Genomic DNA, 136322 nt, shown 5'->3' on the forward strand with positions numbered 1-136322 from the left:
GCTCCCCCCTCGCCACCACCCAGCAACCCCCCACTGCCCAACACCCCCTTACTAGCCAGCCGGCAAATGACCCCCGAATGACTCCTCGGTGCTACAGAGAACAGGCTGTGGGCACCTCACAATTAGCAGTTTACACCAGGCTGTCTGAGCAGGCACCAGCACCCTGGGAGTGTCCTCAAGGGTTACCAGGGACCCAGGGAGACAGCGGTTACGGTTGCTCCTGGCACTCGGATGGAAGGGAATTTGGACATGGCCAGAGTAAGTCTTCTCAGGTGGTTCAAGTGGTAAAGAATCCACCTGCCAATACAGGAGATGCAGGTTCGATCCCTGGAAGGAGGAGATCCCCTGGAGGAGGAAGTGGCCACCCACTCCCAATTGTTGTTGGGAAAAGACAGAGGAGGCTGATGGGCTACAGTCCATGGAGTCGCAAAGGAGTTGGACGCAACTTAGCAAATGAACGCACACAGACACAGAGTAAGTCTGGGCAGAGACAAGCTTCATACCCAGTTCTCCAGACACTCAAACCGAGCCTCTGTGCCCCGGGCTTTGCCAGAGGATCGCCAGCCTAGGAGAGTGCAGTGAGGCTTTGGAGGCACAAGCCGTCACTGTGTAATGATCCTACATTGGTCACCACTGATGATGCTGATACATCATCATGATACATCCTCGCTAACTAAAGTCACACTTTAATCAGATTTCCTTCCTTCTCCCTTCTGTCCTTTTCCTGTTCCAGGATTCCACCAGGAATCCCACATTACCTGTAGACATCATGTCTCCTTAGGCTTCTCTGGACTGTGACTGTTTTTCAGACTTTCCTTATTTTTGATGACCTTGACAGATTTGAAGAGTACTGGTCACAGATTTTATACAATGTCCCTCAACTGGGATTTGTCTGATGTTTTTCTCACAGTTAGGTTGGAGTTACGAGTTTTTAGGAGGAAGACCTCAGAGATAAAAGGACATTCTCAACACATCATCTCAAGGATACATCATATTAATAGGGTTCATTCTTACCAATGTGATGTTGACCTTGAACCCCTGACTGAGAAAATGTTTGTCAGGCTACTCTGCTAAAAAGTGACTTTTTTTCTTTAGATTTCAACAGTGTACCCTTTGAAAAGAAGTGAGGAGTTATGTTCCACCTCTTTGATGATACAGTATCTACATCAATTATTTGCATTTCTTGTGTCTGGGAAATTGTCCCCATTATTTATTTATTTATTCAATCATTTATATAAGTAGGAACTGATGGATATTTATTTTACATTTTGGATTAGAATCCAATACTACTTTATTTTCTTCTTCAAATTGTTCCTGCTTTGGCTGGGTTGAGTTCTTTCAGTTAGTGAATCAGATTTTTCAAGTGAATCTAGAAATTCAGATTGTTTTATAAAATCTCTAGGTTTTCAAACATTGATTGTGTAAGCCAATGTTTCTTCCTGCCAACTCTGGCAGCAAGTCCTGCTTTGAACCCTGCTCCTCTGCTTGTGGGCTTCCCAGGTGGTTCAGTGGTAAAGAATTGGTCTGCAATGCAGGAGATGCGGGTTCGATCCCTGGGTTGGGAAAATCCCTGAAAGAAGGAAATGGCAACCCAGTCCAATATACTTGCATGGGAAGTCCCATGAACAGAGGAGCCTGGTGGGCTACAGTCCATTGGGTCACAAAAGAATCGGACACAAAAGTGTTTGTTTGGGGGAGACCTAGAAGGACACTTCAGGGTTGGAGATAGCTGGCAGGACCCTGTGAGCCCTGGGGTTGGTAAGAAGGAGCATCACCCCAAGCATAGTCTCCAACACGAGAGTTGAGCTCCACTACTCTGTGATAATACCACATTGACCTGGAGTATCCAGCACCAGGTGTCCTGTCTTATTCAAGCTAAAGTGTGAATGACCACCTCTCTTCAGGAAGGCAAGTCAGATTGGAACAGAAAAGAGGTTCAGTTGAGTGGGGTGGATGGGGGGGCCTCACTAGCCTTCCAGGCTAGACCTTGGGGTTTGGTCCTGGCACCACCTCACACTTACCATGTGACCTTAAGCGAGGCCAGTTTCCAACATCCTTGAGGGTAATTTCATAGTCTGGTCAAGGACAGGCCCCCGGGGTAGGGCTCCTCCTTGTCTGTCCTCGTGTGCAGAACCTTGGATATGCTCTGCTGGAGGGCCTCTGGTCAGGGGAGAGAGAGGTCCAGGTCATCAGGCTGCTGGGCCCAGAGGGAGCCCCTTGTCCCTGAGACAGTGAAGCTTTAGGATCTGGTAGCAGGAGGGAGATGTATTAGCTTCTTACTGCTGCTGTAACAAATTACCCCAAACTCAGTGGCTCAAACAACACGAGTTTGCTACCCTCCAGTTCTTGAAGTCAGAAGTCCAAAGGGTTGAGAGGGCTGCATTCCTTCTGGGGACTCTGGGAAGAACCCCTGTCCTGGCCTTTCCCCTTGCTCGAGGCTGCCTGCCTTCCTTGGCCTGTGGCCCCGCGTCACTCAGACTCTGCTTCCATCATCGCATCTCCTTCTCTCACTCTGGCCCTTCTGACCTCCTCTCATAAGAAGCTTGAGATTACATGGGGCCCACTCAGGAATCCAGGAAAATCTCCCCATTTCAAGATCGTTAATTTAATCACAGTTGGCAAAGCACATTTTGATTTATAAGGTAACTCAGTCATAGACTCTGGGGATTCAGATGTGTATGGCGGGAGACCCTGGTACCCCGAAGCTGCTCCCCCACTGGGTACTATAGCCTAAACCCCCACCGTGGCTACCCACTTGGCCAACCCAGGAACCCTGTCACTCAGGGCAAGAGAGACCTCTTGCTGCTCGTGGGAACAGCTATAAGTCATGTGTGGTTCCAGCATACAGTCTGGCAAAAATTTCTAACAGGCAGGGAACTTTTGACCCAGAAATTCCATGAATTTATCCTTAAAAATGCACGCAAAAAAATGCAGTCACAAGTAGCCAAAGATTTACGTGCAAGGATGTAACTTGCAGCTTTCCTTATGGGAACAACTTACAAGTTCAAGAAGACACTAGTGAAACAATTCACGGAGCATTCTCAGGACAGAATTCAATCCTGGGCACCACCACAAATGATGTAGAATGACATGGAAATATGTTTATAATATACTGTAAACGAAGGAAAAATAGGCTTCAAATAATAGGTACAGGTGGTCTTGTTTTCACAAGAATTCACATATTTATATTTATGTCATATATTTGCATTGGGTAAAGTGTGGAAAGGTAGATACCAAAATACAAGTTATGGATATTTTGGGGTAGGGATTGGATTTTTTTCACCAGCATGTCATATTTAGGGAGGGCCTATTCACTGCCTGATACTCTACAGACTAATAAGTAGAGCTTTTTCTTTCTTTATGGATTAAAATTTCACAGGAGACTAATTTTTTTAGTTGCTTTTTGGAGGAGACGAGGGGGTTTTGGTGTAATTAAAATTATTTCCTCTATCTTCTAATGTTTCTTGAGTGAATATTCATTATTTGTACAATTTTACTCACAGTAAACACTTTTTAAAATTGTGGTAAAACATACATAACATTAAATTTATCATTTTACCTAGTTTAAGTGTACAATTCAGTGGCAGGGAGTATTCAGTCACAGTGCCCTGTAACCATTACCACTATCCATTTCCAGAACTTTCCCCATCTTCCTGGGTAGAAACTCTGTGCCCATTGAACAATAACCTCCCCTCCCTCTCCTAGGCCCTGGCAACCACCATTCTCTCTGTCTTTATGAATTTGCCTATTCTAGTACCTCACACAAGTGCAATCATACAATATTAATCCTATTGTGTCTGGCTTATTGCAGTTAGCAAGATATTAGTTGCCAAGTTCTAGGAAATACAGGTTCCCAGGCAGCCTCGTCACCTCCAAGCAGGCAGCAGACAGAGGGGAAGGGAGCTGCCGGAGGTGCCCAGCAGCGGGCAGCGCAGCTGGGCAGACCCGCGGGCCCCGACCCCTGCTCCCGCAGCCTTGCCGCTGGACTCCTCTCTTCTAGGGTGTTTGTAAACACCCAGGGACCAGAGCCCTTCCAGGAGCAGGCCTGCGTTCTCAGTGATCGTGACAAGTGGAATTTCACTCTCCACTGGGAGCAACCCCCAGGCCACTGTGTTTCTGGATCCAGGGATGAAGCCTCCCAGCTGATGAGTACACATTCTCTAAATTATTAAACAGTGGCTGCCACGCTGGGGTCACCAGGGCGAGTCCCCAGAGTAGTGGTTCTGTTCTCAGCGAGGCAGGCCCGCCAGGCCCCCACTGCCATCGCTGCCGTGCTGTCTGGAGGCCAAGGGTCTGGTGGGGGTGCTGGGAGCGCCTCGCCGCTCCTCCCGGAGCGAGGCTCACTCTCATGGAAACGGAAGGAACTCAGTGCAGGGAGGGAGGCCTCTATTGTGACGGAACCGGCCCCTTTGACCTCCATTGGCGGGGCAGGGTGGCCAGCTCTGGGCAGCAGCCTGGCCGTGTGAACTTCAGCGCGGCATGTACATTCTCTGAGCACAGTTCCACCCTGTCTCTCAAACGGGGCTCAGTAAAGCAGCCCGGCAGCCACAGCTCTGGGAGCCCCCCCACTTTATCCTGAAACCACCCCCTCTTCCCTCCCAGAGTCCCGCAGGGCCGCGGCGCCCTGATTCAGAAGTCCTGGACGGACTGGGCTGTCAGGATGGCCTAGAAGAGCCGGTGGGGCTTCTGGTTAAAGCACCACAGGCTGCTGCCCTCAGAATCGCAGGCTCGAGTCCCCCGTCTCCTCTGGCTGGCTTGCCCTACTGGGCCCCTGCTTTCTGCTTCTCAGGCTCCCCTGAGGCGGGCGCTGCTGCCTGTAGGCCCAAACCCTTCCCCGTGCAGGGAAGAGCCCCAGGGAGAGGAAGGCCTTCAGGAACGCACTCAGAGCTAGGACCTCGGTCTTCTGGGAGGAAACCCATGGCAGAGCCTCCTGATCAGAGGTGTGAGGGTAAGACAGCGCCCTTTGGGAGCAGCCGCAAGCTCGCTTTGTTCTTCTGTGGCCTCTTGGCCTGTCGGTTTGTTGAACAATGAAGAGTAGGTAATTATGCAGGCGTGGTTAAGGGTGCAGCCACCCTGGGCCAGCCAGCAGCCTGGGGGGACACTAAATGCCAGGCGTTCAGCTCAGTAAGGTGACAGGGCAGCTGCCCCAGGGGCTTTGAACTTCATGGGGGTGTTGTTCCTGCCTGGTGTCTCAGCCTCTCAGGAAGGAGGTGAATCTCTGTCTTAAATGATATCCTGGCAGATAGTCCCTTCACACAAAGGAAGTCTTTCCAGTCCTGAGGCCTACGGTGACCCAAGCTCAGCTCACCCTAGGAGGCCCCGGGTCTTGCTGTGACTGACAGCAGGGGCCAGTTCTCCATCTGCAAACACAGAAGCCAGGCCAGAGCTGGCTCTCACACGGTGCCGGCTCCCCCTCGTCTAAGGATGCGCTGAGCGGAGCAGATGCCCCAGGTCCAGTCTGTCCCTGTTGCCTCGTCACTGTTAACCCCCACTGGACAGACTGCAAAAGTGAGGCTGCGTGAAGCAGCCCAGACTACAAGAGAGCAGGTGCCAGAGCTGATGTTTGGGGTCTGAACCCCAAGTTGGGAAGCCGCGTGTAATCTGACTGCCCGTCAGGATGGACGTGGGTGCCCTGGAGGACACACAAAGGGGCAGCTGACACGAGAAAGGGATGGGCAAGCCATAGAGGAGAGGAAGAGGGGCCTGAGTTAGGAAAGATAAAGACTGAGAGCCTATGAGGCGCAGGCCACGTGGTTGTGAATGATAACTTAAGGCGAATGTGGACCTGCTTACCAAAACTCAGAACCGTCTGGGAAGCCTGAGAGGAGTGAAGTGAAGCTCTGCCTCTTAACCACACGAAGCTCATTATCCCTGAGCAGGGAGAGGATAAACGTGTGCAGTGCCCAGTCGTTCAGTCACATCCGATTCTGTGACCCCATGGACAGCAGCCCGCCAGGCTCCTCTGCCATGGGGATTCTCCAGGCCAGTATACTGGAGTGGGTTGCCATGCCCTCCTCCAGGGGATCTTCCCAGCCCAGGGATCGAACCCAGGTCTTCCGCATTGTAGGCGGATTCTTTACTGTCTGAGCCACTAGGGAGGGCCAAGAATACTGGAGTGGGTAGCCTATCCCTTATCCAGGGGGATCTTCCCAATCCAGGAAGCGAACCGGGGTCTCCTGCATTGCAGGCAGATTCTTTACCAGCTGAGCTACCAGGGAGGTCCTGATAAATGGGCTCAGAAAATGTTTAGACGACTCACAGATGAATGTGCCACAAAACTAGGTTTAGATAAATGCAGGGTCATTGGGGGCATATTTCTGCTGCATTAGGGTTCTGCAGACAGGCAGAAACAGTAGGATACAGACAGGTTGAAGAGCGCCATGGAGCCCCGAGGGAGCTGGTGGTGTGCGTCCTAGTACAAGCCTGCAGGCACCGCTCCAGGAGCGCGGAAGGACAGGAAAGATGGGTGTCTGATCTCAGGGGGAGGCTAGCTGGGTGTCTGAGACCAGACTTGCCCTTCCTTCGCCCGGTGCTATCCTCAGGCCCTCAGTGGGTTGGATGACGCCCATCGACACTGGTGACGTTCATCTTTCTCGTCATTCTATCCATTTGAATGCTACTCATTTCTAGAAAACCCCTTCAGACATGTTTTCCTAGCTACCGGGCCATCCCTTAGCCCAGTCAAGTTGGCACAAAAAATTAACCATCACAGCCGCCCAGCCCAAATGCTTCTTCCAGAGACAGAGCCCTGGGCTGGAACTGCAGAAGGTTCCTCAGGGACCATCAAGGTCAGTCTTCCCCAGGCCATTCTCTTTTTGGTTATTGACACGTCTTGCCCAAAGCACTGGCTCAGAAATGCACTGTGCTCACAAACAGGCAGGTTTCCTTGCTGAATCTTGTCTTCTCAGGGAGTTTACATAGGAAGAGAGGGCACAACTGCCCTGCTGGAGAGAGGGAGACCCTTCTGGGAGGCAACTGGGCTTTATATTTCAAGGCCTTGAAGAAACGTGCACCCTCCTTGTCATGACAACTCCACTTCTAGCAGTGATCTGGAAATGGTCAGGGATGCAGGTCCAGATCCAGGACTAGGCAGTTCACCACAGAATCATGTATAATAACAAAGGCAGGCAATCTCAGTGGCCAGCGAAGATTGATGAACTAAATTACAGTACAAGCATATAATGGAATATTATGTAGTCATTAATAATCACAAAGAATGTTTGAAAAATAGGAATGTATTGTACATTTTTCATGGTTCATGGTAATGGCTTGGTGCATGGTTCATGGCTCACAGTATATATCACAGGTTGAAACAAGAAAACTGCAGATACTAAGTGGTTGAACAGAGTTCCATGCTGATGGAAACATTCGATATCTGTACTGTCCAATATTGCAAGCCCTGGTCACGTGACTGGTGAGCACTTGAAATCTTTGGCTAGTGGGACTGAAGAACTGAATTGTGAATTCTAACAAATTTAAAATTTCAATGGAAATAGCCACATGTGGTTAATAGCTTCTGTAGTGAGCTTCACAGGTAGAGTATAATTCCAACTGTGTTAAGAAAAGGTATGTGAAAATATAGGGAAATTAACTGAAAAGAATCCCAAAGCGTATATAGCAGTTTTCTCTGGAGATGCAGTGCTTCCAGATTTTCCAACGATCAATGGTTGGCTTTGACAGTCCCAAGGGAAAACAGGTCCCTTAGGAGGGGGAAGGAGAGGACAAGCTCAGGGCAGGCAAAGCCCCCGCCCTCAGGAGGGCCGGGCCCTGGCCAGGCTGCTGAGGAGGTGAGGTGTCTGCCTTGCAGGGGGCTGGTTCTGACAGGTGGGCTGTGCCTCTGTGACTTGCATCTCCTCCTAGCTGGTGGGCACCCTCGCTGGCACGCGAGAGCATGGCTTATTTGGGGCGAGCATGTGCGCACGCACGTGGGTCCTGCCCTCTGCCGCTAACCTGGCAGCCCCATGCTGCCTCCGCAGCTGTTTGCTGAAAACTGGGTGGGCTCTGTTTGAATGTTCACTTATTTCCCAGACTTTCCTTCAGTTACTTCTCCAGTTACCCCTAACTTTACGGAGCTACCCTCTCCGCACTTCTGAAGGCAGGAGAAAGTTCCTGCAGGTGGGTCTCAGCCAACGGCAGGGAGGAAGCCTGGGTTGGCTCATTACGGTTTGCTGGTGTGTCAGCAATTTAGGAGCTTGGATTGTTTGAAGTGGCAAGAATAAAGGAAGATGGAATTTTCCTAAAGACACAGCTGGAAGCTTACAGATTTTTTCCTAGGTAGAGAGGCCATGAGCAATTTTCTCAAACTTCAGAGCACATAGGAATCACAGGGCTGCCTGTGTGACATGCAGACTCCTAGTGTTAAATGCAGAAATGGGGGCAGAGGAAGCCAGGCCACGTACCCGAGGGCACCAGCCGGTCAGCAGAGCTGGGGTGAGGGTGTCCGGACTCTCCCACAAGGCTGTCTTTGACTGTCGTGCTGTGTCTGTCTCCTGTGGCAGATGTTGGGCATGAAAGGAAGAGTGAGACAAACATGGGGTCCAGCCCATTCTCTAACGCCAACTAGATGTCCAACAACTCGTTTCTGCCCTGTCTAACCACTGAGACTTAGCGCAGACCCCACTGGTTACTGGCTCAGTCACCCAAGACTGCACCCACTGCAGACACCAGCTGCACACGAGGAGCCGTGACCCCCGCACTGGGTGTGATAATCTGCTAGAACAACTGCCAGACTCAGGAAGGTGCTCTCTTTACAAGCAGTTTATAAAAACGGTCCAGGGGGGTCTGGAGCAGAGCACCGCGCTCCCAGCACATGGATGTGGTCAGCAACTTGGAAGCTCCCCAAACTTTATTGTTTATGGGGCTTCACTTAGGTTCCATTGTGTTGGCATGATTGATTAAGTCATTAGCCATCAGTGATTGCTTGATACCTGGCCTCCTTCTCCTCCCGAGATTGGGGGTTGTGGCGGGGAGGGGAGGGGAGGGGCTAGAAACTCTAACCCTCTAGTCACAGGGGTGGTATTCCTGGTGACCAGATTCCCATCCTGAAGCTACTTTGGCTTCCCCAGGTGTCATCTCATTATCACACAGACAGTAAATTCCAAGTGTTTTAGGGACTTTGTGCCAGGAACTGCACAAAAATGAAAGATACATTTATTTTCTATCATACCACATAGGGTATTTACAATTTTCTGGAAAACACATCTGCATTTCTACCACAAGTTGTCTACAGCGGTCTCAAGAGCACACACACAGGTCACACCACACACTGTTGGTGCAGAAAGGCTGGGTGTCTGTGTGACTGGGGGACCCAACTTCAAATTCAAAGGTCTTGTAACGGAGCTCAATGGCAGAGCTGTAACCGGACTTCGAGGTCCAGTTAGAGACAACAGCAGGGACGAGGCAACCTTATGCAGAGGGTCCACCCCACCAGACACAACCTCAGGCACCCAGAGAGCTCCCGGACTCAAACACGTCTTCCATTTGTCTGTCAGGGCGCCTCAGATGCGGGCAGGCTTAGGTTACTAATGTAAAGGCGTTAACTGGAAGAAGTAAGGCATTAAATCATTAGCAGAGATTAGTGGGGCTGGCTGGAGGGTGGCTCCCTGCCTCCCTGCAGAGGCCCAGCAACACACCTCTGCACCCTGAGGAGCTCAGACCACCAACAGCAGCCTCGGGTCATAGCTGTGGCCCTGGGGCAGCTCAGGGTGCTGGGCAGAATTTGAAGACAGGCAGCTCGGTGACTTCCACTAGAAGACCCCGACACTGACTGTAATTAATTTTGGAGCCTCTAAATTTCAAGCTCATTTATCCAGGTCAGAAACCATTTGTCTGCATCTAACAAGCTGCAGCCTGCCGCAGCATCCTTCTGACATATGGCCTGTTCGCGTGCGTCTGTGCAGTCTTGAGGGTGAGGAAGGCGGACTCAGCAGGACTCGCACTGCCGGTTGCGCTGGAGTGGGGCACGTGGCCTGGCTCCGACCCCTCGGCTTCCCCAGCGGCCCAACCTGCTTTCAGAGACAGGGGAGCTGAGGTGGAGCTACATACGTGAATCACTCCTCCTGGGGAATGTTCCAAAAACCGTGGAGGGATCGTTCTGGAACGCCTGCTAGCCCAGAACAGGAGACAGAGAGAGCTCCCTGGCACCCAGGAAGTTCATCCCCATGGCAACTCTCCATCCCTGGACTGCCCACGCCTTGGCTCTCTCTCTCCCTAAGGAGACTGACAGAGGTGATGCAAATTTAAATATGGGCTTGCCTTTCTCTAAAAAAATTTTATCTTGGGACTTCCCTGCTAGTTCAGTGGCTAATCCCAATCCAGGGAGCCTGGATTCAATCCCCGATCAGGGAACCAGATTCCACAAGCTGCAACTAAAACTAAGATCTGGCGTAGCCAAATAGATAATAAAAACATTTTATCTTGAAATATTATAAATACAGGTGTAGTGAATAATGTTAAGAAATATGTGTGTCCTCATTTTCCAATTTAAGATATAAAACCACATCATTAAACAAAGCTCCTTTGTTATCTTTGATTGTATAACCTTCCCAATCCCATGAGAGGTAACCACTATGCTGAAATTAGTGTCATCACCCATTTGTTTACATATATTTATATGTGTATATATAATTACACAGGATATATATAGAGTCAGTATACAATCTTTCTCATGTTTAAAAATTTTATTGAGGTGAAATTCATATAACATAAGATTAACCATTTTAAAATGTACAATTCAGTGGCATTCAGTGCATTCAGTGTCGGGAAACCACCACCTGTGCTTGCACGCTTTTAAACTTGTGTAACTGGGGCTGTGTGTTAGGCATTCTGTGCATCAGAGCTGCTTACGAGGTTCATCTTGTTGATGCATGTAGCCCTGGTCCCTTTACTTCACCGCTATACTGTATTCTCCTGTGTGGCTATTTCACAACTGACCCTTTCTCCTGATGGCCAGAGGATGGTTTCGAGGTTTTCCCTGTCACCAATAAGCCTGCCTCCCTGCGCACACACCGGCGCTTCTCCAGGATGTCAAACCAGGAGCAGAGCTGCTGTGTCACAGGCCGAGTGCAGCTCCAGATCTGAGGCATCGCCAAAGTGCTCTTCAAGGGGGTGCTAATTTATACTCACAGAAGCTTGGCTGTCTTGGGGAGCTGGGAGCCAAGTGTGCAATTTAATTAGAGTAACTTAACACTTGGATAGTGTATTTCATTTAATAAAACGCTGTGAGGTTGGCAGAGCAGGATTATTAAGCATTCTCAGAAAACTTTTTGAAGACAAGGAAATCTAAGACGCAGAGGGAGGGACTCACCCTGAATCGCAGGGAGCCAAACCCACTGTCTGCGTGCTCCTCCTGTTACATTAGTTTCCCTCTTTCCTTCCCCAACACAGCCACCTTGTCCCTTTCTTGAGCAAAGATCTGGCACCCCATCAGCCTTCGGAGGGCACAGTAATGAAAGCTCACAGGCTGACCCTGGAGAGGAGCCCTGGGAAGGAGGGTCTCTGTGGATTGGGCCATTCCAGGTTGCAGGGAACCAGGGCAGAATCTTCTGGACTTCTACAGCCCACTCTCCTCCTTGTGGTCAACTTGCCTACGCACAAAGACTGCATCTGGGAGTAGTACTGTTGGATCTAAGTTGCCTGAGACGGCATAAAAAAACAAAAAGGCTGCAGGAAAAAACCAAAACACTCTGAGGGTAAGATTTTTCCTGTCAAAGTAGGAACCCCGGGCACACTGGTACCCCAGGGAAGGAGGTGCAGTGGGCTGGCATTTAAGATTTAAGTCACCTGGGACCAGCCCCTCCTGCCCCCGCTTGCTGGAAGCAGGCAGCATCCTGAAGAGGAGAGGGCGACCCGGCCTGCACTGTGGTGCACACTCTCCCCTGCAGAGGTTCCGATGCTGCCCCGGGGCACCGAGGACTGGAAGCTGAAGCCCGTGTGCCCACGCCTTTGGCATACTTCTGGCACCAGAGTGTGCCAGCTGTCACTGCTCTCAAGTCTAAGTGTCCATCTTTGGCTCTTCTGTCCCCTCGCACTCCAGTCTTTCCTTTCTGACGTGAACCCTCCGGTGGGGAGCCGGATCCAGCAGGTGAGAAGAGGCTGTTCCATCTTGCATGCCCCCTGCCCTCCAGGCCTACCAGGTGCATGCAATCACTGTCAGTTTCATAGTCTGACCTCAGGTGAGTTTCCTCTCCTGGTCAGGAAAAGTGGGACAAAGCATCAGGCACATGGGGGACCAGTCTGTCCTTTGGTGATGAAACTGAGAGCTTCTGAATGCTTCCCCTGGAGTTCACCATCTTACACTAACTCCTTTTTAGTAATGAAAAAAGAAGAAAAAGTCACGGGCTCCTACCCAACATGCCTCGGCAATTCCAGTTAAATGGCAGAAGAAAACTGCGCCTGAGACCCACACCACACACACTTGCTCTGTCCTGCTGAGGCCAAGAGGTGGCATGGTACCTGAGACCCCGTCCCCTGGCCTGCCTGGTGCCTCCTGGCTGCCAGTAGCATCGTGGCGCCACTCCTTTCCTGGAGGTCTTCCAGATCCTCCTGTGGCACCAGCCACCAGCCTGCTGGCCCGGTCAGTTCTCATGACCTTAGGCCTTGGGGTCTGTCGGGTTCTCTCTGCTCAGCTCTGATGGCACACAGCTCAATCAAGACTTAGTTCTCAACGCTGCCCTTTTCCCCTGGGACTTTATGCAGCGTTCCTAATTAGAGCACTGTGTTCCTTGGGAAATAGGTGAACAGAACGCATAAAGAAGTCTGTTTTTCTTCTTTGATGTTATGCTGTTGTAGGGCAGGTTTTTTTCAGTAACGGGAAAGTACGCGAAGCCCTGGAAATTGAATGCGTTCATCTGGGACTAGGAGAAGACTGATGGCCAGAGCGAGGCCAGGAAACTCAGCTCTCAGGGATTTTCTGGACTCCACAGACCGGCCAGGAAGTGTCCTTGGCCGCCTTCCTCGGTCGTCCCCACCACGCTCAAGGGCGGTGCCCGGTGCCTGGCAAAGGACTGTCGAGCTGCCTCCCAGCGCTGACTCAGGCTCCCCACTTCCTGCAGACATTTTCCTTGGCAGTTCCCGACTCCTGGAAAGCGATGTAATTTCCCTTGGGAGTTAGGCAGATCAGTTTTCACTAACCATGGACGTGAAAAGCTAGATAAACTATTATCCACCTGTTCTTAAAAATTGCTGGCTACAGTTCAAACAAGACTCTGATGGAAGAGATGATTCTGTATCGAAGATGCACACACCTCAGTCAGCCCCGTCACCCAGCCTGGCCTCAGTGAGTAACGAGGGTCAGAACCTCACGACCACGCAGGGCTGACAGTCTAGTCTTGGCTGCGTGAGCGTCTGCCTGTGTATCAGAGAACCAGAGGGGGAGACCTGCGCGTGTTCCCTGCACGTGTCACTAGCTCACCTCCACCCTGTGAGGTTCAGAAAGCTGAGCTGTGCTCAAGGTCACAGGGCTGGTAGGTGTAAGGACAGGATCTGAATTCCAGTCTCTGGAGCCCTACTACCCCTTAACCCCATCCATGTTACTCAGAACTTCTGCCCGCCCGCCACCAGAGGCAGGTTGTGAGGTTTACTACTTTATTAATATGAAGTTTGGAATTTAAATCTTCTAGAGTTAAAAAAAAAAGAGTCCTTTGGGGTTTTCTTTGACAAACCCCCAAAGAATTACTGAGGTGAGAACACATGGGAAGTTGACTTTAAAGGAGAGGAGAATGGCTGAAGGAAAAAAAAGATCTCTAATTCAGTGATGGCATATCCTTATTTTATATCCTTACACCGTATCAGCGAGGACGAATCCCAGTCAGGACAGAAGCGCGGGGCCCAGCGTCGCACCAGCACAGCGGGCCCGTCTCAGACAGCCCCTGCTCTCGGGCCCACGGCAAGCGGGCCGTGCACCCTTCTCCATAGCGGCCGAGACAGGCCTGAGGAATGGGCTCGGCCTCCTAGACTTTGCAGCAGAACAAAGGGAAGGCAAGTGGCGTCATCCTCACCAGCCTCTCACAGGATCAACTTGTAATTTTTTTTTTTAATTTTTATTTTTGAAAGGACAAACTAAACAAATGAAATCATGTGAGATCAAGATACAAAGAAGAAATTCAATGTAGAAAAAAGGACCTTGCTGGGAGACAGTCGATGAGAAACAGGAAACGTCTCGCAGACACACAAGAAGCTCACGCTGTAGAGAGGACTGAGCTGCCGGGGGCTCCTCATCACATCAGGGCTTCATTTTGCTCAGCCTGAGATCTCGCTCAATTTCAAACTGCCTGTGATCCACTCGGTCTAGAAAAGCTTTTCGTTCGATGTACCTGGAAGAAAATGAAGATGCCGGTCAGCAGACTTAGTAAGAGAAAACGCCTCCCCGGCAGCACCCCCTCTCCCCGGGGGGAAGGGCCACCTGGCCCGGGGCTCAGTGGGTGACAGCAAATGCAGGCAGGTGACCACAGGCAGAGCCCAGAGGGGCCGCCACTACTCTTTCAGTAATATCCAGACCACTCATTTGGTCTAAACAAGGCACTTTCTGGTTCAGAGGTGAACAAAAGTAAAATGAAAAAGCGAAAGCAACAACTTATCAAGGGGAAGTCCATTAGCAGCTGGGGGCAGGAAAACGTGATTGTGTAACCAGGTTTAAAGGAAATCAGGGCTCAGTCAGGCCCGGGTTCGAGCCTGACCTGGTCACACAGCAGCTGACAGTGGCGAGTGCTCACTGTCAGGGCACCTACCTGCTGGCAGCCCTTCCTTCCCCTCACCCATCCCTCCTCTCCGGTGTCCTCCACCCACCTGGGGCCAGGGGCCTTCCGTGAGGATGACAGAGAAAGCTTCCCTAAATTCCTCCAAGGGAACGAGGTCAAGTGCCTCTGCGCCCAGGGCCCATGTACACGGGGTCTCGTCAAGGCCTGCCCCTCGCCTGCTTTGGCCTGCCAGGCACGGTGGGAGGGAAGGCCCCCACCGTGAAGCTGGTAGGCACCGCGGGGAGTGAGATACAGCTCCATTTTCACGCACCTTCTGGTCATAAAGTGCGCTGCCATTTGCCTTGGGGGGAGGGGCTCTCTGCCAAGTAATCTACTGAGAGCAAAACTGCCACCGAGAATGGGAGACATAATTGAATCTGTGTGCTAATCTTTCCTTTGTTGCACTGCGGAAAATGTGCATCTGTGATTACAAGGTCATTTCATCTGTGGGGAGCACATTACCAGCTTCAGGACCCCGTGTTCCTTGGCTGAGCTCACCCTGTGAAGGGCAGCCCCCACCTCCCCGTTCTCCCGCAGGCTGGTGGCCACTAATCCTGTGGCTCACTACAGACGGGGTGGCGGCTCGGGCCGAATCCTGACCCTGTGACTTGCTGGCTGTCTCTGAATAAGCCTTCTAACCTGGCTAATTCTTTCTTAATCTGCCAGAAAAAAAAAAGATAATTACCTCTACTCTGAAGGCCTGCGGCGGGGATTGAATGAAATAGTGTACATACAACGCCTAGCACAGAGCAGGTGCTCCATAAAATGGCAGTGAGAGTGGCCACCATCATTTCGGGAAGCCAGCTTCTAGAGTCAGGGCTCTGAGGACCATCAACTCAAGAGGAGCAGTGAGCTCTCTGGTGCATGTTAGCAGCATCTGTGACAACAACCCAGTCCAGGATCAGGAACTCGGCATCTGAGTCAAATCACCATGGAGGGGCCGGAATGGCTGCAAACACAAGGGCATGGCCTGCCTGTAAGCTCGATGTGAGCCCTCAGGGTCAGGCTGTCCAATTTAGCCAGTGAAATACAGATCACAGCTTCAGATTCCCCGGCAGACGGTGAAGCCACTGCCGGGGGCAGAGGACCCTTTTTGATAAAGTGAGCAAGCAGGAGAGATGGTGGCGGGAAGTGGACACACACAGAACAAGCTCCTCCTCCGTTCCCCACAGAGGCCCCGCAATGCCCCCAGTGGGGCCCTGAGCCAGAACTGACCGATGGGCTGTGTCGCCCCACAACTGTGCCCCTCCACACACCAGCTCAGGGACCCTGGCTGAAGACCACAGTGGGGGTCAGAGTTTTGACAGCAGCGTGCTTAACTGCCCCTAGGGTTTCCATAGAAAAGAGGTGGGGGGGCTGTGGTTGAGAAGACTTCAGGGCATGTTTCAGGAGAGCTACCAGCCAGGGTCACCTGAGAGCACGTCCTGGGGACATAATGGGAAGCAGGCAGCTTTGAGCATTTGCGGTTTTTCCTCTTTGACTTTCCTTTAAAGTAGAGGAAGTAATACTTAAATTAAGATGCTCAGTAAGCATAAATAATGGCCTCGCAGGTTCCCGGAAGCTGTGTCGGGTCCGGCTGACCTTGAAACCATCAAAAGCAAGGCCAGGCTAGGTGCGAAACAGGTAGGTGTAGGAAGAGTTCGGGTTGAGGGAACGCCTCCAGCAGCAGAGGGGGCGCATGTGCAGAAGGCAACTGAATTCTCAAGGGCAACCCAGACAAAGGCCATCCCGGCAGGTCTGGCAACTTCACTCCCCCATTTATAGCACCTGCAGCTGCTAACAGGAGCCTTGTGATGGCTTTGGCTTGCTGCCAAGAGCGGACCAGAAACCAAAGTTCTATTGGACAAGTCCCTCCCCACCTCCCTGAGATCAAAAAGCTGCCAAGGATGAGGGTCGTTCCAGCATTAACTGTGTGTGTGACTGTGGGCAGGATAGTTCATTTTTCTTCACTGGAAAACACGAGTAAAAATTACACCACCTCTCTGACAATACAGTGAAACCATGAGAAGTACTCTGTAAACAATAAAACCAGAAAAGACTATGAGCATTGTGGGCTTCTTGCTTCCCATTTCTGACCTGACTATCACTCCCAAGCCTCAGAACCCAGGACAGCTGGAACAGGGACCAAGAGACCAAGGGCTCCAGAAAGAGGAAGGGCTTGCAGGGAAGGCTGGCTCTGCAAGGTGGCCCGAGCGGATGACCTATCTAACCTGAGCCTCAGGAAGTTTTCAGGCCCCGTAAGCAGGTCACAGTCTTCAAGGAGAACCACCAGCTGACAAGTGCAAAGGTTCTTTTTCGGTCTGTGCCCAGCACTTCTGGGGACCAGCCTGGTTCAGCCCTGTCTACTGGGAGGTGGAGGTGGGGACATCCCTTCCTGCCACCATTTCCTATGGAGCCCAGTTAAGAGGCTGCAGCTCTTCACTGTCACAAAGTATGCTAACAGCACCAAAACCCAAGGGATGTGCTGAGCCTTTCCTTTCAGAACCAGGTTAGACACAATAGGCTTGGTTATCTTTTTGATTTTTCAACCCAAATTACTTTTCTGCCACCAATTTCCTTGAGATCCAGGCCGTTGAGGAGGGAAGGAAAAATGGAAGAAGACAAAAAAGCTCTGTCACAGGGTCACAACCATCCACAAGAGGCCTCCAGACCTACGGTTAGGAAAAGAAAGAGTAGGGACTTCCCTGGCAGTCCAGTGGTTAAGACACTGCCCTTCCATCATGGAGGACGCAGGTTTCATCCCTGGTTGGGGAATTAAGATCCCACATGCCGGGTGGAGTGGCTAAAAATTGGGGGTGAAGAGTGGAGAAAGAGCACAGACAGCTGCAGGGAGTCTGAAGCGGCACACGAGGACCTCCCGTGGCTAGTTATCACTCTGCCCACGGCAGAGCCCGCAGGAGTTCAGCGCAGCACAAACCTGGGAATGAAAGTGGATCAACACCAGAAAGTAACAGGCAATACAAGGCCCTGAGGCTGGAACAGAGCTCTGTGATGGGTGTGATGAGTGGCGGACTTTGCAGTTCTGAGACCCGCGCGTGAAAGCAGCAGTCTGCCCGACATCGACATCCCACGAGGCCGGGGGAGAGGACTCAAGCGTGCCTCGGGGGCCAGAGCAGGAGGGTGCTGACTGTAATTAGGCTTCTTCCCCACTGCTCTCCTCCCATCTCACCTCAAAGCTATGACTCTTGGGGGTCATGGAGATAGACTCTTTGAAGAAAGAAAATTATTTTCTGTGGTCTCTCCAAATCACAAACACACCTGGTTTCCAATCATCACACTCCATGACCTTCAGTTTGATTGCCAGGAGCAGCCAAGACCATGCCTGGCTTCCTCTTCTCTGTGCACTGATCCCTCTTCTAAGCCTGCCGGCCTCCGCCTCAGCAGTGCAGGAGAGACGTGCCGCTGACAGTGGATACCGCCAGGGAATCTAGTAAGAGCGGTTGCAGGAATAGAGGGAAGCAATGCTAGAGGCCTGAGGGCCACACGGATCTTGAAATACTGGACTGAGTTCTGGAGTGCGGGGTTCAGAGGAAAAGCAATTCTTTGCTGTTCAGCTGACCTCTTTGGTACAGGCATTTTAACCAACCTTGCTGACTGAAAAAGATGCCCGAGTGGAGATCTCATTCCGACATGCCATGCCCTTCTTTTCTGGGGGGTTAATTCTAGTCCTCCTAGGTTCCAAACAAAACCACGGGTGCCTGACAGCTAGCAGAATGGACATCCAGACAGCAGAAGGCTCGGCGCCTGCTCTGGGCAGACACTCTTAGAAGGCTCTGGTGGTGGGGAGGTGAGCCAGACCCTGCCCTTGGAGCTGACTGCACACGAAACACAGCATGATGTCATACCACATGACAGTGTGAGGAGGATCAAACAGAGAGATGTGATGGAGGGTTTCTAAGGTGGGCTACGCTGGGGAGTAGAGAGCGGCACCCGAGTGACCAACAAGAGCCCAGCACGGAGGAGGAACTGGGGAGGCGCTGAGGAGCGAAGCAGAGCTGGGCAGCCGCAGGCAGGCAGAAGAGTAAGAGGTGGGCAATGGACAGCTCAGGGAGGGCGTGGAACGCCCGGGGAGGAGGTGAATGCTGACCTAAGTGCTACTGAAGGGCTTTCAGCAGGGAAAGCAGGGAAAATGGTTTGCACGTTCAAAAAATCACTTTGGCTGCGACGTGGAGGAGAACAGAGGTACAAATGCAGACGCCTGTGGCTGGTACCGGACTGCGAGCAGCTGGGAGGGGCCGAAACACACTTCACACGAGAATTTTCTATTGCACTTTCAGGACTGACTTCGAGGGTTTTCTTTCATCAGTTGAGTGGATGGGGATGGAATCATTTTCTGTGAAGTCTGAGGAAGAAGGCTGTTTATGGAAAGCAAGCAAGCCCAGGTTTCCCCTGCTATCTGAAAGTAGAGTGTTCCTATGACACCTCTCTTAGCTGACATGGTGTGAAGAAGCAACTACCTTTTTGGTGAAAATGAAACCTCTTCAGATTTCTTTCAGTTAGGGAGAAAAGGGAGAGCATTCATGGAGGTTTTTGGTAAAAGCAAAATGGCACAGAGCAAACTCCTGGAAAGCGGGGGCTGTCTGTACCTGGTTTTGGATGCTAAGTCTGAGGTGGTCTTGCACATGCAAATGGAGATGTGAACTAAACGGCTGCTACAGGCTTCTTCAGCTCAGTGGGGTGCTCAGGCGGGGTAGCTTTTCAGGTAGTGTTTTGCTTCATGTGCAGTCAGCTCCAAGCGCAGGGTCTGGTTCACCTCCCCACTACCAATACCTTCTATGTATCTGTCCAGAGCAAGCCATGGAATTAGTGAGCTTTCCTGGAGGACAGCATGTGAGGAACTGCCCAGCACTTGGGCCCAGGGCCTCCTACCTTAAAGCCCAGGACTGAGAGGAGGTGCCTCTAGGCTGTACAGGCCACAGCGTGGTGTTCCCGAAGGCCTGGCAGGACTACACCAGGAAGGAGTTTAGAGGCAAAGAGCACCCAGCCTCCCAGCAAGGCCCTAAGCTGGGCGTGGTCAGTAAGGGCAGATGGGAGAAAGCAGAGAGGGTGGGAGACTGGGGGGTGGGGTGGGGCGGGGGGAACCCTATCTGTAAACATGCCAGACATTCCCCAACTTATTATCTAACTCCCATAAAATACCCATGAGGATACTGAAGAGTTTCTATTGCACAGATGAAGAAACGGGGGCTACAGCACACAACAGGCTGGCAGTAGGGCCCGGAGTTGAATTCAATTTCAATTCAGTTTATTGTGAAACAGAACATACACCCAACTCCCTCGTAGCTCACATGGTAAAGAATCTGCCTGCAATGCAGGAGACCCAGGCTCAATTTCTTGGTTGGGAAGATCCCCTGGAGAATGGTAACCCACTCCAGTATTTTTGCCAGGAGAGTCCCATGGACAGAAGAGCCTGGCGCGCTGCAGTCCATGGGGGTCACAAAAGTCAGACACGACTTAGCGACTAAACCACCACCACACCCTCACAGTATAAAGTGGGCAAGGCAGATGAATCATTTTATAAAGCAAGCCAAGAAGCAGAGGATGAGCACCCCAGAGAAATCCAAGCTGGCCTGGGAGAGCTTGCTTTATAATGATTCACAATCAGACAGAACTAGACCATAATATCAGAGGAAGAGAAACTTGAACGCAGAAATGTGATGTGAGCAGGTTCACACCTGGCTGGGCTTGGGTGCTGGATACCGGTATGTGGGTGGTGGTGAGAGATACACATGTGCTTCCAGAAGGCTGGCAGCACTGTGCTTCTTGACCTGGTGATGGCCTAACCATGAACTTCACACAGACATACATGGTGTGTATTCTGACTTGCTTCTTCACAAACTGACCTAACGGACACACTGTTTTTGCCCATTTTTGACCTCTGTATAAATGGAATTAAATCAATAAAATACATGGCATCATACTGCATGAACCTGTGTTCTTACGTTACCAAAACTTACCCATGTTCATTCCAATAGCTAAAGAGTATCCCAGTGCATGAACACATCACATCTTATCTGTCTAGTACACTATTTATCGATATCTGAGTTGTTTCCAGTTTGGGGATGTTATTAGAAGTTCTGTTATTGAGAAGCTACCTGTCAGTATAACCGCTCCTTTCAGAGAAGTCTCTTTTTTCTGGCTGCTCTTAAGACTTTTCTCTTTGTCTTTGGTTGTCTGTAGTTTCACCCTGCAGTGTGGATTTCTATTTTATTTATCTTGGGATTCTTTGAGTTTTAAAGTCTATAAAGAGGTGTCTTTCATCTTTTCCTACACTGTCCTCCAGGAAGCTTCACTTCCCTCTTTCATATTTTTTTGTCTTTTTGTCTCTCTGAAGTATATTCTGGATGATTTCTTCTGGCTCTTTTCCAGTTCGTGTATGCTCTTAGATAATGATCTAACTACTATTAAATCTATCCTCTGTGCTTTTAATTATGGTTATTAAAATGTTCACTTCTAGAAATTTTGTCTGGGTCTTTTTCCAATATGCTAGGGCCACGTTAAACAGAATCTTATCTATGTCTGGCCGTGGTGGGTCCCACTACAGCGCACGGGGTGCTCACTGCTGCATGAGAGGCTTCTCCAGCTGCGGCGGCTGGGCCTCTCACTGTGCTGGCTTTTCTCGTTGCAGGGCACGGGCTGAGTAGGGGGTCAGGAGCTGCGGTGCACAGGGTTCGCTGCCCTGTAGCATGTGGAACCTTCCCAGACCAGGGGTCGAACCTGTGTTCCCTGCACTGGCAGGCAGACTCTCAACCACTGGACCATGAGGGGAGTTCTAGGGCCACTTTTTATAGTTTCTTCTTCTTGTAAATATTTTCAAGTTTGTTTACTTATTTAAATACAGCAGGCATAACTGTATTAAAATCTGTATCTGCTATCTTCATTGTCTAAATTCTCTGCCAATCTGATCCTGTGCCTGCTGTTTCTCAAGGTGCTTTGTTTCTTTTTGTGAATATTTTAAGATAGCAAAATTGCTTTTAAAAGACTGGACAATAATAATTCAATACTAACCAATGTAGTTTCAAATTGTATCAAAGGTTTACAAGGGGAAAGATGGCATAGCGCTTACTGAAGTAGAATTACTATCAAAACACAAAAAGCACAACATAATCTTTTAACCTCAACTATTATTTTGGACTTCCCTGGTGGCTCAGATGGTAAAGCATCTACCTACAATGAGGGAGACCCGGGTTTGATCCCTGGGTTGGGAAGATCCTCTGGAGAAGGAAATGGCAACCCCCTCCAGTATTCTAGCCTGGAGAATCCCATAGACGGAGGAGTGTAGTAGGCTACCGTCCATGGTGTCACAAAGAGTCGGACACGGCTGAATGCTTTCACTCTCTCTCTTTCTCTATCTTATTTTAATCAGGACTGTATTACAGGAATATTTTTATCACCTGTAATCATTTTATGTGTTTGTGATCTGGATTCTTCTATGTGAGAACAATTTAAATATGGTACCTGTAAAAAGGTCACAGTCTCTTAATAACTATGGTAGAGGCCAATGATTATTCACAAGTACCTTATTCGAGATGTTATCAAATATGATCTTTCCCTCTTCTTAGTTCCAGCAGAGATCACTTTTGTTCCAGGGTAACACTGTCTGGGATTCTCCACCCTCAGAGTAGACTCTCCCCAGATGACCTCTGCTCTCGTTGGCACATGTGTAAGGGAATTTGGGGACCTGACCAAACAGACTTTTCAGGTTTGGCTTGTGCCCCCTGCCCTTTGACACTGTGGCACTGGCGCACTTCTCCACAGAAATCTTCTTGCCTGTTCTGAAGTTGGCTCTCTAGTTACGCAGATGCTGGAAAGGCTCACCCAACAGCTGACTGTCTTGCTCTCATTTCTAGAATTTTGTTGCTGTGGTCTAGTAATTCTCAATCCTGGCTGTACATGAGAAGCACATGAGGAGTGATTTAAAGATACTGGTATCTGTGATTTTTTTTTTTTTAAATCGAGGTACAGTTGATGCACAACATTATGTAAGTTTTAGGTGTGCTGCGCTAAGTCACTTCAGTCGTGTCGACTCTTTGCGACCCTATGGACTGTAACCCACCAGGCTCCTCTGTCCATGGGATTCTCCACAGCAATTCACAATCTTTTGGCCACGCTGCATGGCTTGTGGGATCTTAGTCCCCTGACCAGAGATCGAACAGGTGGTCCCCTGCTGTGGAAGCAGAGTCTTAACCACTGGCCCAGGGTTACTCCCCAATAATTCATCATTTTTAAAGGTTATACTCTATATAGTTATAAAATATTGGCTGTGTTCTCATGTAGCTTATTTATGCTTTGTTTACTAGGTTAGATTCCACATATAAGTGATGTCATACAGTATTAGTCTTTCTCTGACTTATTTCACTAAGCATTTCACTAGGCATAACATCCTCTAATCCATCCATGTTGTTGCAAATGGCAAAATCTCATTCTTTGTTGTTGTTGTTGCTGTTGTGCTGGGTCTTGGTTGTTGCATGCAAGCTTTCTCTAGTTGTGGCGAGTAGGGGCTACTTTTCATTTGCAGGCTTCTCTTGTTGCGGAGCACGAGCTCTAGGCGTGTAGGCTTCAGCAGTTGCAGCACTTGGGCTCAGTATTCATGGCCTGAGGGCCCTAAAATGTGCATGAACCCCGTGTTGAAGCTCATGGGCTCTAGAGTGTGAGCTCAGCAGCTGTGGTGCACACTCTTAGTTGCTCCGTGGCATGTGGGATCTTTATGGACCAGGGATCATACCCATGTCCCCTGCGTTGGCAGGTGTATTCTTATCCACTGGACCTCCAAGGAAGTCCAAATTTTCATTATTTATTATGGCTGAGGAGTATTCCATTATGTATGTGTACAAGTGTGCATGCACACACACTCACACCCTTGACTCTTGATTCAGCAGCGTACAGGGATGTCTTTATCATGTGAACTTTGGGAAAAGACCCAGAAGAGACTTGTGCTTAACCAAGGTTAAGAACCAGAGCAACAGTTCCTTCCTTGGAATAGGGGCTGGGCCCTTAATCAGCCAGCAGGAGCCAGGAGAGGCAGTGAGTGCAGGTGTGGGGTGGGCGCTGGCGAGGGCAGGTGAGAGGAGCCGAAGCAGAGCGCAGCAGTCATGAGACCTGCACTGGAAAAACACAGTCAGATCCGTGGAGTTGCCTGGCCGGGGGGAAAGGCTCAGAGACAGGGAAAAGCAGAGAGAGGCAGAGTTCCGTGCTCTTGGCTATTCCCTAACCCAGTTATGTGATTTTCCATTGCCTGAAAAGCCCTCCTGGGGCAGATGTCCTTTTTAATCATCTTGTTTTCGCTTCCAGCCTACATTTTCTTATCTCTCCCTTATCTTCAGCAGCACCGCTCCTTACTTTTACAAGACCTCTATTAACAGAAAGAACATTGTCTAACCCATATAATCAATCCTCAGAGAAGCAGTAAAGTGTGGCACACACTGGCAGTTCCTCCGCTGCCTGAGATCACTGGGCAAACGGGAGAAAGAGGCAGGGCTGAGTTGCCTGGGCTGAATCAGAGAGGGGAGGCTGGGGCGTGTGTCAGAGACCTCAGGGTAACACCAACCCCTGCCAGTGCTTTCTCGGGCTTTCCTCGGATGGCTTTGGCACTTCTGCCCTTGTCCTGTGGCCAACCATCTCTGACAGACGAACTCAGAAGCCTGGCAGCTACACAAGCTCATAATGTCATTAGAGAAAAAAAAAATTTCATATCCTGATCAGCTTCTACATTCATTCACATAGTCTTGAAACCTAATCTCGAAAAATGACCCCGCCCCCCAACAAATCTCCCACCTATCTTTATTAGAATGTAGCTTATAAATAAACCTGAGCGACTACCACTTAATACACACCTTTAGGTGACACTGACAGGTGCTCTGCAAAGGGCTCTATGTGGACAGTGCTGTCCATTTTATTGTGCTCCACTACACTGCACTGTGCAGATACTGTTTTTGTACAAACTGCAGGACTGTGGCAATTTCGTATTGTCAGATGATTGTTAACATGTTGTAGCAGTAAAGTATTTTTAAATTAGGTATGTACATTGTGTTCTACATATAATGCTTGAACACTTAACAAACTATCAGTATAGTATAACTTATACCCACTGGGAAACCAAAAAATTCGCATGAAGGCTTTATTGTGTTATTTGCTTCATCGTGTTGGTCTGGAATTGAACCTGCAGTACCTTTGAGGTCTGCCTGTGCTATATACGTCTACACATGATAAGCAGATCACATGTTTTGTCTCACGACAGCCTCACAACTATCAAGACCACCAACCTCACGATCACCCCAGTTTACTTGCAAAGGAGCTGAGCCTCAGGGAGGCACAGGGACTGCAGGAAAGCACTTGCCGGCGAGGGGCGGGGCCGCCGGGCCGGGGGCGGGCCACGGGCCTCTCTCTCTCTCTCTCTGCAGGGGGTGCGGGGGGCGCAGGGCCACGCATGCCTCTCTCAATGTGGGGGCGGGGGGGGGGGGCCCGCCGGGCCACGCCGCGTCTCTCTCTCTGTAGTGGGGGGTGTGTGGTGCTGGGCCATGCACGCCTCTCTCAATGTGGGGGCGGGGGGCCCGCCAGGCCACGCCGCGCCTCTCTCTCTGTAGTGGGGGGTGTGTGGTGCTGGGCCATGCACGCCTCTCTCAATGTGGGGGCGGGGGGCCTGCCAGGCCACGCCGCGCCTCTCTCTCTGTAGTGGGGTGTGGGGTGTGGTGCTGGGCCACAAGCGCCTCTCTCTCTCTCTCTGTAGTGGGGGGGGGGAGGTGCTGGGCCACGCCGCGCCTCTCTCTCTGTAGTGGGGGGGTGCTGGGTCATGCTGGCCTCCCTTTCTCTGTAGGGGTGGGGGCGCTGGGGGCGCCGGGCCATCCGCTGGGCCACGGGTGCCTATGCAAGGGGCAGGAGTGGACTCAAGAGCCACGGACCCAGTTTTGCAGTCCCTTTGTTCTTGGCTCCTTCTGAGGTTCCTAAGAAACCACTGAAAACCATTTCTCCTGGGATATGCCTGTGCAGAGTTTATGGACATCCTCTTTGTACTGCTAAGTGAAGAGGAAGAGGGCACACATGATGGTCAGATGTTGTCTGAGGGCTGGTGTGTCACACAGGTTGAAACCAAGGGTGAAGGCCCACGCGGGTCAAGATAATCCAAACAAAAAAGTCCCATAATAATGTGACAACATCTAGGCACTCTACCGGCTCTGTGTTTGCCTGGCTTCTCAGAAGACCAAATAATTCGGATGAGGCCAAGGCTGATATGGTGAGCCAATCTGACCATATGAACAAAGGAGCTGACACAGTTCACAGGAGCCGCACGTCAGCAGATTCACTGTGGCAGCCATGCCTGTTCCCCAGCGAGTTCCTGCTCACACGCCCTCCCACCCTCAGCCCATCACCTCAGAGTTTCTCTCACCGGAGGGACCTACCCATGAGAGCAGAGCTTCAGCAGCAAAGCAGAGCACTCACATTTTTCATTTCACTGTGGAAAGCTCCCGCCTATTTACACGGGGTGGTGTGTGGGCAAAGAGCTCTCCCGGGGCTTCGAGGGCGTCAGAGGAACAGAATGCGCTGGTTCTTACCCCTCCTTCCCTCGGTTGTGGATGGCTAGCTCCTCGCCAATGCCCTCTTCCTCCTTGAAGCTCTCCCAGTCCAGCTTGGACTTCTCTAGGGTGCTCATCTTCTGCTTCTTGGCTCCGATTTTCCCCAAAAGGCTGCTCATGCCACTTGATCTTTTTAACCTAGGGAAAGCAAAAACATGAAACATGTAGCATGTAAAAGTTCTAATCTCTTGAGTAATGGTTTTTCTGACTGGCATGGGCCTCCCTAGACTCAAGCTACTTATCTTAATGGAAGCCGTGTTTGCATCCAGGGTACTACTTCCTGTCTGGGGAGGAGAACACAGTAAAGAGACCAGAATTCTAATGTGCTTTTCCTGCTTAATACCTCTGCCCGCTATAACAAGCTGGGGATAGGAGATCCTAATGACCTCTCTCTGGTGTGTATGACAGACAGGTCTCTGCCTGCAAGGAGGGAGAAGTCCAGCATGATTCAGTCTTGGTTTTAGAATCACATGCCATGGTTCATATTCCAAGTTGAACCATGTGTCTTTAGGCAAGTTATTTAACTATCAATACATCTGCCTTGGTTTCCTAATCTACAAAATGAACACTTACTCACAGGGCAGCAGTATCTCTTCTATGTAAAGTGCTTAAGACAACACCTGGCCCAGAGTAAAGGTGCAAGGTGACTGTTATCCACCCTGTGTCACTGTCATCATCTGTGCACTAAAGCCCCAGGGAATCCTTTCAAGATGAGAACCAGATCCCAACACTGATGAGCAAGAGGTCATAATATCTTTAAAAGACTTTTAAGATCGTTTCCTTTCAACTCCTATGAGTCAGGACCCTGGTTTTTCCCAGGACGTGGAGAACATTCCTCACCCCGAGAGCAAGGAAAGTACAGCCTGTGCTCTGCTTGCTGGTGACGCTATCATGGACGGCGGGAGAAACCCCACATGCCCAAGTTCAAGTCCTGGCAGGTCGCATGTTTCCAGTCAGTGTTTAATGTGTGAGTTCAAATAAGCAAAACAAACTGCAGCTAGTAAGAAGGTTCTACAAGAAGAAGGAACTAGGGAAGGAACACGGCTTTTGGTCTCTTTAGAAAGTAAAACAAGTTATATACCAGCATACAGAAAATTAGAAATAATTTTCTGCTCTACTGGGATATGCAAGAGAGTTAAAACCTTAAAAACTCTATGAGCTAACATCACAAGGCCTACTGGTAACATTGATAATAGTACCTCTCACTTGTCTAGAAGGCTAATTCTCCAAGTGCTTTTCATGGCCATTTTTTCATCTTATTCTCCCTAATGCCTGTGAAAAATGAGCACTGAGTCTCAGAGGTGGAGGAGGAACCTTCGAGGTGATCTTGACTCACCAACTATTCTAAAGTCCCACCTCCCTGCAGCACAGTGCCGGGGAGGGACGGCTTACTACCTCTGCCCTGGAGAGAGGTGACAGGCCAGTGTCCACGAGACTCTAGGGGTTGGACAGTTACCCTCCACATTCTCATTCTTTTCATACTGGTGGAGGGGACGTTAGCTTCCCCGTCGTGGTCATACCCTACTATATGCTGTCAGCTTAAGATCAACTCAGAAGAGGCTGGGCAGGCGTTACTGTCCTCACTGAGTTGGACAAATAAGCCAAGAGTAGAGAGGTTAAATGATACAGCAAAGGTCAAACCAAGAGCAGATGCAGCTCCAGGATAAGACAAGGCCTTTCTGGCCCTCAGGGTGGGGCACTGTGCTCTCACCTCCAGTGTGGGAGTTTACTGGAGAGATCTTCTAATGGCTACTTTGTTCCCAATTTGCTTATGAATTTTCCAAACAGTTTTTAATGAGCTTTCAATTCATACTTTCTAATTCTTTTCCAGATAACTCAGTTCCTACAACAGTCTCTCCATCCACACACACAGACTATATTTTACCAGGAACAGAGCATGAGTGTGTGTTTAGTCGCTCAATGATGTCCACCTCTTTGCAACCCCATGGAGACAAGTGAAGACAAGTGAAGAGCCTGTAGGCCGCCAGGCTCCTCTGTCCATGGGATTCTCCAGGCAAGAATACTGGAGTGGGTTGCCATTTCCTTCTCCAGGGGATCTTCCTGACCCAGGGATTGAACGTGTGTCTCCTGCATTGCAGGTGGTGATATTTTACCAGGAACAGCATGAGGGGGGGATGAGGAAACTTAATACGGCTCAAATGTTTCCACTTTTCACCTGCTGCACTATACTGGTTCTCAGTTTTATTTTCTCTCACTTGGATACTTCAGCAGCCTCTTCACTTGTCTCCCTGACTTTTATCTGGTCCCATCACTCACCTGTTCCATCCTGGCATTGATGCTATTAATATATGCTGTCTTTAGAGTGAGTTTCCTAAAACACGAAGCCCAACACGTCTTTCTGTTTAAGTACCTCCTCCCTGACCCCGACTGCTCTTATGATAAAGTCTAAACGCCTTCACTCTTGAAGTTCTTCCTGACCTTCTCTCACCACATCTTCCTTTGCAGCCAAAGCTCCAGCCACACCATCCTGACCGTGCAGTTTACCTCTCTGGTCTCGTCTCAGCCGGGAAGCCACCTCCTGCAGGAGGCTCTCCCAGGCCCTTCCCGCACTCTCTGGATTAGACACCTCCTGCTGGAGCATCAAGAGTGCCCCAGCTCTCTCCCGCCGCAGGCCTGCTTCTGTCTGTAACGCGTGCCTGAGGGGCTCCACTCTCAGCACGGCCACACAGGTCAGCTCGGAGCAGGCTCAGGGCCGCTGCTGACACCTCGTAAAGCTGCATACCCGCGGGCTTCTCATTTCAGGCCACGGGGCCTCCTCCGACCCTGTCCACGTGTCACAGGCACTGTGGTGGAATGACTGGGGAGCTGGTGGCTGAGTGGCCAAGCTCTTGTGCTCAGGCGGGCGGCTCTGGGAGGCACACTGAAGTCCCTCAGAAGTCCCAGTGATGCGGGGTCCTGTGGCCTCGGGCACACACGCCTGTACTGGCTTTCCCCCTTCCCGGCCTCACCTGCCCCGCTCCCTCAACTCCTGCTTCTTGAGACACCTTCCCAAATAAGCTACCTGCACTCAAAGCCTTCCCCAAGGTTCTGCTTTGTTGGGAATCTAAAAAAGATGCTCAGGAGAAACACAACCTGCCCTGTGCCGGCTCTGTATGATGTAGACACTTAAGTTCTGGGTTTCCAAATCTCTCTCCAGCACATGGATATAGTTCTGCCAACAGGAGACACTCAATAAAGTCAACAGTGTTACCTGGACCACAGAACCAACTAGTGGGAAAGGATTAGACTTTTTTAGAATAAAAGGTATTCGGAATACTTCTAAATTAGGGAATTTTAAGGGGAGGAATTTCCACTTATATTCGCCAACCAGTTCTCAGCAACTCAGGGTTCCCCATTTTATCTGGGCAACACCATGACCTTGTACACATCTCTCCCCCTTAGCCTACAGCTCTGATGGCATTACCAGAATACACCATCTTTTCAACAAAGGAAAATGATTTTTGCACATAGCGGTGAAGAGGGTGTTAGAAAAGGAAAACAGTCACAACCCCTCTTTGCCTTGTTCACCAGTAAACATCAGCAAAATGTCACCTGTTATATTACACTTTATGGAAAAGCTTCTAGGTCTGCCTCCACTGGATTAACACAGTGTATGATTTCCTAATTTGATGGCCTCAAAAGTAAAACTCCCCATCTTTTATTTGAGGCTATATCAAAGTGAACGACACACTGACAGCAGTAGTCACAGCACATGGCGGCGCCTCATCACTGAGACCAGCACCTCTCCTGGAGTCTGGCATGTGAGACCTCACACTCGCTTTCCACCTTCAAACAGGGCTGCAGTGGCACAGTCCTGGAGTCAGTCCATCGCAGCCTTCAGGAAGGCAGAGCGACTCTGACCTTGGGCCCCTCTCCGCCACGAAGGTTCATCCATCAAGCTTTCAGGAAAGCTGAGGCAGGCAGCAGATAGTCAGCTTCTGGGCCGCAGCTGGGAGCCGTCTCTGCCCTGCTGGGGAAATGCAAAGCACATGTGCCCTGCACGGCCCCCTCACAACAGCGGCTGGGCTAGGAGACGGTGACCCGGCACTGGCGTCCCACAGGCATTGGGCAACCAGGCAAAGGGGAGACTCCAGATTCCCTTGGTGACTTCTCTGCTGTCAGCAGGAACCCGTGCAGCTTCAGGCATCAGAGTTTGCTCTGGATCCTAAGCCATAAGGGCAAGAGACTACCAGGAAGTTGGTTCTGACAGCTTAACCCCTTCCCCATCTGCAGACTTTCCAGTCTTGGTTCTAAAGCGGGGCGAGCTGTGTCAGAGAAACCACATTCAAGAGAACCCTCACCCACCTTTAGAGACCAAAGCTCACAGGAGGGCCCCTGCACTTGCTCCCTCAGAATGCAGCCATAATGTTACATTCAGACACGTCCAGAATATTGCTGCCAAGATGTTTTCCACGTAATCCATGACATTTCAACCACCTCCTCCTGCTCTGCTGATCTTACGACCGTATGTTTGATGTGAACACTAGTTCCATCTGAGGAGCATGGCCGTCACTCTAACCAGTTGGTTTCTGTGCCATCACAGTGTGGCTGAGAGCACAGCACGCTGGTGAGAGAGACTCTCACTAAGCCTTTTCTTCTGTGCTTTCTGTCCGTTCCCCATCAGTCAGCAGTTATCTCAATTCCCTTCCCGCCACACCAAGCCTAATGACTTGTCCCAACACTAGACACCAACCAAGACCTCACAAAAGAAGATTCAGAATCTCAGAAAAGTAAAAAGGGTAAAAGGGCAAAATAACTGCTGTCTTTTTCCTTTCTGAATTCAAAGTTTACAATGATAATCTGCTAGAACTTATGCTGCTTTTTAGCCCCTGAAATGTAGGTTTAACAAAATTCATTGCAACTAAATGATAAAGTCCATCCTGTTGAATCTGTTATAAAGATATTAAAGTAACATGTTTTCTTTGTTCCAGTCCCATGAACATGGACACATATTCACCCAACTGATCTGTTCCATAGCAAAAGCACTGCTTTATCTGGTCATGTTCAGTTAAGCTCTGGATCCTGCTATTTATTTATAAGATGTACTGGAAAGGAGTTGGAAAAATAACTTCTTAGACAGAAATAGAAAGGATGACAGGACAGAGCAACTGGTTCTCAAGAAAGAGTGGGAACATCTTTCCCATGATCTTTAAAATCAGCCTCAGGCGCCCAGTGGTCCCACAGAATAGAATTTGAGGTTTGGGAATGAATTTAGAGTACATTCGTTCATTGGACACATCCAACAGAGATTACTCAGAAATTACGGTACATCAGACAGTGTGCCTAGAACTAGGGATTGATACAAAAATATATAAAGGATAATTCTTGGCTTCAAGGAGAAAATCTGGTGGAGGAGATGATTATACAAAAAAATTGTGACCAAATACTATTAGGGCATGAAAGAAGGAGCAGTTGAGAGGCCGGATAATGCAAACTCTTTGTTTTAGAGATGTGTTAACTAAACTCTAAGAAGGTTAAGAAATCTGCCCAGGTACACAGTGAGAGACAGACTTGGGTCCAGTACTCGGTGCTTTTGGTCACCTTGCTGATACTAGAGATGAGGACAGATAACCTTTGGCCATCCCTTCCACACTCCAATTTCACTGCTGATTTTGGGGGCTGGGGGGAAATTCTTATCTTCCCTGTTGTCCTGGAGCTCACAGTACACAGGGCCCATGTCTTACTCATTCTTGGCTCACTCAGCATTGTACAAAGCTTTGCCATGGTATGTGATCACTACATGTTTAATAGGATTTGACAGTGGACAAATGAATTTTCTCTTATAACAGAAGTTTTTAACACTACATTTTAACCAACAGCAAAGAAAAGGAAGCTCCAAAACTGAACCAGCAAGGATAAGGTCAACACAAGTGTATGGGAGTTCCACTGACCTCTACTTGGAACTTCAACACACACAGCCCAGCTCAAGTCTATGTCTTCCGACTCACAACTTACTTAACCACTAAAATGCAAATTATTTGGAACTAAGATTTTTTTGGCAGAGATAAGCAGTTTCCTTAGTATCTATCATCTGTTTACAAGGCAGGAGTGGACTTTTCGTAGCTCACCCATGGACTAAGAGCCATACAAGGGACTGGAACTGGCATGGTTCTTCCCGAGAAATGGGAAGAAGGTTTATGATGGAAATTCTTCAGTGAGAGCTGTCTGCTTCAGTGAGAGCCATCTGCTTGTTCTCTTGCAGATCTTCTTTGGATTAAGCTGAAATCCCTAAGAATGAAAAGTAAAGCCCCAGTCCCTAGGCCAGTTTCACTTCCCACCTGCATAAGTCTCTTAAGTAATCTTCCCAAAGCCCAAGACCAGACGACTCAAGGAAATGGACTGGAAGCCAGTGGCACATTAGAAAAAGAGTTTAAATCCCATCCACTTCCCAACATTGTATTGCCAGTATTCTATGGGACACTGGGCTCAGTAAAGTGGAAAACCAGAAATATTGACATTGATACACGGCCAGCCAAAAAAAAAAAAAAAAAAAAACAGAAAAAGAAAAAAGGCATCTACCAGCAAAAGGTGAAATAAAAGCTGGCCACAAGTAGCAGCTTCACAGTTTTTGTACAAATAGAAAATGGTCTGCTAACTCAGTTTTATTGATCTCATGCCAATCCAAGAGTAAAGGGAAGTTAAGTTTTGTCTGATTTGTTTTCAGCTGCTCTCCATCTTTACAGCATGTCTGTGAAAACTAGGTGATGATTCTGGTAGCAAAAGCCCGGAATTCTAAGCTCTTCTAAAATACTGTTACAGAAAGCCCTTTCCAACTGTTTCTTCCCTATCTGTTAAGCACAGGACTGTTTTGCTTGCTGGGAGGACTATTTTAGCTGATTTGGTTCTATTTAAATGAGCAGCTCTTCCTACAGAAGACACACCATCCCTCCACAGTCAGTTCTCTTCAAAGCAGTAGGAGTCCTGTAACTGCACAGTCTCTGGTCCTTCTTATGATCAAGGTCAAGTATTTCTGAGACAAGTAACTTGTGGCTGGGGACTCTCAAACTACACTGAATTGGACTTATTCTCTGGGACAGCTAATGAGCAGCTGGGCAGCAGTTGATTAGCGTCATGTGCCGAGAGAAAGTTAATGCCCCTCTTTGTGGAGAGCAGTCCTCCGCCGGTCCATTGTTCTGTGAGACCAGCTCAGTGGGCTTGGGCCCCTTGCCACAGAAGGCGATTGTTTGTTTTTATTGTTGTTTGTTTTCATTAATCTGCCTAGTTCAGACCTTTCAGGGCGGGTCAAAGTTAGACAAGCGTTAGGAAAGAATGGGTCCTTTTCCACGCCAATCCTTGGCGCACATGAGGCCTTTGCAGTGCTTGGTTCACACACTTAATGCAGAGAAAATGCTGTATGAAGATGTAAAAGGCCTGTGTTGTCAGGCGGGTGGGTGAGCTCTAGAGCACCCAGTCCGCTCCTGCTTCTGCGAGATGGAATGTGACGGCACAAGGAGGCCAATGTGGTCTGCAGAGAACGTCCCCTCAACTTTCCAGTTTAAAAATGTCAAATTGACAGAAAAGGTGAAAGCAGAGAACAACTATTTATCTAAATATTCTTCACTATAATTCACCAATTATTAACATTTTGCCACATTTGCTTTCTCTCTTTCCTTCTCTCTATATATACAAATTTTCTTTTTGGGGGGGTGATTCATGCCCCATCACCTCTGAGTGTAAGAAAGTCTCCAAAAAGTGAAAAAGCAGTAATTGGAGAAAAGCCAAGGGTTATGATCATCAGCAGGGTCCTAGACTAGAACTGCCAATGGTGAGCACAGAGTCCCTGGCCAACACAGAAGCATTCACCTTGATATCTGGATTCTCTTCTCAAGGGTCAGAGGCCTGGTGTGCAGAGGGTTAAGCGAAGTCAGTGCAAAGTCAGTGGCAAAGAAAAACCCTCTGGCCTGCCCACCAGACCTTGAGGAAATGATACTTTTCTGTTTCCCTTTTCCTTTGTCCCACTCCCATGTGGTTTCATCTCATTCCCTGGGAAAGAGATAATGCCACATCCCTTCCTGCCTCTGCTCTGGCAACTTCCTTCCTCACACCATTCCCATGGTGGGGCCCAGGGCAGGCAGGGGAGAGCCGCCACCGCGTTCGAGCAGTTGGGGCCTGAAGCAGGTCAGGGGGCTCTCCAAGGAGGAAATGTTCTGTTTACTGGGAGTGAGGATTATGTCTGGGGGGGGAATGGAGGCCTCTCTCCAGAGGTGCTGCTGTTGCTTTAATTTGCATGATCAGGCGCAGCTGGGGAGAATAATGTACTGACCAACACAGACAGACCATTTACATTTCTGAGACAGACTTTTAAAGAAATTATTAAATACAGCTCCTAACAAAATTCATAATGGCATTTTTCTTTAGGCAAACCCTGGGAGCTCAACTGAGGCAGGCACAGCTTGTTTTTCAGACACTGCTTCCATATGGGCGCCAACCAGTCACAGCCCTGGGGCAGAGGCAAGATGAGCTGAGCGAGCCCCTCTGCGGGGGCACTCTGGGGCCTCCCTGAGACTGAGTCAGGCCAGGCGGGTCCGGACTACCCGCCGGGGCTGAGGGCAGGAGCCTCGCTCACCCTGACTGGTTTGATCCGGGCAGGAGAAGAGCGCCTCTCCCAGAGACAGCGGCCAGTGAGAAGCAAAGCGTGGAGCCTGGAAGACAAATGTGCCCGACTGGGTTGTTCTGGCTAACTGCTGACTCGGGAGTTGGCGTGCTTTTTCAGAACCTCAGCATTCTGCTTTCTTTGACTTCCAGCTTGCTTTTTCTCAGGCAGGTCTCTCTCTCCTCATGAAAATGTCTGAGGATGTCAACATAAAATACGTTTTAAAGTCTTGGCCACCTCCCAGGCTGAGATCAGGTTAGAGTCTCAGGATGTGGGGTATGCTCAGTCAGATCAGGGAGCGCTCACTGAAACGAGTCGTGCCTGTGCTCCCTTCTAGAAATGGGTAGGCACATTAACCACAAGGCTTCAGATGAAACACACATGAGTTAGCTAGCATGTATTTTGCAAAATTACTCCCCCTCCACCCCTCAACTTCTCACCACTACTAAACATGCATGCTAAATTGCAAATGAGAAGGATGTAAACATTGGACAGAGCTTGATTCCCGACACCTCGCAGCTCTGTCCGGAGAGGGGTGTGCTTGACGGTCCTCTCATTGGATGAAGCTGAGTGGTGAAACAGGTTGTTTTCTAGCGCCTGGCGTGCCTGTGGGGTCCCTGACTCCAGAGCACTCACCGCATGGCAGCTGCACAGTCAGTCGCTCACTCACTGGCCAGGGGATCTTCTCTGGCCTCCTAGGAGGCGCTATCCTGCTCACTCAATGGGCAACTCAACATGGCCCAGACCCCAACCTGTCCCCCTCCCAGGGCAGCGCCTGTCTTCAAATAGCCAGGACACACCATCATCCAGAGTTTCCCCATCATCACAGCACCCCTCACAATCCAGGATCCAAAGAGTCCTTGGGAAGCAATTACCTGCACAAGGGTGATCAAAAGAAGGGGGTTGTTTCCAGCCTGAGCCCGAGGTGTCACTTCGCTAAAGCAATGCAATGGATTTCAATAAAGAGGAATATCTGTTACCATGTAGTCTGGTAGAGAAAGCAGAAAACTTTCGTTTTCACTGCACTCAGGAAATGGTTTTCATATATGTTAACCACAACTGGGTAATCTGTATAACCACAACATAGCTCCTCTTTAATAAATGGAAGATTTTTAAGCACTGCATCACTGACCACCAAAAAGAATTCCCACCCTCCATCTCTAAGGCAAGAAAAAATGATAAGGCTAAGTAGAGTCTCTTTCTTTAATCTGCCAGTCAGGGGTTGCTGAAGAAGCTTTTTCATTCAGAAATGTAGACCGTTTCATGAGGCTTCTGTCATCCAGCTCCACTGCTGAATGATGGATGAACCTTGAACAAATCCAGTTTCTCTGCATGCTGGGATCCCCTCAGAGCGTTTATGACCACGATCCACGATGGGTCATAAGGTAAATATACGACTATGGATCATGGCCAATAGGTGTGAAGAAGGAGCTTTAGCGACTGCTGCCTGGGAGATGAAGGTATGCTGAAACAAAGCTGGCCAACCCTGCCTAGCACAGATGGTTCAAGAAAATGAAAACAAATCAAACCAAACATCATTAACTAAAGATGCGAAGGGTGGACTGGACAGTTCTCCAATTCATCCTTGTATATTACTAGCCCTGGGAAACTTGGCATCATTCTCTCCCTGCTGTGAGAGCAAGGCCTCTGTCCTCTGGGTCCTTGTCCTGAAGCCAGGAGCAGCCTGAGAGAGCAGGTGACCCTCTCCTTGGGGGCAAGTGGCTTCATGATGCCCTTCCTGTCACTGTGAGGCCCAGCTGGTAGTTCAGCAAAGACTGCGTGAGCATGTTCACCATTCCTGCTGCCCAGAAGGAAGTCGCTTTGGAGTCAGAGGTACTGACACTGGTGGTCTCATTTGAATGATATTACTAAAACTAAAAGGGCATTCATGCAAAAACACACAAAACAACTCCCCTCCCCCAAACTTACCTAGTTGTCACGAAGAGCTTTTCTCTAAAAGTGAAGATTAAGCTACTGAACTGATTTGTATTCTATTGATAAAAGAATGCTGGAAAAACTGGTGACACATCATTTTTTATTCTCAGTTAATACTTTTAAGAACAGCTTGACTGCAATACAATTCACATACTAAAGAAGTCACTCATTTAAAGTATGCAAGTCAATGGTTCTCAGTGTATTCAGTTGTGCAGCCACTATCACAGTCTAATTTTAGAACATTTTATCATTCTCTCAAAAAAAAAAAAAAAAAAAAACCAACTCCTCCTCATACCCATTCATTAGCAGTCACCCCCATTCCTCCAGCTCCAGGCCAGGAGCTAATCTATGTTCTGTCTCTACAGATCTGCCTGTTCTCCCAGCTATCAATAATATCTGTATTTTACTATTTTTAAAATTTTTATTATTATTACTTTTTGTCATGCCATACACTATGCAGGATCTTAGTTCCTTGACCAGGGATTGAACTCAGGTCCCCTGCAGTGGAAGCATTGAGTCTTAACCGCTGGACCGCCAGGGAAATCCCAGCCAGCTAATAATTTTAAATCGTAAGTTTAAGACTATACAGTTGGTATCTGTTGTAGCTAACTATAAGAAACATTTTTAAAATTTCAACTTGTCCCATATATTGATGGTCATATATATATATATAGATTTCATAAAAGCCACGAAAATCAGCATCTAGACTTCAGACAGGAATACTGGAATATCTGAGCACTGCTTATATACTAAGTCCTGAGGATCATCACCACTACTTTGGAGCTCTGTTTTTAAAGCAGTGAGGTGCAGTGGCTTAGCATTCAGTGCAGAAAACTGCCCCTGCCACTCAAACCTTTTTGTTTGTTTGTTTGTTCTAAAAACCGTTTGGGTGAGAAAATTGATCTGAGCCTCAGATAACTCATTAATGTGTGTGTGCTTGGTCACTCAGTCATGTCTGACTCTGTGACCCCATGGACTGTAGCCCACCAGGCTCCTCTGTCCACGGGGATTCTCCAGGCAAGAATACTAGAGTGGGTAGCCATGCCCTTCTCCAGGGGATCTTCCTGACCCAGGGATCAAACCCAGGTCTCCCGCACTGCAGGCAGACTCTTTACTGACTGAGCCAGCAGGGAAGCCCAAGTATACTGCGGATAATAATAAGCACCTTGTGATGATTAAATGAGGTACTCATCAACCTAGCCCTTGACTGCCTTTGGTGTGCCGGACTCTGTTGGCCACTGGAGATAGAAACACAAATTTCTTAGCCTCATTAAAGTCATTTGCTCAAGACAGAAACGCAAACAAGTTATTAATTAGATTATGAGAAAACTAAGTGCTTTAGGAGCCTAACAGTGTGAGCTGGGGAAGGCTGTAGAGAGGGAGGGGGAGGTATCTGAAATGTGCAGGACGAGAAGGAATTTGCCAAGGAGACAAGGTGGGATAAAGAAGTCAACAAAAAGTAACCTCTGCACCGTATGTGAAAGCACTGAGCAGCACAACGCCTGGCACAGAGCAGAAAAGCAACACTTCTTGTCCTTCCTATTTTTATCCTCTCACTCCCTTAAAAAGATGCTTCTCTGTAATCCACAAACAAATTAAAACCTTGCTGCTGCTAGAGAAAAACTATGGATCTTTAGCAGTTGCTTGTTCTTTTTCTGAAGCTAATTCATCTTTGGCAGCAAAGTATATTTTAAATTTCTCCTGAAAAACTTCAAACCAAGAAAAGTTGATCTCCTTTGATCTAGAACAGTCCCCATGCCTGTAGAAAGGCCCACAATTCCGACTTGTTCGATTGTTAATGTTGGTTGCTTTGGGGGCATCTGGGAGTCTTCCAGCACACAATGTTTGGACAGCTTTTCTTCATGGACACTCACTTCCTGAGTGATTTCATCCAGTCCCAAGGCTTATATACCAGTAAACTGCCTCTGACTCCCAAATGTCTTATTTTCAGCCCAGACCTTGCTCCCTAACTCCAGACTTTCACTAACTTCCCAGCAGACCTCGTCTACAGCAGCTTTCCACACCTTAGCAGAAGGCACGGCACCTGACCAGGTACTCACCTCTCAGACCTGCTCTCCAAGACTAATCCCACACTCACTCCACCACAGGTACACACCCACCTTTGAAGGCCGAGACTCAAGCCATTCCTTCCACCTGAAATACCCTCTTCCAATAGAACATCTTGTTAACTTTCTCACCTCCCTCAAGTCTGTGCCCAGATCTCAACTTCTCAGTGAGACTAACACTTACCATCCTGTTCAACACTCTAACCTTCACCCTCACCTCAAGGTCCTGCTCCCACTACCCTCCTCAGATTTTTCTTTTCTTCTTAACATTCAGCATTTTCTAACACATCACATAATTTATTTATTATGTTTATTGTCCATCTCCCTCTTGGGGTGGAAACTCCACAAAGGCTGGAGCTGATGTCTGTTTCGATCACTCATCTAGCCCAAACACCTGGTACAATGCCTGGCACACGGCAGGCACTTTTAATAAACATTTGTTAGAAGAGTGTATGAAAAAACATATCAACTTGGTACATTATAAACAGATTGCAATAATGATATCTACTAAGGTAACAATTCTTGGTGTTGCCTAATCTCGTAGCTGCTGCGTATTCTTAGCTAGGTTTTCTGCAGGAGAAATTAGCAGTTTAGACATGGGAAAGGCATTTGTTCATTGCAACAGATGGCAGATCCCTCCTTGAATGGCTGTCAGGAGCCTGGAATTTGTCCTAGGCTGGCCTCAGTGTCACTGGATAAGAGCCTGCAGAATGCGTAACAACCCTGCCATAAACTGTAATCTGGTGGCCACAGGCTAAAATATCCTTATTGAAACACAGGTCAGGGACAGCATTAGAGGGAATGCTGGATGAACCTTTGTGTTTTTGGTCTGTGACAAGAGAATTTGCACACACACACAAAAAACTGATATATGCCTTTGTATTTTGTGGTAAATGAAGCGCTGGAACAACCAGGTCAGGAGACAGAAGGAAACACTTATGAGGGTCACAAATGAGTCTTTTTCTCTTGCCACTGTCACTGCAGAGCAAAGCTGCTTTTGTTGGTTTGGTCTTGGGGGCTAGTTTTAAAGTCATATACTCTACTATGTTATGAGCCAGAAGCAATGTCTGAGTCCAGTCTTGAAGCTAAAACCAACACTGGATGGATGTAATTGGAGCAATTAGCTAACTCAATATTCAGTCAACTGAATAACTTCTTGTCAGAAGCTGCCAGAAAGAATTATTCAGGTGTACAGGTTTGCTTGCTACCGGCAGCAAGCTGAGCTGCAGCAAAGACGACCGCTCCCTCCAGCTGCCACAACCAACTATGTCAAGGTAAGAGAATCACGCAGATAGGAGCTTTCTCTCTTGTTCAGTGGCACCTGAGCTGGTGGACACACTGGAAGGGATAAGATGGGAAGAGAAGCTAGAAAAAGAGGCAAAAAGAAGTGGGTTCTTCTCACTGCTGGTGGTCTGGGTGCCTGGTGAAAATAGAAGACCCTAAGAATGTTCAAAGGGGTGGGGGAATGAGGTCATACACAAAAATTGAAGACTTCCAAATGGCTTGAGACTTTTAGAAGCCTGACTGTGGAGAAACGTCCTTACAATTCTGAAGGGAAATCATTTCCCACCTCATGTTATATCCAGAAAACCACTGCTAAAATGTAAAGACAGAACAAAGTCATCTTCAGACATGCTAAGTTTCAAAAATTTATCTCCTGCATAACATTTCCTCAGGATGTTACTGGAGGATGAGCTCTATTAAACGAGGGACTAGAAAGAGTAAGACAAGGAATCCAAGAGTCAGGGGAGCCACACAAACAGGGATGGAAGGCAGGCCCAGAACAACAGCTGCATAGAAAGCCCAGAGAACAGAGTCCAGACCCGAGCAGAAGGATGGAAGACTTCAGAAGGGACTGGGGGTGGGGGTGGTATGGAAACAACACAGTCAAAAAAAGTATTGACAGGGATTTCACAGACCTGTGGGAGAGTTGGAAAAAATGTGACAGGGACACAGAAAACAAACTATGAAAGCAAACTAACAAATAACATGCTGGGAAAGATTGAAGGCGGGAGGAAAACGGGACGACAGAGGATGAGATGGCTGGATGGCATCACTGACTCCATGGACGTGAGCTTGAGCAAGCTCTGGGAGATGGTGAAGGACAGGGTAGCCTGGTGTGCTTCACTCCATGGGGTCGCAGAGTCAGACACGACTGGGTGACTGAACAACAACAACAAATCAGACACAGACATGAAAGGAAACACAAAGCTAGTCCACACCCGGGCTCAGGGGAGGGGTGGTACGAGAGTGTTATTAATGCCTTCTCTTTCAAATCAGGAGCTGGTGTTCCTTAAAGACTAGGATTAACAGTAAGTTAACAAATAATGTCTAAAATCGAAAAAAAAAAAAAAAAAAAACCACCCAATATACTAAACACAGTAGTTTAAATTATGGACAAAATAATACCAGAAGAACTAGCTAAAAGAGTTTAAAGTGGTTGCCTCTGAAAAGCAGGATCCAGAATGGGATCAGGAGACTGCAGAGTGCATTTGGATGTTTCACACTATGCCTCCGTATGACTTTGAGCTGATAACAAATCTGGGTTAATAAATCTTAATGTTCCTTTCAGCAGGAAAAGAAAAGAAAGGAATGTTTCTGAGGAGTCAATCAGTCTATCTCTTCACTGGACAAGCTGGTAAAATGATCTGTTCCCCAGTTAAGTGCACTGCTGAAATGATTAAAGAGATGAAAGCTAGTACACTCTTCCAGCACTTAACAGAAAAGGTTCTGCGGAATCATATTTATTCCTCAGTAGGTTTTGTATGCTGTTAAGTTTTAGAAAGACAAAAATCTTTGAAGGCCGCCCCTTCAGATAGACACTGAGCTGCAGAGTCAAAGTAAATCATGGGAAATGGCTAAAATGGGACGTGCCTCTGTCAAATGAAAATTGGGAAGGGAAGTCCTGGAATGACACTGAGACTGTCATCAAACCAGAAAGTTTGTTTTAAACTGGGGGAGGAAAGTAAAAAGGTGATGAAAGGAAGTCTTTAAAGCTGCACTCCTAATTCACCTGCTGCTTGGGCTGGCCGCCCCCCCACCCCCACCCCCGGAGAAATCACTCCTCCACATTTTCTACTTCAGTGACTGAGACATAGACAAACCAATTTAACTCTGTGAGAGGTCATGAACATTATTAATCATTAATACTCTGCAAGAGCCTCTGTGGAACAGAGATATTGCAGTATCAGTTACTCACGATCACCTGGAAAGGCCACTGACCCCACCCCCTCCCACAGATCCAGGTGCTCCTCTTGAAGCACTGGATCCACTCCAGTTATACCAAGGTTTGCATCTTCCTTTTCCTGTATTAATTAATTCAAACAAAACCCTTTAAAACAATAGACACATGTGAAAAGGAATAGGAAAGAGGACAATAATAAGGACAAACTGTTGCAACAATCAATTCCCTCTGGCTAGCCAATCTTGTCAAGCCTGAAATGCTCTGAAAAACATCTAACTGGACTTTCCAGGGATGCAAACCCCCGAAAAAAGGCTGCTTACTGGCCAGTAGACCTAGCCTGGTGCTGCAAAGCAGAAACCATCAGCTAGAAACGGTGCAGGAGGTGGAGAAAGTTTTCACCAGGACGAAGGAGAGAGAGGGAGAAATGGTCAGGTAAAGCATAGGAAGAAGCCTCTTCCCTCACTTTTTTTTATTATTCCAATAAACTGTCAGAATAAGCTAAAAAAGAAACAAAACGTGGGATAGTTCAAGCACAATCTAAACCCTACCAGATTGAAAAAAAAGTCTGGAGAAAATAAAACTTCCTATTCAGCAGGTCAACCCATGGGCTAAAGGAATGCATATGGAGGGTGTCCACCTATTTCTTAATTATTTTAAAACCTAGGAAAATTCTTAGGATTTCTCCTCTGCTCACTGTTAATTCCTTTTAGTTGTATCTATTAGGCTACGGAGTCCTTTTAATGAGGTTCTAGCTAAACAATCATGTTTTATTTCCAAGATCTAGGAAACAATTCATTCTTTCCCATAAGAGTCTGTTCTTGTTTCATGAATTAACGATTTTCTTTTTATTCCTTGCAGGGTATAAACACATTTCCCTGTAAGTCTCCTTCCTTAGGTTCTATTTACAGCTGCCCCTACAATTAATCTCCCCATCAACACATTCCAGGGACTCAACCAATTCAGCGATCCTCTGGAGCCAGCCATCTCTTTCATGTTGTCTTCCTGTCTTATAAAAGCTGCAACCTGCCCCCTTGCCAGGTTTCAAATACTCTCAGGTCTCTTGATTTACAATGAGACATGAACTATTAGAACATGAAGTATGTATTTTCCAGTGACTTCTTGCTGCTAGGGGTTGGGTGGGGGGAATCTTTATTTGGTTTATGCATATGGTCAAAATACAAAATGATCAAAAAGGGACCAATGAAAAATAATATCCTACCAGCCTCCCAGCCAGAAATTCTTTTTCTCTGAAGCAACCGGTGTTCCCAGTTCCCAGTGTCCTTCCAGAGTGTCTTTGCATGTGCAATCATTGTCAGTCCCCTCGCTATCTTCTCCAGTAGGACCTAATTTCCTATCTGAGAACCTAAATCTCCATATATTTAGTTTTTATTGGGGTCTGGAAAGAGAGCTCTGCCAGTCAGATTTAAAAAATCTGCTTCTTCCTGCCAGAGCTATTTCATGCATATCCAAGCAATATATATTTGTCTATATTCCCTCCCACCCTGCACATGAATTGACTGTAGGCCTCTACACTATTCTGCCCCTGGCATTTTTCCCTGATTTATGTATTCCAGAGATCATTACGCATCAGTACACAGGGTACTTTCTCTTTCTTCTCCAAGCTGCATGCTGTCCTACTGTATGGAAGAACCACAGATTACCAGACAGCCCCTACTTACAGACCTCGATGACAATTGGTTGTCACTACAAACACAGAGGGCCATATCCTGGTCAAAGCGCGGTTCTCAAACTTTGGGATCTCTGCCAATCTGGTGAAAAATAGCATCTCCTTGTTATTCAAATTTGTGTTTCTCTTTTTATTAGGGAAACTCAGCATCTTTTCTAATGTGTAAGAGACATTTACATTTCTGTTCTGCTAAGGGATTTTTTTGGCCCTTTTAAAAACTGGGTGAGCTCTTTCTCGATTCCATCTTTGCGGTAGCGGCAGCAGTGTCCGCGATCTAGTTGCCAACATGCAGCTCTTTGTCCACACCCAGGAGCTACACACTCCTGGCCAGGACACTGTGACTGGCCAGGAGACAATCGCCCAAATCAAGGCTCATGTAGCTTTGTTGGAGGGCATCGCTCCAAAAGATCAAGTCCTGCTCCTGGCTGGCACACCCCTAGAGGATGAGGCTACTCTGGGCCAGTGTGGCGTGGAGGCTCTGAGCATTCTGGAAGTAGCCGACTGCATGCCTGGAGGTAAAGTCCATGGTTCCCTGGCCCATGCTGGGAAAGTGAGAGGTCAGACTCCCAAGGTGGTCAAGCAAGAGAAGCAGCAGAAGACGGGCAGGGCCAAGAGTTGTATGCAGTACAACCGGCGCTTTGTCAATGTTGGGCCCACCTTTGGCAATAAGAAGGGCCCTAATGCCAACTCCTAAGTCCTCTGTAATCTTGGCTTTCTCTAATAAAGCCACTTAACCCAATCAATCATTTTAAAAAAATTAAAAACTGGGTGATTAATATAAATATATTTCTTATTGACTAGCAGAGGCTCTTACTAGGGAAACTTATACCTTGTTTGGATTTGAGTTGCAAATGAGTTTCTCCTAGTTTGTTATTAGTCTTTGTCTTAGGCTTTTCACGGTGTTGTTTTTTTTTTTAATGAATGTATTGGCATTCTTTTAAAAAGGCTTCAAATGATCTAAGTGTCCATTGACAGATGAATGGATAAAGATGTGTGTATACCTTAGTACTTTCGGTAACCTCAATGGCAAATTCAGGAAGGAGGAGGAAAGAATTTGGAAGCAGTGATGGGGTACAAGGAAGACATCTATTTCGCCTCCAGGTCTTGGGAATTGTGAAGCATAGGAGAAAAAGCAGTTCTAGCCTGAGGCTGCTCAGGGGAAGCCATGATTCCAGGGGCCCACTTGGCCCAGTTTCAGTGAAGGCACAAGGTGAAGGGTTTATTCATCAAGGAAGCGGAGTCAGCAGGGGGTCAGGATGTGTCACCCCAAAATATGCCACTTTGACCTTTTGGTTTTTCTGAATTAAAGGTACTTGAGAAACAGCCAGTACAAAAAGAACAGTCTGACCCTCCTTGTCCCCCTAATCAGCAGGTGATAACCCCCCACAGGAAAGGGAGCAGAGGGGTTGAGGGCATCCTTATCACCAGAGAGAGGGAGTCTAGGGCTGAGAATGCCGTATAAACACACTGTGCTACTTCTTAACCAACTCACTACCCTGAGCCCAAACCCCTTTGCTCAACCCTTCACAAATCTATGGTTTCTTTGTCTAAAAGGTATAAAAGCTTCCGGTTTCAGTCACTTCTTTGAGTCTCATATTTTTATGAAGCTCTGGTACATACAAAATTAAATTTATTTTTCTCCTGTTAATCTATCCTATGTCAATTTAATTATTAGCCTAGTGAAAGGATCTAGGAGGAGAGAAGGGAGATCACTGGGTCCCGAGTACGGGCGGGTACGAGAGGCTGGGCAGGGGCGGGGGGAGATGAGCATCTCAAAGACGAGCAGAGACTGGAGACCTGGCCGCGTGGGGGCATCCACGGCAGACGGCAGAGCAGCCTGGACTGCGGACCTCTGGGCCTTTACCTGCGTCTACAGGGGTCAGTGCTGTCAGCAGCAGGCAGCGGCTCAAGTTCAGACTACTGGCCTAAAGCATTTTCTGCTGTGTTTTTCCCCTTTTATTAATGCTTCTGTTTCCCCCTTGAATTTTCCTGGACAGCATCCCTCTGGTAATTCTCTAAAATAGGGATCATGAGTAGGAAATTGAGTTCTTGCAAACTTGACAAATGCCTTCACTGGATCTCAATACCTGGGGGACAGCTTTCCTGGGTATGGACTCTGAGGTCCTACAGTGTTTTCTCTCAGATCTCTGAATATATTGCTTCATTGTTTTCCTGCATCCAGCATTGCCAATAAGACTCTGATACACCAACTTGATTCTAGGCCGAACTGTTTACTCTGTCTCAAAGCTTTTAGGATTTTTCCTTATCTTTAGTCTTTTGAGACTTCCACTGTATGTGTAAAATGTAAGCCCTCTTAATACATTTATAGTGGGCCCTTTCATGCTAAGGATTATTTTCTTGTTTTGGAAACTTTCTTCCATTATGTCTTTGGGTATTTGCTCCCCGTTTATTTTTCCTCTCTTCTCCCAGAACTCATATTCTGTGGACCCTGAAACTTCTGAAATGACTCTTTTTGTTACGTTTACTTTTCTGTCCACCTATTTCTTAATTATTTTAAAACCTAGGAAAATTCTTAGGATTTCTCCTCTGCTCACTGTTAATTCCTTTTAGTTGTATCTATTAGGCTACGGAGTCCTTTTAATGAGGTTCTAGCTAAACAATCATGTTTTATTTCCAAGATCTAGGAAACAATTCATTCTTTCCCATAAGAGTCTGTTCTTGTTTCATGAATTAACAATTTTCTTTTTATTCCTTGCAGGGTATAAACACATTTCCCTGTAAGTCTCCTTCCTTAGGTTCTATTTACAGTAATTGGATTCTCCAATGTTAGCTCTTCAATTTCTTGAGTTTGTAGTTTCTCTCTCATGATGCTGGCTTTCCTGGGGTTTGCTGTTGTGTGTGCTCAAGTGAGGTTCTAGCTCCTCAGTGTGGAAATGCTCCTTCCATTTACTACAGCCAAATCCAGAAATTATGGGGGGATGGGGGAGTGGGACACGCAGAGCTTTTAGATTCTGGTTTCCACCTTTAATATGATTCTATCTGCCTTCTGTCCTTCAGGAATTCCTCAAACTTTTAGACTATCCAGGACATCCTTTCTTCCCAACAGTTAAAGACATATAGCTTTCTGACATATTTAGGAATTTGGGACACATTGGGGCACCTGTGTAGCGGCATGTGTTCAACTTACCATCTTGAGCCATCTTAGCAGTGTCCATTTAGCACTGACCAGATAGAGAGTGTTTAAACACAAACCACTAATACTAAGAACCTTACAGATAAATGCCTTACAGTAGAAGATAGATTCCTTGGAAGTCTCTAAGTGGTACATGGAGAAGACGATAGATCTATTTACTTCTTTTTGCTTACCTCCTTACAAAGCCTATGGCTTTTCATGATTTCTCAGCTACCAGACTTGGGATGCTTCATTTGGACAAACTCTTCTGGCCAATGAAATAATAATTTTAAGTTAATTAACAAGCATTTTGGTTTTCTAAACCAAATGTAAAACACCAGCCTAATGAGTCATCAAACAGTTCATTAGAATCTAATCAACTAATAAAATCACATTTCTAGAACTGCAAAGCTGAGAAATGATCCTATAGCAGAGCTATCTACAACAACCCTGGGGCCTCCTTTAAAAGACAGAACATATGGCCTCCAACTAATAAAATAATATTAAAAAAAAAAAAAAAAAAAGACAGAACATAATCAACAATCAACTGCTAAAAGAAAAAGTAATCTGGGAGAAGAAATAATGTTTGGTTCTGAAAGATAACCAAATTTAAAGGAGCCTATTTTTCCTCTAAAAAGCTGAAGAGAGGATCTGCCTCCTTTAATAAATGCTGGGTTCATAACATTTACTTATAGAAGTAAACTCCCCTTTGCTTTCTCCTATACTGAAATGTTTACACAGAACTCAAATACTTCTGTTGCTCAGTTCAAAGCAGTTTCTAGTCAGAGTAATGGGTGGGGAAAGCCTTCAATAAAACGTCACTGCCAAAAAAAAAAAAAATTAATAAAACGTCACTGCCTTGGGGTAAAATGCAACATGACAAAAACAAGACCAGCTTTATTAAGGTTCTGCAGTAAGAGGAAAATAATTCTTTTAACGCTATTTCTGTCTGCAAGTGAAATGAATGTTCAAGTAAAACATTTTCAGAAATTGAGGCTGCTTTGGTGGACTCGGCTTCTCTGCAGTACAGGTTCTTTTCTTCCTCTTCTGTTTCTCATTTGCCAAGTAAGAGTTAATTCATAAATTAGTGGCATGTTTCAACTCCATAGAAAGCTTCTAAGGAAAGGGTCAATGCAAGGACCAAGATTCTTCATTAACTCATTAACAAGACAGGTCACTGTGGCCTCAGGGTGATTTATCAGCAGGAAAGCCTCAACTGGTAAGGGCTGCTAGTTTCCTGCACATCTCAAAATTCAGAATGGAGAGGTAGACTCCACTGTGAGTCTGTTTCCTGACTTGGAAGGAAAGAAAATATTTTCACGATGACTATTCTTTTCTCAGGCTGGTGTTACATTTGGTCGAAAGGCACAATGGCCAAACATGGGGCTTCTTCTCCCAGAGCACTTTCTAAATGCTTTTCTGTTCCCAGGTAATTATGTTCTAATGGTGCTACGCATAACCTCACTGGGCTTCACCAACGAGGCACAAGTTTTTACATGAATTTTTATGTAAATATTAATAGCTGTAAATTAGGCAAGTTTCAGCAGTAATTGCCGGCCCCTCCACCTGCCACCACAAAGCATCAGCTACAATTCTCCCTGGGGGCTGCTGTTCCTAATTGTGAACTATTGGTCACAGTCCAAAATGGACCCAAATCTATTAGTAACCCTATGGAAACCCAATTGGTTTTGCTATAATGTTCAGAAAGGCTTTCTTCTGTAACACTGAGCTGGCATATACCTTGAGGAGGACAGTCATGAATAATTGAGCAATCATTGCACTGTCAAAAGAAGACAGGGAGTTTCTCTCCAAAATATGTGACTAGTTGGATTAGCAGGGAGCTTAAGGCAAAACTCCAAAGTAAAACCTCTCAGTGGGGGTATTATAAGTAAAGCTCCCATGCACTCGGTGTTGCTGTCTTTTAAGCCTTGAGAAGACTTCTGTGGCCTTACTGCAAACAGCAGGTTGCAACAGGGAAGAGGGAGAGAAAAAAAGGACTTGATTTCTCACCCTCCCTTCCTAGCCCTGAACCAGCAGTCCTGACATACCTTCCACAGCGCCAAGGAAAAGCAGCCACAGCATTTCTGGAGGAAGTAAAGCTGCTGTGTTTTCTCCCCGCCTCTGGGGTTCTGCATCTGCCACCACGTCCAAGGCTCCCTTTCTGTGTTCGGTTTGTTGCTCTTCTCCGGCAGCCTGCTTGGGAGGTAGTGTGGAGCAACTAAGACCTAGCCGCAGGCACTCCTCAGCCTCTCTGAGTGTCCATTCCCATGGTCTCTTTCATTTCTAAAACTCTACTGGCATTTCCTTAACTCCTAATACTTGTAACTCAAGGGGTGTCGAAAGCTGTAGGAACAGAATATCAGTTACATTGTTCCTGGAGACCCCAATCTTCAGCAAAGGTAGAAAAGGCTAACGACGTTATTAAGAGATATCTGCGTAAATTAACTCAAGAGCCTCAGGACAATTGGCTTAAAGTTCTACCCATAGCTTTAAAGAGGGCTCCGACTGCCTCTAAAAAGGAAGGACGGTCCCCCTTTGAATGTATCTATGGAAGACCCTTTTTACACATAGACATTGTTATAGACCCTGAAGTCCTAGAATTAACTAACTATGTGACTCAGCTTTTAGCCTCTCAAGAGGCATTGTGGAAACTCCGGGAGGTGAATCCTGACCCCGCCTCTGAGTCAAACACGCCACTGTCTGAGCCAGGCACAGAAGTCCTGACAAAGATGTTGGGGTCTGGAGGCCAATCTCTCGAGCCCCTCTGGGAAGGCCCTTTCCAGATTATTCTTTCTTCTCCCACAGCTGTCAAGGTGCAAGGAATTGATTCCTGGGTGAAACCACAGTGAAGTTAAAAAGTGGCACCCTGGCCAAAACGAAACAATGTCATTTTATGTCTTCATCCTCTATGCTCTCACTTTTTTTTTTTTTTTTAATGCTCTCACCTTTTACTTTTCAGATGGGCCTGATAATCTATGTGGGCCTGCTTCTGCTGACTCCAAAAGTCCTGAGTCTGCCACCAGACCCTAAAGACAACGCCTTCCTGTCCTGGACTCTTTCCTACGCTGCATTCCACAATCGGTCTAATTGCTGGGTCTGTGGAACACCGCCCCCCCCCAATCAATTGAAGGTATAACATGGTGCGTTTCTCCATTTCAAGAAAAGGACTTTCTTCACTCTGCAAAAACCTTCACCAACAACAATCATATGTGACTCCTCTTCTTGATCTGATGACATCTAACAATCCTAAGATGGACTGATGTAACTATGGACATAATATAACTTTTAATTTTGATTATGTTTTAACTTGGTTTAATGACTATTTTGCTGCATATAAGAAGGTAAATGGGTCTAGATATGGTGGTTTTCTACTTGATATTTATCAAATATGGGATGAGGTCATATGGCTAACTCCTAAAAAGGGACGCCTATTATCTAATGCTCCCATACGCTGGGAACAAATAGAGCCATCTCCAGAAGCTAGCCGACAACTTAATGATAATGACTGGAAACAACTGGGATTTCTTCCCTAAGAAATATGCACTACAATCATTCCTGTATTTTCCAACCCCAGTTCAGGTCCTACTTTTGCCTGGCCAGGCACTCATTGGGATTGGACCCCTCAGTCACGCTGGTTTGCTCCAAACGGGACCTCCTGGATATGTGGCTCTTACCTATGGGTGTGGCTTCCCCCTGGCTGGATAGGGAGTAAACCCTAGGTCTAATTTTTACTCATGGCTTCTGGATCTTCCCCATTGCTCAGACGATAAAGAATCTGCCTACAGTGCAGGAGACCCGGGTTCGATCCCTGGGTCGGAAAGATCCTCTGGAGAAGGGAATGGTAACCCACTCCAGTATTCTTCCCTGGAGAATCCCATGGACAGAGGAGCCTGGTGGGCCACAGTCCATGGGGTCGCAAAGAGTCAGACATAACTAACACTACACTACTACACTAACACCTGTATAGCACACACATTCAAGCTAAACACTTTAATACGCACTTTAAGTGCCTGAATATCACAGGCCACACCAAGGATGTTCCCAGTTGCTGGCATGCTGCCACAAAATTCACTAACAGGACCAATCTGTGGAGTTTGCTACACTAGGGGTTTTATAATCCTCTGTTGACATTAGAATTTATTTTTTACTATAAAATGCAGAGAATAGTGGTGCTTTCTAATCGTTATTGTTGGGAAGAAAATCTTGGAGCTTTGAACAACCGTTACTCACAGTAGTCACAAATTGATGCTGGCACTTCTGTTTTCACTGAGAAAGTCACAATAACAGGAACTTATGTGTACACAACTCTGCTGTGTCTCTGCTTCCTAAAAGCTTTGGCGAAAGAGCGTTTTCTTTACCAGCTGACTCGTTAACAGAAAGGCTGTACAAGTTTGTTTAATTAAACAAGAGGGGCAGGTGATCACTGCTGGCTCATCACTTCCCACCCCCAGGGCTGTCAAAGACATACACAGTAGTTTCTGACTGACTCCTTCGGCTCCTGCCTCCTGCGTATCAGAGTGCCTGTTTCTCTATCTGCACATGAAAGCAGAAGAGGCATTCTTTCTCTAGGCTCTTATTTGGGAGAAGAAGAAAAACTATTTTGAGGTTAGGTGGTTAGGTTAAAGTCAGGAACCTCATCTTGCCTCTGGAAGAATCCTAAGATCAATGATTCTCAATCATGGACAATTTTGCCCCCAGGGAACATTTGGCAATGTGTGGAGACATTCTGGGTGGTCATCACTTGGGGAGACGGAAGAGGTATGACTGGCATCAAGTGGGCAAAGGCTGGGGAAGCTGCCGAACAGCCCGCCATGCACAGGCCAGTGCTCCACGACAAGGGACTATCCAGCCCAAACGTGAGGGGAACAGGGCCTGAGACACCCTGCCTGAGGGGCAATGGCACTCCCGCCACCCCAGGGAGCAGGTCTGCTGCAAGGAGGACAGATGTGTCCCTGACACCGAGTGCTGAGCTCCTTGCAAACAGACAAGATTCAAGGTCTAGTCCATCAGTGAGCATTCCCCACAAGCTCCAACTTCTGGTTGTTCTTAGGAAGATGGGAGACTGGCTTGAAAACTAGAAAAAGTCTCTACACTGAATTCAGACTCTACTGCATGATAATAAATGTTTCCAAATAACATTCTGCAAAACCCTTTCACATTTTAGCTGGTTAGATAACCAAACAAAGGTAGCACTAAATAGTCAGTCTTCTCTGTGTGCACACATTCTGTCTTGTTTCATGGCAGTTCCTTTGTTGAGGATTCTACTTTTGAGCAGTCCTCAAGTAGCCTGGGTACAGCCTGGCTACAATTCCTTCACACTGATGTGTTGATTCCATCTTTCTCCAGCAAAAAACGTGCTGGACCACATCATGTAGATGAGAAGCAAACTCTAATGAAATTGTTCCAAGATGGACAGGAATTTTAGGGAAAATATATGTCTATGATAAAACAGTCTTTAGGGAAGCATGAGCCCCCAGAATACATGAGGAGAGCCTGGGAAGGAGGTCATGACTTCATCACTACTTCAATTATTTTAAAAGCTTCCAAACAGAAACTAAGCAATAAGCTTTGGAACTGCCCTAGCTAGTACACTAAGGAGAATTCTCAAAGGTGGTCTGATGAGCTAAAAATGATCAATATCCTAATATTGACTAACCCTACCCTTTTCTGCTGTACTACTCTAAATCAGTTAATAAATGCAAAATCAGTTCATGCATGGCTAATTTCCTAAGGAGGCAAAGAAAAGGAAATAATTTGGTGGATGATTTGATAACTGTATAGACTGGGCAGCAGACGAGTATGCGACATTTCCTACAGAATTTTTAAAAAGCATTTGCTTAATTATGACATTTCAAGAATCTCAGTAAGAAACAACTTCCTCCTTATCCCCAAATTAAAGCAGCAGGAACGAGTTTAGCACTCTTTAAATAAGAGGGGTAGGACAATTATGGTAAGACAATGTGCTGCAAAAACCCAAGTAACTTAAAACCCAGTGGACCAATTGCTTGGCTGTTGGATGAAACTAACAATTAACTAACTAACCTCCAGTACTAGGGCATAAATTCTGAAGCCAATGAAAAGCTTGCCCTGTCAGCATATACAAGGCTTTGGAGGCCTATACAAGTTATTCACTGCTACACACAAACAGTAAAAAAGGAATCAGGGTGATGACTGCACAAAAATGAGACTGTACTAAATACTATTGATTCGTATGCTTTAAGATGGTTCATTTTATGTTACATGAATTTCATTTACCTCAATAAGGAAACAGAGGAAGTGGGACTTAAACCACAAAATCATGGGAAGAATGCCTATTAGAAAAATACCTATAAAACAACAATATAATTCATAACCAATCAACAGTATTATAGCTCATGTACAGATGTTTTATAGTAGATATATATATATATATTCACATGAGAAGAAAAGCAAAAAAGAAAAGGAAAGCTGAATGAAAGACTACTCAAAATACATTTCTGAACGAAAATAAAGATCTTTAAGAAGAGTCTAGGAACAATATAATTTACAAAGAATGTCCCTAAAAACTGTGAGAGACTTGGTAATAGGAGATTAAAATAATCTGTTCCTACTGTGACTGGTTTGAGGCAGACTAATGTGGAAGTAGGAATATAAGCAACGTGACAGAGTAAATTTTAAAATCTTGGGAACTGCTGATTTTTTGTTGTTGTTGTTGATCTTTTTAAGACACATGTTACTTGGTCCTAAGTTTGTGTCTGGCCGCCATAAGACCTGGTCAAGTAATCAGTGACTGCACTGAAGCTGCACCAGGGAATAATCAAGGCCTTCTTGCAATAAGGTCTGGAGGCTTCTGGGTTTCTACCCAAGAAAGCAGAAATGTTCATTAAGAGAAAATAACAGAACTCAATGACAGTGTGAGCAATACTGAATGACAGGCTCAAATGTAAATTTCAGCATTCATAATCCATCTTCCATGAGGATTTGCCTTGCTTAAATTCTGCAGGACACAGGGCTTACTAGTCTGTCTAGTATTAATAACAGAACAGTGGTGAGATTGTGCTCCGAAAGCTCCTGGTGAAATATAAATTAAATAGCCCAAGAACCAGGAATACTAATTTGCCAGAATTCTCTGGGAGTAAATGATCTACTGCACATAGTAGCACATGGACAGATAGGATGAAGGAAATAAGAATAAACTACAAAATTTCTAGATGCTCTACACTGTGTATACTTGAATCTTCTAAGATAACTCTTAAAAACTTCCACTCAAAAAAAAAAAAAATGCCAACACTCTCTATGAAAGAGAGTCGCATGCCATCCAGACTCTGGAAATAACCCTGCTCCATTCCTCTCCTCTGAGGTCGTATTTTGCTGCCTAATAAAGACCTGAAAATCCAGGCAGTCATCAGGACTTCCCCACCCCACCCCCGAAAAGTGACTGAGCTTCCCTTAGAAAAATGCAGATGGTCTCATCTAACCTTCCAGAGTAACAAGTGGTTGGTGCCACAATGCATTTGGGGAGCTCAGGTTCAGTAACAAGCATCAATATTCCTTTGTTAATATCAACAGAACACAAATCCAAAGTGACTTGGAAAAACTGAAAGAACAAAGCAATTTTAAAAAAAAAAAGGTAAAGAGAAAAAAATAAAAATATTACAGTGGAGAAACCTGGCAGACTCCACTTTAACCAAATGATCAAAGTTAGCATCACTAGTAATAAGTTGGCATCATGTGTGGTAAGAAGGGCATGCCACTTCTTGGGCAGTTTTTCTAAACTTCCATAAGCCCAGCCTCATCATGAGGAAAACTCAGATGAGTAACATTCTACAAAATACACGATCAGTAGTCTTCAACAGCGTCAAGGCAAGAAATACAAAGACTGGAAACCGTCACAGATCAGAGGAGACTATGTAGACATGGCAACTGAGTGCAAGGTGGAATCACAGTTTGGATTCTGGAACGCAAAAGGGTTATGAGTGGGAAAACTGGTGAAATTTGAATAATGTCTGCTGTTTAGTTAATCATATACCAATGTTAATTTCTTAGGTTTCTTTTTTTTTTTTTTAATACATGGGCAATCTTCATATTTCTTTCTCTTACTTGGATTTGTTAATTTCTAATAAAAATATGTGTATTTTTAATTTTACCAAAGATTTCCTAAATTTTTCAGTTGGTATCATACACCTCTATTTTTCCTAAGAAAAATATTTAACAGGGACTTTCTTGGTGGTCCAGTGGTTAAGAATCTGCCTTCCAATATGCAAATAAAGAAAAAAAAAAAAAAAAGAATCCATCTTCCAATGCAAGGGATGTGGGTTCGATCCCTGGTGGGGGAAGTAAGATCCCATATGCCATGGGACAACTAAGCCCACTTGCCACAGCTGGAGAAAAGCCCGGGCATCATTGAAGACCCAGCACAACCAAAAATAAATAAAATTAAAGCAAAGAATAACTTGTCATAGTTGGAGGGGTACTTCTCTTCCTCACAAGGAATTCAGTCCTTTGAGAATAGAGACCTTTTCCTTTCTTCTTTCTATCGCTAGCACAACACTTTGCCAAAAGGATTCCTTATGACCAGGTCAAAAAAAGGTTAAAAAAAATAGAGAAAGAAAGAAAAAAAAAAAAATGCAATTTCACTTAAGAACAAAGCAGCAAATTGCTGTGTGTCTATCACAAGCATTATATCTGCCTGTTTGTGGAGAAGGAAGCTGAGATTAGGGAGGTCACACTCCTGGAAACGGCTGGGGTGGGGTACAAAGCCCTGGTCTGCCTGGCTCCACACTTGAAGTCATGAGAGTGTGAGGCTCACAGATGTGGAGGCCCTCCCCAAATCTAAGACATATCTGCAGGGGAAGTGTCCCCTTAATGGTATAAAAATGTTGTGGCCTTGACGGTCTATTAGTTTTGAACGAACACTGTTATCATGCAAGATGTTTACATTAGGGGAAGCTGGTGGAGGGTACATGGCACTCTCCATTCTATCTCTGCAACTCTTCCATAAATCTTAAATTTATTTCCTTAAAAGTGGTGGAGAAAATATTGCTGCCTAAATGTAATGGGATATTCTGGATTGAACTCTTATGGGAAAATTGGAATATAATCTAGAATTTGGTTAAGTTTTGTCCTCTTGTTGATATCTTAATTTTGACAAATGTCCCATGGTCATATAATTGTTAAAATTAGGGGAAACTGGATTAAAAATACATGTATCATTTTAGCAACTTTTCTGAAAGAAACTATTCAGATTGTTCACTATAAAATTATTCTAAAATAAGAACTTTATTCTTATTAAAAAAGAAAACTCAAAAGCCATAAAAATTAAGGGAAATAAATATTTTATATACAATTATAATTGCATTTGTAGGGAAATAAATATAATTTTATTAGAATAAGGTTAACTTATTAAACCTTAATTCTTTAATAGATATCTTTTTAATATTCCATTTTAAGAAGAAGTAAGCACTCCTGCCAAGAGTGGTGGTCTCTAGGAAAAGCATTTGTACAACCGAGTTGCAAGCTAGATCTGCTTTTCCAGATAAACTATGGTTACTCATACTTGGGTACTTTGTAGATATTTTCTCATTTCTGAAAAACGAACGAAGTCTTTCACCTGAAGGAGAATAACTGACAGTATCTGCTGCCAATGAAAAATTCTGAGATTTCAAATTCTGGAAAATTTGGATCTACCACTGTGAGCTGGACAGTTTCCCAGTACTTAAAGACTTTCTGATGAGATTGGTGGTGATATTAATGAATGCAACTTGTTAATGAAATCAGTCAACATTAGCTCCTTTTTTTTTTTTAACATTAGCTCTGTGTAATCCAGTGAACTAGCATTTTACAAATGCCTAAAATGACTAGTGTGTGGTGTTACAAATCATGTATATTGATTAAAAAAAATCATTCAAAATGCAAGTGAGACCAAAGATTTTCATGTAATAGTACAAAATGCTTACTGATATGTTTTCAGATTCCACATTGCAACTAAGTTTTAAGAAACTACAACTGGAGAACTTTGTGTATTAAATAAAGAAATCCAAGTATCTGAATTTGGTGTGCTGATGAATTAGATGCTAATGCATAAAGCCACCGTATGTTTTGTTGTGCTCGTCAATGTTTTGTATTATGTTTTTAAACAGGGAAATCAAGGTGCTGCTTTTTTATGAGGTGAGTTATATGTACCATTCTCTCTATTTGACAGATGTGCTGCCTACCGGAGCTTGCCTGCAGCGAACAGTGAGGAAGGGCAGATCTATCTAGTCATTGACTCTCGGGGTGCTGGAGGTCCTCAGAGACAGCCAGCAGCAAGGACCCGAAGACACGTGCTATGCCTGCAATCCTGCTCCTGAGGCTTCCAGGGAAGATCACAGTCACACTGATCCCACAGATCTATGATTTCCAGACTCAGACCTGCTCTTAAAGCTGCTCAGAAGTCCTGGGGAGTGACTCTAGGGAACTCCCCTTTCCCATTTCCCAGAGACTGTTCCAGCCACCACCACACTCCTTGAGTCCCTAACATTATCTCCTCTTTCCTGTTTTAAGAACAATCAAGTAGGAACTCTCTTAACTTCCAGGCCATTCTCCCCATGTGGTGGCTTTATGCCTGTGTACTCTGAAAAGTGAAAGTGAAAGGGAAGTCGCTCAGTCATGTCAGACTCTTTGCGAACCCATGGACTGTAGCCCAGCAGGCTCCTCCGTCCATGGGATTTCCCAGGCAAGAATACTGGAGTGGGTAACCACTTCCTTCTCGAGATAATCTTTCCGACCCAGGGATGGAACCTGGGTCTCCCACACTGTGGAGTCATTGGGGACCTCCACCAGGTGGTTTCAGAGGAGGAGTAAGACAGTCCCAATGCAGTGGGAGAAGGCAGAAGCCAGGGTGTGCGAGGGACGCAGCAAGTGAGGGCAGACTCTTGGAGCAACTACAAGGGAAAGGCTACAATAGAAGGAGGGGGTGCACCTGGAGAAGTGAGACTGCTGGGGCGGTGGAACAGGACGGGTGGGATCCGAGCTCAAGGAGCGCACTGGTTCTGGAGCAGAAGCTACCAGAGCACACGAGCTCTAAGCACAGAAAGCCCGTTTAGCGCGCCTTGCAGAAGCGCTCGCACAGAACGCGTTCCTTCCCTGACTATTTAAAGACAGACTGAGTTAGCGCCAACACCAATCAGAAATAGACGGACACTGAGCTGCAAGAACTCAAAAACTCTACTCAGACAAAGTTGTAATGGCAACTAACAAACCAATGAAGACACGGAGTTCTAAACACAGCTAAATATGGGCCACAGGATGGGTCACAGGTGTGACCAGCTGCACCATCAACGTGGAAAGGGGAGGGCAGTGGGGCCTGGGGAGGCCGGTTGACATGTTCACTGTGACGCATAAATCTGAATCTTACAATGGGAGGGTAAGTGCAGAAGGTACAAATCTTCACCCCCTCGGGGGCTTTATCTGTATTGGTAGTTGATGCTGTGGTCTGCGTTTCTGCCTTAACCCCCTTGTGATGACTGGGAGGAGCTGGGAGGGCCGCACGTGTGCTCTGGTAGCTTCTATTCCAAAACTAATGCACTCCTTGAGCTGAAGATTCCACCCATCCTTTTCTACCTCCTCAGCATCTCACTTCTTTAGATACACCTCCTTCTTCTATTTTAGCTTTTCCCTTTGTAGTTGCTCCAAGAGTCTGCCCTCACTTGCTGCATCCCTCACACACCCTGGCTCCTGCCTTCTTCCACTGCATTTGGACTGTCTTACTCCTCCTCTGAAACCACCTGGTGGAGGTCCCCAGTGACTTCCTAGTTATCGAAGGCAAAAGAACTTTTTCTCTCTTTTGTTGTAGGTTTTGGGGATGTGCGAGTCCTGGATATTTTTGCTGGATTGAGACCGTTATTTAGAGCTAAAAGTTTCAGAAATGTAAGGGTCACCTAGAGAGTACACCCAAAGCAAAGGATAGCAGGAGAGGCACAGAGAAATTTAAGACGCTTTTCAGTGCTCTGTAACCAGAAGTAGCAGACCTGGACTCTGAAGCCAAGGAGCTATGATCCTGTTGGCTTATCCCTCACTAAACTGCCATTTCTAGTCTTCTGTAGTTTTTGTTTTTAAATAAGGTACTTCAAGGCTTTCCCAGTAAGTACATACTGATCTTAGGGTTTAATAGCTACATTATATTCCATTGTGTAGATACACTATATTTCATTAGTCATATATTACTGGGTATTTAGGCTCTTTTCAGTTTTGCTATAGCAAAAAAAAGTTGTAATGCTTTCTTATAGAAAAAAAAACTATCATTAGTCATATTTTGGTGTAGTACCACAGAACAATATCCAAAATGATCCAAATAGCTATTAAAATACTCCTTTCTTAATAGGAAAAACAAGAAAAAAATATAGGAAAAAAAAGAGTGCTCGCTTCGGCAGCACATATACTAAAATTGGAACAATACAGAGAAGATTAGCATGGCCCCTGCGCAAGGATGACACGCAAATTCATGAAGCGTTCCATATTTTTAGACAGATCACCAGCCCAGGTTGGATGCATGAGACAAGTGCTCGGGCCTGGTGCATTGGGAAGACCCAGAGAGATCGGGTAGAGAGGGAGGTGGGGGGGGGGGGGATCGGGATGGGGAATACATGTAAATCCATGGCTGATTCATGTCAATGTATGACAAAAACCACTACAATATTGTAAAGTAATTAACCTCCAACTAATAAAAATAAATGGAAAAAAAATAATAACAATAAAAAACAATAACAAACAAGCAAAAAAAGAAAAAATACTTCCTTTTCCAACTATGTATCTGTATAAGACTGGCTTTTTTGCATATAATTCAACCTAAGTAACATATTTTAAAACAGCTTGAATGGAGCAGCAGATCTGAGAATCCAGTTATCTTCTATTAAGATATGCATGTGTGCTTAGCTGTGTCCAACTTTTTGCAACCCCATGGACTACAGCCCACCAGGTTCCTCTGTCCATGGAATTTCCCAGGCAAGAATACTGGAGTGGGTTACCATGTCCTTCTCCAGAGGATCTTCCCAATCTAGTGATCAAATCCATGTCTCTGGCATCTCCTGCAATGGCAGGCGGGTTCTTTTTCACTGCATCACCTGGGAAGTCAATCTTCTATAAACCAGATGTTAAAGAGAGAAAATCACAGCAGGACTCTAATTTTTTTTGGTAAACATAGTTATTTATATTATGTTAACATGTATTGGAGTTCATGATTGTTATTTGAAAATGAATTAATAAATATGTTAAAGCTGTTCTCAGTTTTAACTTTTTACACTATAAATGGCAGTTTTAAACCATCTCAACAATTTTGAAGAGCGCTAAGAGGTCCTGAAAACAAAAAGTCTGAGAACTGCCAAGCTGGGTAAAATGCATACAAGCTTCTTTTCTCCAATGCGGGAGGGGGCAGGGCGGGAAGCCAGACTCTTATTACAGCAAATAATTCACACCACTGGCTCCAAAATAGCTAAGCTTTGCAGAGGCTGATATGCTATGAAGTGAATCAAGTGTGTTGAAGTTTCAGTCAGTCTGTGCATTTAATTCTGCCCACCTACTCCCCAACTCTTAGCAAAAAAAAAAAAAAAAACACAACAAAACCATCAAATTTCATACCTTGTGTTTGCCAAACCATGAAGCCAGTTTTTTTTTTTTTTTAACACGCCTTTGCTACCTTTAAGGAGTTTCCCTGACCATCACCACCTCCACATTATACAAAGGCAAGTGGCTCAACTTCTATCAGATTCTCCTATCTTTTCTCCAGGGATACCAACCCCGAGCACATTTGGAGACATATTCAGGACCGTTAGAAGTAACTGGTTTTGAGTTCAGAATAAAATAACAACTACCTGTGGCCCAATAGGGATGTGCTTCATGGTCTCCTTGACTACGGTCAATTTCATGAGGGCCAGAGTTTCATAAATACAATCTGAAGTATTCAATGTTTGTTGATTGTGCTATCCAACCCCACATTTGCACTGCTAATGGATATACTCCAACGAAAGATGAAAATGATCCACCGAGAGACAACTAGTTTTCTACTTGGTTGAATCTTGAATACTTTCTTTTTAAATGCTGGTCTCCCAATAGAGCTTGGAGTACCTGTCTTGTGACGTACCCACATACTTCTTACCAAATCAAATAAAAAATGACTTCTGGAAGGATGTCCCTTCTGAAAGTAAATACAAGGGTCCTTATACTACAAAACAGCTTTATTTCACAGATGTGGTGACTTTGGAGTAGAAGTCAGGGAGCGCTGGAAGCGACTCTAAAGAGAATGATGTATCTAATTAGTCAACCACTGACTGGGTGCTGAATCACATGGCTGGGTAGTGAATAAAGTTCCTTGGAGCCAAAGTAATGGGATAAATTCTAAATTCTGGTCTTAGATGAGTAAGAAAAGTTGTAGGGAAAACAGAGCAAAAAAAAAAAAAGAAATCTATGGTACTGGCAGATCAAAAAAAGCATAAACCATTTCCCCCTTGAGATCAATTACCCATGTAGAATTATATCTACTTGTTAACTGTATCATAACACAAACAAATAATGTTGTGTTTAACTGGGGTCCATGCAATTCGTATCAGTTGCCAAAGCACATCAGGGCCTCCAGACTACTAGACTCTCCTATTCAGACTTAAATAGAATTAGTTCATCTATCATCTCATGTAGGAAAACACACGCACCCGCCTACTCTCTTCTGGATATTCTCAGAGTCTTTTACTAGTTGCTTTCAGTTTCTGTTTTTTTTTTCAGTTGAGTTCAATTTACAGCCTCTGCTCTGTAACTCGTCTTTAGCACACCATCTACACACGCGATGTTATATATATATTGGTGCCCCTGACAGATACCAACCAATTCTGCCACCAGTGCAAAGCTGTGGGTCATATCACTTTTCCAGAAAGCTTCAGGAAGGGCAGTGGTGCTGGTGTGGAGGAGGGAAGCCTCCACCCAGCACAGTAACTGACTTAGAGTGGAACAGAGAATTAACCATCTCTCTTTTTGGGAGTCCGTGGGAACTCTTCACCAGCTAGTTCTTCTCTGAAGGTCCTACAGTAGTCAAGAATTCTCAGTATACATGTAATTTTTCTAGGAGGCAGGTCCATAATTTTCCTTAGATTTTCAAAAACCTCAAGGTCCAAGAACTTTATATTTAGGTGAAAACATCAAAGGGTACTCTAACAGTAAACAACTATCTCCCCATTAGGTAACTGAATAAGTAACAGGGAAATGAAAATTAAAGCTATAGGAAAAGTTGCAATCTAATAGTAAACAAGGACATACTGTTTCACACCCATGAAAATGGCAATACTGAAGTCTGCCAATGACAAGGACTGGAGCAATAGGAACTCTCACTTGCTGCTAGACTGATTCAACCACTTTGAAAACAAACTGACATTATCTTTCTTTTTTTTTTTGACATTATCTTCTTAGGTTAACATTTAAACACATTCTAGACCCAGTCATTCTTAGAGCAGTTTTCAAACTGTTGCTTTTAATCTAATGGATCATGAGTCAATTTAGTGGGTACAACCAGTATTTTATTTTAATAAAAGTGAATGGAACAAAATGCTATATTTTTACCTCATTACACACAAATAGTGCATTTTGTCTTATTATATTTCTTCCTACGGGGTCATGGTTAAAAACACTTCCCAAAACAGACCTGGAATAACACCTACACGTGTGCATAAGGAAAGGTGGAGGGGAATGTTCAACTTGTTCAGTGTTAAGATGCATTTTGGGCTGTCCTTTCAAATATACCACTCCTTCCCCAATCTCCTTCCTAAAACCACTCATTAATTCAACAAATATTTATTAAGTGCCTGTTTCTAACATAAATTCTTCTGGGTGCTGCTGATACAGAGGTAAGTAAGCCAAGTAAGCTGGGTTCCCACTGGTGGGGCTTATGACCTCAACATGTAAACATACACGGTTCTGAGCACAATGACAATATCCAACCACCACCCAGCACTGAGAACTTTCATAGGTGAAATTCTGGGTTGAAGTCACAGATTCAGGTCCCCATAAATGCCTCCCAGAGTGATATTGCTATCAGAGTTTGTTACTTTGGGACAAGAAGAAGTCCAGCAGGAACTAAAAACTCCATCTCAAAACAATGTTCGGTCAGATATTACAAAAACTTAGAAAGGGGTAAGAACTAGAAAAGTTCAGAGAATGAAACATTTACAATACACAATAGAACTCCCAGGGCACCTGTAGCCTCCATAAATATACCACGGAAAAAAAAATCTGAACGCATGGCACGGGCAAGTTTTCAACTAGGCTGGGCTCTTTCTGAATTTCTCATGTCAATTTCCTCTGGTTTCTCTGGTTTCCTTGTATTTGTTTTCAGAACTTTTGTTATTTTTTTGCTCTTTTCCTTCTACTATTCTGCAATGTGTAGCTATGGCACGGATTGGAGTGACAGCTAAGAAAAACAAGCAAAAGAGCTTGTCTTGACCAATTCCCATAACTACAGGAAGTTATTTGTATAAGATGAAGAAACTCAGAAAAACCCAGGTATTCAATGAAGCTGTTCTTTCCCAGAGGTCCTTTTGCCACCATCAAACACTTGCTATTTTCTGGAGTGTATGGTCTATACAAATTAGGTGATGATAGAAAAATAGTCCTGGGTCACCATTATATTCTCCTGTTTTTACCTGTCTGACCTACAGGCTTTAAGGCAAAAATGTCCTTTGCGGCAGAAAAGAAATCTCTCTGTGATGGCTTTGTGTAGCCTGTGGTGCAGCATGCTACTCTGGGTAGAGAGGCGGAGTCAGGCTGCAGCTCTGGGAGTGCTGAAGCCAACACTGTGCTGAAAGGTCAATAAAGCAGACATTAAAACACAGCTTTCCAATTTTTTAAAGAGTCAATCTCCTGCCTTCCTTCTAGGATAAGCATCCTTATGTCCTGGATATTCCTAGACAAGCCCAACTTTTTTACTTTACTCCTTAATGTATTAACTATATCTGATTTATTATTTTTAAAATTTTATTTATTCGCTGCACAGGGTCTCAGTTGTAGCATGCGGAATCTCATCTGCAGCATGTGGGATCTAGTTTGCCAACCAGGAATCAAACCTGGATCCTATGCAATGGGAGCATGGAGTCTTAGCCACTGGACCACCAGGGAGGACCTCCTTATTATTATTATTTTCAAAAATTTTGGCAAAGGCATTTATTTAGGGGAAAAAAACCACAAAGCTTATTTCACATATCGTAATGCCTTCAGGACTGTCCATGCTGTATGACTGTATACCACTGTATGACTTTTCTGGTAAATAAAACTACAAAAGAAAAAAATTTTGTTGCAGCAGTTGTGCTGATTTTTGGTTTATAAAATATCCTCACCATAGCTCCAAAAAAAGCGTGGCATGATCTCCAACACAAGCTATGAGCTGAGGTACCTTCCAGAAGCATACACTCTGCTCTTCATTCCTATACCTATTAAGCAAACCTAAGTGAAGGATCTGTTCATGGATGGGAAAAGAATGACTTCACTATGAAAATATAGTTCACTGTGTGCTCTTCTACTAATGACTATAAATCTTCTGCTTCACAGGGTTGTTTTGTATAGAAGAGAGAATAAAGTTTTTTAGAAATAGTGATATTACATGGAACCTGAGGCAAAGGAGTGGACCTCAGTGGCTACAGCAAGAGCACCAGCTCTTGTTACTACGGCAGTGGCAGATCTTATGGCAATGGTGGGTCTCATGAGCAAAGTGTGGATTTGAAATCCACCTGCTTGCCTCTGATGACCCAGTGGCGAATGAGCTGAGAACACTAAAAGAGCCACCACAGGGAAACAGATGAAGCGTTTGGCCATCTTCATCCAGGAAGGAAGAAATGTTTACCTTATCATTAGAGTTAGATTTGGCCTTTTTTTCTTTTAATGTTTATTTTCTTTAGAGAAAAACATAAATCAAAGAATGAGATGGAGACGAAAATCTTTAAAATAGCAAAATGGCTTCATGCATGAAAGTTTATGAGCACAAACCCATTCTGTGGCCTCCTCTTGTGACGCTCACCTTCCAAATTGCTTACTAAATATTTATTGCTCATCTAATACACAATCTATGGGGAGCCTGAACAAATGCAGGAAGCTTTTTACCCACAAAGAAATGGTGTTTGGGCAGGATATTTGTATTCTGGCAACTGTCCAGAACTGCTCAGCATTGACAAATGGGAAACTGATGTGAGTTTCCCATAGATCCTCATTCATTTGTTTAATAAATGTTCACTGACAAACCATTATGAACCAAGTACTAGACCAAGAAGAGTGAACAGATTTGATTCGTGCCCTCAGGGAATTAACCATCTAGTGAGGGAGAAGAAAGGTGAAAAAATAAAATAGACAACAAAATCTATGTACTTACAAGTTGAGGTAAGTTCTACAAAAGAAAAGAATCAGGGACTATGACAGAGAAAGACAGTGGGAACCGAATTTATTGAAGAGGTGTATCCTGAGGTTCTTCTCCCCTCTAAATATAAGTATCTAAAATAAAATAATTTTTGAAAATCTATTACTTTAAGCACCTTTCTGCCAGAAGAAAAGATAAGGGCTTTATTAAATCATTTACATGTTTAAATGGTAATTAATGTACAAGGCACAAAATTCAAATTGAAAATATGCCTTCCTTCCCTCTCCTATCTTCTAGTTACCAAATTCTGGCTCCTCTGAGACAAATATTGTTATTAGTTCCTTGAGTATCTTTCTAGAGATAATACTAGACTAAAATGTAGGACAAGGCCATTCCTCTGAATTTTTTTTTTGAAAATATACTTATTTTTCATAAAAATGCTACTTTTACTAACATGTAATGACTTTATTCTAGAGAAGGGAATGGCTACCCACTCCAGTACTTTTGCCTAGAGAATTCCATGGACAGAGGAACCTGGCAGTCTACAGTCCATGGTGTCACAAGAGCCGGACATGACTTAATGACTGATACTTTCACTTTCAACGAGTTCATTACTACCTGAATGATTTCTTAGCTTTAATTTCTAATATAAGAACAGATATCAAAAGCTCTTTGGGGTTCTCAGTAATTTGTATGCATGTAAAGAAGTCCTAAGACCAACCAGTTTGAGAACCACTGATCTAGGCATTTATAAACATATATCAGGACTTCCCTGGTGGTCCAGTGACCAAGAATCTGCCTTCCACTGCAGGGGATGCGCATCTGAGCCTTGGTCTAAGCCCACATGCCGCAACCAGATACCAGCGTACTGCAAGAGGAGGTCTGCGCACACTGCAACGAAGACTCCGTGCAGTCAAAATAAATTTCTTTAAAAATGCAAGTCAATTGTTCATTTTTAACCCTACTAAACCCTGGTCCACCTACTGCATTATTTTGGTAAAGGTTTTAGAGTATGTTCTGAGTATATTGGCAACAAGATGGAAACCAAGTTGCTTATCTGTAGCTACAATATGCTCTGGACTATTTGGCCTTCAACACATCACAAATTTCACCATGGTGACTGGCTAGTTGTTTTCCTACAGCACCTTAAATGTTTAATGTATTAGTAGGTGGAATTACTCAAAGTCCATAAAGTGTTTTCAGAAAGTAATTATATATATATGATAGCTGAAGTTGAATGGCAAAGTTAAACATATACTTGTGGTGAGAGAATAATGAGAGAAGCTATTTTTAAAATCGAATAATGCAGTAATGGTGGAGTAGATTTTATGGACTAACCCCCCCACAATCAGATAACAATGAGAAATTCTGGGTAAAACTGGAAAAACAAGTAAAGAGCAACCAAAACCAGGCAGAAAACTGGAATGGAGTCAATCACCAGAAAAAGGGACCCAGCTGACAGAGCCCAGTTACATACAGAGCTTTGCCTGTGGCACGCACCAGTCCCTGTGGCACAGAGTGGCTACAACTCAAGTTGAAAACTGCATTTTCATGGGAGATCTGCCCAAGTCAAAATGCCATGATAATACTCTACCTACTTCCAAAGTTGGCTTCCCGGGTAGCTCAGCTGCTAAAGAATCTGCCTGCAGTGCAGGAGACCCCAGTTCAATTCATGGGTAGGGAAGTTCCCCTAGAGAAGGGACAGGCTACCCACTCAGTATTCCTGGGCTTCCCAGGTGGCTCAGATGGCAGAGAATCAGCCTGTAATGTGGGAGACCTACATTCAATACCTGGGTTTGGAAGATCCCCTGGAGGAGGGCATGGCAACCCACTCCAGTGCTCTTTCCTGGAGAATCCCCATGGACAAAGAAGCCTGGCGAGCTATGGGGTCACAGAGTTGGACACGACTGTGTGACTAACACACACACACACACACACACGCACACGTGCATGCTCAAACTTCCAAAGAAGGAGCCTGCAGTAATATTCATCATAGAATTTTCTTCCCTCTATTATAAATAGAAAGATGTATATGTGTTTTATGTCTGCACACAAATAACTCAACACTGGGCGGGAGGCACACCTGCAAGCTCAAGACTGGGCCCAGGAGTTCTCACCAGTCTCGACAAAGTGTCAACTGACACTCTGCCAAAGGGTCCAGATCAGTGGAACTTTCCAGCTCTCTAAGGAAGCAGTGTACAGCTGCTTATAAATTTTAGATTTTAGACCTATTAGGAAAGATGTTTTGCTTAGACAAAAAGGAAAATAATTAGAAACAGGAGAGCTTTTCAAAACAATTTTTACACAGTGAGCATTAAAAAAATCTCTTAAGCTCAGGCACAGAATACTGGCTTCTTTTTGTTTGTGACCCTCTATCCAGCCTAAACTTGCTATGTAACTGATCATGTGTAACAACTGATCATGAACGAAAGAGGCAGTCTGAACTCCAGCAGAAAAAATTCACTTATTAAAGGGTCTGCTCCTCCTAAGACTGTTTTGATTAGAGTTATGAAGCCATTCTGTCCTTGACCAAGGGAACAATTCACCCATTCTGGCTGTAATAACCACTTCTATTTGAGACGAAAACTGTTTTTATCAGATTTCTAAATATGAAGAAGTCTCTAAAAACACACTGTTTATCAGAAAGCAAAACAGTAAATAAACTAAATGTCTCTATAGGGAAATAGTTTTATAAATTATAGAACATTCAAAATAGAACACTATGCAGCCACTAAGAGAAATATCAAATAATCTATATGCACAACATAATATGTGTTAGTGTGTATATTTTTGTATTTTTAAGCAAAAATGACACATTTCAAGAAAACAGGTTTGGATGACTTCATGTAACTAAAACCAACTGTTACACTTGCAGAAAAATCCCAAGCACAGATAAGTATATAAAGATTACTAAACGCTTAGGAAAAGGTCTAGAATAGAGCTGTTCAATTGAAATATAATGGAAACCACAAATAAGAGTCACGAATACAATTTAAAACTTTATAGTATCCATATTAAAGAATGTAAAGGTGAAGTGAATTTTAATTATCTATTGTATTTAACCCAATATATTAAAAATGTTACCACTTCAATAATGAAATGGATACAAAAACTGAGATGTTTGCTTATTTTTTTTCTAACTGTTCAAAATTCAGTGCATATTTTACACTTAAAACACATCTCAATTTAGAGTAGTCACATTTTAATGCTCAGCATTAAATGCTAAGCATCAAATATGCTTAATGAAGACTGTACTGAACAGAGGAGGTCTAGAAAAAAAAAACAAATGATTAACTTTCATTTTGTTTTCTATATCTTTCTGCACTGTTTGAACTTTTTAAGCAACAGTTTAAATTGTTTTTACTTTCATGATACTTAAAAAAGTGACTGTTTAAATATAATCAAGACAGATTAAAAAATCTAAACACACACACCGGAACGATGAGGGAAAGAAAGAAGAAACCATCTCAACCTTAGGACAGGGAAACTTCTTAGGAAATAAAAAGCACTAACCATTTAAAAAAAAAAAAGACAAATAAACCAAACGAACAAAATTTAAAATTTCTGCTCATCGGAACATACCATAGGACTTCTGGTGGTGCAGTGGTTAAGAATCTGCCTGCCAATGCAGGGGACACGGGTTCAGTCTCTGGTCAGGGAAGATCCCATATGCTGTGGGCAACTAAGCCGGTACACCACAGCTACTGAGCCCAAGCGCTACGGAAGCCTGCAAGCTCAAAAGCCTGTGCTCTGCAACAAGAGAAGCCACCACAACGAGACTCCCACACACCACAACTAGAGAGAAGCCCCTGCTCGCCACAACTAGAGGAAAAGTCCTCGTAAAGCAAAGACCCGGCACAACAAAAATAAATAAATGAATTAAAAAAAAACGAACACACACCATAATGGCCAAGTGGTAAAGAATCCACCTGTCAATGAAGGGACACAGGTTCAGTCCCTGGTTGGAGAAGAGTCCACAAACTGTGGAGCAACTGAGCCCATGTGCCCCAACTACTGAAGCCTTCGTGCCCTGGAGCCTGTGCTCTACAAGAAGAGCCCCTGGGATGAGAAGCCTGAGACCCGCACCTAGCGAGCAGCCCCCACTGTCGGCACCTAGAGAGCAGCCCCCACTGTCGGCACCTAGAGGAAGCCCCCACTGTCCACACCTAGAGCAGCCCCCACTGTCTGCACCTAGAGAGCAGCTCCCACTGTCTGCACCTAGAGAAAGCCCACTCACAGCAACAAAGACCCAATGCAACCAAAAATAACAAATATAATTGTGAGCTAAAAAAACATAAACAGAAATACTCAGTAATAGCATTTCTATCTGACAAAGTACACATATACAGAATATATTAAGAACTCCTACAATTCAACAAACTGATGAACAATTGAATAAAAAATGCGACTGGAGGACACATTTCACAAAAGAAGGCATACAAATGGTCAATAAGCACATGAAAAGATGTCATTATTAGTCTTCAGAGCAATGCAAATGAAAACCCACACCCACCAAAATAAAAAAAGACTGACAAAACCAAACGTGGACCAGGATATGGACCAAGTGGAACTCTCACACACGCTGGCAAGAATATAAAATAATGCACTTACTTTGGAGAACTGTTTGGCAATCTGTTTTTCACATTAAATACACACCTACCCTATGACCTAGCAATCCTATTCCTAGGTATTTATTTACCCAAGAGAAATAAAAACATATGTCTTCAAAAAGATCTGGAAACAACCCCGACACCCATCAACAGGATGGATAAACTGGCATATTCTCATACAATGGAAATAAATGAATATGACACAGTAACATGGGTGAGTCCAAAAAACATTATGCTGAGTAAAAAAAGCCACGAACAAAAGAGTTACACAACATATGATTGATATACATCAAACTTTGGAAGAGGAAAACTACCATATCGTATGAGTGGTTGCCTGGGGCAGAAGGTGCCAGGGGAGGGGGGAAGAGAACCACCTGAGGAAAGGCATGAGGAAGCTTTCTGGGGAGATGGAGTCACACCACACAGACCTCATTTCAGGAGGGGCTCCATGGATATATACAATTGTTGTAACTCAATGAATTGAACACTAAGGCTCCTGTGATAACTATCCTATACTCTGTTAAGAAAGTCAAATTCTGTGGGGAACCAAAAAGCACTCAACAGATGTTGTTTAATACATCTTCTGTGTAGATGAAGACTCATAAAATAACGAAGCTTAGAATATGGATGGGGAGAGTCACTAAAATGCTCTCCACCATTCTTGAGTTCACATGAAATGTAATGAAAGGATACTAACCACAACTAAAATGATATCCTTATCTCTCTACAATCTTGCCTTATTTATATCTCACCCCTTTCTAGCATATTCTCAATATATAGCTATTAACAAGGTATCTAGCTGAAATAACAAAAAAAGAAAAAAAAAGATGGCAAAGAAGAGAAAAACCAAGTATGAGAGAAGATACAGAAAGATCTTCCTGTGTTCAAGTACAATCTAGTCAATTTAGTTTCAAAGGAGGAAAAACATGAAGCCATTAAATATGCTCTTAACTGAAAGTCAGAGGAATCATTCAAGAAGTCTTTTCCCACTGGCCATACCCAGTTCACTCAGTTCTATTTTTTTTCCTTTCAGTAAAAACTGTTAGAAAATCCCCAAAAGCTCCCCGAAAGCAACAGAGAGGAAGTCACCCCAAATTGCCTTAGCAATAACTAGAATATCATGCCAAGTGGCAGAATGTTTAGCTCAGGTCTCTGTAACATCTCCTGTATCTACTCCATTTACTGCACACAACTTAGATGGCAGTCACCAGCAACAGCCTGAACTCTTTAACAATAACAGTGTATGTTACACAACAAAATCCTTTATGTACACTTTAACCCAGGGAAAGTGAAAGTGTTAGTTGATTAGTTGTGCCCAATTCTTTGTGACCTCCTTGGACTGTACCTCACCAGGCACCTCGGTCCATGGGATTTCCCAGGCAAGAATACTGGAATAGGTTGCTATTTCCTTTTCCAGGGGAATTTTCCTGATTCAGGGACCGAACCTGAGTCTCCTGTACTGCAAGCATATTCTTTCCTGTCTGAGCAACCCAGTACCTACACTGAATGGAGAAAACCACCAAAGAGCTATCCATAAGGAAACTCAAAGTTAAGTGCAGGAAATGCTGAGGGAATACCATGTGCTTCCTGACTAGAAAACAAGGCTTCTAAGTACACATCAGAGCTTTTGTTCACTGTACAAGGATGTGTATTGTGAAATGTCTTGTTATAGAAACAACACTTTTACAACAAGAGGACAACTCAACCTGAAATAAAGGAAATAGCAGGAGTTGTGAAATACGTCCTGTGGAATGAGTAAGGAACTTCCCACATGTCTATGTGTGAAATATGACATGAACAAACTGAAACGAAGTGTCATTCTAATCACATGAATAGACATTACGGTTTGTTTCTGGGGTCAACCACATGCTGAACACAAGATGTAGAACCAAAAACATTCTGCTTTTAAGATTAAGACTGATAGGAGCATACATATAAGCCAAAAAAATGAAATCTCCTTAGATCTGAGTTTACCTAAGACTTAAAAAAAAATAGTGATCATTAATAAAATCTATTTATTTATTCATCCATCCAAGAAATGCCTATAAATTATTTTCCATGTACCAGAATGGGTATTAAAGAAAAAAAAAAGACACAAGACCTACATCCTCAAGTTCACAGACCAACATGTAAACTGACAAAGGACAGTACAGCAAGTGTTGCAATAAAGGTTAACAGATGCAGTGGAAAACAAGTATTACTTAAAGTTTCCAGATAAAGACACAGACACTGCCTCTGGCTGATTTACACAGACAAGGAATTTACTTAAAAGATAGTGGGGTGGAGGAGATATTAGGCTTTGAAGCATTCACAGAACATATACCAAGCCAGACCACATCCAGGGTCATAACACTAATGTCAATAAATTTAGAAGAGGTAAAGGGGACCTTCCTGACAGTCCAGTGGTGAAGACTGCACTTCTACTGCAGGAGACATGTATTCAAAATATATAAAGAACTCTTACAACTCAATAATAGAAAAACAATCCAATTAAAAAAAAAAAAGAAAAAAAAAGAAAAACAATCCAATTAAAAATGAGGAGCAGATCTGAATAGACTGTCTCCAAAAAAGATACACAAATGGCTAATAAGCACATGAACATGATCAATATCATAAGCCACCGGGGAATTCCAAATCAAAATTACAGTAAGATGGCACTTCACATCCCCAAAGATAGTTATGACCAAAAACAGGGATAGTAACAGTACTGATGAGGATGTGGAAAAGTAGTACATTTGTGGAAATGTTTCTTTGGAAAACAGTCTGCAAGCTCCTCAAAGAGTTAAACACAGTTACCATATGACCCCACTCCCTTCCACTCCCAAGAGAAATGAAAACACATGTCCACAGAAAATCTTGTATACAAATACTTACACTCTTATTCATAATAGTCAAAAAGTGGAAACTGACTTGAATGTCCACCAACTAATAACAGATAGCCATACAATGGGCTATTATATGGCTTCCCTGGTGGCTCAGATGGTAAAGAACCCACCTGCAATGCGGGAGACCTGGGTTTGATCCCTGGGTTGGGAAGATCCCCTGGAGGAGAGCATGGCAACCCACTCCAGTATTCTGGCCTGCAGAATCCCATGGCAGAGGAGCCTGGCAGGCTACCAGTCCATGGGGTCACAGAGTCAGACACGACAAGAAGAAATGAAACGTTCTACAATGTGAATGAACCTTAAAAACAGTATGCTACGTGAAAAAGCCAGAGACAAAAGATCATGTATTATACATTCCATTTAGATGAAATGCTCAGAATAGGCAAACTCATAAAGAAAGAAACACACTGGTGGCTGCCTAGGTTGGAAGTGAAAGGAATAGGTGGGGTGGGAGGAAATGGGAAGTGACAGCTAACGGGTGCAGGAGTTCTTGTGGGGGAGATGAAAATTATCTCAAATTGGTCATGGTGATGTTTGCAAAACTCTGTGACTATACTAAAAACCACTGATGTGTACATTTTAAGGGCGTGAATTATATGGTATGTCAACTGCATCACAGCAATGCTCAAAAAAAATCATCATAATCCTTCATATTAACAGGCTAAAGGAAAATAAATCACTTGACTATATCAATCTAAACAAAAAAAGCAACAGACAAAATTTAACACCTACTTATGACAAAAATCCTGAAAAAAATCAGTAATAGAAGGGGTACTTATTCAACTTGATTAAAAGCATCTACAATACAAAAAGCCTACAGCTTTTTACATTACAGTGTACAGTTTTTACATGTACAGCTTACACATTATAGTGAAAGACTTACTGTTTCTCCCTAAGACTGGGAACAAAGCAAGGATGTCTGCTCTCACTGCTCTTATTCAATACAGTGCTGTAAGTCTGAGCCAGAGTACTAAGGCAAGAAAAGGAAAAGGGAAGAGAGACAGAACAAGGGATAAAACTGTCCCTATTTGCAAGATTAACTATGTAAAAACCCCAAGGAGTCTATTTTTAAAAAATCCTAGAATATGTGAGTTAAGTTAATATCAATTATATTTCCACATACTAGCAATAAACATGTCAACACTAAAATTAAAAATACAATAAGAGGGAAACCCTGGCAGTCTAGTGGTTAGGACTCTGCAGTTTCATTGCCAAGGGCACAGGTTCAATCCCTGGTTGGGGGAACTAAGATCCTGCAACCCGTGTGATGCAAACAAACTGAAAAAAATAAAGTCAATTTTAAAAAAGAGAGAGAGCTGGAGTGGCTATACTGATGTCTGACAAAATAGACTGTAGGATAGAAAAACACTAATGAAGACAAAGATTAACTTAAAAATACAATGCGATTTATAATCATTCAAAAGAAAATGAAGTATCAGGCATAACTCTTAAAAAATTATATATATAGGACTTACATGTTTAAAACTGCAAAATGCTAATAAAAATAAATGGAGACACATACAAAGTTCATGGATTGGAAGACTCAATATAATAAAGATAGCAATACCCTCTGGACTGACTTATAGGTTTATATTAGTCTGCTTGGGCTGCCCCATAGCAGCATACCATAGACTAGTGGCTTAAATAATAGAAATGCATTTCCTCATAGTTCTGGAGGCTGGAAATCCAAGATCAAGGTAAGACCTCTCTGGTTGGCAAACAAATACCTTCTTGCTGTGTCTTCACATGACCCCTTCTCTGTTAATATTTGCAGAGAGAGGTCTGGTGTCTCTTCCTCTTCTTATAAGGAGACTGATCCTATGGGATGAGGACCCACCCTCATAACCTCATTTAACATTATTTACTTTCTTAATACCTTATCCCAAAATATAGTCACACTGGGGGTTAAAGCCTCAAAATGCAAATTTTTAAGAAGGGAGGGAGGAACACAATTCAGTCCATAACAAAGTGTAACACAGTTCCTATCAAAATCCTAGAGTTTTTCTAGACACTGACAAAATTATTTTAAAATTTATTTGGAAAGGCAAAAAAACTAGAAGCGGTTTTTAAAAATACTTCTGAAATGAAATAATGAAGTGGGAGGAATCAAACGACCAGATCTCAAGATTTATTTTATAGATCAGTAATCAAGACTGTGGGACAGACACATGTGAATGGAACAGAGAAGCCAGAAATAGACAGAACTACACAAATAAGCTGAATTATTTTTTGACAAAAGGGCAAAAGCAATTCAAAGACAGCCCTTTCAACAAATGCCACAAAGAAGATGGCACAGGCAAAGGACATGGAAGCAACCTAGATGCCCATCAGCAGACGAATGGATAAGGAAGTTGTGGTACATAAACACCATGGAATATTACTCAGCCATTAAAAGGAATTCATCTGAATCCGTTCTAATGAGATGGATGAAACTGGAGCCCATTATACAGAGTGAAGTAAGCCAGAAAGATAAAGAACATTACAGCATACTAACACATATATATGGAATTTAGAAAGATGGTAATGATAACCCTATATGCAAAACAGAAAAAGAGACACAGAAGTACAGAACAGACTTTTGAACTCTGTGGGAGAAAGTGAGGGTGGGATGTTTCGAAAGAACAGCATGTATATTATCTATAGTGAAACAGATCACCAGCCCAGGTGGGATGCATGAGACAAGTGCTCGGGCCTGGTGGGCTGGGAAGACCCAGAGGAATCGGGTGGAGAGGGAGGTGGGAGGGGGGATCGGGATGGGGAATACGTGTAACTCCATGGCTGATTCATGTCAATGTATGACAAAACCCACTGAAATGCTGTGAAGTAATTAGCCTCCAACTAATTTAAAAAAAAAAAAAAAAGAAGAAGAAGAAGAAGATGGCACAGGCAAAAAATAAATAAAATGAAACAAAAATTTAAAAAATCATCCTTGACCTAAATCACATGCCTTATGCAAAAAATAACTCAAAACAGTTCATGAAATTAAATGTAAAACATTCAAAAAAAAATCAAAGAAAAATCTGTGGGATCTAGGACTAGGTAAAGAATTCTTAGACTTGACACCCAAAAGAAAATCCATAAAAGGAGAAACTGATAAACTGGACTTCATCAAAATAAAAAACATATGCCCTGTGAAAAAATCTTCTTAAAAGGATAAGACAGCTATACATTGGAAGAAAGGATCTGCAAACAATATCTGATAAAGGACAAATATCTAGAATTTATAGACAAGTCTTAAAACTCAGCAGTAAGAAATTTAAACAATCCTGTTAGAAAATGGGCAAAAGACATGACAGTCATTTCACCAAAGAGGATATATAGATGGCAAAAGAGCACATGAAAAAGTATTTAACACTTTAGGGAAATATATTTATATGCCATTAGAGAAATATAAATTAAAATCATAATGAAGTACCACTACACACCTACTGGAGTGGCTAAAATAAACAATAACAACCACGCCAAATGTTGGTAAGAATGCAGAGAAACTGAATCCCTTACACACTACTGGTGGGAATGTAAAATGGTGCAGGCCCTTTGGAAAAGTTGGAGTTTCATATAAAAGTATACATTCAACTACCATCAGTTCAGTTCAGTCGCTCAGTTGTGTCCGATTCTTTGTGACCCCACGGACTGCAGCACACCAGGCCTCCCTGTCCATCACCAACTCCTGGAGTTTACTCAAACTCATGTCCATTGAGTTGGTGATGCCATCCAACCATCTCATCCTCTGTCGTTCCCTTCTCCTCGCGCCCTCAATCTTTCCCAGCATCAGGGTCTTTTCCAATGAGTCAGCTCTTTGCATCAGGTGGCCAAAGAATTGGAGCTTCAGCTTCAGTCCTCCCAGTGAATATTCAGGACTGATTTCTTTTAGGATTGACTGGTTTGATCTGCTTGCAGTCAAAGGGACTCTCAAGAGTCTTCTCCAACACCACAATTCAAAAGCATCAATTCTTCGGCACTCAGCTTTCTTTATAGTCCAACTCTCACATCCATACATGACTACTGGGAAAACCCATAGCTTTGACTAGACAAACTTTTGTTGGCAAAGTAATGTCTCTGCTTTTTAATATGCTGTCTAGGTTGGTCATGGCTTTTCTTCCAAGGAGCAAGCATCTTTTAATTTCATGGCTGCAGTCACCATCTGCAGTGATTTGGGAGCCCCCAAATATAAAAGTCTCTCACTGTTTGCATTGTTTCCCCATCTATTTGCCAGGAAGTGATGGGACTGGACGCCATGATCTTCATTTTTTGAATGTTGAGTTTCAAACCAACTTTTTCACTCTCCTCCTACATGGTAGTTTCACTCTCAACTACCATATGACTCAGTAATTGACTCCCTCTCAGAGCATTTACCTCTGAGAAATGAAATTTTAATTGTGGTGAGAAGAATAATGGCCCCCCTCCCTGAAAGATATTCACTCCCTACCCTCCTGGAATCTGATTTAGTTACCTTACCTTCCATGGCAAAAGGGACTCTGCAGATGTGATTAAGGGTATGGTCCTTGAGACAGTGGAGATAATCCTGTGTGGATTATCAGTGTGGGCCCAATCTAATCAAAGAAGTCCTTACAAGCAGAGAACCTTTCCCAGCTAGGTTAGAGATGAGATGAAAGGAGGAAAACACATTCCTAGCTTGAGAGGGAATCAACCAGCTAGTGCTGGCTTTGAAAACAGAAGGTGCCTTAAGTCAAGGAAAGCGGGTGGTCTCTGGACGCTGGGAAGGCCCAGTTCTGAGAGCAAGAAAATGAAGCCTGTAGTAGTCCTACAATCACTAGGAACACAGATCTGCTTTGATTTTAGCATGGTGAAACCATGGTGTTGGGCTTCTAGTCTACAAAATTGTAAGACAATAAATTTGTGCTTTGTAAGTAGCAGCATTTATGGTAATTTGTTACAGTACAATAGAAAACCTGTTCACACAAAAATAACACATTTATGTGAATTCCCTGGCAGTTCAGGGCTTAGGACTCAGCACATGCACTGCTGTAGCCCGGATTCAATCCCTGGTCAGGGATCTAAGAGCCAGCAAGACACATGGCGTGACAAAAACAAAACAAAACACCCCACAAATACACACACTTAACAACCACACAAAACCTATACACGACTATCTGTCACTTTATTTGTGATACTGTAAGATGTTACAATAGAGGGAAGCTGGGTCAAGGATTCAAGAATGCTGTTATTTTACAAACTGCATGTGAGTCTACAATCTCTCAAAATAGAAAGTTTAATTAAAAAAAAAAAGATATTGGGTTACTCATCAAAATCCAGGAAGATTTAAGAAGCAAGTTCAGAAGTTGGAAACAATGCCCCCAAATCACACCACAGACCTAGACTGAGGGTGCTGCTGTCAGGGGTCCCACACACACTGCAGCCGCTGCCCCTACGTGGGCCCAGGAAGATCTTCCGAGTTCCCTGCCTCTGCCTCACTAGGCCTGGACTGAAAATCCTGGGCAGGTATCTGACTCAAGAAGCCCTGGTTCCTGACTGAAAACTAGCTACAAAGAGCACTGGGAAATCAATGGTTTTGAATACTGGGCTCCTTGCCTCCCATGAGGCATGGCATTTATGAAATGTCTTGCAGATTTCTGAGGGGGTGAGGCACCAGAAAGACAAAAAGAAGATCCACAATACCTGGTGGTAAAGATTTTCATAACAGATATTAACATGGAGCTGGGTGCGGGGGCGCGGAAAGGTAACAAATAAGACTGATATGGATATGAAGAAAATTCATGGATGCTTTAGAAAATGTAACAAAAAATAGTCCCAGATATTTTGTTTCTGAAGAGAACAAGGAAAACCAACAAAGGAAGCAATGTAAATAGCTCAAAAAGAGAAGAAAAACAACAGATATTTAAGATATACAGTATTTTAATGGTGAAAATCAATAGGGTTTGAATAGGAGAAGAATCAGTTTATATCTGATATGAAAGAAAGTCATCAAATGTGTTTTCAAAGGTTACTGGGTATTTCTTCCTATGCTCAGCGTGGTCAGAAGTATTTCCTTTGAGTAACTTCAAATTCGCCAATTGTAATGACCAACTTTGTACTAGCTGCAGGGAAACATTTTTTTAAAAAGTAATACAAATAAATAAATAAAAAAGCAATACAGGGTATCTGCCCTTAGAGAGCTCACAATGAACTTCCAGTTCAGGCAAGATTAATGTTTAATATAACCTAAACATTTTCCAATAAACACTAGATTTAAATATACCAAAAGAGCAAATACTATTTTAAATGCATAGTTAAATCACAAGAGAGAAAAGGGAAACCCCCAGGGTGCCAGGATCAAAGAAGGAACTGAAAACCACAGTGGTAGAATATACGCTGATACACTGGCTCTACAAGGAGCTGAATGGGGTGGGGAAGAAGTTTTAATAACTTCCGCCCTGGGTTTTGCTATCCACATGATAACAGGACTAGTCTCCGACTTATAAAAGGTGGAAGGCTAGAACTAAAGTCTCAAATAAAACGAAACTATGTATCTTCAGGGAAAGGACAGACTAAGAAAAGTTCACTTAACAGCCTACAGAGCAAACAAGAAAGCTGCTCTCTGCTTGGACAGTAGGGAAAAGGGGGAAAAAAGTATCTCCTGAGCACTGGAACCTGGGGACTGTTATCACACGGAGCTGAGGTTCATAATTACTCCAGTTATGATAGCTGAGTGTTCCAGAAACTTCAAAGCAAAAAAAAAGAAAAGAAAACATAAAAAGCCAGGACACCGAGTGGAGAATTCATCTCACTTTAGAGAAATATAATTTCACTAGGCCATATGAGATCACGCAACAGACAAAACCTTAGTAAAGATGATAAAGAATACTAAACACAAAGGGACATAATCCACTGTAAAAGACAACAAATGAAATAAAGACAGCTTTATAACTCTAAGAACTTCTGATAAAAGAACAATCAGACAAAAACTACAAAGGAAGCACACATAAAATGATGATGAATATAAAAGAAAACCTCAAAACTATACGATCCTATAAGAAAAAGAACAAGCAGATTTGTAAACAAATCAAATCAAAATTCTAAAAATAAAAGAAAACACACTTATTGAAATGAAACTCAGTGAACAAGTTAAGATAGATTAGACATAGCTGATGAAAAAGTAAAGAACTGGGACACCGGAAACAGCCAGAAGGCAACTCGGAGAAAAAGTGAGGTGAAAAATACTAAAGTGAAGTGATGTGGAGAACAAAATGAAAAGATCTGACATACAGGCATTCTAAAAGGTGATGATAAAATGCAAACAGATAATATTCAAAGAGATAATGCCTGAGAAATTTTCAGAACTTTCAAAAGGCATGAATTCTCAGATTTAAGAAACAAAACTAAATCTGTACCATCCACACTGTATTGAAACTGCAGAAATTCAACGTCAAAGAAAATATCTTAAAGAGTTTTATTCTCTTCAAGGCATGAATAAGGAAGAATAAAATAACTATACTTCATGGTCAAATATTTAAAGGGCCATTAGTGGGACGGGAGTACAAAGAGAGAGGGTCTGTATCAGGACAGAGTGTGAGAGGGCAGAGCTGGGCTTGAAAAATGGGCAGGATCCCCACAGACTCTCGGGAAGAGATGAGGGCACCTAGGGGTGGGGACAGGGAGTCTGAATAAGCTGACGGAGGAAAATATGGGGCAAAGGGGAAGGACCCTTCTCTGGCTGTCAAATAGAGTAACAGAAAATAAGTGTGGTTTGCTGGAACTAAAATCCGTTCACTAATATTAGGCTAAAGAATTTGAACTGAATAGTAGGCAAAAAGAATCACATTTTTGAGCAAGTGATAGGATCTAAACTGAATCATTGCCCCAAATCTCTCATTCCAGCAATGGCATCCAGGGTGGATATGAGAAGAAAGACTGCAGTCTTTTAAGTGAATTTAGGAACCAATTATAATAGTCCAAGCTATTCAAAGACTTCAGAAAATATTTCAATTAAAAGACAGATGAAAAAGAAAGAAAGACCCAGAAAAGAGGCAATGTCAGTGAAGATGAAACATAAACAGAAGGCAGGAAGAGAGAGAGGGAAAGAATATAAACGAATATTCAGAACATTCTGAAGGTGGAATTAAAAGGACTTAATGAATTGGGCAGTTGGGGGTAGGGGGAGGGTAGGAAAAAGAAAGGAAAGAATTGAAGACAGCACTGAGGCTGGGATGAGTGATTGAGGAAACGGTGGTATATTCTCTCTCCAGAGACAGACAAGCAGTGTGACCCAGAATGTAAGAAAAATGGGTTAGAAAGAAGCTTCAGTTTAGAAGCTCTCTTTGAGAAGCTACTTAGCTTCCCAGGCTCCATTTCTCCAGTACTGTAAAATGGAAGAATTTAGAGAAAATGAATTAAATGTTGGACCACTGTGGTGTCAAGAGGATTCAGAATAGACTTGTAGCAAGCAATGAGAAACATGGGTCTGGAGCTCAGGAGAAAAGCAGTACTGGACGGACAGAGAACCACCAGCACTGAAGAGATGGTCAAAGCTGTCGGAGGACACGCACGACAGTGTTAAATGCACAAAAAGAAGAGGCCTTTGAATCCTGAGAAAGCGCTACACAAACACAGAAAAAGGTGGCAGTGGAAAGTAGATGACATACCACACTGGGAGAAAGGAGACCTGTTCCATTTTCCACTGCCGATCAATTCCCCTAGGGATTGATAAATGTAAGGAAAGCAAAAGCCTTTATCCAAACTTTCCCTACTACATCTGAGAAGCACTGATCCTTCACTTTCATTTTGGTGCTGACCAAAGTCCTATTTCAAAGGAGCTTTAAAAAATACATATATAACTCCAGTTTCATAAAGACAGATACTTCAAAAGCTAAGGCTTTGTACTGAAATTCTACCTGGCTCATTCTTCTATGATACCGTAAAACACATAGCTGATTGTCCAAGTTGGCCCAATAAGAAAGCTGGCTTCACCACAACAAGACTGAGAAATTGAGGACCAGACAGGTCCAACGTAAACTAAATCAGAATGACTTTCTGAAATGCTTTCAAAAACTAGGATTTTATTAACCCACAGCATATACAAAAACACAGCTGGGCAGCAGACATGATGCCTGTGGTTAATGCTCTAAAGGAAACTCCCCTCAAATCTTTTCTTTGAAACTAGTTACATGAGACAAGAGTTCAAGATCAAGAGTGTTTTATACACGGGATCCTTTGGATCTTTCTAATTCTCACGTCAAATAAGACATGTCACGCTCTGACTATAGAGAAAATCTTCTCTTTTGGTTCCTACCTGCTACAGCTCACCATCTCGCAAGCAGCTGGGGCTATATGATCCCAGTTTAAAGCAAAAGCCAATGCAAAGTGTGGATTGATCTTGCGCATTCTCAAATAAGCAGCTACTGAAATTGTAAGCATTTCAAATTCAAGGGAAGTCTAACTTTCAAAAGGCTGTGACATTTTTTTATGGTCATAAGCATCCAGAATTACTATTAGTATATCTAAAGATTAACACTTATTCAGAATCTCCTATTTTCTTAATGATACAGAAATACTAGCCTAAGTTAGAAATTTTAAATTATTTTGAATGAAATTTATCATAGGTTCCCTCAGATAACAGGGTTTTGGCAAGAATCCAGGACTAGTAACTGACTACAGTTAAGTGTTGGACCTCACATCAGTCTGATTTTCAATCCCTGACCAAAATAACGAGAACAAAGCTACTCAGCCTCTCTCATAAGAAAAACTCCCCAATCCAAATAAAAATATTCACCAAATATGCATCTTTGTATATAATCATAACCTCCCACCAAACAGCAGCAAGATGCCTGTATCACAACATGATCAGAATGTAAGAATCACTGGCTGCTAAGCTTAGGACAAATGACATTCTTCACTGACATGAAAACATTCGGGAATAGTGACCTCCACCACTAAGGACATGTAAAGAGAGAAGTAACACATAGCATTTTAAAGAATCTGTAGTATACTACAGTCCCTAAACTGGCTTACAACTGCTCTCAGCGTTCATAAAACTCAGATTTTTATCTGAACTCTTAAACGACTGAGAATTAATTAACTTTGATGATTTGATATGACATGGAGACAATCTATAGGTGACACCCAAATCTTAATTTATTCTTTCTCTAACATTTGACAAATGCACCAAAATGTAGCACTAGTTTAATTCTTGGGGGGGGGTGGGTGAGGAGCCTGTTTCTGATAACAGTTTTCAAAGGAGGTAGAATTTTAAGCCATAATACAAACCAGTAGGTTAAGAGGAATCAGTTAACATGACTGTGGAGAAACCTTTGGATACTAGTAAATTAATGATGTGCAGAAATGTGCTCTTCAACTCATATAACAATGGAGATTTCAAACTGTTGTTGCCTATTTGGCAGCATCTATAAGGATTTAAGGTGCACACATTTGACTCAGCAATTCCACTTATAAGAAATCTGTCTTCCAGAAATAATAGCATGAGAACATTAAAAAAAAAAATGTATTTACAAGGATAACTACAGAACTATTCCTAAGTGCAAAATTTGGAAAATTGACTTATTCACCAATAAGGGAATAGTTGGTTATTCAAATTATAGAATATTCACACAACAGAGTATCATGCAGGCATAAAAATGTGTAGATGTTTATACTGGACCTGAAAAGATGCCCAAAATAAGACTGTTAAAAAGTACAAGTTGCAGATTAATGAAGAAAGAGTAAGTCCATTTTTGTTTTAATGTACATATATTATAATATATTAGCATTATATAGGGAAGGATTGGAATATAGCTGATAACTGGCTAAAACGATTAGCCTCTGGGACTGGGAATGAAAGAACTCAAGAGAGGAAAAACCACTTTCTAAGCACAATGGTAAAATTTAAAACAAAACAAATTCTCTAATAAAATAAAAATGTAGAAACTATATATAAAACATAAAAATATTTCATACCAAGAGAATAATCTCATATCATTAGAGAAAAGTGTAGACATATACCTGATCTTAGGAATGTTTGCTTCTCCTGTGATCTTGCCAAAGACAAGCTATCTTTTCAGGGGAACTCTGCCCTCTAGTGCACACTTAAAGAGGCTAAAGCACAAGAAGCTACTAAAATAAATAAATCCATGTTATAACCAAAATATTTCCGCTTCACCCCTACCACATCACAATTCTCTCCTTAAATGAAGGCCTCTCTGTATCTTTTCCAAATCAACTTCCTACCATCGCACCAACTAGGCTTCACGAGAGTCGTAACTGCAGCTACCTACCCTTTCTACACTTCCCGACACGCCAAGAAGCACCCAACGTATCTTCCTGACTCCTATTTCATACCAAGAGAAACTTGGCACAATCAAGAGTATAGGAAAACAGAAAAATAAAAACTTTAAATTTTTATTTAAATAACACATAAAGGTACCTGGTTCTTAGACTTGTTGCCACTTTAACTCAAGGGTAAAGGCAAAGTTTTTAAAAAGGAGGTTGCTCTGTGTAATAAAAAAACTCCTTGATAGGACTTTCTAAGATCACTAGAATTTGTTCAACTCTGGGCAACCTGGGAAACCAAGAGGGACATTTCCTAGAGGCACAGTATTTGCTGTAGGCATTCAATCCCATCCTAGTGATTACAAAGGAAAAATGTCCTTACTTTGCAGCTTTTCTATGTTTGGGTTCTCATTTAGATGCATGAATTACTTGATCCAAATGTCAAAAAGTCTCCCCAAAAAAGTGAAGGGTGGGGGGAAAGGAATATCATTAATCTCTCCATTCATAATTCTTTCAGTTACTAGCTTGGACTGGAACAATCTCTTCAAATCAAGAATGTGCATGAGGTGAGATCACCTGTAATAAATTCAGAATATTCCAAGTATTCATGGGGAAATCTTAAAAGAATTAATTTCAATTTCAAATCCACTTACCCTATACCTGCAACAACTAGAATATACCTAAAAAAAAATTTAAGAATAAGCTAATACCAAATGAAGCAGAATATAAGCATCCATTGAAGAACATGAAGGTGAAAGTCAGTACAGGGTTTTCTTGCCCCAACAAAAATCCTTTTTGTTGATTTCTGGAGCTGATAAGTAAAGTAACAGCAGTACCAGTGAGGCTGATAGAATCAATCATTTCCTCTTAAAAGCTGTTTCTATATAGTCCTATTCTGGAACAAATGGTTGCAAGAACAAATGACCTTAAAACAAGCCGACAAGGATATCCCCTACTCGGGTGCCCTGGCAGCTGGGCGGGGGTCCTCACATAAGCATTCTGCAATGCAGAGTTCAGGCCTCAGCAGGAGTTCGTTGCTGCTGTTGTTTAGTCGCCAAGTCGCACCCGACTCTGTGACCCCACGGGCTGCGGCACGCCAGACTTCCCTGTCCTTCACGACCTCCTGGAGCCTGCTCAAACTCATGCCCATTGAGTTGGTGATGCCATCCAACCATCTCATCCTCTGTTGCCCCCTTCTCCTCCTGCACTCAATCTTTTCCAGCATCAGCCTGTTTTCCAACGAGTCAGTTCTTCCCATCAGGTAACCCTAAAGTATTGGAGCTTCAGCATCAGTCCTTCCAATGAATATTCAGGGTTGATTTCCTTTAGGACTGACTGGTTTGATCTCCTTGCTGTCCAAGGGACTCTTAAGAGGCTTCTCCAGTATCACAGTTTGAAAGTATCAATTCTTCAGTGCTCAGCCTTCTTTATGGTCCAACTCTCACATCCCAACTATACATGACTACTGGAAAAACCATAGCCTTGACCATACAGACCTTTGTTGGCAAAGTGGTATCTTTGCTTTCTAAACAAACCTGGAACTCATTTTTAAAATATGCTAGCTCCTTCAGTTTCATGAGACAAGGCTGAGAGTAAAATGTAACACAGGAAGCCCAGACTAGTCACAGTTAACCGGGAAAAGGCTTACAAAGGAAGCGGGATCGATCAGTCATCCCACTCCCTTCAAAAACAACAAAACACAAAATAGCTTTCAAAGAGGCTTTCATCAGTTATAAAGCTGAAGAGATACTTTTAACAAAAAAAGTCAATTAGGAAAGTAAGAAAGAGTGGTTATAAGGCACAGTGGCTGAGAGCTCAGGCTTTGGTCTCAAGTAGAACTAGACTGGAATCCAGGCTTCACTATCCATCAACTATGCACTTTTAACAAATTAAGAGCACCTCCCTGAGTTTCAGTTTCTGATCTGTGAAATGGGCACAAAGTTAGCACCTATGTCTTCAAGTGTCCATCGGGAGTAAATGGAATAATACATGTACATTTAGCACTGTATCTTAAATCTGGTAAACTATCAATAAACAGAAACCACTTCTTTTAAAGCAGATAAACGTTTAACCTACAATCTGAAAAGACAGCAAGCCTGATACTTAATCTAGAGAACAAGTTGGCTCCAAAAGGTAATTAACTTGACCATTGAAGAGGAACACGGGGTTCAAGCAGGTGAGAATCATTTGACTACAGGAACCAGGCAGGCAGCAAAACCGAGGAGCATGAATGGGAATGGGCACAACCCCTCAGCTCTGCTCCAGCTCCTTCCTGCTGTCAGGAAAGAGGGGGGGCAGGGGCACAACTTATTTCTGAAGAAAAGTCAATAATCCAAAGTGTTATGCCACCTCTCCTGATTTTTAAATACTGGTCAAATAAAACATCCAAGGACAGATCTGATTCAACTGTCGGTTTGTGAATGTCTACCCTGGAGGAGTCTCAAAACGGAAAGTGAAGGATCCCAGCTCCCTAAAACTGTGTCACAAAGGGGACACTACTGGCATTTTGGAAAAGAAAATTCTCTGTGTAAACTGTCCTAACCACTACAGGATATTCAGCACCCCGGAGCCCCACCTACCAAGTATCAATGGACTCAAGTCATGTGGCACCAGAATCTCTCTTTCACAACACATTCCTGAACACCTCCTACTGGCAGAACCACATCCGCTAAGAGCAACAAAGTCACATTCAAACGTTAATGAGAAAGTCCTGAACATCTACTTACAAACAGTAATAAAATAAGCGCAGGGCCAGCCCTAAGTCAACTGAAGTAAATCCCCAAATTATCATCAAACAGGAAATCTCACTAAGTAGAAAGCTTAGAGCTGGCTGTGGGAACAAACCAAAAGTCTTAACCTCTCTCCTTACATCCAACATGAACTATGACAAAAGGAAATTGCCTTATCTTTTATCTAGCCATTTCTTTTATAATGTTACTAGACATTACAGCTTCCCACCGATCTCTTTTTCCTACAGCAGAGCTTATATACAGAACTACACATGCTCTAAAAAAATCACAGTGGAAGGAATCTCCTGGTAACATGTGAATTCTCCTCTAATGGCTCCTTGTCCTATCCAAGAATGTGTCCAACTTACCACATGGCCCAGCAATTTCATACCCAGGTGCACACGCATACCCCTACAAAAACCTGTACATCAATGTTTGTGTGCGCTTAGTCACTCAGTCGTGTCTGACTCTTTGTGACCCCAGGGACTGTAGCCCACCAGGCTCCTCTGTCCATGGGGACTCTCCAGGCAAGAATACTGGAGTGGGTTGCCATGCCCTCCTCCAGGGGATCTTCCCAATCCAGGGACCAAACCCAGGTCTCCTAAACATGAATGTTTAGAGATGTATTATTTGTAACAGTCAAAAAGAGCAAACAATCCTATGTTCATCAATTAATGAATAGACAAAAAGAGGTACAGTCATACAATGGAATATTATTCGGCCATAAAAAGGAATGAAGTAGAGACACAACAATGGGCCTGAAAAACATTACGCTTAGGGATTTCCCTGGTGGTCCAGTGGTTAAGACTCCAAGCTCCTGAAGCAGGGGGCACGGGTTCCATCCCTGGTTAGGGAACTAAGATCCCACGTGCTACACAGTGCAGTCAAAAGAACCAAAACACATCATGCTAGTCAAAGAAGTCAGACACAAAACAAGAAATGCAGTATGATTCCATTTACATGAAATGTCCAACAGGCAAATCTAGACAGAGATAGATTAGTGGTTTCCTGGTGGTGGGGAAGAGAGAGGTGTATAAAAATGGAGAGAGAGAGCATTTTGGGGGAAGTGCTGCACAACTTGTTCTCTTAAAAACGAATCTGAAAGATATCACAGGTCATGTCTAGAATGCCCACTTTCTTCAAATGATCTTAATTATAATAATTACCAATAAGCACTTACTCATGATATTTATTCTTTTGAAACAAGCTGATTATCTTCTTCTGGGAATGGCCCTTCTCTGGCATTCAGTAACCTTATCATGTATATCTACTCACAGGCCCACCGGCGCATGCCACCTGATCAGGCAGTGAGCATCAAACCTGGAGGGAAAGTCACATTTCTGAGGTAGCCTGTCTTTTTTTTTTGCTATTAATATATTTTCTGTGAATAATTTGGAGGTCCTTTTTTCACTGTCAGGCAAAAAACTTGAAATATAATTGTATCTAGCTTTGAGATGCTCCTTTCAATGTGACTGTAACTACTTTAAAAGGAAAATGGCCTAAAAAATAAATCAACATACATCAGAAGTCTGAATGATTAATAATGAGATTAAGATAAAAAATTAGAAACTTTTCCAACCCAGTGCTGTGGTTATGTTTGATTTTTGTTGCTTGAAGTGAAATGCTCAATGATCTCTATCAAAGACTATATACTGAAACCTAAAAGTCAACAAGGTTTTATTAACTCATGTCCAAGGAGTTTGGGAGAGATCAATGGCTCAGACAGACTCTGTTGTATGAAGTGAAGGTCCTGGGGATGGACAACTCAAATACACTCAATACCAACAGGTCTTCAACCAGGAGTGTGACACTGTGAGGAATCCTCTCTTCTATTTTTGGGGCAAACGGTGCTAACCTGACACCACCCATGATGATGTCTGAGACTCAACAATGAAGCTTTTTCTCTTTCCTCAACAGATCTACATGACAACACAAAATTACACAGGAAAATGATGTCTTGAACCCTTATGTTTTACTGCTTTAGATCATTCTCAGTCTATAAAGAGGAATCTAAAACAGTAAGCCCTTAACCAAACAAGTTAATGCCTCTGGCTGGGATCATAAACTCAAATGGGACTAATGGCTGCCCACTGTTGGAATAAAATAAGTAGTAAATGCTGGGTTGAAGACAAGCAGTGAATGTACCAGCCAAACACCCACAAACACTGACAGAAGCTGGATTCAACTGGTCAACAGGACTGGAGGGGAGTGGAAGGTGAGAAGTGGATAGAGTGCTTAGAGTAACAGGACTAGGAGAAATCAGACACAGTGGGATGAGCATGGTGCTTCTTCTACCAACCGTAGAGTTAACTGTCGTCTCTGATTCCTGCCTCCAGTGAAAACTGGATGTTTGGTTTACTCTATCCCCAAAGTATAAACTTTGGATTTTTTAAGCCAAAGCAGTGTACTATTTTAAACATGTGGAGGAAATGCATTTTCAGTTACAAACGTTTGCTCCTATGATTCTAGCAAAGGATGTGGGACAGGATGTTTTACTCTCCTGCTCTGGTTTTCCTGTATTGCTTAAATCTGTTTAGAGAGGAGAGAAATAAACAAACAAGGTGTTTCTGCTGGGCAACCTCTATTAACTGAAAAAATTCCAACACTGAAAAAATACTTTCCTGCGTTAAATAAATTTCATTTAATCAATCTGCTATCTCCCGTAGACGCTTCTCCTGAAGACTCTCCGTGCCGTGTGTGTGCAGCCTGCAGCACACACTGACGTCTGCACTGATAAAATGCTGCTAGACACCTGAGAGCAACGGATTCCTTTTGACCCTGTCTTTTCCCAAGCAAACTACCACCACTGTGGACATTTTTCAAGATAAATCTCAGAAGAATTATCATCTCAATCTTGAAGGTCATCTTCTGGGATTTATTGAGAAAGTCAAAGTCCATGTATCATTAATGAAATGTGTCCCTGTTTTCATGTACAAACTGTGAGGACTTTTTTACTCAGCCAGACATATCCTTGTAATCTTGTTATGTTTCATTATAGATTTCAAAGAAGCTCAAGTTCCACTTTACGCTGTCACAAAGCAGTGAGTTCTTTAATCTGCTGAAGGACACACTGGCTGACCCATCTGGATGCCCCTGTGTCCATCTCCATGCTGCTCCTTGCCCCAGATGCTGTCCCGTATGGGTGTATTGACAACAGACTCTCTTCTTGATCCAACTTTAGTCAGGCTCCTTTGAAACCTCTTCTCCATGAGGTCTCAAACTCGGCCCCCCTCCTTGTTGGGCTTGCAGAGCTCAATTTTAGCAAGAATTCTGCTAAATCAGGTTAAACAGAATCACCCACCCTTGATAGCTGACCACGCTCAGTATGAACAATTTCCTTATTTCCTGCCTTTGATGTATAAGTCCTTGCTCCGCCTTCAACAAGAACCCTGATGGGTCAGTTGAGCCAGAATCTTCTCACCTCTGATGTCTCCGCTCAGCACTGGTCCATCCACAGACCATCCTCCCACCCCTAATTCTGCTCCCTGGCCATAAATCCTCAGCTCTCTTTGCTGTATTCAAAGCTAAGCCTGAAAACTATAATGAGGTACACACGAGTCAGAATGGTCATCATCACAAAGTTGACAAACAATAAATGCTGGAGTGTGGAGAAAAGGGAACCGCCTTGCACTGTTGGTATGAATGTATACTGATACAGCCACTATGGAGAACAGCAAACAGCTTTCTTAACAAACTAAAAACAGACCTACTATGTGACCCAGCAATCCCACCACTGGGCATACACCCAGAGAAAACCATAATTCAAGAAAGACATATGCATCCCAATTGTTCACTATGGCATTATTTACAATAGCCAGGACATGGAAACAACCTACATGTCTGTCAATAGAGGAATGGATAAAGAAAATGGGGTACATCTATACAATGGAACATTACTCAGGCAGAAAAAGAAAAATGAAACCAAGTCCTTTGTAGAGATGTTTATGGACCTAGAGACTGTCATACACAGTGAAGTTAAGTCAGAAAAACAAATACCGTATATTAACACATATGTGTGAAATCTGAAAAAATGGTATAGATGATCTTACTTACAGAGCACAGTTAGACATAGATGCAGAGAACAAAGGCATGGACACCAAGGGGAAGTGGGGGGCGGGGAACAGGATGACCTGGGAGACGGGGACTGATATGTTTACACTGTGACACTGCGTATGAGACAGGGAATAATGAGAACCTGCTCTCCAGCACAAGGCGCTCTGCTCAGCGCTCTGTGGTGACCTAGCAGGCAGTAAACCCAAAAGAGAGGGATGCATGGATACCATAACTGACTTGCTCTGCCGTACAGCAGAAACTAACACAACATCATAACGCAACGGACACCAAAAAAACTAAAAAATAAAAAGTCAAGCTGATCTTTCTCCCCTTAGTGTGACAGTTGTTAATACCTACTGCAATAATCCTGAATAAATCTTCCTTGCATTTTAACAAGTAGAGGATAATTTTTTCTTTCATGAGCCTCAGTGGCAAATGGAGTCCCCAGCAGAGAAAGGACGGAGGGAGGAATGGGATATTTGATTATTTATCCCCCTGGATGATCCATCGCACAAGCGCAGCTCTCAGCTCCTGACAGGAGGTCCTCCTTATCCTCACTGCCACAGGCTACTCCCTGCCGTGCCCCTCAGGTCGAGGGGTGGTGACGGAGCCTCATTATTACTAATCCCAGGGATACTGCACTCACACTATCTGTGTAGTCTTTTATTACATTGTGAGTTCTCAAAATCTCCTAGAGGTGTCCTAATTTGAGGATGCCATCTGTTTCCTTCTGGTTCCCACTAAAACATAGCAGATTTCTTATCTCTGAAAGGCTAGTAGCTCTTTCTAAGAAAGAAAGGCGTGAATACAGAATACAGTGAGATTTTCATGACTGACTCAGTGACTTAAACAAGGTGACCTTGCCAAGATGCCACTTCTCCCTCCTTCGGTTACCTTCAGAATTATGGAACAGTATTTTCTGAAACACTGTTTCCAAGTAGAATCTCTATTTTAAGAAACACCCAAGGAAGCTAGAAATAAAAATTATGCTATTTGAAACTAACTAGGCTAGAAATCTAAGGCAGAAGAAATTCTGACTTTATTTCTATCCAGCACTTAATCCACATAAGTTTCACAGTAACACTTTCAATAAATGCAAGAGGCATTGTTTAATAATACCAGATACAAGCCTGTTAACCCAGAGACATGCCTGCAGAAGGCTAATTCTATATGTAGTCTACAGCAGTATTAGTTAAATGCAGGTTGTAAGAGATTGTGAAATTGATTCAATGGGTCATAACACTCTTTCAAAAAATATATACTACACATAATAATAGACATAAAATAGAAGTCACCAGACATACCTATATTTATGGGTAGACTAAGTCATAATGTAGGGATTCCCTGGTAGCTCAGATGGTAAAGAACCTGCCTGCATTGAAGGAGACCAGGGTTTGATACCTGGGTTGGGAAGATTCACTGGAGAAGGGAATGCAGAAGAGAACTCCACTCCAGTATTCTGGCCTGGAAAATACCATGGACAGAGGAGCCTGGCAGGCTACAGTCCATGGGGTCGCAAAGAGTCGGACACAACTAAGTGACTTTCACTTCACTTAAGTCATAACATAAGATATATTTCTTATTGTGAGTGGCAGTCGATAATGTCTGAAAGTCACTGGTCTGCAGAGAATCCCTCTCAGACAATATAATAACTAGAAAGCTAAAAGCATATTGCTTTAGCTTAGAGCCTCCTATTTTTTTCTCAGCCTTCACAAAAAAAAAACCACAAAACAAAACTTCACCGTTTTAGGGGGAAAGGATGAAGCAACAAACTGAAAGGTCAGCAAATCAACTATAGGTGACTTGTTCCACCACAAACACCTCAAGAAGAGAGAGCTCTGCTCAGGAGTCAGGTGATGGGAGTGAGTGGCCCATGTTCACCTCTCTCGAGGCGAATGCCCTGACTCCCCCTACTTAACTGTTGGCTTTACTTCCTACATGTAGATTAAGAAGAAAGAAATTTTTCCTTCTTCCAAGGAAAGAATTCTAGTCTTCAGCTCAAAATAACTCATGTACTATGGAAAGTATGAAGGGAGAAAAACTGTTAAGTTCTTGACAATGTGCTAATAAAATTATTTGTAAGTCATCCTTGACCTTTTTTTTTGTTCCTAGGAGATCCTCAGGGTGGAAGGAAGTATTCAACTCAAATCTTTATTACAAGTTATGATGAACTGCTGATATTTACATTCAAAAGTCTAATGTGAAGTCTACTATATGTTCAGCTCTGTGGCCAACACTGTAAACCAGGACTTTGCTCAGAATCAAACAAGAAACCTGTATCCTCCATTCTGCAAGCATTGTTCTCTGCGTCCTCCATTTTGGCAGGTATTTCCGCAAAGACAGAACCGCAGTGGAATTCCTTCTCCCAGGAAAGGAGCCATGAGAGCTATAGGTAAGGGCACCCTTGTTGTGAAAATAGCTTCTCCAATGTGCCAGGTACACCTCGGCCTCAGACAAGACTACTCACCCTGACCCGGCAGAAAGTGACGGCACAGATGAAGGAATGTTAGACTGGGGTTTTTCTTTCTCGTTTTGCTTGAAGAAGGATTTGGCTTCTTTAGATGTGGCATCCACTTCCTTAATCACCCTGTAAGGAAAAAGACACCAAGTTTACAAGCAGAAGAAAAAGAGAGAAACAAAATCTAAGAAAAAGGCATAAAGAACCAAGGAAAAAACTACTGGGCTCTCTGTAAATTCTGGCTGCTGAGCGTTATGGTTAAAATTTACTGCAACAGTTCTAGACAGACATTAGCCCTTATTAATTTAACAATGAAACAGCAGCAGATGGAAGTCTGATGTCTCTCAAACTCCCTCCATTACTTCTGTCACAAGACCATCACCATGAATCACAGCCCACGTGAGATCACCGAAGTGAAGACTGGAAGGGCTTTCCCACTGCACCTCCTCTATCCGTGGGGATTCTCCAGGCAAGAATATTGGACTGGGTTGCCATGCCCTCCTCCAGGGGATCTTCCCAACCAGGGGATCAAATCCAGGTCTCCCACATTGGAGACGGATCCTTTACCATCTGAGCCACCAGGGAAATGTGAAATTCACATCTCACCATGTGAAATGCCAGGCTGGATGAATCACAAGTGAGAATCAAGACTGCTGGGAGAAATATCAACAACCTCAGTTATGCAGATGATACCACCCTAATAGGGGAAAATGAAGAGGAACTAAAAAGCCTCTTGATGAGGATGAAAGAGTACAGTGAAAAAGCTGGCTTGAAACTCAACATTAAGAAAACTAAGACCATGGTATCTGGTCCCATACCTTCATGGGAAATGGAAAGGGAAAAAGTGGAAGCAATGACAGATTTTATCTTCTTGGGCTTCAAAAATCACTGCAGATGGTGACTGCAGCCATGAAATTAAAAGTTGCTTGCTTCTTGGAAACAAAGCTATGACAAACCTGGACAAAAGCAGAGCCATCACTTTGCCAACAAACATCCATATAAGTGAGGGATATGGTTTTCCCAATAGTCATGTAGGGATGTGAGAGCTGGTCCATTAAGAAGGCTGAGTGCCAAAGAATTGCTGCTTTCGAACTGTGATACTGGAGAAGACTCTTCAGAGTCCCCTGGACTGCAAGGAGATCAAACCAGTCAATCCAAAAGGAAGTCAACCATGAATATTCACTGGAAGGACTGATGCTGAAGCTCCAAAACTTTAGCCACCTGATGCAAAGAGCTGACTCATTGGAAAAGACCTTGATGCTGGAAAAGATTGAAGGCAGAAGGAAAACTGGGCAACAGAGGATGAGATATTTAAACAGCATCACCAACTCAAAGGACATGAATACAAGCACACTCCAGGAGATGGTGGGGGACAGAGAAGCATGAAGTGCTACAGTTCATGAGGTCTAAAAGAATCAGACTCAATTCAGCAACTGAACAACAACTGCTGTCCTAAGAAAATCTCTCCATAATATGTCAAGAGTCAAAAACAGAGGGAGAATCTATATGATAGATTAGACCATCATCCCCTAAATAAACACTCCTTCCCTGTTGACCAAGAAGATATTCCCCAAACTCCACAGATGATGAGCTTGGATATATGACTTCAATGGTCAATGAGATGTTAACTGATTTGAGAGGAAAAGAAGCTTTAAATGTATTCGTGCATTTTTACTTGTCCCTTGAATTCCTCCCTCTAGCCATAAGAATATGCCTCAAGGAGCTGCTGGTCTAAGACAGCATAAAGACACATGCTGCAAGTCTCAACCCAATCAGCAGCTTGGACACCAGCCTAGATGAAGTGAACTCCAGATATCGAGAAACACATGTGTAACAAATAAATAGGTATTATTGCACACCGATTTTGGGGGGATGGTCGGTTGCATTCCTGGACCAACAGCTAACACATTTACAATTCATGAGTAAGAACACTGATATCTAAGGAGTTAAGCTACTTTTTCTCATCTAGAGATTAAGCAGCAATGCTAGAGAGAATCTTTTAACTCTACTTTCCAAATATGGTTGCCATAAATTTCCTAGCTCCCATGCTGTCCAGAACTAACACTACTCCAATGAAAAGAGAGGGTATGTCACCCCACCTTGGAACTGAGTGGGCATCGCTCCTCAGCCTTTTGGCTAAGATCAAGTGTGGAACTGAGTGGGCTTTTGTGGCTGCATCAGCTCACGAGGTTCAGGGGAAAGGGCACTTCTAAGACTTGCTGAGAAAAGTGATACAGAGTTTTCAGGTGGCTCTCTCTCGGAATGTACCTCTAAAACGTCACGTTACCACATAAAAAGCCTGTCTGCCTTGAAGCCACCATGCTGGAGAGAACACACGGGAATACCACAGGGAGAGAGAGAGATAACTAAGGAGCCTGTTCCAGACCTCAAGTGTTTGAGTCTTCCTGGCCCAGACACCAGACAAGGAAGTAAATAAACTATCAAGATGGTCCCAGACCCAGCCACTAAGTACAACTGCAAGACAGGCTCTGCACAAGAACCATCCAGCTGAGCTCGGCCACCCCACAATTAAGAGAAATTATGATAAAACAATGGTCTTAAGTGGCTAAGTTTTGGGGTGATTCCTTACATTGCAATAGAAAAAAAACAAAATAAAGTTATGTCTAAACCTTAGACTTGCAGAGTCCAAGAATACCGGCCTGGAAAGTTGCTTTAAATCTCCTTGCCCTGGGCAGAATCTGGGGAGACCTAAGATGGTTCATGAAGAGAAGTGAAATCTTTCGCTTGGAAATGGTGGTCTGAACACATGCTTTACTTTCTACTTCCTACCAAAATCCTACCAAATAGTCGTAATAAATTTACAAAAGCAGAACTACACAAAAGATAAGAACAGGTTTAATAAGAGAAAGATATCAATTAAATTTTTGAAGGTAGAAAGCAAACAGACAAGTTAACAGTTGATTGAGGTCTTTGGTCTGCTCTCTCAAGCTGTAGCCATGTGGAATGGTCAATAAACAAGTCATATCCTACAAGGGCTAAGGAAATTGAGATACCAGGAATCTTTGAAGGTGGAGGAGGGGAGTGGGGTTAAAACCAACTGAATGTTTGTATCAGGAGCACCCAGGTCCCAGATTCCCTTCTCCACCAGGTACCACAGGCTACTGACCACAACCAATCCAGCAGAATCCATTACTTGGCAGAAAGATGAGAAACCACCAAAGTTCTAGACTCAAAGGGCAGGGCTGGAGTTTCAAGACTCATTCTCAAAACAGATAAATTAAATGAAAATGTATCTACTCAGATTTCCCGTGCCACAGCAACCCCGAAGGTTATGTGTTTCCTGTGTGTTTGCATGAATGTGTTATTAGATGGAGTTGCTACCTAACCTGTACTGGACTTCGCACCAGTAAGAAACAAACATGTGATATGCTACTGACATCCTGGGTTTATTTGTTACCCCAGCATAGCCAAGTCTAGCCTTACTATTACATCAATTTAACTGACAGGAATTTCAGAATAAGAGAAAATATGGGAGGTTATCAACAAAAAGAAAAATTTCCTAGAAGGATAAGTTTCCACAAAATGGCTGCTCCAAAGAACATCTGACCTAGCAATTTACTTTATTTCTTTATTTAAAATAAATATTTTGACCGCACCAGCAACCTTACAGGATCTTCGTTCCCCGTCCAGAGATCGAATACAGGACACAGCAGGGACAGCCTCAAATCCTAATCACTAGGCTGCCAGGGAACTCCCATGACCCCACAGTGTAAAAAGTTCCACATCAAGGCACAGCATTATTAAAGTTCAGGAGGCTAGTGATTTGAGAAGATACAAATCATGTGCCCCCAGATTACAGGGAAAGTAAAAGACTTTATGTAAAGTATGCTTTGTTTTCTTATTTTACCACAATATGAACAATGTTTCTGTCAGCAATCTAAGACAATTGAGTGGACATTATCTAAAAAAGCAACCTAGGTGCAGGCACTGTGTTACATGTGAGACACAGAAAAAGATGTAACATGGTCTCTGCCTTGACTGGCTCACAGTCCATTGGGACAGCCAATCAAGAAAACAAGTCATAACAAAATATGATATACGGTAAGTGCCATAAAGCAAGCAAAGAAAAAAGGATAAGCTGTGGGGGAAAAAGTATAAGGAAAAAGAATCTCTATAAATTTATTACTGTCGATGTACAGAACAGACTTTTGGACTCTGTGGGAGAAGGCGAGGGTGGGATGTTTTGAGAGAACAGCATCGAAACATGTATATTATCTAGGGTGAAACAGATCACCAGCCCAGGTTGGATGCATGAGACAAGTGCTCGGGCCTGGTGCACAGGGGAGACCCAGAGGGAGCGGGTAGAGAGGGAGGTGGGAGGGGGGATCGGGATGGGGAATACATGTAAAACCATGGCTGATTCATGTCAATGTATGACAAAACCCACTACAATATTGTAAAGCAATTAGCCTCCAACTAATAAAAAAAAAAAAAAAAAAAAAACACCATACCTGAGCTACAGAATACTGTACTGTGAAACTGTATAATCCTCTGAGTTAAAAAAAAAAAAAAAAAAAAATTATTACTGTCAAAGTCTTATTCATATTCACTAGGGAAAAAAGTTCTATTAACTGGAATATTTCTCTCAGGGACTCTGGTAAAGGACACAAAGGAATAACAAGCAGAATACTGTACATTGAGGCTATGTCTAGAACTCCAGTTTTAACAAGCAATGAGAAGAGATTCGCAGGAATTCCCTGGGGGTCCAGGGGTTAGTATTCAGTGCTCTCACTGTCAAGGCCTGAGTTCAGTCCCTGTCTGAGAAACTAAGAGCCCGCGATCCATGGGGACAGCCAGAAAAAAAAAGAAGGGCGGGGGAAGCTATCAAAATATCTTCAAGTAAGAGAACAGTTAAATTATAGACCACTTCTAATACACAAGAGGGATCCCTGTCAGGAAAACGCCCACCATTAGCAACAGCTAATTCAAGTGCTATCAGCAGAAATTCCATCTTAACTTCATTTTCACTTAATCAGAACTTCCTGAAAAGTCTTTATTTAGCAGAAACTTTCCATGACTGGCCTCTTCCAAAAGGTGAATCATTTAGGAAAGTCTGAGCTAACTGGCTCAGCTGGTTATATGATAAGGAAGGGTAAAAAAAAAATGACTACTTTTCCTCATTCCCCAATGTTAATGAGCTACACATTTTTCAAGTGGAGAAAAACTGAAACAAAATGGTAAAAACTCAAAATTTAGCATTTAAAACATATTAAGATAAAAACTAAAAAATTAATCTTTGCTAACACTACCTTATGCTTATACTTATAAATTCTTCCCAGTCATTATAGTTCTTTCTCATTTTTTTAAGATGTAGGAATGCTCTTAATTGATACAAAGACAGAAAGAGCAGAATAATGACATCAGGAAATTAAAAGATAAGCTCAAATCCATTTACCAAGTTTACATCAATTAAAATTCAGGCCCTCCAAATTCTTACATAATGTTCCTTATAATACATAAATTTAACTATAAATACTTTAAGTTTAAAAAAAATGCTGTCAACATGCCAATTATTATCAGAATTTTTGTTTAGAAAGAAAAAAATCCCAGAGAACTTTTCCTTAGCATGTTATATGTCTCTGCAATATATATGTTTAAACAAATAAGCATATATACTACCTTTGAATATAAAATATATTTATATATGTGAGTGTGTATATTTATTGGAAAAAAAAGTGTTTCCTTATTCATATTTGTTTCTTTGATAGATACTGGGCTGCCCTCTTCTGACAAATGACAGAAACAGCAGGCTCCCTGGATACTCATCCAGTATTTAAAATCATGATGCATTTGCTTAAAAAATGAAATGGGAAAAAATTTTTTTTCAGAAAATTTGTGCCAACTATATTTATAAGTATTAATAAATTCACAAAATTTAATTTGATTAGGAAATTTAATGATTTTTCATAGCAACAGTTATTCACCAGCTTTTCTTACTCTCTGTCAAGTCAATGGTAGAGTTATAATAAATGTTTTTCAGATATCCTGTATGATACGTGGGAAATAATGCAAACCAAGAAAGATTTCCAAAAATTTAAAACCTATATTCCTAATGATATATTAAATTCTTTCTGTATTTTTTCCAAACCATTAGAGGTTCACCTTCAGTGTTGTATACTACCCTCTGTTGGACAACTCAATAGTTCCCAGTGTGATTTCTGGCAGCAAAATACATTCTTAATTCACATCATCAAGATTTATTTAATGGATCCCGAAAAGGATTATAAGGGAAAAGACTGTCTTTGTAATGGAGAATCCCAACAGATATCGCCTAAGCAATCTAACTCATCAGCACCAGTGCTGGGTGGTAATGATATGATGCGCTGAGGAAAACAAATCATCAGTGCAGTATTTTTGTCTAAAGTGATTAACATGAAGCTAACCATGAGGAAACAATGCAACAACCGAAACTGAGAGACATTCTGCCACACAGATGAGCTCTTAACACCACATGCATGGGGTAATCCTGGACTGGATTTTGGACTGGACTAGAAATACAGATATTAAGAACATTTTGAAATAACTATGGAAAGATTTGACTAGAATTGTACATAGAGCTACCAAAAATGTGACCTGCAAACTACCTGCTACTGGTCTAACAAAAGATAGGTACAAGAATTTTGAGTATTTAAAAACTCGCCTAGAAATTTGATAATGTCACAATATTCAAGATATGAATGATGAACTCACAGCATTAAACAGAACATATGCCAATTACTGCAAAGTACTCACAAGTAATATTACTGTATTAGTCATGTGCAGTTAGACCATACTACAGTGAGAAAGTTTAGGGTTATTTTCTCAATTAAAACCTCAAGAAAAAAAAAAAAAAACAACCCCAAAATGTGATAAAATGCAACCATTTCTCTTTACAAATTATTTTTATAATCATTTTTTAAATCATATGACTTTAAAATTTATATGTTTATACTAAGAAAGTAAAATTGTTATTATTTTTTAATCCTAAATTGCTGATGGCAAAAAAAAAAAACCCACACTGTATGTCTCTGCAAAAAAACACTCTTTTTTTAAAAATATCTTTCCTGAATGCAACAAGTAATAAACCACATGATGATAACAGAAGTGATTTCAAAGAAATGAAGGGCAACTGAGGTGAAGCTGATTTTACTCTATGAGCCCTCACACACTGGGCTTGGTTTTCGATCACACAGGGCTAAAACCACAGTGAGTTTTTTGCAGAGATGTTCTAGCTAGTAAAGTAACAAATTCACAAAAACTTCTGCAGAATTTACATATAAAACATGAAGAAATAAGCACAAAATCAAAAGAATTATTTGAAAGAAACACTACTGAATTCAAAAGTCAATAGAAACAGATGCAAAATTCCATTCATTGGCATTCTGGCCTTTTGAGAAAGAAGTACTATCAGTTGCTAAACTAAACAGAATAAACCACCCCCAGGACATTAGTAAAAGACCATATCAGTGATGCTTGCTTGGAAATCTTGGTGAATCTGTGACAAGGAAGGTAGTTCAAGTTTAACTTTCCAATGACACCATGGCTTGAAGTACTCGGGATCTGGCTTATGATAAACTATGACAAAGTTAGCAAAGTGTTTCTTCAATGCAATTTGAAGAATGACAAATTACTGCTGATATGAAAATTATTTTAATATTTGTGATTTAAACATGAGGGTGATATTAAAAGGTCTTTTTTTAAAAAATCAGTTTCTTGTTAACATTAACTGACAGTGATCTTTATAATAAAAGTAGGATCACATGACAACGGACAAGATTCGAAGTGTAAGTGTTTGGAAGAGTTAAGTTCCAATGACACAGCTGCAGGACAGGGAAACAGTTTAGATTAAGGAGTCTGTGCTAGAACATAAATCAACACACTGCTTCCTTTGCTGAAAAAAATCTTACTACAAAACAAAAACAAAAAACCTCACTATTCTGAGTACAGTAGGAAAACCTGTGAATCATATAAAGCTAATGCATTAAATTTAAAAGACTATATTTGATAAACTGAAAGCTGATCATAAATGTGGATATATTATCACGTATGCTGAGGTACAGTGGTTATGAAGAAAGTGCCGTAAGAAGGATGAACTACAGAAAAATGTAGTGCCTCCAAAAGAGAAACATTAACCATATGGTCCCCAGTTCTGAAGATCTCAATTAGATAGTAAAACATGCTTATCTGTCTGCTTTGGTCAGTGTTTTTTTTTTAGGCTTTGTTTTGTTTTTTTGAGGGTTGGGGGGCTGTGGCAGGAACCTTGAAGGATCTTAAGTTTCTTGACCAGAAATTGAACCCGGACCCTCAGCAGTGAAAACAGAGTCCTAACCACTTGACCGTCAGGGAATTCCCAGTTTGGTGTTTTCAACAACCTTAGTACTTTCATACAAGGATGAGACTGAATATATTTTTCGGAAGCAAATAAATAATAAGAGCAAAAGTGAAAAATAAAAGCCTGAAGAACAGTCCCTACAAATTAACATGTTTGACAATATTTTGAATTGTACTTTCCATTAAAAAAAAAAAAAATCCACACATAGAGAATTCATGCATCCAGAATTCCTTTTTCCCATTGAAATATAACTTAAATTTAATTATAACTTGACAGGATAAACGACTGGAACTGACTACTGATGAAGCATGGAAGGTGAAATTGGAAAACACAGTTATTACTAATCATTTCATGATGAACCTAAATCAAATCATTACTCTCTATGCCTTAAACTTATATACTGCTGTATATAATTATTTCCTCAATAAAACTGCAAGAAAAAAAAGAGTTATTAATGACTTTGTTTAGAAAAAGTAAAAATGAAAATCCTGAATTTAATGAGACTGCATTAAAATTCACACATCCATCTTCATTAATTTTACATTATTGCAGATTATTATTTAAATTAATCTGCAGTGAAGGACCTTGACATAAAATTTTCAACGTGTTGCAGAACAGTATTATTGTAAAAGACAATCAAAAGAAATTATTAGAAAAATAAATTTAAAAGAGATACAATACAGCCTTTTGAGATGGATTTCATTATGATGAATATTATTTTTTAAAAAATTAAAAAGAAGACAAGGAAGAACACCAACACAGAAACAGTAATTTACAAATACATTATCCTCTAGGAGCAGGGCTGTCACCAATCCCACTTGGACTAGATAATTAATGAGAAATAAAATAAGCCATATTGACACATTAAAAACTATAACAATTAATATAAACAGTACTTTTTCAAAGTATGTGTCTAGATGTTAAGTATTAGGAACTGATACTCTACTCTTAGTTTCTTGTTTCAATTATAGAATTAAAGTGGATTCCTTTTATCAATCACTTACACTCATACTTTCAATGACCAACATGTAGAGTTACTGGGAATTCCCTGGTGGTCCAGCGGTTAGGACTCAGCGCTTTCGGCACCGAGGTCGGGGTTTCGACCCCTTGTCCGGGAACCGAGATCTCACAAGTTTTTTCGGGGTACAGCCAAGGGAAAAAAAAAAAAGAGTATAGTTGTATAACTCTTTTCCTTTTCTTATTTATGTTCATTTTGATTGTATATATTGAAATGTGGCTTTATATCTGCATGTTAAATTTTATTGCTAAAAGTGTGAGCTTGCATTTTCTATCTTTTTAACATACTTTTCTAATAATTCCTTTTGTTGTGTTTTATGAAAGTATTGGTCTGCAGCAGGCTGAACATTTAAAATCAGGATCCTTCACTAGAGCGAGTTGAGAGAATAATCTGTATTAATGTGAAATCTACTGGATGTGAGAGTTACATTGAGTCACCATGGAAAATATCTTTGTTCTTAGGAAACAGGAATGAAGTATTTAAGAGTGAAGTGTCATGAGACCTACAATTCTTAAAAGGTTCAGCCAAAACAAAAAGAGAGAAATACAGATACAGATGGTGGAGAAAGAGGCAAAACATTTACAGGTGAATCAGTATGACAGGCATATTCATTGTAATACTATTCTTAGAACACTTCTGTAAGTGTAAAATTTTTGAGAAGAAAAAGGGAGAAGAAAAAAAAATAACACAAAAAGAGTGGGAATATCTACGCATGTGTGCTGAGTACTCAGTCGCTTCAGTCACATCTGACTCTGTGACCCCATGGACTGCAGCCTGCCAGGATCATCTGGTCCATGGGATGCTCCAGGCCAAAATAATGGATAGGGCTGCCTTGCCCTTCTCCAGGAAATATATATATGTGTAACTTACTTCGTAGTAGAAAGTAACATAACATTGTGAATCAACTGTATTCCAATAAAAAAAGAGCCAAGACCACCACCAACAAAAAAATAATAATATTTTTCCTTCACATCATTTATAAAACAATGCCAAAACTTTTTCCAAGATATATTTTCACTAGATGAAACAACTGTTGGAAATTAGATATTAACTGTTTTTAAGAACATCAACTTTAAGGAAAATAACATTACTGATTGGCAGGCACTTCATTTGTTCTCCTCTAGCTCTAAATTACAAATCCACTGTTTTCATATTATAATTTTTTTAAAATGGGAAAGAAGAAATTCTAGGCATGTGGTTCTCATCCAAAACAACCAGAGTATTAAGCCTGTACTGTTTTTCTAAACTAGTAACAAATCTATGAATCAACTGAAAAAAGTAATATTGAGATGAGGAAATAGAATCAGAATCAAACTTCTCTCTTAGTACTTTCAACTGTCACCTGATTTCAAACGTTTTATTGGGACTTATACTTCAAAGTTAGGGAAAGTAATTAAGGGAGAAAGAGCCAGACACAAAGCATGGCAACGAGTAAGTGGAAACAGAGAGTTAACTCTTAACATTTTGTTGTTTCTGTTCAGCCAACCGTTTCATACTACCCCAAAACTACATTACCATATGAGAAAGGACATTCTCATGATCCCTGATGATTAATGGAGCCACTGTTTTCCTTGAGTTCAAATATAACTCATCTAAATTATTAAGATAGGTTGGAAAGAGGACAGATGTCTAACATCATTTAGAAACATCATATTTCTTTTTAGGGGCTTGCCTCCCTGGTAGTCCAGAGGTTAACAATCACTGTGCAAAGCAAGGGACACCGGTCTGATCCCTGATCTAGAAAGATTCCACATGCCTAGGGGCAGTGAAGCCTGTGCATCACAACTAATGAGCCTGCACTCTAGAGTCCGTGCTCTGCAACCAGAGATGCCACAATGAGAAGCCCGAGCGCCACACAAGAGAAAACTCACGTGTAGCAATGAAGACCCAGCACAGCAAAAAAATAAATAAAATATTTATCAAAAGAAAAATGTTCCTTTTAAAAAGAACTACCTTTGGAGAAAAAAAAAAAAAGAACGAAGCTTGAAGTTTGTGAATGTCACCTTACCTGACTTCTTCACCAGCAAAATCAAACACCTTTGTAATTTTAACTTTTTCTGTTTCTTGAGGTTTCTCTAGCTTTTCTGCTTTGACCAAATGACTTGAACTTGTCTCTTCAGTTTCCTCTCCTGTCTATAAAAAAGAAGTGTAATAAGTTTCATATTAGGATGAAAACTAAAAGATCCACCCAAATATATTGTTTCTGGCTAGTCTTAACATTTGTTTCATCTCTAAACACTTAAATACTCACTGAAAATTGATATGATTAGAAACATTTATGTTTTCTCCCACAGGGAATGCTTTGCTTTTCACTTACTAGAGTTACTATTAAAAAGCAGCTAATCAGATTTCTGCTGTAAGCCTCAAATCTCAGTTTGCAAACTTAAAAAATCTATCTGGGAAATTTCCGAGAAGCATTCATCCTATTCACCTGTTAACTTACTTTAACATGTGTACTTGGGGGCACTTTTGATTTCGGGCCTACATCATTCAGGAAGCTGGCCCATAGTTCATCCTCCTTCTTTTTCCTGGCATCCTCTGACTCAATGCCTTTTTCCTGCCCTGTTGCTGCATCTTCCTCCTCACTACTACTTCCTCCAGATTCCTCGTTGGCATCCTCTTCATCCTCTTCTTCTAGTGAGAGGCCACCTTGTTTTCTCTTCCTAGTCACCAACAGTAGGAAGGAAGAAGGAAGATAAGACAAACAGGCAAAACAATTTCAGTTATTCCTTCCTGAATTCCAAATATGTTGGAAACTTCAGAAAACTTTTAAATCGGGACGACTGATTTAAAGGACTACTTACCTCACCATATGACATGGTGAGTGGGAGAGGTTAAGCTGAGGTTTTGTGGAAGAAAAAAAGAACTGAGCTCTTAGAGTTACCATTTTCCAAAAACACAGAATCAGAATATACTCTTCTACTTCTGAATTAGGACTAGCTATTCTCACCAAGAAAACACTGAAAATCACCTCAATCAAAAAGAGGGCTCTAAGAACATACATATGCCAGATACTTTTAAAAGTCACTCCATTTGGAAAAGAGAAAGTGAAGAGACCCTCAGATTTATTCACAATGTTTCTTCCTAGAGTTCTGAGAGTGGGGAGTGGAGAATCCGTGCTTCTTCCAACTTTCTGAAGATATGAAAGATGGAATACAGAAAAACTCAAGGACAAAAGAATTGAGCCAAGACTTAAAAGAGCAAATTGTTTCCTAAGACTATTCTGAATTCAAGTGAATCATCTAATACTCAAAATTCTTCTACAATCTGCTTTTTGCTTCAATGCCCAGGAAGACAGAAACACCAAAGAGAATAAAAGACTTCTATTGAAAGACTCCCTTATCTGAGTTAAGTAACTTGTGAGAACTTTCATACTTTTTTGTTGGGACTGCAATTTAGTACCAGGCTTAGAGAAGCTAATTTGCCTATACCAATATATATATATTTTTTACTACCTACAACCCTGGGTCAAACAATTCTACTTCTCCGTGACCTGGTTTATAAATATACAAGGGTACAAAGACAAAGAATATTCATTGCAGTCTTATTTGCTGTAGTTAAAGATAAGGACAATCTAAAGGTCTCTCAAGGAATGTTTAAATAGAGTAGAGTCTATCCATATAATGCAACACAATGCAGTTACCAAAAAGAAAAAGGTACAGCTAAATGTACTGCTGCAGCATCATCTCCAACGTGTGAAATAAGGAAAGTGACAAAAGATACGCAGACTACACTACATGTCATACGTTTTTTAGAGTAGGAGGTACAGGCTATTATTCTCTACTGGTCACTGGTTAAGACTCCCCGCTTCTACTGCAGGGAGCATGAATCCAGTCCCTGGTCAGGGAACTAAGATCCCACAAGTTGTGTGGCCAAAAATTTCAAAAAGTAGGAAATACAAAATACATACTTATACATATACAGAATGAGGGGTTGCCCAGGTGGCTCGGTGGTAAAGAATCGCTTGCCAGTGCGAGACACAGAAGACTGGAATTCAATCACTGGGTCGATAAAGATTCCCCTGGAGGAGGAAATGGCAAACCCACGCCAGTATTTTTGCCTGGAAAACTCGACAGACAGAAGAGCCTAGCAGACTAAAGTCCATGCGATTGTGAGGAGCGAGACGTGATTTAGCAACTGAACATGCATGCACAGATAATTATTTCTGGCAATGTAATTCTTCTGAGACAAAGCAACAAGAAATAGGAATGGGATACATATTTTTTCTAGTAATTGAGCTTTTCTTTTCTCTTTTTGGCAAACCACACAGCTTGTAGAATCTCAGTTCCCCAACCAGGGAATGAATCAGGCCCTGGCACTGGATGCATGGAGTCCTAACCCCTGGCACCAGGGGATACCCCAGTTTTGCATTTTAAATCAGGTGCACATATTACCTATTAATTTTTTTTATTAAAGTTCAAAAACTATTAAAGCTTACCAGAGAATAAGAATTTAATCCTAAAATGTCACCAAATATTTCCCTCAATGAGAAAAAGGTTAGAGACTGGCAGCAAGAAATCTGTCATCAGACCAATGCCAGCAATCTCGATGGCTGTGTCAACAGCCTCTGACTTCTAAGGGCCTTGAGGGCAGCATCACCTGGCCAGAACGCTCTCAGCCTTTCTTTTTGTCCCTTTGGTTTTCTGTGTCTCCTCTTCACCATCCACTTCATCTTCCTTCACTAATTCATTTATATCATCTTCACTATACTCTCCACCTGAAATAACATAACACAGTGGTCAGACAGACAGGAATAAAGGTTTTCACATGAAGATGACACATTTTCATTACGAAAAACTAGTACTTTCCTTTGTTCTTCACCAGACTAACATATTTTCTGAGGGCTAGCTGTCCTCCCTGTTCCTGAAGACTAGGATAAGTTCCCCTACTCCAGGTCTCCAGGAGAGTTCATTAACTCACTCTACTTATATTTGCAATTTCTGCTATGCTCCACCCACCATGAGGACATGGATCAGCATGTCTTTAGAACTATATGCTGAATGAACAGAAATTCAATCTATTACTGTCACTTTTCAAAGAAGAAACGATGCCTTACCTCATCATGGATATCTTTCAAAAGTAAGCCAAAGGATCTTCTCTTATCAATAAAAGAGGTTTAGAAAAAGGCTTAAAAACTTCAAGTTAGACAGAAAAAACAAATATGTCCATTTCCCATCTTCAGACACTGACATTCAGGGTCCCCAACAAAAGTGCTCCTTGGATGACTAGTCTGACCACTTTCTGTGGGTACCAGTCAACAGATTCTGTACACACAGAGATTCAACCAATTTTTTTCTTTTTTATTTCACATAAGCTTTATTGCAAGTTCAGTTCAGTCACTCAGTCGTGTCCGACTCTTTGCGACCCCATGAATCGCAGCACGCCAGGCTTCCCTGCCCATCACCAACTCCCGGAGTTTACTTAAATTCAAGTCTATTGAGTCAGTGATGCCATCCAGCCATCTCATCCTCTGTATAACATACCAAAAAGCACACAAGCTAATGCACAAGTCGCTGAAATTATGCAAACTGAACACTCCTATATAACTAGACCCAACTGAAGAAGCAGAACATGAACAGCATTGCAGAAGACCCTTGTGCCCTATTGCAATCACACTAGAGAACCACATCCCACATCCCACAGAGAACCATTATCCTGAAGTCTAATGAAATAGATTAGTTTTATCTGTTTTTGAGCCTTAAGCAGACGCCTACAATATGAACTCTTGTATCCAGCTTCTTTCACTCAACACTTTATTTGTAAGTCACCTTGCCTGGAGAATTCCAAGGATGGAGGTTAGAGTACATGGGGTCGCAAAGAGTCAGACACAATTGAGCAACTAACTCTTTCATTTCACTTTGCATGGAGGTATAGCTTCTTCACTGTCATCCCTAAATATTATTTCATTATATGACTATACCACAATTTATTTACCCATTGCCGTGTTGATAGATATTTGGTCTGAAGCCATTACAAAGAGTGGTATTTTGAATATTACTCCAGATCCACTTAATTATTAAAGGTTTAATGCATAATGAACTAGGACTGCCAAACAACTGAGGAAAGTCTCTAATATCAAAGGCAAGACTGAAAACAGAAAGGAATTCAGAGGAAACAAAACTAGGGAAAAAAATTTTTATAATTAATATCCATATAGTTATAAGATACTTGCACTCACAAAACAAGAACACGATGCTATTTAAAAGTTTTCGAACAACAAAAAGAGTTACTAAAAATTAAAAATATTCAAGGGTCACATCTTGATGCCCAATATTGGTGATGAGGACAACAAGAAAATAAAGCACATGCCACATCACGGCTTCGGAAGTTCCTGGTCTACAATGTCAAGGAGCTTGAAGTACTGCTGATGTGCAGCAAATCTTACTGTGCTGAGACTGCACCCAACACCTATAAGAAATCCAGTGTCATGGTGGAAAGAGCAGCCAACGGGGCCATTCAAGTCACCAATTCCAGGCCCCTCAGAGAAGAAAACACACAGACAGCTTGTGTACACATTGTATTTGTGTTAATAAAAGTCATAAAACATAGAAAAAATATGGAAAAAGAAAAATACTCAATAGAAGATGATGTTAAAATACTGAAATATCCACATAAAGAAAAAAAAATCAGAGTTAGAAAACAGAGGATCAAAATAGAAGAAAAGAGTGTCAGTCCATAAATTGTAACATAAGAGTGAAAAGTGAAAGTTGCTCAGTCGAGTACAACTCTTTGCGACCCCAATGACTATACAGTTCATGGAATTCTCCAGGCCAGAATACTGGAGTGGGTAGCCTTTCCCTTCTCCAGGGGATCTTCCCATCCCAGGGATCGAACCCAGGGTCGATCCACATTGCAGGCAGATTCTTTACCAGCCGAGCCACCAGGGAAGCCCAACGTTAAGAGTAAATATACAAATAATGATTCCAAAAAAATAAAATGGAGAAAACTCCCCTTCTCAAATTTAAAAAGTTCCATAAGGCCAAGACCAATGGATGAAAACAGACTCATACTAAGGTACAATATATCACTGTGAAATATCAGAAAATATCAGGAACAAAGACAAGATTCTATCAGCTTCCAGAGACAAATTTTATGTAAATGAGTAAAAACTAGCAACAAGAAACTTCTTAAAATAATGGAGAAATACCTTCAAAATTCAGATAGAAAACTATTATAGAATACAGAACTCCATGCCAAACTATTAATCATGCCTGAGGGTCACCTACTTATTTTTAGATAGTCCTGGTCTCACACAAAAAAAGTTTCTATCATCCATCTTTCTTCAAGAAGCTATTTGAGGATTTATTCTCATTTTGGCGGAACAAACCAAGATTGAAGACATCACGGGATCCAAGAAACAAAGAATCCAAAAGAAAAGGGAGACAAAAGGAACATCCAGAGTGGTGGTCCGGCCGGAAGATTTTAAGTTTAAAAATGGTAAAGTCAAGTCAAATCCGAGCAGGTCAGAAGACAAAGAGGGACTTCAAAAAAGTGAATGAGGCTGATTCATGTCAATGTATGACAAAACCCACTGAAAGGTTGTGAAGTAATTAGTCTCCAACTAATTAAAAAAAAAAAAAAAAAATCTTTGTGAAAAAAAAAAAAAAAAAGTGAATGATTATTTAATATATCAAAATGTCCTGGAAGATGATTTAGACAATTTTGAGAGTTAAGGATCAAATCAGTATTAAGTATAGAGATGACTAAGCAACAACAAAATAGCAATTATTCACTCCAGAGAAACCTAGTTTAGGAAAAGCAATAACTGTATATACCACATGGTTCAGCCAAGAACCAGGTGTCCACAAAGTCATTACAAAAAAAGGAAACAATACCAGCCTAACCCAAATTAGACATAGGAACATTGGCAGGCTGGGGATTTGGGAAGGGTCTGAAGTTGAAAAAGTCTAAATTTTGGCAGTGAGAAGACTCAAGAGGGTATTAAAAGAAGACCTAACATGGATCAGTTAAGTCAACAAACAATGGAAATACCAAATTTTAAAAGAAGAAAGCGGTTTCTTCTAGAGAGAACTGACAGGGATGATAGGTGATGGAAAAGGTTCAGATTCAAAATAAGTATTTCAGAAATACTGGACTATTTTTAAGCATACCCATGCCACCTTTTTAGCTTTATGGGGGGGGGGGGGCCGCTCAGACGGTAAAGAATCTGCCTGCAAAGCAGGAGACCCGGGTTTGATCCCCTGGAGAAGGGAATGGCAACCTACTTCAGAATTCTTGTCTGGGGAATTCCAAGGACCGAGGAGCCTGGTGGGTTAAAATCCATGGGGTCGCAAAGCAGCAGACCCAACTGAGCGACTAACACTCAAAAGGTACTTTTGATTAATCTGAAAACTAGTTTTCAAATGATCACACTGACCAGTATCAGGAGACCAATGTTGGTGGATAAGAATGGAACCTGGGGAAAAAAAAAGAATGGAACCTGGTAACCCAGTTGGGAAGCTATGGAGAGTCTTAGTGATAAAGGAACCTCAGTAAGAGCGAGATTGCTGAGGGAGTGATTAGAAATGAATCTTCCACGTGGACTCAAACGAACTGAATGATCATAACGATCAAAAGAGTGAGAATAAGGTCAACTCCGACGGGTTTTTCGGTTTTGCTTTTACCTGAGCGATTGTTCCAGCAGATACATCTAATGAGATGGGGGAGCCTGTGGAAAGCTCAGGATGGCGGACGAGTTAGGTCTGGGTGACATTTTAGCCCGAATCGGTTTTAGAAGCCTATACATAAACTTTAAGGTCTGAAAAGACAGCAATGAGTGCAATCTTTGCTAAGAAGTAAAGGGCATCATTATGTTAACTTTTTAACAACCAGATCACTTCTGAGGACAGAAAGTGAAAAGGTTATATGTGGGACATGCCAGTTAGCAACTCCCTGGGGACGCAAGGTCTGCCTTTCAGAAGAGTTCAGGGTGGGTGAGAAAACGCGATGCCCAACCACCGGCAGCGTCTGAGTTCACTTGCAGGTTCCCGCCCTCCCGGGAGGGGGCGGCGGTCCAATCCAGGCCACCAGGAGCCGCTGCGCAAAACGCCGCGGCGGACGCAACCAGGGCCACGCGGATCGCGCGGAGCCGGCCGGCCGGCGAGGGCGCGGGGCGGAGCCGCCTGAGTCGAGCGCTGCCGGGCCACCGGGCCCACGCACGACGGGCAAAGCGCGCCTCACGTGAGCCGCTGGGCGGGGCGAGTCGCTTCTCGCCTCAGGCGGAGTCGCTCACCCGAGGGCACGTAGTCCTCGTCCTCCTCGGAGGTGGAGAAGTCTTCAGAGTCGAATTCCTCCATGTCGCTACCGCGCAGGATCTACAGGGGCGAAGCAGCTATGCCCAAAGGCAAAGCTCTAGGGATAGAGCGTAGTGGTGCGAGACAGGAGGCGGTGGCTGGGGCGGACCCCGCAGAGTGGAGCATGCGCAACGCGTGTTACGCGCTCCCAATGCGACACTTCCGGACCAGAGCCTCGGGCTTGCAGACGCGAGCTCTCTGCTGAGCCGAGGCATGCTGGGACGAGTAGTCTTCAGAACTCCGCCGCTTCGCCTGAGAGGATGTGTCCTTGAAGCAAAAATTTGCCCGTGGGAACACGGCCGATCTTTGTTCAGTAGTTGACGTTTTTGAACTCGCTTACTTGTGAAAACTTACTGTCACCCCAAAATGTTTTCGGCTCTTTCTGGGTTTACTTGCGGACATGCGCAGAGAGTGAAAATTTTGAGTTCACCACTGGTGGGTCGTCGAGATTGGAGGCACATGATCCACTGTATTACTTCAGCTCTAGAAGTGTAAATAAGTGTCGTATTCGCAGTCTATTACTTGCCGCGGTTTTTCATCTTTGGGCTCTCTGTTAGAGATTTCGCTGTTTAAAACGACCCTGAGCGTAGTGCTGGGGTGCTGCCTAATGTTCATAAGCGCAAGAAGGCTGTGATGTGCCTTATGGAGAAAAATACGTGTGTTAGATAAGCTTCATTCAGGCATGAGCTGTAGTGCTGTTGGCCCTGGGTTCAATGTTATTCAATCAACTATCCGGTACATCAAGAAAAATGAAAGGAAGTTCCCTGATCCGTATGTGAAGCTGCTCCGTAAAGTGCTAAAGTGACATCCATAGTGCGTGAGGAAGCTATGGAATAGATGGAAAAGCGGCTCAGTTTGTGGATTCATGAGATGACAACTGATTAAAAAAAAAAAATCTCGTGGACAGCATTGTTGTGAAGCTAACAGTCAAAAGAACCTCTCCGCTAGTGCTGGAAGGCTTGCACATTTCGAAAGTCAGCGTGGTATCAGTACTGTTAACCTTGCAGGTGAGGCAAGTTTTGCAGATCTGGAAGCTGTGGAAGAACTCAAACAATACTTGCTAATTGTTATACAGGAAGAGGGGTATATGAAAGAGTAGGTTTTCAATGCTTATGAAACTGGCTTATTTTACCGGGACGTTGGCAAAAGAACCTATATAACGCGAATGGCCTCCAATGCCACTGACTTTAAATCATTCCAGGAATATGAAACCTTACTTTTGTGCACCAATGCTAAGGTCGACTTTAAGTGCAAACCCCTACTGGTATAGAGCTTCAAGTTCGATTACTTAGAGGGAAAACCATGAACCATATATTAGATAAGTCCCTTGGAAGTGGAATAAAAAACCCTGGATGACCTCTGATTGGTTCCACAGCTGTTTCATACCAGAAGTTGAATATCTCCAGGACAGAAACTTTGCCTTCAAGATTTTGTTAATTTTGCATAATGCCCCACTCCACTGCTATAGGACACTCAAAAATCTCCATGCCAAGGTACAAGTTATTTTCATGCCCACAAATACTACCTCTCTCATCCAGCCCTTGTATCAGAGTTCACTCACTCAGTCATGTCCAACTCTCTGCAACCCCATGGATTGCAGCATGCAAGACTTCCCTGTCCATCACCAACACCCAGGGCTTACTCAAACTCATGTCCATCCATTCTGTGATGCCTTCCAACCATTTCACCCTTTGTTGTCCCCTTCTCGAACCTTCAATCTTTCCCAGCATCAGGGTCTTTTCCAATGAGTCACCTCTTTGCATCAGGTGGCCGAAGTATTGGAGCTTCAGCTTCAGCATCAGTCCTTCCAATGAATATTCAGGACTGATTTCCTTTAGGATTCACTGGTTGGATCTCTTGCAGTCCAAGGGACTCTCAAAAGTCTTCTCCAATACCACAGTTCAAAAGCATCAATTCTTTGGTGCTCAGCTTCCTTTATAGTCCAACTCTCACATCCATACATGACTACTAGGAAAACCATAGCCTTGACTAGACGGACCTTTGTTGACAAAGTAATGTCTGTGCTTTTTAATATGCTGTCTAGGTTAGTCATAATTTTTCTTCCAAGGAGCAAGTGTCTTTTAATTTCTTGGCTGCAGTCACCATCTGCAGTGATTTTGGAGCCCAAAAAAATAGTCTCTCACTCTTTCCATTGTTTCCCCATCTATTTGCCGTGAAGTGATGGGACCAGATGCCATGATCTTTCCTGAATGCTGAGTTTTAGGCCAGCTTTTTCACTCTCCTTTCACTTTCATCAAGAGGCTCTTTAGTTCTTCTTTGCTTTCTGCCATAAGGGTGCTGTTATCTGCATATCTGAGGTTATTGATGGTTCTCCCGCCAATTTTAATTCCAGCCCAGCATTTTTCATGATGTACTCTGCATATGTTAAATAAGCAGGGTGACAATATACAGCCTTAATGTACTTCTTTCCCTATTTGGAACCAGTCTGTTGTTCCAAGTCCAGTTCTAACTGTTGCTTCCTGACCTGCATACAGATTTCTCAGGAGGCAGGTCAGGTGTCTAGTATTCCCATCTCTTGAATAATTTTCGTTTGTTGTGATCCCCAAAGTCCAAGGCTTTGGCATAGTCAGTAAAGCAGAAGTCGATGTTTTTCTGGCACTCTCTTGCTCTTTCGATGATCCAACAGTTGTTGGCAATTTGATCTCTGCTTCCTCTGCCTTTTGTAAATCCAGCTCGAACATCTGGAAGATGTTCACGTACTGCTGAAGCCTGGCTTGTAGAATCTTGAGCATTACTTTGCTAGCGAGTGAGATCAGTGCAATTGTGCAGTAGTTTGAGCATTCTTTGGGATTGCCTTTCTTAGGGATTGGAATGCAAACTGACCTTTTCTAGTCCTGTGGCCACTGCTGAGTTTTCCAAATTTGCTGGCATATTGAGTGCAGCCCTTTCACAGCATCATCTTTCCATAGCACTTTCATAGCTCAACTGGAATTTCATCACCTCCACTAGCTTTGTTCATAGTGATGCTTCCTAAGGCCCATTTGATTTTGCATTTCAGGATGTCTGGCTCCAGGTGAATGATCACACCATCGTAGTTATCTGGGTCATGATCTTTTTTGTATAGTTCTGTGTATTGTTGCCACCTCTTAATATCTTCTGCTTCTGTTAGGTCCATACCATTTCTGTCCTTTATTGTACCAATCTTGGTTGCATGCCCTTGGATCAAGGTTAAGTATTCAAGGCACATTATACTATGGAGCTCTATAGCAAGGCTTTTGAGGCTCTCAACACCAATAAGGAAACTACTATGATGGACTACAGGAAGTCAGTATCTATACACAGTGTGATTATGTTGGCACAGCCTGGAACAATATCAAGCAGACAACTATCAATAACTTGGAAAAATATTTGACCAGACTGTGTGAAAAATTTCCAAGGCTCTGAACGTGTTGCAGAAGGGATAAAGAAGAGTGTCAAAAGCATAATCCATATCACATGACAAATAAGTGGAGAAGACTTTGATGACATGAGGTAAGACGTGGAGGAAATTTTGTCACAGAAAGCAATAGAACCCACCAACAAAGACTGGCCAAGATGGCAAAACAAGGTGATGATGATAGTGATGACAGCCTAAGAGTCTCAAAACTGTACCTGTTACAGCAGGCTAAAAACTCAGCCTTAAAGCAAAATTATCAGTGACATGGAAGAGTGTGAGCAAATACTTGATCAAAGCCTCAAATTTAAGCGCTTAACTTCCTATGCCTTTGCCACCTATGCCGAGATGCTCTAAAGATTTGAGGCAAAAACCAAGCAGACAGGGCTAATCCAGTTTCTGGAGCCAGTTTAGGAGGGAAAAGTGCCAACTCCACCCACAAGTGGTGAAGCCAAACTTCTCAGGTTGAACTGACAGATGTCAACCTGCAACCCTCTTCTTCATCTGCAGAATGAGCTCCACCAACCTGTCCCTTGGTTTTGTGGGGTAAGCCAAGGTGGAGAGGTTTGACCACAGTGTGCACTGCATCACTGTACAGCCTGTACCTCCATCAACAGGAAAATAACTAGGTAATGCTTTTATAAAACTTTAAATGCTGAATTTTTCACTTCCCAGGACTTTATATGCATGACTATACAGACTAATATGTGTTTATGTATGACTTAGGGGAGAATTAAGGTACACAATCTCACTGTTATTCATAACAGTAATACTCACTGAAATAATTGTTTCATTATAAATACTGTATATCATTATTTATAAAAATGATATATTAAAGTATATCTTTGGACAGAAACATAGGTAAAACAAGGTTATGTACTCATCAGTTGACAAAAACCCATAGGTTCTCAGAAACATACAGGAACTCAACCCTGTATTTTTGTCAACTGTGTGTGTATGGTGATCTTACAGACATAATTACAAGGATAAGCTGTATTCTAGAAATCAAACATCATCCACTATGTTTCCTTCAAGCTAATACATATGGAAGTACTACCACATGTAATGTTTCTCATTCTCTGATTAAAAAATTTAAATTATACTGCAACTCTGGGAGGTAGTAATCCTATTCTGTGGGGGTCTTTTCACATTAATGGTATCCTTTTAAGCATAAAAATTTTTAGTTTTTATGAAGTGTCTACCTGGTTTCTAATGTCCCTCGTGCGTTGGGGGTTGTATCTAATGTACCTTTGCCTAACCCAAGATCACAAAACTTACTCCTGTATTCTTCTAAGTTTTATAGCTTTAGTTCTTAAACTCTATGACCCATTTCAATAAATCTTTCTTATGTGAGAACAACAGAAAAATAGATGTAAAATTGAGATCCAATATTTGGGAGCTGACCATTCTCAGTCTCGTTTTCCTTGGGCAGCAGATAAACCCAATGATGACAAACTGGGATGTAGCCTTTTACCCCATCCCTGGGATCTGAGTCTGGGGAAAAGGCTACCCGAGTTCTTCAACAGTCTCTCTCCTCCATCACCCTGCTTCTCCCACCCTCCTCTTCACAGCTTAACAGCATCCCATACATTTGTTCAGATTCTGACCACTTTAAGGGTAACCAGGTTACTATTTTCTCTCATGTTAAATTATTTAGTAAGGTCTAAAGTTGGCTAGCAGGCCAAATCCAGCTTAAAGACATTACTTTTGGACTTGAAAAGCATTTTCTATGAATTAAAATAGGTCACCAGCTTTTTATATTATGATTTTGAAGAAATATATGTTTGGTCATTGAGATGACCAAAATTTCTCACATATACTTGGTCTTCATCCACAGTTCCTGGCTCGTATCTTTCAAAACCCTGGAATTTCAGAAATATTGAGTGATCAAGGTGTTTTGTGTTATATAAAGGTGACTTTTAGAAAAACCAAAGGATAGGTGCTGGTTGCCAGGAGAGTCAACCTTGTGACTACAAGATTGAACTTTCAGTCCCTAAGCCCCCTACAGCCCTCCCCTGCCCCACCTCTGGGGAGGTGCAGTGTGTTGCAAGCTGAATCCCTCCCCAGTAGCCAATGATTTAATGAATCATGCATATGTAATGAAGTCTCCATAGAACCCAAAGGACAGGGTCGAGAGATTCCCAGTTGGTGACCATGTGAATATTCAGGGAGAACTGTGCCCATGGAGAGGTCATGGAAGCTCCACACTCCTTCCCCATGCATAGCCCTGTGCCTCTCTTCGATATGGCTGTTCCCTGAGTTACATCCTTATGATAAACCAATGATCTAATAAGTAAAATGTCTGAGTTCTATGAGTCAGTCTAACAAATTAATAGAACTCAACTTACAGCCAATTAGTCAGAAGCATAGGTAACAACCGGGACTTGGAACTGTATTCTGGAGTGGGAGTTGGTCTCGTAGGACTAAGTCCTTAACAGGTAGAATCTGGTGCTATGTCTGGGTAGAGTCAGAATTGAGTTCAATTGTGGGGACACCATGCTGTTGTCCAAGAATTGCTTGTTGGTATGGGGAACACTCAATATATCAGCACTTAAAAACTGAGAGATTGCACATAATCTAGATTTCCAACTTCCTTTTAAAAAGTAGACAATCTGCCAAGACTGGGCACATAATCCCACCAAACAGAAATAGGCTGAAACTGAGGAATCCCTGTAGACAAAGGTCTCCAGTTTGCCACAATAAAATCCCAATACCCTACAAGTTTCCTGGTTAATTATTACCATGTTGTCTTGGCAATAATTTACGGGCTCCTTCCCGCTCTCATTCCCCAGAGTTTCTTCCCACTGTCCAATCTTGGGTTATCACATTTTGGAAACAGAAAAGATTCTCCTCTCTTGGGATACATCAGATATTGGAGGCTTCTAGCTGAGTTCTGCATCGCTCTGGGGTGCTAGAAACATTCTGTATCTTGATCTAACTGCTACCATTTTGTACAGTGTATAAATACACATAAGTCACACATGCAAGATTTGTGTACTATAGTGTATGTTATACCTAAACTAAAGCAAAGTATTAGAGAATGGATGGGTAGTATCCTGCCAGACACTGAATGTCTTCTGCAATGCCTGGAATTACAGCAATTGTGTGTAACTGTGTATAATAGTTTACGGGGTAAACTAACCAAACCGGACACTCTAATTTGCTACAAATAGCAGAGTAGAAAATGATTTATGATGTCACAGAAAACCATGAAGTTCCTTTTCATGTGGACTCAGTGTTGAAATGATACATTTATTTCACAAACGGTTATCAGCTTTCACCAATCCCAGTGTATAATCATACAAAAGCTTCTGGATGCTAACATACAGCCTACAAAGCAGAGTTAAATCACACCTTTGGACAAGAATTTTACCATAAACTAGTAAGCTGAACATAAAGGAAATACAGTTAAAGATATATGTTGAATTGTTGTTCGGCTGTTAAGTCATGTCAGACTCTGTGACCCCATGGACTGCAGCTCCGCTCCTTTGTGTTCCACTATGTCCCGGAGTTTGGTTAAATTTGTGTTCACTGAGTTGGTAATAGTAGCAAACCATCTCGTCCTCTGCCGACCTCTTCTTTTGCCTTCAATCTTTCCCAGTGTGAGTATTTTTCAATGAGTCAGCACTCTGCATCAGGTGGCCAAATTATTGGAGCTTAAGCAACAGTCCTACCATTGAATATTCAAGTTGATTTCCTTTAGGACTAACTCTTTTGATCTCACTGCAGACCAAGGGTCTCTCAAGAGTCTTCACTAAGTTTTAAAAAACAACAAAACAAGAGCTCAAGTTTTTCTATTAGTTAAAAAAAAAGTCCAGTTACTTTTTGTGATCCTTCGTACTTTTTTTCTGTGACCAGCCCTGGAAAATTGGTTCTCCTGGCTATTTTAAATCAGAAGCCAGAGTGCATATTGCTTTAAATCAAACAGCACTGCTCATGAAGTCATGGGCAGTCAGCCTTACACTCACAATGAAAACTCTCCTTTAAAGATGTCAGATTTAATTGCCAAAATTACTTTCAAAACAGGTAACAGTAACAATTTTGTTTTGTTAACAAACACATAACAAAACAGAAAAAGATAACAAAAACAGGTTAACTATATTTTATACAAACCAGCTTAGGTGGTTAAGGACAAAGTCAGATACTTAATTGTTGCAATCCTTTTTCTTTTCAAGGTCACATTTTTCAGGCCTTTAAATGAAAAAGAAAGTTAGGGATTAGAAGAAAAATTAAAAGAGCTAAAATTGGGATTTAAAAAGCTCTGATATTTAATTCTTTTTAAGAATATAAATTCTCTTGAAGGAATATGTAAGGGGCACATTGGAAGGCATATCTGAAAACTAAATTTTCAAGAGCCTCAGTGGCCAATGGAGTCTCTAGCAAAAGGTGGGGTGGAGGGAGGAATAAGATATTTGGATATTTATTCCCCTGGAAAGTACACTCAAGTGAGGTTCAACTCCTAACACGAGGCCCTCTCTATTGCCACTGCCATAGACTGCTCCCTGCTGTGCCCCCTCAGGTCTAGGGGTGGTGATGGAGCCTCATTACTACTAGCTAGGGATACCGTCCTCTCCCTAGCCCTGTGATTTTTCATTACATTGTGAGTTATCTAACTCTCAAGATAGCATAATATGAAGATGCCACCTGTTTCCTGCTGGGTTTCCCTAAAACATAGCAGATTTCTTATTTCTGAGAAGCTATCAGCTCTAAGAAACAAAAGCATTAATATAGAATACAGTGAGATGATTTTCATGAGTGACTTAAACAAGGTGAGCTTGCCAAGCTATCACTTCTTCCTCTGCTTATCTTCAGAACTATGGTAATAGTATTTTCTGAAACATGCTGTCTCCAAGTAGAATGTCTAAGCATCAACAGGGATTATTTTAAAAACACTCAAGGAAGCTAGAAGTAAAAATTATGCTAATTGAACTGTGCTAGAAACCTAAGGCAGAACCTTTCAGTCCAATACTTAATCCAGAAGTAACTTTCATAGTAACACGTTCAATAAATGCAACAGACACTGTTTAGTAATACCAGAAACAAGCCTTGGAAATCACAATTAAGCCCAAAGAATGCTAATACTGTATATAGTCTAAAGTAGTATTTCTAAAATATAGGTTGTAACAGATTTTGCAATCAATTCAATGGGTCATAACATTTTTTCAAATGACACATACTAAATAATTACACAGTAATGGACATAGAGTTCATCATACAAACCTACATTTACGAGTACACGAAGTACTAATAAGACATATTCTTATTGTGAGTGGCAATCAAAGTTTGAAAGCCACTGGTCTCAAGAGAATCATTTTCAAACAATGTAATGATTAGAAGGATAAAAGCATGTTATCTCAGCCAACAGCGTCCTCAGTCCTCACAAAACATACAGTTTATGCTGTTCCCCTGTATAAGCACATTAATAGTTGAAATAGGGAATTCCTTGGCAGCCCCATGGTTAGAACATGTTTCATTCTATTTCATTTCTCTTAAATGATGACTGCAAATGACAGCTTAAAAAGTACTGGCCTAGAGCATTAACAGTCAATATGGAGAACTCTGCTCCTCTCACAGCCGCCTTCCTCGGGATTTATCTCACTTCCACTGTGGTGGCAAGCACTCAAATCCTGTTCCTTCTTTTAGGTTCCTGTGTAACTACCATATGACTTCCACCACCTGGTGCTCCAGTGGGAAAGAAATGTTTGGATGGGGAAGCAGATAAAAAGTATGGAGCAGGGACTTCCCTGGTGGTCCAGTGGTTAAAACTCAGGGCTCCCAATGCAGATCCCTGGTTGGGGAACTAGATCCTATGTGTCACAACTAAGACTCAGCACAGGGAAATAAATAAATGTTGGAAAAAAAAAAAAGTATGGAGCAGATGTGAACATACCCGCTCCTCACGTCCCTGCACTCACTGTCACGACACCCTGAGAACAGCATCACTGCAAACACCTCCAGCTCATGGCCTGAGTGCCATGGAAGCAGCTGAGTGAGTACACAAGGGAGTTGGAGGATCAGTAGCCCAACCTTCTCACCCCTGCCAAGTCTCCCAACAGGACAGAGTAGCAGCCACCAGCAGCAGAGGCTGGAAAACACACCTGGCACTGGCTACCTTCCCTCACCGTCTCACCTCCCGGCTCGGGCTTCCAGGAATCACCTCTCACACTAATGACCTGCATTCAAACCTCAAACTCAGGGTCTGCATTTGGATCAAAGCACACCAGTGTACACAGTGTTGTTTGGAGCCAGAACGGCAATGAAGAGGAAGGTCTGTCCTATAAAAACTGATAAACTGACAGGAAAGCCAATGACTTTTTTTTTTAATGTAAAAAACTCACAACAAAACTATACTGTTTAGGGGGGATAAGGGGGAGGATGAGGCAACAAACTAATTGAAGGGTCAGCGAAGCTGTTATAGGTGACTTGTTTTACCTCAAACACAAGAGAACTCTACCCAGAAGTCAGAGGGTGATAAGGGCTGTGATGGGTGTGGTCCATATTCATTTCTCTGGTGGCTCCCTGACTCCCCATACTTAACTGTTTGCTTTACTTCTTAGATACAGGTTAAGAAGGAAAAAAATGTTTATTTCCTGCAAAGAAAAAATTCTACTATGCGGCTCAAAATAACTCATATACTATGGAAAATATGAAGGGAGAAAAACGATTATGTTCTTGATACCGTGTCAATTATTTGGAAGTTACCTTTAACCTTTTTCTGTTCCAATGAGATACTTAGGGGTCAAAGAAAGTACTCAACCCAAATTTTTATTACAGATTATGATGAATTTACTAATGTTTTCATTTAAAACTACATTTTAAACATTAAGTCTACTACATGTTGAGCTGCAGCCAACACTGTGAATCAGGACTTTTATCAGAATCAAAAAAGAAATCTATGGCTAATTGTTCTCTGCATCCTCCATTTTGACAAGTATTCCAAAGACAGAACAGCAGCAGAATTCCTTCTCTCGGGAAAGGAGTCATGAGAGCAACAGGTAAATGATGGCCTTGTACTGAAAACTTCTCCAACGTGGCAGGTACACCTGGACCTGAGCCTAGACTACTCACCCTGACCCAGCAGGAAGTGATGGCACCGCTGAAGGGACATTAGCTTGAGGTTTATCTTTCTCATCTTGCTTGAACACAGATTTTGCTTCTTGAGATGTTTCACCGACTTCCTTAGTCACGCTGCACCAAGGAAGGAGACACCAAGTTTACAAGAGGTATAAAAAGAAATAAAATCTTTAAAAAGGGCCCAAATAACAAGGATAAACACCGGGCTTTCTGGAAATTCTGACTGCTGAATCTTATGATTAAAGTTTACTATAACACTTCTGGACAAAGACATTTTCCCCTTATTAATTTAACAAATGAAACAACAGCAGATGGAAGTCTAAAGTCTTTATAAAATCCCCTCCATTGCTTCTGTCACTTGATAGTCACCACTGAATCACAGCCCTCATGTGTCACTGATGTGAGGACTGAAGGGCTCTCCCACTGTACCTCACATGCACATTAGTGCTCATGCTTAAGTCAAAGTGGGAACAGGGATGTGGAGTAATTGGAAGAAACACACTGGCATTATTTCAAGGAGAAAAACCCCAGCATAAACAATTGGGAGTACTCTCAAAGCTCCTATTCCATATCTAAAAAAAACCCAACGATGAAAACAAAATTCTTTAAAACTGGCTACACAGGCAGTGACTTAGAAGTGGAAGAAAGTTACACAATTTAGAATCTTGCCCAATTTCAAACAGGAAAGAAATGTTCTCAACAAAACTGACTCCTAAAACATCAAATAAAAGATATGAATGGTGCCAGAAATTTCAGATAAAGAGGGGAATGCCTAATGTGTGGGTTTCCCAAGTCAATAAAAACATCTGGGAATTCCATTTAAATGTCAATCTGCATGTTGGAGGGTCCAAGATTATGATCACTGTGTTATCCTGAGTGATCAAAAAGGTCATTCAGAATTATGAGAGACAATCCTGTAAATTAGATTTCCAAGGGAAAAGAGTTCTTATCTTTTCTCTTCTTCCCTCCAGGCATCTTGAGACAAGAACCAAATTTTCTCGTTGAGAAGTCTCTAACTCCTGCAGTTAGTACTGTCACCCACACAAGTGGCACAAAATAAGTAGTTCAAGTCTTACACTAAGAATCTTCACTGGCAGGGATTTCCCTGGTGGGAGAGTAGATGGGAACGTGCCTGCCAATGTAGGGAACATGAGCTGGATCCCTGGTTCAGAAGATTCCACAGGCCACAGAGTAACGAAGCGCATGTGTCATAACTATTGAGCCCAACAGCCACAACTACTGAAGCCCACACACCTAAAGCCTGTGCTCCCGGAAAAGAGAAAAGTATCAGTCACTCACAGGAGAAGTCGCCGCAATGAGAAACTCATGCACTACAATTACAGTCTAGCTGAAGTCCTCAACTAGAGAAAGCAGCAATAAAGACCCTGTGCACCAAAAATAAAATAAATAAATTGAAAAAAAAAAAAAAAAAACACATGAATTTTCACTGTGAAAGGCTGCTTTAATCTTGAAGGATGAGTTCAAGCAATGAAACAATCTGCTACTCCTACTCAAGTTCTTCTGATGGCTCAGTGTTACTGAGAACATTAAGTACAAACTTGGAAGAGTCTTCTCTAAGTTATATATATCAAAAAAAACTTAAGTTGGAAAACTTTACTGGAAAATATTAACTGAGTAAAAAAAGGTTTAATTAAAAAAAAGATTAAATTCATTGGACACTGAGAACAATTCTAGTTCTGACATTTTTTTATGGTTTCATTTCTCTTAAATGTTGCCAACAGCTTAAAAAGTACTGTCTTAGATTACTAATAACCTATTAAGATGTCCTTTACTCTGCTCCTCTTATAGCCGCCTTCCTTGACGTTTACCTCATTTCCACTGTGGTAAGCAAGCATTCAAATCCTTTTCTTTCTTAGATTACTGTGTAACTATTACATGACTTCCACCACCAAGCTGCTCCGGGGGGGAGAGATGTTTGGATGAAGAAGCAGATAAAAAGTATGGAGCAGATGTGAACATACCCGCTCCTCACGTCCCTGCACTCACTGTCACGACACCCTGAGAACAGCATCACTGCAAACACCTCCAGCTCATGGCCTGAGTGCCACTGAAGCAGCTGAGCGAGTACGCAAGGGAGTTGGAGGATCAGTAGCCCAACCTTCTCACCCCTGCCAAGTCTCCCAACAGGATAGAGTAGCACCCACCAGCAAGAGAGGCTGGAAAACACACCTGGCACTGGCTACCTTCCCTCACCGTCTCACCTCCCGGCTCGGGCTTCCAGGAATCACCTCTCACACTAATGACTTGCACTCAAACCTCTCTCTCAGGGTTTCCATTTGGTGCAATGAATACCAGTGTACGGTGTTGCTTGGAGTCAGGGGTGCAAAGATAAGGAGGGCCTGTGCTGACAAAACTCATAACCTGACAGGAAAAGCCATTTATTTTTTAAATGTAAAAACACAAAACTTCACTGCTTTGGGATGAAAGGATGAAGCAACAAACTGACTCTATCAGTGAAGCTCTATAGGTGACTCGTTCCACCCCAACCACCATAAAGAGAGAGCTCTGCTCAGGAGTCAGAGGTGATCAGTGCAGTGATGGGAGTGGTCCATGTTCACCTCTCTCTAGGAGAGACCCCTGACTCCTCCTATTTAACTGTCAGCTTTGCTTCTTACATGTAGGTTAAGAAGAAAGTTAAGTTTTCCTTCCTCCAAAGAAAGAATTCTCATGTACTATGGAAAATACGCAGGGAGAAAAACTAATAAATTCTTGACTGTGTGTTAATAAAATTATTTCTAAGTTCGTTTGACCTTTTTCTGTTCCAATGAGATCCTTACAGGTAGAAGCAGGTATTAAAACCAAATCTTTATTATAATGAGGATGAACTGCTGACATTCTCATTCAAAACTTACTTTTTAAACGTGAAGTCTTCTGTATGTTCACTCTGTGTCAACACTGTGAACCAGGAATTTTCTCAGAATCAAACAAGAAACCTATGCTTAATTTAATTCTGCACCTCCCTATTGGCAAGTATTTCAAGAAAGGCAGAACAGCAGCAGAATTCCTTCTCTCAGGGAAGGAGTCTGCTGGAGAAGGAAATGGCAACTCACTCCAGTTTTCTTCCTTGGAAACTCCATGGACAGACCAGCCTAGCAGGCTACAATCCATGAGGTCACAAAGAGCTGGACACAACTTAGCAACTAAATATGAAATCTATTCATAGATAAACCATATATTGTCTTTCCAGTGCATTGTTTTCCCTATGGGGAAAGGATTTTCTGGTGTTTTTATACTGGCTGTTGTTTTATATTGGTTGTCAAGTTGCTCGGGTGTGTCCAACTCTTCGTGATTTCATGGTCTATTCATGGAATTCTCCAGGCAAGAATACTGGAGTGGGCAGCCATCCCTTCTCTAGGATGTTCTCAAACCCAGGGATCGAACCTGGGTCTCCAGCATTGCAGGCAGATTCTTTACCGTCTGAGCCACCAGGCAAGTCACTCACCTCTATGTACTTAACAGTAACACAAATCTAACCACTTCCTTCATTATATAAATCTCTTCAAAATTTTCAAGTACTTTGGTGTTTTGTTAAGAGTGACTTCTTGCAGACTCCTGGATTCTTCTCTAACAATGTGGGTTCAGTGTTCCCTTGGCCTAGGTCTCCACTGCTGTAACCCTCAGGATGTCTTCAGGATTCCTGTCCAGTGTTGGATCTTCTGATTCCTAGACCCCATGTATGTATTTGTTTCAAAAAAGCACTTTTTTGGAACAGGACATTCTCCAGTGTTTTTCCAATAAAGAGCTTGGGAGATGGGAAAAAAAAAGAAAAAGAGTACTGACAGGTACAGGTAAAGGGCGTCACTGTACTCAAGACATCTCCAACATCTCAGGTATGCCTGGGCCTGAGACTAGAATACTCACCCTGACCCACCAGGAACTGAGGACACAGTTGAGGGGACGTTAGCCTCAGGTTTTTCCTTCTCATTCTGCTTTAAGATGGATTTTGCGTCTTCATTTGTGGCATCCTCTTCATTAGTCACTCTGCACCAAGGAAGGAAACACCAAGTTTACAAGAGAATAAAAAAACAAAATCTAAGAAAAGGGCATAGTAACAGGAAAAAACCACTGGGATTTCTGTAAATTCTAGCTGTTGAACTTCATGATTAAACTTCACTCAAACACTTCTAGAGAACAGTCCCCTCTCTCTGCTAAGATCAAAGACAATGAATAGCAATGAAGACCCAGGGCAACCAAAAATAAAAATAATTTTTAAAAAGGATCTTCACTGGCTACCACTGCTTCAACCTCAAAGGATGATTTCAAACAAAGAAACAAAAAAAAACATTGTTACTCCCCTCCCCAAGTTCTTGAGATGGATCAGTATTACTCAGAGCGTAAAATACAAACTGTTGAACCTCATATTGAAGACCGCCCAAAATCTGGTTCTACTCTGTATCAGGCTTAATTTTTGTGCCCCTCTATCTATTCTCTTAATTTCATGAATCTATATGTCACCTCCACTGTATAATCATAAGGTATTTGATTTAGGTCATACCTGAATGGCCGAGTGGTTTTTGGTATTATCTTCAACTTAAGCCTGAACTTTGCAATAAGGAGCTTATGATCTGAGCCACAGTCAGCTCCAGGTCTTGTTTTTGCTGACTGTACAGAGCTTCTCCATCTTTGGCGACAAATAATATAATCAATCTGATCTCGGTATCGACCATCAGGGGATGTCCATGTGTAGAGACGTCTACTAGGTTGTTGGAAAAGGGTGTTTGTTATGACCAGCCTGTTATGGTGACAGAATTCTATTAGCCTTCGCCCTGCTTCATTTTGCATTCCAAGGCCAAACCTGCCTGTTATTCCAGGTATCTCTTGACTTCCCACTTTTGCATTCCAATCCCCTATGATGAAAAGGACATCTATTTTTGGTGTTATTTCCAGAAGGTGTTGTAGGTCTTCATAGAACCGGTAAACTTCACCTTCTTCAGCATAAGGAGTTGGGGCATAGACTTGGATTACTGTGAGGTTGAATGGCTTGCCCTGGAAACGAACTGAAATCATCCTGTCGTTTTTCAGATTGCACCCAATTATTGCATTTCGGACTCTTTTGTTGACTATAAGGGCTACTCCATTTCTTCTAAGAGACTGTTGCCCACAGTAATAGATATAATGGTCATCTGAATTCAATTCGCCCATTCCTGTCCATTTTAGTTCACTGATTCCTAAGATGTCGATGTTTATTCTTTCCATCTCCTGCTTCACCACATCCAATTTACCTGGATTCATAGATCTAACATTCCAGGTTCCTATGCAATATTCTTCTTTACAGCATCGGAGTTTACTTTCATCACCAGACACATCAACAGCTGAGTGTCCTTTCCACTTTGGCCCAGCCGCTTCATTCTTACTGGAGGTATTAGCATCGGCCCTCCGCTCTTCACCAGTAGCATGTTGAACACCTTCGGACCTGCGGGGCTCATCTTCTGATGTGGTGCCAGACAGCCTTCCTTGCTGTGTAAGAAACCTGCATGTGGGTCAAGAAGAAATAGTTAGAATCGGATGGACATAGAACAACAGATGGGTTCAAAATTGGGAAAGGAGTTGCTGTTTAGTCACTAAGTAGTGTCCAACTCTTGCAATCCCATCAAGCTTGCAGGAACTTCATCTGTTCTCTTCTAGCCCTATCTTACAGATTTATTTTCATATTATAATTTTAAATAAATGAAAAGGAGGAAACTCTAGGCATGTGGCTGTCATCCACAACCAAGAGTATTAAGCTTTACTTTTTCTAAACTAGTAAAAAAACCTATGAATCAACAGAAAAAACAGCATTGAGATGAGAAAATAGTGTAAGAACCAAACTTTTCTCCTAGTACTTTTATTTGTGATCTGATTTCAAAGGTTTTATTGGGGCTTATACTTCTAAGTTAAAGGAAGTTATAAAGGGAGAAATAACCAAAGTCACAATGCACTGCAATAATTAAGTATTTAATGCTTAACTCTTACATTTTCTTGTTTCCATTCAGTCAACCACCTCATACTACCCCCAAACTATTACCATATGTAAAAGGACCATTCTCATGTACTCTGATAATTAAAGGAGCCACTATTTTCCTTGGGGCTTCCAAGGTGGAGCCAGCAGTAAAGAACCGGCCCTGCCAACTCGGGAAACGTAAGTGACCTGAGCTCGATCCCTGGGTCAGGAAGATCCCCTGGAGGAGGACATGGTAGCCCACTCCAGTATTCTTGCCTGGAGAATCCCATGGACAGTGGAGCCTGGCGGGCTACAGTCCATAGGGTTGTAAAGACTGAAGCACTGTTTTCCTTGAGTTCAAGTGTAACTCTTACAAAACATTAAGAGAGGCTGAAACAACAACAGGTATCTAACACCACTGAGAAAGATGTTTTCTTTTTAGGTAATCCAGTGGTTAAGAATCCTCTGCACAATGCAGGTGATAGCGGTTTGAACCCTGGTCTAGGAAGATACCACATGCTGCAGAGCAGCTAAGCCCCTGCACCACAACTACTAAGACTGCGCTCTAGAGCCAGAGCTCTGCCTCAGAGAAGCCACCACACCACATGAGAGGAGCCCCTGCTCACCCCAACAGAGAAAGCCCGAGTGCAGCAGGAAGACCCAGGGTAGCCAATGAATATATAAATTAATAATAAACAAAATATATACTAAAAACGAGAGATGCTTTTTAAAAGAACTAGTTTTGAAGCTTGTGACTGTCATGTTACCTGACTTCTTCACCAGCAAGAGGTGATTTGGTAAGTTTAACTTCTTCTGTTTTTTTAGGTTTCTCTAGGTCTTCTGCTTTGACCAAATTACTTGAGCTTGTCTCTTCAGTCTCCTCTCCTGTCTATGAAAAAGGAAGTGCAATAAGTTTCACATTAGGATGAAAATTGAAAGATCCACCCAAATATATTGTTTCCGGCTAGTCTTAACATGGGTTTCATCTTTAAGTACTCACTGAAAATTGATTTTCCCTCACAGGGAATGCTTTGCTTTTCACTTAGTAGTGTTACTATTAGAAGGCAACTAGCTTGATTTTTGCTGAAGCCTCGAACCTCAGTTTGTAAATTGAGAAAATCTACCTGGGGAACTTTTGGCATTTCTGAGGGAGCATTCATCCCATTCACCTATGAACTTACTTTAGTTTGTGTACTCGGAGGCACTTCTGATTTTGGTTCTACATCACTGACGGAGCTGGCCAATACTTCATCCTCCTTTTTCCTGGCATCCTCTGACTCAATGCCTTTTTCCTGCTCTGCAGCTGCATCTTCCTTCTCACTAATATTCCCTCCAGATTCCCTGTTGGCATCCTCCTCCTCCTCCTCTTGGTCTAGTGAGAGGCGACCTTGTTTTCTCTTCCTAATCACCAACAGTCACAAAGAAGAAAAGACAAACAGGCAAAATAATTTGTTATCCCTTCCTGAATTCCAAACATAATGCTGCAAACCTAAGATAACTCTTAAATTGGAGACTGGTGATTAACACGCATGATACAGTGAGTGGGAGACAAAAGCTGAGATTTTGTCAAAGAGAAAAAAAGGACTGGAATCCTACTGTAAGCATTTTCCCAAAATACTTAGAGTCACATATACTGTTCTAAGTTAGGATCAGCTATTTTTAATAAGAAAACACCCAAAATCACCTCACAAAATCAACTGGTTCAAAAAGAGAGATCTAAGAACAAACAAATGTCAGCTATTTGTGACTTTTTTAAAGTCATTTCATTTGGAGAACAGAGACTGAAGAGAACCTTAGATTTATACACACTGCTTCTGCCTAGAGTTCTGAGGGAGTGAGGGATGGGGAAGACTTGTATCTTCTGTCTGTCTGAAGATAGGAAAGATGGAATACCGAAAAACTCAAAGACAAAAGCACTGGGCTCAAGACTTAAAAGAGCAATTGCTTACTACTATTCTGGCTCCAAGGGATTCATGTAATATTTAAAATCTTTTTTTACAATCTACTTTTTGTTTCAATGCCCAGGAAGAGAAAAACATCAGTTAGAGAATAAAAGACAGACTTGATCTACAAATGGACATGTGTACAAAGACACACACAAGCGGTGTAACCAAATAAAAAAATTTTTAACTGAAATTTCATTTTAAGTTAGGTGCACTTATTAAGTACACATCGAGTTTTTAAAAAATTAAAGCTCAAAAATTTTTAAAGCTTTCCAGAGAATAAGAATGTAATTCCAAAATACCACACAATGTTCCCCTCAATGAGAAAAAGGTTAGAAACACTGGCAGCAAGAAATATATCATCAGATCAACCCCATCAACCTCAATGGTTGTGACAACAGCCCCTGACTTCAGGGCCTTGAGGGCAGCATCACCTGGCCAGAACGCTCTCAGCCTTTCTTTTTGTCCCTTTGGTTTTCTGTGTCTCCTCTTCGCCATCCACTTCATCTCCCTTCACTAATTCATTTATATCATCTTCATGACACTCTCCACCTGAAATCACATAACAGTGTGGTCAGACAGACAGGAATAAAGGTTTTTCACATTGAGATGACGTATTTTCTTTAAGGAAAAAAAAAAAAAAAAAGTCTAGTACTTTCCTTTGTTCTTCACCAGAGTAAAGTATCATTTTCTCAGGGCTGTCCTCCTTGTTTCTGAAGACTAGGCTACATTCCCCTATTCTAGGCCTCCAAGACAGTCCATATTTTTCTCCTTAACTCACTCCATTTATACTTAATGTTTGCAATTCCTGCTATGCTCCACACACTATGAGGACACAGTTGTACAAGTCTTTAGCAGTATATGCTGAATGAATAAACAGAAATTCCAAATCTACTACTGTACTTCTCAAAAAGAAACTGATGCTTCCACCTGGTCTTGGACATCTTTCAAACTAACCAAAAGATATCTTTTCTATCAATAAAAGAGGTTTAGAAAAAGCCTTAAAGACTTCAAGTTAGACATAACAGAAAGAAACACATCTTCAGACACTGACATTCAAGGTTTCCAACAAAAGTATTGCTTCTCCTGTCTTCAGACACTGACATTCAGGGTTCCCAACAAAAGTATTGCTTGGATGCCCAGTCTGACCACGTTCTGTGGGTAACAATCAACAGATTCTGGTATACACACAGATTCTACCAGACCACCAGATTTTGTTCTTACTTCACTTAAGCTTTTACAGAAAATACAATATACCAAAACGCACACAGTATAACGTAGAGATCAATGAAATTATGCAAAGTGAACACACCTGTATAACTAGATCCAGTTGAAGAAACAGAACATGACCAGCACTGCAGAAGCCACTTGGGCCCTGCTGCAATCACTAGTCACCACCCACATCCCACAAGGAACCACTATTCTGAAGTCTAACATCAAGGATTAGCTTCATATGTTTTTGAGTCTTAAGCAAAAACCCTACAATAGGTACTCTTGCCTCCAGCTTCTTCCACTCAACATTCTAAGTCACCCTTCCTTACATGGAGCTGCAGCTCATTCACTGTCATCTCTAAATATACTATTTCATTGTATGACTATACCACAATTATCCATTCCTGCATTGATGGACATTTGGTTTGAGACCATTACAAAGAGTGATATTTTAAATATTTCTCCAGATCCATTTAGTTTTTAAATGTTTAACTCACGATGAACTAGGACCACCAAACACTCGAGAAAAGCCTTTAACATCAAAGGCAAGACTGAAAACAAACAGAAAGGAAATCAGAGGAAACAAACTAAGGGGCGGGAAAAAAACACCCTATGTAATTAATCTCCTTAGAGGCATCCACAAAAAAAGGATGACTAAAAAAAATTAATAAAAAAAGAAAAAATTAGAAAACTCTTAAAAACTACCAACATGACAGCAGTTTAGGGGGAAAAAAAAAAAAAACACAAAGATGATGAGAATGAGCCAGCCATAGGAAAATCTGTGTAATGAGCATTTGAGGTCAACAGAATAGTCAATACATGGGTTCTAAAACTAAAGCAAGGTTGGTATCCTACACAGCAAATGGTTAAGTTAAAGCGTTTCACGTAGAGTCTGAATACACAAATTTAATTTTGCTTCCTCCTAAAACCTGAGCAAAATGACTACAGCAAAAAGACCTGTAAAAGACAAACCCACAGTGGTGGGTACCCGGCTGTTTTGGACATGGAACAGACTGGTTCTAAATAGGAAAAGGAGTACGTCAAGGCTGTACATTGTCACCCTGCTTCTTTAACTTATATGCAGAGTACATAATGAGAAACGCTGGGCTGGATGAAGCACAAGCTGGAATCAAGACTGTTGGGAGAAATATCAATAATCTCAGATATGCAGATGACATCACCCTTATGGTAGAAAGGGAAGAAGAATTAAAGAGCCTCTTGATGAACGTGAAAAAGGAGAGTGAAAAAGTTGGCTTAAAGCTCAACATTCAGAAAACAAATATCATGGCATCCGGTCCCATCACTTCACGGTAAACAGATGGAGAAACAGTGGAAACAGTGGCAGGCTTTATTTTTGGGGGCTCCAAAATCACTGCAGATGGTGACTGCAGCCAAGAAATTAAAAGACACTTGCTCCTTGGAAGAAAAGTTACGACCAACCTAGACAGCATATTAAAAACCAGAGACATTACTTTGCCAACAAAGGTCCGTCTAGTCAAGGCTATGGTTTTTCCAGTGGTCATGTATGGATGTGACAGTTGGACTATAAAGAAAACTGAGTGCAGAAGAATTGATGCTTTTGAACTGTGGAGGTGAAGACGACTCTTGAGAGTCCCTTGGACTGCAAGGAGAGCCAACCAGTCCATCCTAAAGGAGATCAGTCCTGAATATTCACTGGAAGAACTGATGCTGAAGCTGAAATTCCAATACTCTGGTCACCTGATGCAAAGAACTGACTCATTTGAAAAGATCCTGATGCTGGGAAAGACTGAAGGCGAGAGGAGAAGGGGATGACAGAGGATGAGATGGTTGGATGGCATCACCAACTCAATAGACTTGAGTTTGAGAAAACTCCAGGAGTTGGTGATGGACAGAGAGGCCTGGCGTGCTGCAGTCCATGGGGTCACAAAGAGTCAGACCGACTGAACTGAATGCAAATAAGAGTATAAAAAGGCAAAACTACAAGGAAAAACGGAAAACTAAGGAAAATCACTATCGGTCAGGGTTAACAGAACACAGCAGAACAGTGGGATAGGCAGGGACAGAAACAAGAGTTCTCTGTGTTTATCTCTGCAGATTTCAGAAAATCCCTTAAATTAAATTAAGCAAAGTTTAAATAAACGAACATAACCAAAATGACAACACAACACACTAAGAAAGGACTTTGGAGACTAATGTCTCCACGGACTTTACAGTATTTTGACTGCATACACTTAGCAAAATGCCTTCTAGAGACCAAAAAATGTTCTATTCCTATCAGTAACATCAGTGTTGGTATTTTGAAAGTATTTCTTTTACATTACAGGTAAAAGCAAGGAAGTTGTTCTGCTAATCATATTAGGAATATAGATCTTCAGCATATGAGAAATAACACACAACACTATGAAATCAAGTGAAAACAAAGGTAAAACTGCCTCTGTAAGGTCAGCGTCTCCTAGCTCTGCTCACTGGAAGGGAAGAGACACGGCATCACTCTAGCTGTCTAGTCGCCAGGTCCTGTCCAATGCTCCGCGCCCCCACAGATTGCAGTGCCGCAGGCCTCCCTGTCTATCATCATCTCTTGAGTGTGCCCAAGTTTATATTCACTGAATTGATGATGTCATCCAACCATCTCACCCTGTCACCCTCTTCTCCTGCCTCAATCTTCCCAGCATCAGGGTCTTTTCCAATGAGTCAGCTGATTGCACCAGGTGGCTAAAGTATTGGGGGTTTAGCTTCAGCATCAGTACTTTCAGTAAGTATTCAGGGTTGATTTCCTTTAGGATTGACTGGTTTGATCTCCTTGCAGTCCAAGGGACTCTCAAAAAGAGTCTTCTCCAGCACCACAGTTCGAAAGCACCAATTCTTTAGCACTCAGCCTTCTTTATTTCCCAACTCTCACAGAATTGAAACATTTATCTTTTTTCCCTCTACCTGGTTGATCCTACCAGTACCATAGGCTTGTCTCAAAGATTAACCCATACATAAGCATGCATGGTCATACAATGAAACTACAAAGAGCTCACTGAATCAGTTACGGCTTCTTTGGTCGTTTGATTACTGCAACTGGATTACAATTAGTTATACTAATCATTGTTTAAATTTGTTTTCTGTTTTCAAATGTGCTGTGTCTCCCTGCTGCACTGTGTCATTGTCAATGTTAATAGCTGTATTACTTATGTCCTATATAATTTATAAGAACGCTGTCTCTTGTCATAATCAGTGTGTAATCAGGCCTCAAACAAAACTTCTATGACTAAACATTTTGAGAAAATCACATTTATAAACATAAAATAATTGTAATAGCATAATTCTAGGTATGATAAGAAGCAACAGGGGAAAATGTCTCCTGGATTATAGTCAGACAGAATCCAGAGAAATTTTAATTATTCGTGGAGCCTGGTCTAAAACTTAACACCTGGAGCGGCACATCAAGAATTTTTTCTAAACTGGGATGAGCCTCCCAGTGTTGTGGGACAAAAGCTGTTCATGGAAAGTCTCCCAAATATTGGTCAAATTCCTGATCAAGAGGGGAAGACCTGAGAAATGAAATCAGCAATTGCAGCCCTTCAATGTGAGTAAATGAGCTCCGAGGAAGAGGAATACCTAAAACCTAGCAGGCATCAGACTGCAAAGACTCCTTTTGGTGAACCCAGAGGTAACTGGGAATACAGGATTACAGGCTCCCAGAGAGGTGATGGACCTACCAAGGAAATAATTTTAATGAGCCCTGCCTCTTGCATCTCCCCATACATGGAAAAGTGCTGAATTTCTTAACCTGAGATACTGTCTCTTAGATCTGAAGTTCAGTATCTCTAAGTCACAAGTCTAAAGCAGACACTTTCCAAAGAGGAACAAAAAGAAGATAAATCTCAACATTTGGAACACTGGCGCCAAAGGTGGACACTCCCAGCAAGATCCACTGACAAGCAGAATGCTCGTCACCCTTTCTTTCCACAAGGCTGTGGAATGGATTCTGACAGTGGAGAACTGTTGCAGAGAAGAAGCCAATTTTAACTCCTTGATCTTGGAAACTGTTTCTTTGACTTCCTTTTCGTTCTTTTCGTTATTACAATCATACCATAACAGTCTACCTCAGAGGACCCTAGAGTTGGACGTGTCTGAGCGACTAACACTTGCATAGGACCCTGCCTGCCCCTCTGCCTAACAATTAAACTAAAGTTTTTGTTTGGCTCATAGAGACAATCTGACCCCACTCACCTGTGAATAGCTTAAAAAGAAGAGAAGAATACACCCCTTCCAAAGGCTGGCCCTTCCCAGAGATGTTTTTCAAGACTGAAGACCCTTTTTACTTTACTTCCTCACTGCCTCTCCCTATTCTGTCCTTTGGGTTTAGTTCCTCATTGCTTCTCTCTGTCTCTCTCTCTGATTTTATAAAACCTGGCATCCAGACCCAACAAGATGGTTACTTTGACAAATTAAGAATGTTGACTTTTAAAGTTGTATTCCCTGCCTCAACACCTCATCTCTTGGATTCATTGGCCTGTCCTTCGACAAGCAGAGCAAGCTTGTACTCAGTATCAGATTCTTTACCACTGCACCACCTGGAAAGTCTTCTGGAATTCAAGTCCATCCCAGCTACTATTTAGGTGAGTGACTTTAGGCATCTCAGTTTCTTCCTCTGTAAAATGGAGGGCATAAAAACATGGACCTGGTAATGTTATGTGATTAAGCTAGTAATGAAGTAGCAATGTAAAGTCCTTAAAACACACAAAAGGCATCTATGAAAAACCTACAGGAAACATAATGAATGGTAAAACACTTGTGTTTTCTCCTTAAAATTGGGAACAAGGCAAGGATGTGAATGCTCACCACTCCTACTATTCAACACACACTGGAACTGCCAGGTAAAATAGGGCTCAAAAGAAATAAAAAGTATGCCTATTGGAAAAGAGGAAATAAAATGGTTTCTATACA

General features: G+C 42.6%; 3 protein-coding genes and 1 non-coding gene across 4 annotated transcripts in view; 2 read left to right on the plus strand and 2 right to left on the minus strand.

The window, feature by feature from the left end:
• Positions 1-14008: 14008 nt before the first annotated feature.
• On the minus strand, positions 14009-111971 carry CFDP1 (craniofacial development protein 1). Its single transcript, XM_065925020.1, has 7 exons — positions 111781-111971; positions 107148-107265; positions 104992-105211; positions 104557-104681; positions 93208-93327; positions 26285-26443; positions 14009-14312 (listed from the first exon to the last, which is right to left on the minus strand). The coding sequence occupies exons 1-7, from the start codon at positions 111842-111844 to the stop codon at positions 14222-14224; spliced, it is 897 nt and encodes a 298-aa protein (XP_065781092.1). The 5' UTR covers positions 111845-111971; the 3' UTR covers positions 14009-14221.
• On the plus strand, positions 44054-44502 carry LOC136158614 (ubiquitin-like FUBI-ribosomal protein eS30 fusion protein). Its single transcript, XM_065920426.1, has one exon. The coding sequence runs from the start codon at positions 44057-44059 to the stop codon at positions 44462-44464; it is 408 nt and encodes a 135-aa protein (XP_065776498.1). The 5' UTR covers positions 44054-44056; the 3' UTR covers positions 44465-44502.
• On the plus strand, positions 59277-59383 carry LOC136161985 (U6 spliceosomal RNA). The gene has a single exon (XR_010661838.1). It is a non-coding gene; the product is annotated as a U6 spliceosomal RNA (small nuclear RNA).
• Positions 111972-118467: 6496 nt separating the features above from the next.
• The window catches only part of LOC136160851 (craniofacial development protein 2), a 21355-nt gene continuing 3500 nt past the window's right edge, over positions 118468-136322 (minus strand). Inside the window, exons 2-8 of the mRNA XM_065925027.1 lie at positions 130628-130745; positions 129432-129651; positions 129018-129139; positions 126826-127800; positions 126192-126311; positions 122304-122423; positions 118468-119426 (exon numbers count right to left, since the gene is read on the minus strand). Coding sequence (XP_065781099.1) covers positions 119381-119426; positions 122304-122423; positions 126192-126311; positions 126826-127800; positions 129018-129139; positions 129432-129651; positions 130628-130745 — 1721 coding nt within the window. The 3' untranslated portion in view covers positions 118468-119380. The remainder of the gene's footprint in view (positions 119427-122303; positions 122424-126191; positions 126312-126825; positions 127801-129017; positions 129140-129431; positions 129652-130627; positions 130746-136322) is intronic.

This window comes from Muntiacus reevesi, chromosome 2, assembly GCF_963930625.1.
Source record: "Muntiacus reevesi chromosome 2, mMunRee1.1, whole genome shotgun sequence".
Classification (NCBI taxonomy): Eukaryota; Metazoa; Chordata; class Mammalia; order Artiodactyla; family Cervidae; genus Muntiacus; species Muntiacus reevesi.

What these genes read in the sequence shown, in the direction of transcription:
- LOC136158614 (XM_065920426.1), top strand. Translation starts at nt 44,057, where the DNA reads ATGCAGCTCTTTGTCCACACCCAGGAGCTACACACTCCTGGCCAGGAC.
- CFDP1 (XM_065925020.1), bottom strand. Translation starts at nt 111,844, where the DNA reads ATGGAGGAATTCGACTCTGAAGACTTCTCCACCTCCGAGGAGGACGAG. An exon ending in CCCCAAGTACACATGTTAAA is followed by an intron (nt 104,682 to 104,991) that starts GTAAGTTAACAG and finishes TCTTTTTTATAG; the next exon opens with ACAGGAGAGGAAACTGAAGA. An exon ending in CACAACCGAGGGAAGGAGGG is followed by an intron (nt 14,313 to 26,284) that starts GTAAGAACCAGC and finishes ATTTTCTTCCAG; the next exon opens with GTACATCGAACGAAAAGCTT.